The 117,122-nt window shown below is 40.7% G+C and overlaps 2 protein-coding genes across 4 annotated transcripts; both read right to left on the minus strand.

Annotated features, from left to right (window-relative positions):
* Positions 1–3,904: 3,904 nt before the first annotated feature.
* pla2g3 (phospholipase A2 group III) lies at positions 3,905–16,732 on the minus strand (the record flags this gene model as incomplete). Its single annotated transcript, XM_036140728.1, has 7 exons — positions 3,905–5,824; positions 8,405–8,515; positions 9,956–10,085; positions 10,185–10,546; positions 12,673–12,807; positions 12,914–13,046; positions 16,018–16,732. Coding segments are annotated over 7 exons (1,845 nt in total), but the record flags the coding sequence as incomplete, so codon positions are not given.
* A 6,225-nt stretch (positions 16,733–22,957) lies between these two features.
* rph3aa (rabphilin 3A homolog (mouse), a) lies at positions 22,958–100,949 on the minus strand. 3 transcript variants are annotated; one of them, XM_036140651.1, is made up of 16 exons: positions 100,829–100,949; positions 51,266–51,394; positions 50,991–51,120; positions 49,134–49,217; positions 46,287–46,443; positions 44,550–44,723; positions 44,203–44,424; positions 44,002–44,081; positions 35,109–35,183; positions 34,805–34,914; positions 34,586–34,712; positions 33,944–33,997; positions 31,716–31,867; positions 31,454–31,535; positions 31,262–31,358; positions 22,958–23,665 (listed from the first exon to the last, which is right to left on the minus strand). In XM_036140651.1, exons 2-16 carry the CDS (start codon positions 51,382–51,384, stop codon positions 23,532–23,534), a joined length of 1,797 nt encoding a protein of 598 aa, XP_035996544.1. In that variant the 5' UTR covers positions 51,385–51,394; positions 100,829–100,949; the 3' UTR covers positions 22,958–23,531. The 3 variants fall into 3 exon arrangements, with proteins under 3 accessions (XP_035996544.1, XP_035996545.1, XP_035996546.1); XM_036140652.1 differs by having other exon boundaries at positions 51,266–51,397; XM_036140653.1 differs by having other exon boundaries at positions 51,266–51,457.
* Between the last annotated feature and the right edge of the window lie 16,173 nt (positions 100,950–117,122).

Below are 117,122 nucleotides of genomic sequence, written 5' to 3' on the forward strand. Positions count from 1 at the left end.
TGGGGGGCAGTGGGTTGCTCCCTGTAGGTCGCAGTGGGTGGGTGCAGGGGTTCCTGGGACTCTGGGGGCACTTGGAGTGGGGCGCTTGGTGGGTCTGACTCCAGGGTCTGTTGCCCCCATCTGGGAGGAGCTTGGGAGGCCTACGGGTGGCCCACAGCACCGCTTGCGGCGCTCTTGGGGAGCTACGCGGGGACGGACGTGGGTTACTGACCTGGTAGCTGTGCTGTCGCTGGGTGGGTCCTGGGTGGGTCTGGGGGTCTGGGGTCCCTGGGGCGCGCCGCCCTCGGGCGAGGGCCCCGGCGGGGCCTCGGGGGTTCCGGTTCCGGGGGGTGTGCCGGGGGGTGTGCCGCTTGGGGTCTGGGCCGGCGTGCGCCCGGGTGTCCGCCCCTGCACGGGGCCTCTGGTGCGCTGGGGGTCCTCAGGGCCTGTTGAGCTGGTAGGGGGGCATGGTCATCAACATCTCAGGGCAGATGCTCTTCCCCTTCTTTGGGTTGGCATTCTGCTAGTGGGGGGAGGGGAGGGAGGGGGAGTAGTGACTTACCCAGCCTGGATGTCTAGTGTCGAATGTATGGTGAGATGTTTGAATGTTAGTGTTGTGGAGGGTTTAAATCTACGGGTGGTGTGTGTGTGTGTGGGGGGGGGGGGTTTGGTGGACGTTCTGGTGGGCTTGTGTCCAGCCCCCTGTCCCGGTCCTGGTCCGTGTAGTCTCCCGGTGCGGGTTTCACCTGGGGGGTGGGGTTTGGGATGGCTCGTGCGGGCTGGCTGGCCAGGGCCCTCCATCTTATTAATTTATTTATTTAATTATATATTATTATTATTATTATTATTATTAACTTTTTTTTGGGGGGGGGGGTTAAATACAGTAGGCATGGGGGGTGGGCTGGGGGAGGTAGAGGTGTTGGTCCTGGTGGGTGGTTGGCTGGCGGGCCCTGCGGCCTCTCCCCGTCCCCCGGGCTATGGTGGCGCCGCTGGAGGGGCCCCTTTCTCCGGGTGGAGCTTTCGGGGAGCGGGGGTGCCTATTGGAGTCAGTAGAGGAGCTGGCTCCCTGGGTTGGCTCCCCAGTCCTTTGCTCCCCATCCCCGGACTCCTCCCTCTGCCTGCTCCATCACGCCGCCACACATGTAGGTCCTTGGGGAGAGGGTGTTACTGGAGGTTGCCACCTTTTGGTGACGTCCCTCTCCCCAATTTTATCATGCATTTTAGACACTTTCACTCCAAACATTTTCACAACGCACATTCATGTAGGCCACGATATGGGGGGGTGGGGGGAAGACGTCTGGGGGGGGGGGGGGGGCTTTTGTTGTGTGAGCCTCGCCCCGGGCGGCTCCCTTCACCCCCTCTCGCATTTAGACATTGAGGGTTCTGGGTAGTTGCTTGGAGGGGGGGCGCTGGCACCAGCTCCCTTCCGGAGGGGGGGTGGGCTGTGCCGTGCACCCCCTTCGGTGCTCCCAGTTTTAAACACACCTGAGATCAACATGCAACAACACAACATCTGAGTGGGCGTAGGGAGGATCGGGGGTCTTTTGCACACCCCCGATCTCCGATCGCGGCACGGAGTCTGGGGCCTGGAGGAGGTGCGGGCCACTGGGTACGGGGTCTTGGCGGGGGGCTGTTGTGGCTAGCCAGCGGCTTACCGGATCTGGGGCTGACGCCTCTGATCTCCCCAGGAAGGGATGGGGGGCAGGGGTGGCTAGGGTAAGGTCGGGGTGGGAGGGGGTTTATTAGGTATATAGTGGGTGAGGGGGGCTCTGGTCGGATGGCCCGTACAGGTCGTGTCGGCCCCCCCTCTTTGGGGGGCCTGGTCCGGGGGGCGCCTGGTCCGGGGGCGGGGCCGGGGGTCGGGCACAGGCAGTCGTATTGTTGAATTGTGGTGACCCTCCCCCACTTGGGGGAGGGTCATTTTGGACTGCACATTTTGGACGTGAATGCTATGTGGGAATGTGTGTACAGCGTCCTTTTTTTTATTTATTTTTTATTTTATTTATTTATTTTTATTTATTTATTTATTAATTTTTTTTGTGTCTGTGTGTGGCGAGTGGGGCAGAAGGGAGGGATGGTGTGAATGAGTTTTTTTTTTTTTTTTCTCCAGGGTTGGGTTCGGTCCGCTCCCTCTCCCAAGAACATCTCAAGTCTCCGATAGGTGCGGAGCCCATCCCCCCACGTCCTGCCCTCCTCCGCTGCGTTGGCGGGCGCCTTGACCCTCTGGCGCGTTGACGGTCCTCGGGTTTGGGGCGGGTTCCCGGGTGGGCGCCGGCCCATTCCCGGCGGTGGCTTCGCGGGGCCTGGCCGGGGCCGGGGCCCCTGCCGCGGGGGCGGGGCACCCCTGGGGCCTCTGGCCCCTAGGGCCCATGGCCAGGACCACTTCAGCGCGGCCGGCTGCCGGCGGAGCCCACGGGCTCGTCCCCGCGGCTCTTGGGGGCGTCAGCATTGCGGTGGCTGGGGGATTTCCTCGGGGTCGTCTCTCCTCTTTCCTCGGGGGGGGGGGGGGGGGGTTGCAGATTTCCTGTGAAGGCCCCTCTCGGGCGCACTGCTTTGGGGGCCCCTTTGGGAGTCCGGGGTTATGGGTCCCCTGACCCCTGCCTCTGTGCTCGGGGAAGGTGGGTCTTCGGTTCTCCACAATCACTATCAAGCCATTTCCTTCTGGATAATTTTCACCTAAACTAGTGCACTCTCACAATCTCCCACAGGTGCTGGGTCCCAGGTATTAAATGTTCACTTATATACAGAAAGGCTATAATTTATTTACTTTCTTTTACCTTTTTTTTTTAGGTATCACATTACACATGTCAGCTTAAATAATAATACATATGATTTAGCAATGGTATCAAGGTGTTACACGATTGTATCTGTTGCTTTATGTCTGTTGGTTGTGCTGTTCTTTTTGTGTCTCTTTCCAGGTGATGGAGCAGACAGAGGACGTTTTATCATTCTCTTCCTTTTATCTCTTCTTTCTTTCACCTCTTCTTTCTCTTTTTTTTCTCTTCTTGTTTTTCTTTTACTCTCCTACTTTCCCATTGTAGTGTCCATATAATTTGAAATTCTCCCTGCAGGAATCACAATAAAGCTATTTACACGCACAAATCAAGCGGAACATTATGGCGAAAGCTGTTTGCTCCACTTGTGAAAGTAAAATCTGTCGAGCTCTATTTGGCATTAAGATATCAATTTTTATTGCCACATGGCTAGACAGGACACTGGGGGGAAAAAAAAGAAAAAAAAAAAAAAAAAAAGAAGTCAGGGGAATTTTGTTGTCAGTGATGAAAGTACAGTTCAGACACACATTATCCAGAATGTTTGGAGGTTGGAATACAGTGTATTCCTTTACCAAAAGCTAAAAGACATCTAGAAAAAAAATGAAAGATGGATAATGGCATGCAGACAACCTCATGAGCTTCTGAACACAACAGTGATCAACGGGGAATTACCGAATGTTTGTCTGTATGAAGGGAACTTCATTTTTGTTCAGGATTACATTGTATGCTTGGTGTTTAAATTAAATGGTAATGCCTGATGCTAGTTCTGTTGTGTTTTATGTGTTCTGGATATTTGCATATTGCACTTGCAACAGTTAATAGGACTCCAATTTCACACAAAGCATTTAATAGGTAGTGTAAAGTAAGATTTGCTGTCCTAATACAAAATTTTATAGTAAATTCTTGCCATGGATATCTCGATAACATCTACTGCAGTAAAGGTGTACTTTTGTACATTTTCTCCACTGCAGGTTAGATTTCAACACTTGTTCAACCTTTGATGAGATCCTTTTTTTGTATAGAATAGAAAGAATGTGATTTCTTTGTTACTGTTAGTTTTCACTCTGGTAGCTTTTAGTTCTCTTCACAAAGCAGAGAGCAGATTTTCTGCACTGATTAACTAAAAGAAGCAGAATGAGATTATTATTATTATTTCCATAATTCTCAACTTTAATGAAATTTTCTTATGTACAGGCATTTACAAATTCTTTCCACAGTTTAGTGCAATACCTAAAACAAAATTTACAAAGGTTAACACAAAATACTTAACATACAAATACTTCAACATTGACTTAGGAGCTGGTCAACAGACTTTTAAAAGTCCACACACCAATTTTTGTTATGTAAAAAAAGTCCATGATAGATAATTTCTAAACCGTTTCTCATATAATGTGGCATTTATCCTGTACAGTTCCACAGGTGATGAGGGATAGTAGTTTTTAAAAAGCTGCAAAGATCTGGTTGCATAAATGTGGGCACCTTTTAAACTAATATTTTGTTGAAGCACTTTTTGATTCAGTTTCAGCTGTCCTTGCAGGATTTGTCTGACATCTGCATTCTTTAGTTGAAGCCATAGTGTCCCTGAAAGGTTACAAAGGATAAAAACTATGTTTTGTAGCTTCTAAACAAAATAGAATTGTAGCAAAACGAAATGATCCAGGAGAAGGTTGCAAAAAAATCCACAGTGTTATAAATGAACCATGGCAGGGTGATGCAAATCACCAGCAGCTCAGGAAAATATGGGAGAAGAGGAACATTAGAAAAACTGGTCAGGGAGGCTGTCAAGAGGAGTTTCCAACAAGTACTGATTGTGTTCTACATGTGAAAAAAAAACAAAACGTGTGTATTCTTGATACGTCTGCAAAGCGGAGCAGGCAAATATTGCTAAGTGAAGATCTGGGACACGGATAGAGTCCGACCATAGAAGACTGGATGCTGAAACTGAACCACAAGTTGTTTCAACAAAGTATTAATGTGAGAGTGTGCACACTTAATCAAGCAAGTTTTTGCATTGTGTTTTTTTCCATTTTATAGATGTGTTTGTTTTTCAGTTCACTTTTTTCACAGATGTGGAAACAAATCTGAAATGAATGTTTTTTTTTTCCCCCTGACAACGCGTGGTATCGTAACAAGAATTTCTACACTTTTAGGAGACGCTGTAAATTCGTCACATTTTCAGACCAACTCTGAACAGTCAGAGACATCAGAACTGAAGGATATGACCACATTATATGAAGTACAGTGTTTAAAAAAGAGCCACCTTTAGGTGCCATTTTCATCTCGCTGATCATTTCGGTAATCTTGCTGTTTTGATGCAGGAAAAGCCCACTGATGTCCCCATGTCAGCTACATTTTCCTGAAGTCAAAGCTTTACCTTCTCTTCAGGACAGAAATGCATTTCATAGATTCAAGGAAGAGTTTGGCCTAAACCAAGTTCCAGAGTTTCTCAAAGGTTGATAAAATAAATATAAAATAGTGCAATAGTTAAGAGGTTTTCAGTACTTGATAAAACATTAGACATTGTGAAATAAATATCTGCCAGTTGTCATATTAGGAATGTTGGAAAAGCAATTTTCAAACAGAACCTTTATCATGAAAAAACTTTTTATCCTGGAGCAAAATGTTCCCTTCTAATTTTATTTCAATTTATTTACTTTGTCTAATTCAAAAGAAAATAACTCCTGTGCTACTGAAGAAAAAGCAGGTGAAATAGTTGGCATTTGCTCTTTGACATTATCTGTTTACTGCTTTATTTCACAATGTCATTGATCTGTTCCTTAATGGACACTTTGCCTCCCTGTTACAGTCCCATTCAGTTGACCTCTGGTTCTGTGTTATCTGGTTGCTGTGCGTTTTGGACTTGGTTGTTGGCCTTTTTCACTGGTTTGGATCGAGTCATCTTCAGACACATCTTGTAAAGTCTCACACGTCTGTCTTTTCTCTTTGCTTTCTTCATCCCCGGCCTCCTGACCTTCGTTGTCACTGCCTGTAGATGGCGCTGCTCCTCCACTTCTGCAACGCTCCTTTGATCCAATGGAGGAACTTCTGCTTTCACCACAACCGCAGTGCAGCTGTTGACGGAAGCAGAAATAAAGATGGTTTTATAAGTGTGCTTAACTGGACCATCATCTGTATCTCTTTAACCTTCCTGTTTCATATGACAGCTGCAGACAAATGGTGACCCTTTGTAGATTCACGTTGAACAATCAAAACACAAGTTTTAAAAACCCTGTGACACTACGTAAATCCTTTTAGGGAAGGCTTTAGCGAACTGAAGAATTTATATTGTCAGTATTCAGCCAGCTTACGTTCTCTCTGGTTTAAAAAACAGATTTTGAAAATTACATTTCCACAAAAGTGCCATTTTCTACATTGCCGTAAAAAACTCAGAACAGGATTAAAGGGAATCTAGGGAATTAGCTCAACTTTTAAAGAGGATTTTTAACACGTTTCCCTGTGGCAGCTAAACATTTAAACTCATTTAGCTTTCTATGAAGAGTCTATGCCCATTCTGGCTGAATGTTAGATTTTTATCAGATCAGCAGTCTGCTGTCATCAGTGGCAGTTCTTGCATTAAAGGAGTCATCACCTTCAAATTTGACTTTTTCATGTTAAAACTTGTGTGTTTGTATTGGGCCTCAGCTAAAACCTTCTAGAAAATCAGGAGTGTGAAAGTGACTTGGCTTTTTTTGCGTGGGCTCTTTGTACAAACCAGAAAAACCCACAAGAGCACACTATGCATAAAGCGAAGTTTTGGTGCTCCTAGATTTACGTCACTCGTGGAAGGATGCTAACATAAGCCACACCAACCAACCATCCCTGCAGTTTTCTGTCTGCTGTCACATTTTGCACCGGAGTGTTTCATTAACTTGGGACAATACCAGGTGAAGATGGCATCAAGCCTGTGTTTGGAGTTTGTTTGATTCCAACAAACAGGGACTCATCCACAGTGCAGTGGATGAGTCCCTGCACTGTGGATGATGCAGGAAAAGCCCACAGATGCTTTTCCTGCAACAGCACAGTAAAAGTGCTGTTCCTTGTGTAACCTTTTTCTGGATTTCTCTCTTCTCTGCTCGCTTTGCAAGTGCAGAGCTTTTATTACGGCTAGCTGCTGTGTGTGTGTGTGTGTGTGTGTGTGTGTGTGTGTGTGTGTGTGTGTGTGTGTGTGTGAGTGAGAGAGAGAGAGAAAGAGAGAGAGAGACACACTCATGGCAGCATGAAAGCGCATGTGCCATGGTTCTTGCACATACCCTGACGAGGAATAAAATGGGTATGAAAAAGGGTCAGAATGAACTCTATTTTAAAAAGAATTCCTGAAAATGAGTAAAGATGAATTTAAAGATGTTTTCAGAAGGATAGTACATGTACAATACCAGGTCATGACTCCTTTAATGGCACACTCCTTCTACTGCCTCACACACATCTAATCATACCTACCTCCCTACAACACAGCCCATTCAAAACCCTTTGACCTTTAAAAAAGCCTGTGGTTCAATACCAGTAGACAACATGGATCCCTAAATCTTCACTGACTATGGAAACTTCACACTGGACTTAAAGGACTGTGGTTCCGTGTCTCTCTACTCTACCTGCATTTTCACATAAAATGCACACTTAATTTGTTCAGAAAATAACTGTCCAAAAAAAGTCCAGTTATTTTCTCCTTAGCCCAGTAAGGGTAGATTTAATTCAATCAATCTCTGGTTAAGGGGTCTCCCTGTACATGTGTGGGTGGTCTCTGGTTACTCCGGCTTCCTCCTGGAGTCCAGAAATATGACTGTCAGGTCAATTGGTGTCTCAGAATTATCCCTAGCTATGATTTTGTGTACATGGCTGTTTGTCCTGTTTCTTTCTGTCTTATCCTGTGATGGACTGGCGACTTGTCCAGGGTGTACCCCACATCTCACCCTATGACTGTTGGAGAAAGGCACCAGCACCACCCATAACCCTGTAAGGATAAGTGATTATAGACAATGGATGGATGGATGGATGGATGGATGGATGGATGGAAGAGAGACGGACAGACGCAGCGATAGATGGCTTCATACAACAATGTGAGTGTTGTAACCAATATTTAAGATATGTCTGTGTGGTGACTCTTGAGCTTTTGATTCTAACTGCAATCCACTCCTTGTGAATCTCCCAAAACACTTAAATGGGCTTTGTTTCAAGATCGTCTTGAAGCTACTATTATTTCTGTAATTTCAGTACCTCTTTTTACCATACTTTTTCCTTCCACACAACTTTCCATTAATATGCTTGGAACAAGCACTCAGAACAGTTAACTTTTTTAATAATGAACCTTTGTGCCCCCATGGCTGTCTATGGCGACTGTCAGTACCTTATCTTAAACAAAATGCTGTAGGCTATAAAATAGCATATTTGAATTAAAAATCCTTTTCATTGTACTGATATAATACGTACATTTCCCCACCATGGTTTTTATGAGGTATTGCTGAGCCATCTCGGATCCATCTTGATACGTTATTCTTGATAGTACACTTTAAGGGCTTTTTTAACAGTACTTGGACAGCATTTTACAGGGAGGTAGTTATAGAGTTGAAGATTTCAGATGTTCTATTTTTGCCTGCTGAGTTATTTTATCACATCATACACATAATAAATAAGTATCTATTCATATAAATACTCACTTGCTGTGTGCTTTGCAGTCCTGGGGCAGGAAGCAAGATTGAGACACATGTCCAAACAGAATAGCCTGCACTTTGCTCAGTTGTCTCTGTTGAGCCACGGTGTGGAAAAGTCTAGAAGGATATATAGGCAAATGTCAGATGCCATTATACATACCAGAACAAAACCAGCGGTCCTTTAAAACAACCTGACAAACGGATAACCCTCACATGTGCCACTGTGACATTATGATGATGCCCACACACATAAAGTCCTGTCAGAGAGCCATGGTGTCTTACATAACCTGGTGAATGTTTACACAGCCTGTGGTCTAGTTTTGTATTATAAAACATCTCCCCACATCTGATTTGTCTACGCAGCTACACAAAAAACGGTGAGTGTTCTGGTATCACTGAGTCTAGGGTTGCTTAGTAAAAGAAAGGCTCAATAAAATTAGAGACTGCACATGTGTCCCTATTATATTATAAATATATACTGAGACTGCACTGCACTTATACCCTTCAAACCTTTTTGTAATCTTACAACCACAAAAATCAGTATATTTTATTGGACACTGTCCACCTAAGCTGAAAGGCAGGGCAAGGAGAGCTATTATAACTATTAGTCTAACACAGGGGTCACCAACCTTTTTGAAACTGAGAGCTGCTTCATTGGTGTGTCAAATGAAGGGCTACCTTTGAACTAGAAGAGTCGGATTTCACCTTAACTTAATGTATATAAACACACCAAGCATTTCAATTATTGCACTGCAAATTAGTTTTAGTTTTTGGAGATTAAAACATTCAGTCATTAATGGCCACACATTGGTGTGTGCTTTGTTATTTATATTGTCATTTTTAAATCTATATAAATGCAAGTGTGATTAAACAGGAAGAGTACTGGAATAAAATAAAGTTTTAGATGCAGCTCACTGGTGGATTGTCCTTTTTTTTTTAGGACAGGCTTGTGGGCACAGCATGTGGTCCTCAGGGGCTACTTGGTGCCTGCGGGCACCATGTTGGTGACCCCTGGTCTAATACTTTACAAACCTTTATGGCAGGGTGGCAAGAAGAATTCCATCAAAGAAAGAAAACCATAAAAAAACTGTTTAAAGTTTGCCACGTAAGAACGGAGTAAATATGTGTAAGATGAAACCAAAATCTCACTTATTGGCCAACTAACTAAAACCCAACGTTGCATGTCATTTTTAATATGCCATCCCCAGCGTGAGACATGATGGTGACAGCATCATGCTGAGGTGGTGCTTTTCTTGAACAGAGATTGGGAAGCTCGTCAGAGTTGGTAGGAAGCTGAATGAAGCTAAAAAAGGGGCCATTGCTGGAAGGAAACCCGTTAGAGGCTGCAAAAGATTTGGGAGGTGTGAAATGTTTTGAAAACCTTTTTGAACGCTCTAGTTTGTTGTTTTTTATCACATGCAATCCTAATCAAATACACTGTTGTTTGTGATTATAACATGAGAACATGTGAAAATAGTCAGTGATATAATTTCCTCTTCAAGACACTGTATACCAACATTCTTAGGATATCTGGGATTTACCACTGGTTGAATTTACCTGGCTGTACAGTTGCAGTGATAAAGCGTCCTTAGCTCGGTGTTGTGGAGGCCATAGTTTCGCTGCTGAGGTAGAATCTTGTCCTTACACTTATCAAGTTCTTTGTATACGATGCAAGACCTCTCCTCCTCTGTGGAGGGGATACAGATTGTCAGGGGGAATATTGAGCTTCAGTAACAGATTGTGCAAAAGTAAACCGAATATGTCATTCATCTTCAGGCTTGAATACCCGTCAAATTGGAGTTCTGCTGAATCACAGGGAGGTGTTTGGAAGGTAAAAGGTTCTCCAGCTCATCTCTCCTCTCAGTCGCTGCTTCTGTAGCCGCCTCTGGTCCCTTACCATCTGGGGAGTTTGCAACATCAGCCACTGCAGTGATGGAGGGAGTGGCTGAAGATGCGGGTCCCGTGAATGTGGCAGCAGTAGTCGAGAGGAGATGTGAATCCGCTGTGTTTGTTTCCTGGAGTTCTGCAGGTGCAGTGGAGTTGATCTCGGAGCAAGAGCTGTTCACACAGCCATCTGTGGACGCCGTGGACTCCCACATCGTGGGTGGATGGACATCAGCATAGAGCGCCATTTGAGTCTTTTTACACCTGTGAGTCAGAGCAGAGGGGAAAATTACCAAATTTTCAAAAGAAAAACACAAGACGCTAATACGGCTAGCATCCACGTCTTTAGCTTTGTGACACCCATATAAAATATGCACCAGACTATCCAGTTTTGGCACCTGCAGAGTTCTAATAAGTTCATAGAATGCAATGCTTAATTTGCAAATATTGCTAAGATTCTGAGTTACACAAGTTATTCTTAGTTTTAATTTCATCAAATGATTTAAATCACATATCTCCTGTCATAGCCTCAAGAATGTAAATCCCAGATCTAATCCATTTGTCCCAAAATAAACTTTTCTTACCTATTAACAGTTTATTGTTATACTATATGAAGGATCTGCTCGATAAATATGCATTTTCCTGCATCTCAGATTTATTGCAACAATACCAGCAGTTTTCTTGCTTTAGGTGTGTTTTTTTTCTTTTGACTATGTTATTGCACCCTGATATATTCCATGTTACAATTTTAAACTGCACCATATCGCTCTTCTAATAGATTATCATACAACCATCCCTTTACATAATGCCCCACTGTGGTTGTCCCTCCTCGGTTATTATAAGTTTTCTGGAATACAGGGTTATAAGTATTACAGCTACATTTGCATGAAACACCCAGAGTTACACACTGAGGAAACCAATACAAACTTAGACACCCATTGCAACATCAGCCTACGAACATCAAATCTTCCTGTATGATTCCATCAGCTGCACCTCCGAGGCCAGCAAACTATCCATTCCAGTCGTCGTCATTAATGTTCAGTGCCTCCGATAGCAGTGTTTTCATAAGCCATCCCATTCGCGACCCTCCATTCCTTCTTTCACCCCCGCAATACATATATTTTGGCGCCGGGAGAAGCCTTCCAGCACTGTTATTTTCTCCTTCAGTATGTCATTCTGTCTCTCTAGGTCGTACAGCAACGGGGTCCTTTTTGCCTCTTTATCTTCCAACTTGGATATTCTGGACTCTGCCTCGATAATTCTGCAGCCAAGGCTTTCACTGTTTGGTTCACCGCCTCTACTCCTCTTTTGAAACCAAGACTTCGGCAGCTAGGACCTCGAGGGTATTCTTGATACCCTGCAGTTTAGTCATCACCTTTGTGACATCTTGTTGAGATGAGTCCGCCATTTTCGTTGCGTTAGCCGTCTCCTCTGTGTTTTTGTTGCATTGATTTTTAGAGGCTTTGCGGGTAAAATAATGACTTTCTACCAACAGATTTCCTTGGGGTTGTTGTTTCGCCTCTTGTATACGTACGGTTGCAGATCGTATTTATGAATATATGGGGAAAATGGCAAAGCCGGCTCGGCCAGCTTCTCCTACGCAGCCATCTTGGGCGCGTCACCACCAGAAGTCCAGCACTAAGACGGTTTTAAGACAATTGTTAAAGAACCAAACAAGTTCACATAAAAATGTAAAATATGTTGCAGAGTATCATTAAAGTAGCACCATTAGGCCCAGTCTATGCAGTTTATCTTAAAAAAAACTATTTTGAGTTGAGTTACACTTTAGGTGTAAGGTTAGATTTTTTTCAAATTGTACAGCATGTATTAATTCCAATGTTAAGCTGTGTATGTTATTTATTCCAATAACAATTATAACTTCAATCTGATTGTGACATAAAAGTAATTTTTGTGTGTTACAGTTTTACTTCGTTTGGGTTGCTAGGTTCGGGGCCGTGCTCGCTGACTGTAATGTAATAATTGGGAAGTTTTTGAAATGCTTCATTTTCCAGACAACAAAACATTTACTTATTTCCAAAAAACAGTTGGATGTTTTGATGGGGGGTTTTTTTAGGACTTTTTTTATGACTATTTCCAGAAACAGTCAAGACCCAAATGGAAGTACAAAAATGTTTAATGTTAAAAAAAGTTTTTCATAATATGTTGCCATAAAGAGACAAACTTGCTCATTGAAGAACTTTGTTTGTCTGTTCAAATATTCAAGCCAGTCCCTTGAATTGTTCTTGAAACATTTCCATCAAGAAATTGAGATCAATATCTCTGGCTACAGGCTGCAGACATATCAAAGAAGAATATTGATAAATATGGGGATTCCTTTGGATTCTAGCAAATCCACTATGCCCCAATAATCACATAAATCAAAAACTTACATTCCAAACCAGTTTCTCTCAGCACATTGAAGTCGGTGAGAAAAGGTGAAGCAGTGCATCTTCAACAGGTTGAAGAAGGTATATCCTACTACATCAGCTATACTGTCATTTGCCTCCATCAGACAGTTGTGAAACCTTGAACACAAAAAGTGTAGTGACATCATGAGAAAAGCAACAGTAAAACTGCTGGAACTAGGCCTGTCTATGATGGACCAGACTTTATTTGGGAGAGGGGGATTACTTGTTATCGCAGTCACAGTGAGACATGGTAAAGATGTTGCTGTTGAAGATGCCAAACTCAGACTGAAAAGACAGGATGGTGTGTTTGCACTGGTCATGCTCCCTGCAGCAGCTGTCTGTGTCTGAAAAAACCCCTGCAAGAGAACAAAGCATAAAGAAGAAATAAACCACAGGGGTGGTTCACAGTCTGACAGGAGATGTATTTTACTCTGAGGACATGATCCCAAATCTTCCAAAAAGCTAATTAATAAGAAAACGGTTATTTCTTTCTGCACAATTTACCTTATTCCGTTTTTTGTTTGTATTGATATGCACATTTTCTCCAAATAGACAAGCAAATGTTTTATGTAAACTGTAAATATCTTCTGGTCCAATGAAGCAATTTGGCCACATTAGTAAGATGAATGTTTGGATGAGTCAAGTTAAGGTTTTCAAACCCAAACAGACTTTACCGGCTGCAGGCTGCTACTTGAATGGATTTTTCTATATTTTATTGAAGGTGTGTATACATTATACTAAATATTAGTGAGAGATGTTGTTTAATGAAGAGGAGTATCCAGAAGTGCATGTAGGATGTCTTTGTGACCAAGATCATCACCACACAGGCAAAACATATACCCTGGATGATCAATGAGACATGCAAAATGCAGATGATCCAAAATGTAGAGTTCAAGTGTGGGGACAGAGAGGTACTCAGAACGGCCAGAGAAAGCCTGAACCATGCCATAAGAACAGCAAAGTGAGCCTATGGTCAGAAAATCCAAGGATTCTTCCACAACTCAGGAAACACCAGACGCATGTGGCAAGGCATCCACACCATCACAGAATACGAGGCCACTCCTTTACCCTGTGAGGACGACACAGACTTTCTTAACACACTCAATAATTGCTTTGGTTGGTTTGAAGCTCTCAACAACACCCCTGTGAGGAAATCCACATCTCATCCATATCTCAACTCAGAGTTGACAACTGATGTCTGGAGGACATTAAGACTCAGTGCACGGAAAGCAACGGACCCTGACTACATACTGGGACGGGTGCTCAAAGACTGTGCTGACCAGCTAGCTCACGCCCTCACAAATATTTTTAACACCTCGCTGGCCCACACTGTCGACCCATCCTGTATCAAGACTGCAATCATCATACCAGTTCCCCCCAAAAAAACACTCTGTCGCACTAAATCCGGTCATGATGCAATGCATCGATAGGACCACATCCCCTCCGAAAGAAACTAGTCCCATGAGAACTGGAACTCTTTTGTTTGAAGGCTTCTGTTTGGAGGCGCTGTTGAGATCCTGAGATTGCAGTAAGACGTATTGTGTCACATCTGGTTTTCTGTTGCTGCGGTGTTAATGTGGTTTGGTGTTCCAGACTCTCTAAATTGTATCTCTTTGCTGTGACATCTGTCTGTTTCTAACACATAAGCACATTTAAAACACATTCTCTGTTGCTGAACTTCAAGTTTGGGAACTCCTCGTGTTTCACACGGTTTGCTTTTCTCGGTGTGGTTGTTAGCCTAGCCTAGCTTTAGCCTCACAGTGGCTTCCTCCCCAATCCTTCCATCAGCTTTTCCGTCTCTGTCTAAGTCTCCCCTCTCTCCTGCTCTCTTTGTCAGATGTTTAGTTATTCCTCTGCCTCCTTTAGTGACACTGGTATGTGTAATAAATGTAGTGTTTTTGTAGCTTTGGAGGCGAGGGTGTCAGAATTAAAGACCCGGCTCCAGGTTGTTGAAAAACCAGCAGATACCCGCCCCTCAGCTAGCGCAGAGCCACAGAGATAAACTTCACGTAGCTGGATAACTAGAGCGGCTGGGTGACAATACGCAGGAAGCATATATATATATATATATATATATATATATATATATATATATATATATATATATATATATATATATATATATATATATATATACATGGCCCCTAATGGTGAGAGGGAGATTTTAAAAAAATATATTATAGTATTATAATACTTTGCACAATTTATAAATTTCTTATCAATATTTTGGGAAATGATTTTGACTTTTTTTTTTACTATTACGTGTATTTGGATTTTGATTTAGTTATTTTGAGGCCTAATCAACACAACTTCACAGAAGTTACGTTGTCATGGCCACGTCAAGCAAGCTAGTGGTCACAGAGTAAAGAGGTATCCTGCTCACGGCAGCAGACTAGTAATAGGCCATGGGCCAGAATCTGTAAGGTGACTTTTCGTATGAACTGTCAGGGGGCAACTTTCTTGCACTTGGATCAGTTGCTAAATATGGCAGTGATCTCAAAACACCAAGGTTCCCACGTTTTCACTTGCACATTAATAAGTTATAGCCGATAGAAAATATAAACTGTTGCGCTCAGGTCCAAGAGGTCACATGATTCGAGTTTTGCTGCTCAGCCAATCGTATTGGCGTATTTTCAGCCATGCGAGTTCAACCAGTTCATCATGGCTGCGCCCATAAGGTGTTGTATGTATCCGTTTCCAGACAAAGAAAGCCCAATAATACAATTTTCTGGTGCCAGTTGGCAGAGATCTTGATGGCAAGGAAAAATAAATAGCCCAGTCATACCTAGAGACAAATTTAAGAAAGACAACCCCTTTGTGAATGCAGGCTTTTCAAATCTACATTGTTATAGTGTTATTGTGAAGTTTAATTAATAGTGCATATATTCATCTGAGAACTGATGATGTCTGTGTGTTACAGACCCGGGTTGCGTGCACTGAAGTGTATATGACAATAAAGTAGTGAATCTCAATCTATTTATTTTTATTTATTGTATTTTAAATAGGCCTATAGGCTCATAGGTCTTTTGTCCAGAAACTCAAAAAAAAAAAAAAAATTCACAGCACCCCCTGTTACTTCCAGCAACCCTATATATATATATATATATATATATATATATATATATATATATATATATATATATATATATATATATATATATATATATATATATATATATATGACCCTCAAACTCCCAGGACCCGAGCTTGGGAAGTGGGAAGAGGGGTGGGTGAGACAGCAGTTTTCTGTACATATATCATCTGGATCTCTTTTGTTTGTATGCTGCATGTGTGAGGGTGCGTTTTAAGGATGAGATTATCACTTACCCAAATCTGCGTATGATGGCGCTTTGTTGCCAGAGCCGCACCACAGAGTCCCGGGGACAATAAAGCCGCGCTTTACACGCGTGTGCGTCCTGGCCTCTGACCTTTCATCTTCACCTTGATCTCCAAAGCTTCTCACGTGTCTCCCACCTCTGTGCTCCACGAGCTTTCCGAAGCCTGGAGAAGCCAGAGAGACGCATTGATCTGCGTCAAACAAAGAATCCATCTTAAAAATTGGTGCCGCATGCTTGGAAAATGCCTGCGTGCGCCCCCGGCACAGAGACAAATATCTCTGGATCAGCGCTGCGTCATCGCTCCAGGTGCACCCCAGCAGAGCGACTTCTCCAGACCAGACGCTGTGGTAGAGGCGCAGGGACGCAACGCTACTAAGCTGTGCCCCCCGGAGAAAGCTGACGTGCACTTGGTCTTTCGACGAAACTTTTGTCCAGCTGCAGTGGATGGAGGCTTGTGCGGCTGTGCAGCCCACGAGGGCTGATATTACAGTGAAAGCTAGAACAGCAGAGATGTGCGTCATAGTGGCGCATCGATGGAGCAGCGACTGGAATAAATAAGGTATTTCAATTGAACTCTGCAGCAAAGTGTTGCTTCGGTCACTGAGAGGTTTTGCATTAGTCCCCAGACTTCCGCTCGGTTTTAAATGAAGACGAAGAGGAGGACGAAGAGGGGGAGGAGGAGGAGGAGGGTTTTCCGGTGGATTAACGGTACATCCAGATCAGACACGTGACCGTGTAGCCAAACAACTCTCTCTCTGCCCCACATTTACAGGTTTAGTATCAGAGATGCATGTATCATGAGACACACAGAGACACACCCCCAAGAGTTTTTTTATCTGCAAAGTCTGACTAATATATTGATCCTGTCAAGACGCATCCCTAACATACTCTATTGATCCAAATATAGAGATTTCTGAGATTTGGTGTCCCATCCCCAGACAGACAGACAGACAGACAGACAGACAGACAGACAGACAGACAGACAGACAGACAGACAGACAGACAGACAGACACACACACACACACACACACACACACAATCTGAGAGCACATGTCCAGCTAAACTCAGTTTCTTCCAAGGTGGGTAAGCAGAAACATTTCTGACATTGTGCCTTCCGCTAACTGCAACCCCGATCTTCATTTTACATTTCCCTTTAAATGTGTTCAGGTCCACAAGACCTATTATGTTCACGTTTAAAGTAGGGCTGGAGGATATAGAACAAAAGGCATTCTGATAAAATAGAAATCATTTTGACTGATTTCAATTATTATCCACTTTATATAGTTGCTTAGCAACCCATTTTAAGATACAGTACTCACAAACACTGAATTCAACATCAACCCTTTATTCAACCAACTTTTTACCAAATCTGCAAGCTCCTAAAAAAAAAAAAAAAGTAACACATGCACTCCAAGCTCTTTGAAGGGAGCGAAGATTGGTTCCTAGGTCTGCGTTGTGATTGGTTGGGAGGATGTAAGGACTGTAATTTTAACCTACATGACTAGAATGCAAAAGGAAGGGAAACAATTATTCCATTGAACTTTTTATTTACCAATTTTTTCTTTCATCGATATACGTCTATTGATCACTATATATAGTTATTGAATTATCGTCCAGCCCTAGTTCAAAGTACTAAACCTTGGGAAGAAGTGTAACAGAAAGAAAACCTTAGAGTCATGACGTTAGAGTGTCATAATACGGTTTTAAGCTTGGACAAAAGTTGTGATAGCAAGGTCGCACTTCCAACGTGCATTCAAAAGATACAACCTTCTATGCCGATTTGTCCGGTAAGGCAAGTAAACTGGGGTTAATGTTGCTGGAGAGCAGTGGTTTGGTAATCCAAGATCAGTCCAGTCTTCCTGTAATTAGCCACATTTGAGACAGTTTGAGGCAATACCTAAAAAAATAAAACAGCAGCCTTTAGGTAGACATTGTAATTTCTGGATTGGCTCTGACCCACATTGTTACTCTGATGTAGAAATCTTCCTACACAAAGATACCTTATATTAATGAGCTATGCGATGTTTTAAACTTAAAAGCTGTAGATGGAGGCAGCTAAATGTCTCAATTTTCAACACATAGTCAATGCACTTTGGTTGTGAGGGTGTGGCTTTAACATTGTGATCTAAGCATCAAAAAATTATTCAGTTGACACTGTCAGTTCCACCATTCAAAGTTAAGGAAAATCCTCTAAAGTTAGTTGAGTTTTTTTCATGACAAGATCATCTTTTTACCGATAAGGCCACTATGAGCTTACGCAACAAATAATAAGCCACAAGAAAAACACAGTTTCTTACCTCTGGAACTTTATGGTCACAAACTACTAGATGGTCTGGCTGCTGACTCCACTCTAGTTATCTGTCATACAACAGTTTGTGTTGTCAATCGTTGTTGGATTGTTCCTCCTCTTGAAGCCAAGATTCCAATTATTTTTATAATCCCAGAGAGCAAAAGTGTTTTCAACTGGTTTCAAGATTTTCTCACTCTTAACTTTCACAAATCTCACCTACTTTTCCTGCTTTCTGGAATCTTGGGGGAAAGCAAAAGTGCTTGCTTCACCCTTTCCTGTGTTGCCGATAAGTAACAATCCCCAATCGACAGTAGTGTTAAAAGGGTACTTTTTATCTAGAAAACAGTTTCTCCCTCATTATCTCTGTGTGCAATAATAAACAGTAGTAGCTATACATATCATTATCCATTTATGGTCATGCCTCAGTACAGTTTGGAGCCAGGCTCTTTTTTGTGGAAGCGTAGAGCTGCCACCCAGGCATTATAACATGTTTTAACTAGAAATGTTTATTGTTCAGGTTTTTATTTACTTTCCATGTTTGAACAATGTAATTGTATGTTTGGAATATATACATATTTATAATATAACAAAAACATTTTAGGGTTTTACAATTTAAATTTTAACGCGTAAGAACATGCTAATTGTACAAATATGAAAACTACATTGTTTTAACATTTTATGTTATAACATGGCACTTTTTAGTGTTATATTATAATGAAATCATAGTATAAAAATGTAAAATGTACACCTTTTTCCAATACGTAAAGTTTTCCAGTGATATGGCTCAATTTTGCTTTGGCTGGTGTAGCAGCTCTACTCTTTTGCACTTTTTTGCATCAGAAAAGTTTTTAAAATGACTTATATACTTATCTACTTCTGTTGAAAACAGCAGAAAATATTCATTATATAAATATATGTTAGAATTTTGAGCTATCCAGGTCTCCTGACTGCTACAAAATATTGATATTTGACCTTTTGAAATCTCATATTCTGCAATAGACTGGCGACCTGTCCAGGGTGTACCCCGCCTCTCGCCCATTGACAGCTGGTGATAGGCACCAGCACCCCTCTTGACCCCACAAAGGATAAGCGTGTTAAAAAATGGATGGATGGAAGGAAATCTCATATTATCAACTTGTGGGGAAAATGTCACTGACAACAGGTCAGTAAAAGAATTAATCATACTTTTTTTGGATGCCGGCCAATTTGTAAAGGTCTTTGGGAAGATTTGGTTCCTAATGCATTGTTATTCACTTCAAAAAATGTCTTTATAGTCATCTGTTATCAATATGTGTCCCATTTGGGCTGATTTTGAATTTTGTGGCCATATATTTACGTTTAACTCCTTTTGTCAGTTTATTCTTTTTAGATTAGAACTGATTTACTAAAAGATCAAGTAAAATCAACACTGTGTACATTCAGTAAATTAAAGTCTGTCATCTATTTGAGACCAGGGGGTACATAATATCCAAATAAATACAAAAACTTGAGCAAAAACAGAAAAAAGAGAAAAAATAAATGAAATAACTAATCAAAGGAAATAAAATTAGTAAATAAAACGGAGTAACATCTATTTCCACAATAAGACTTAGACTTAGACTTAGACTTTCTTTATTGTCATTTTGTATACACAGAGTGCATACAGAACGAAATTTCGTTTTCACACAGCTCAGAAATATTGCAGTAACTCTACAGGATACCTTGCAGTGAATTACAGTACAGGATAAAGTGCAGTGATCAATCGCAGTCGCTTACAGGATAAATTTCAATTTGCTTCCGGATAAAGTGCAGCAGTGAACAGTAGTGACCCCGTGGCTACACAACACTATTAGTAAAGTAAAAACAAACCCAAAGTGGACACAGATGGAGTGATGTCAGGTGGATGTCTTTAAGTTGTTTTCTATAGTCACATGTTGGAAATGTCAGTGTTCATTTTGGTGACATACATGGATCCCATATGAGATGGCATTCTTTTATGTTATAGAGCTATAGAGAGGTGGGCTACAAGAACAATGAAGGCGACAAAATATATTTAGAAGAAGTTTTTATGCCAGTATACTTACAATCGGAGTTCACTCTGCAAGTGGAGGAAACGATAGTATGGTGTAGTAGGCACTCCAAAATAAACAAAGTTGGAGAAAAGGGGACATTTTGGTCTAACTTGTTTATGCAGAAATATGCCTGTCAGACCAGAATTTCCAGAACATTAGGGCAGCTCCAAGGCATGGGCACCAGCTGGTACCATTCTCACAATAATATACAGGTCTATGTACCAGCCCAACTCTATACAGCCTAGAAGGCATCAAGTAAATTCTGTTTACATTTTTGCATTGACTCAATGCAGTTCCCTTTACATTCCTTTTCCCAATTTATTAGTTTACTGCTCAATTCTGTTTCTGAAATTTTAACTCTTAAGTCAGCTTTCCATGAAAAGATCTGTATTAATAAGTTTCTCAGAATACTGCCTAAATTGATTGGTTAAGAAATGCCTTGTCTGAGTTTTGCAAAAGGCTTCAGACCCTCACACCTATACAGGTCCCCCTAAACTGTAGTCCCCTTTTGAAGCCTAAACTTTCAAATAAAGAGTGAATTATCAATACAGGGTCTGGTCTTTGACCAAATACCTGCACAGGAATTCAGGTAAGGATCAAAAGTAAAGATGTAAGCTATTCTATTATAGACCCATTGGATATGTGATAGAATCAACCATGACCAGTTTTGTCTCATCAGTTTTGAGGGTGATACAACATCTCAGGAATAAAAAGGTACAAGCCATACTTTCTTAATTGTACCATGGAGGGGATCTGGTACCATTGGGGGCAGCAACCACTTTGCCATGATTCTGTAGACCCATTTTTGTCTGCTTCACACGCCACAAGAAGTTGTTATAAAGTCAAACACACATTTTAAAGTAGAGGAATCAGATGGGTAAGGCCCGAAGTGAATTGTTACATTTTGGTACAGAATTTATTTAGACTGTGTTGAACTTACCACAAAAGGTAAGCTGAACTGAGGATCATATCTTGAAATTGACTCAGTTTTCCCCCACGTTAGGTCAAAATTAAATTGAATTGGGTAGGGTAGCTGATGAGGTAATGTTATAGCTAAATAATGAATGTCTTTCCTTGGCTAGGGAAAATGGCTCACATGGAAGAGAGATTTGGGGCAATAAGTAGTTTCTTGTGCAGTATACAAACAACATTTTGTGGCTTGAATTGCTTGAACAATTCATGTATGATTTTACAAAAATGATGGGAAAGATTGTTCAGATTTAAAAAAAAAAATGATGATCAGCATAAAGTACTATTTTTTTGACAGTGGTCTCTAATTAGAATTCGGGGAAATAAAGGCTGTTGATACATAGCAGCTACCATGGGTTCTAGCATGATTGCAAAATTTAGTGGAGAAAATGAGTCCCCTGTGTAGTCCCTCTACTAAGTTTAAAAGGTGGGGAGATATCGCTGTTAGTGAGTAAAGATTCCTTAGAGTTAAGTGTATATAAGGATCAAGTTTATAAACTCTAAACATTCAAGAGTGGAGACAAAATATTATGACTCCACCTAATCACCCAATGAGATTTTGAACATTTTGTATTTTATAGCTGTTTCAGGGTTCCTTTGGAGTATCCTTTTAGTTTTTTTGTTTTCGTTTTTGAAACATTTTTGAAATTTGCTCTGATTTTACACATTTCCTACTTTCTTGAAATTATAATGATCGTCTTGTCTATAGATATTTTGCATCTTTAAATCAATTTGCACTATTGTGCATTTGTGGCAAGTTTGGATTTTTAAATTCTTGTACATCCTCTCTTTTCGAAATAATGTACAACATGTTGTAAATGGTTTTTCACTTATACTTTGAATCGAGTCTTGGCTCTATTCAGCAGGTTTTCACCTGCATCCTAATGATTTATTCTTCATATTTTGTGTCTCTTTGTATGTTTTACTTCCTTTTCCACTCAATTTTTGCTGTCCTTAAATGAAGTGCTGAACTATCTAAAAATGTAGTTTCACATGATTAAGTTCTTTGCGAGTTTGCTCAGTAGGATCAGGCGTTTCAGCAGGCTCAATACCTGAATGTATTCTTACTTTCAAGGTCAGACAGAGTAAACCAGGCATGTGACCTTGTACCCAGTTGGACAGAAAATGTATTATCAAGAAAAGTCAAAGTCTACTTGATTATCCTCTGCGTGTCGACATGAGCTGATTGGACCAGACCTCGCCTGATTCAGACAAAGTTTATGCCATGTCGCAGAATAAAAAAATAAAAAAAACACTTCGACACTCAAGAGCCATCATGCCTTTATTAATTAGTCAGATGAATGCAACAACATGGGTCCATACATGCATCAGCAGTTCATACAGGGAGAAAAGGTACATGAGCAGTTGGAAACATTAGTCCTGACATTAATATATGGAGTTTCATCAGAACAGAGTCTTTCATTATGATGTTTTGAACCATCACTGCGCGGTCAAATGTATTTGTATGATTATTTCATACAGAAGTACCATGCATTATTTGCCGTTTGAGTTTTTCAAGCAGATATGCAGACCGCTTGCACATGCACACAGAATGGAGCTGGAACCAATTAACAAAAATGTGTGTTTTACATATATATATATATATATATATATATATATATATATATATATACACACACACACACACACACACACACACACACACACACATTTGTTTGTTTTGGATGACTTACACACCAGAATAACATTACACATCCACTGATACGATATGATTAGATATATCAGGAAAGCTGACCTCTTCACCCAGCAATGACGTGGCCACTAGAGTGACATAATGGGGTGAGAAGAAGTCAACCGGGAAATCCCTCTGTTGAGTCTGAGGATCTGTGCACACTTCAATACAACATTCTCACCTGATAACAGCGGTAACAAAAACTTTATCTTCCCCATGAATTATGATAAACAATGAGTTCAGAGGCTCATTTATCATATACAGGATACATGATATGATACGCTTCCTGGATTACTTTAGGAGGGGTGGAGGGGTAGGTGGGGTTACTTTAGATCGACATCCATGTTTGTCACAAGAAAATGAAAATTCACATTGTACTTCTGGGAAAACTACATCAAAACATAGGAAGGAATTTGTCTACGTGTATAAACAGAAAAACAACATTTAGTGGGGAAATAATGAAATAAAGTAGCAGATAATTGAGTAATTTATGGATAATTTAATCCTCAAACTGGACGGTGTTGTCGTTAAGCAGAACATGCCAGCGCTCAATCTTCTTGTCTTTGTTCTTGAGGCATTCGTACCAATGTTTCAAACACTCTCCTTTAGCCTGGATTCCTAGCTGACATCCCCCTGAAGAACATAAGGGAAGCAAGAAATCATGTTTAAACCTCATGCTCAATAGAATGCTTTGATTGATATCACATGGCACCTAAAATCACAACCCAGAAAACATAAATGTGCTAAAACATTGAAACTAAAGCTGAATTAATTACAGACACAATATGCTGTTTGTTTTAAATGGATTAAAAAAGAGGTTCTACTTAGTATCTTTCATTGTAAGTATTAGATTCACAGTGTCTTACAAGCGTTAATACCCACTGAGGTCTTTCAAATTTTTTCATGTCGATATCCATTGAACAAAACATATTTTGTGTCCCTACTACAGAAAACAATTCCCACAGGATGATGCTGCCACCACCGTATTTCACCATGTTTCCCGTTATGCCATTGTGATGTGACGAACTGCAACTTCCAGCATGCAACACAGTTGGGACTACAACTTCTCAGGCCACCTACAGTTTGCTACCACCACAGAGGTGGTGACTGTCCACAGATCTAATTACACCCAGGAATAAAACCACAGTTTATAAAGAGATTGTTCTTCTGTTCAGCCCCGGTGTGTTGAGAAGACATTCAGCTGAATTTCTGCGTGCTGTTTGTACGTGATGGACCCATAATCGAATTCTTAGCAGAACCAAGTTTCACCTTTTCCTCTGTGTTGTGCATCAGAGAGGTTTAGACTTCAATCTAACGTTAATTCATCTTTAATTCATCTGGAACATCGGGCATCTCTCAGTGAACCAACAAGATTCGTCCGTTTTGTTTTGACCAAACAGTCGAAGCAACCAGGGAGCTTCATGCTAGGTTAGTAAGTTAGCCAGTGATTTTGCAGAGGCCATCTTGTGCATGGCAAGTAGGGCCCAGAGGCATACGTCACCTGAGCCGGCATCTTGCTCATGGAACGTATTTTGTGCGTGGCACCCAGTAGCCAGGCTAATCGGTGTTGGCACTGGTTTACTAGCTTTCCTGAAGCTATCCCGAGGCCCTTAGCTGCAGGTTGTTGCGAAGTCACTCGTTGCTAACTGACTAGCTATCGTTAGCCGATCGCCACCTTGATGCCCCGTGTTAGAACAATTTAGAAGCTAACTGTTGCACCAGTTAACACTGCTAGTGGCTAGCTTTGCCAAAGCGTCCGCCATCTCAGCTTCAGGCCTGTTGTGTATGCCAGCCCTTTCCTACCTCAGAGCTATTAGCAAGAATTCCTTCAATGCTGTTACATCAAAGTGCTGACATGTTGATTGTGATCGTTGGAATCAATAGAATTTCTAAATTTCTAAACAGCTGTAAATTGATTATAAATTGCTACATCTACAATTAATCAATTTTGCCTGACTTTTATTTTCATTTGTTTTCTATTTTTCATGTTTTATTTAGTAGCGAGTAGCGTTTCTAGTACAGAATAGTTGTGCCATATTAAAGCCATGATGAAATAATTGATGTCAGATTGAATTCTGGCAATGTAGCCAGTAGACAACTCAGAAGGGGGTTGTGTGAAAGAGTTTCACGCTTTCAGGCTGAGACGGCCTCTCTCTCAGCACGGTTCCATGCTTTTAGACCAACCCCACAGACAAAAAGATCAGAGCACTCCAGGACAAAGCCACTTCTTCTTCACCACTTTCCCTCTTCCTCATCTGCTCTGTAGAGCAGGGCCCGTGGGGCTGGGACTGCCAGCCATGCCCTGCGAGCCACACAGACAAAGGTGAGAGCACTTCTGACCAGACCCACACTTCTTCCGGACTCTCTCCTTCCTGCCTGAGACAATGGAGGAGCTTCTTTTTATCTTCATTTTGCTTAGTAGTCTAGTTAAGTTTCACTTCAGCCTAGTAGAGAGGATTTACTGATTGAAATAGTGTATTAATTCAGATAAACAGCATTATATAGGGATGTTCTCTGGATGTTCATTCTATTTCTGTTATTAAATTCTTGAACTTGAAGAAGTTGTCACTCCTTTCTTCTATGTATGTGCAGAGTTTGCTGTTAAAAGACTGGTAGTGCTCGAATTCATCCCTTTCAACCTGATATCAGCTTAAGAGCTGATTATCACCAGACAATACTTAACAGAGTTATTTATTAAACATTAAATACCTTTAAACAGTGTATAATTGCACAACAGAATAATTACTGTAACAGGGACTTATCAGTTTAATAAATAACTAACTTAATCACAGTTGTTTGTGGTTATTTTGAATTAGAAATTGAATGATCTCTAAGAGTTACCGAATTATCTCCTTTTGAGTTAACAGCTGAATATACTAAAACATTTTACATTCGCTTGTGGTGAATGACTAATGGTTAAAATTCCAGTTGCAATTAATAATAATTAAAATTATCAACATTTGCTGTACAAGTCTAACCCAGTCAACAACTGATTAGACAACCCTTTTCCGGGCTAAATAAGTTAATAACTGTTCATTAATAAGCCAATTGTTACTGCTAATCATCACAGTCTCATAGCCCTTGATCACAACCATTTGAAATAATTTTCGTTATAGCAATCCTTTGATTTTGAATGATATAGTCTAAATTTTATTGCCAATTATAGTTAATAATAATATTCATAATGAAACAGTTATAATTGCATAACAGTGTTTAGGTTGATGTACAGTATTAGATTTTCACCACTAATACTGTTTTCGCAAGAAGGCCAAAAGGATTTTTTTTAGGTCTTATGTGACTAGAGCACCTTGTCACTGATGATGTTCTCCTAGTCTCAGATAATGTCCTTTTCCTGTTAGATATCAATGCTGCATTTGATACAGTCAACCCGATACAGGGGTTGGACAATAAAACTGAAACACGTCTCATTTTAGTGTGAGAGGTTTCATGGCTAAATTGGACCAGCCTGGTGGCCAATCTTTATTAATTGCACATTGAACCAGTAAGAGCAGAGTGTGAAGGTCCAATTAGCAGGGTAAGAGCACAGTTTTGCTCAAAATATTACAATGCACACAACAATATGGGTGACATACCAGAGTTCAAAAGAGGACAAATTGTTGGTGCACGTCTTTCTGGCGCATCTGTGACCAAGACAGCAAGTCTTTGTGATGTATCAAGAGCCACGGTATCCAGGGTAATGTCAGCATACCACCGAGAAGGACGAACCACATCCAACAGGATTAACTGTGGACGCAAGAGGAAGCTGTCTGAAAGGGATGTTCGGGTGCTAATCCGGATTTTATCCAAAAAACATAAAACCACGGCTCCCAAAATCATGGCAGAATTAAATATGCACCTCAACTGTTTCCACCAATATGTCCGTCGGGGGCTCCACAGGGTCAATATCCACGGCCGGGCTGCTATAGCCAAACCTTTGGTCACTCGTGCCAATGCCAAACGTCGGTTTCAATGGTGCAAGGAGCACAAATCTTGGGCTGTGGACAATTTGAAACATGTATTGTTCTCTGATGAGTCCACCTTTACTGTTTTCCCCACATCCGGGAGAGTTACGGTGTGGAGAAGCCCTAAAGAAGCGTACCACCCAAACTGTTGCATGCCCAGAGTGAAGCATGGGGGTGGATCAATGATGGTTTGGGCTGCCATACCATGGCATTCCCTTGGCCTCATACTTGTGCTAGATGGGTGCGTCACTGCCAAGGACTACCGAACCATTCTGGAGGACCATGTGCATCCAATGGTTCAAACATTGCATCCTGAAGGAGGTGCTGTGTATCAGGATGACAATGCACCAATACACACAGCAAGACTGGTGAAAGATTGGTTTGATGAACATGAAAGTGAAGTTGAACATCTCCCATGGCCTACACAGTCACTAGATCTAAATATTATTGAGCCACTTTGGGGTGTTTTGGAGGAGCGAGTCAAGAAACGTTTTCCTCCACCAGCATCACGTCGTGACCTGGCCACTATCCTGCAAGTAAAATGGCTTAAAATCCCTCTGACCACTGTGCAGGACTTGTAGATGTCATTCCCATAACGAATTGGTCGCAAAAGTAGGCCCTACACCATACTAATAAATTAGTGTGGTCTAAAACCAGGTGTTTCAGTTTCATTGTCCAACCCCTGTATCTGCACCTACTTATGATCGGACAGCAAATATGTTTCCTTTGCATTGCTGATGAACAAAAAGAAAACAACCTTGGAGGTATTTCTGACCAAGACATGTCATTTAAATCTGTTTTTACAGCTCAACGCTGTAAAAACAGTGGAGATGGTTGTGGACTTCAGGAAGAACTCAGCCCCAGCTACCCCCATCACCCTCTGTGACTCCACCATTGACACTGTGGAGTCTTTCCGCTTCCTGGGAACTGTCATCTCCCAGGACCTAAAGTGATTGGCTGCAATCTTCCGTCTCTCCAGGACCTGTACGCCTCCAGGACTCTGAGGCGTGCAGGGAAGATTGTGGCTGATCCTTCGCACCCCAGTCACAGACTATTTCAGACACTTCCCTCTGGCAGGAGGCTGCGGTCCATCAGGACCAGAACCTCACGCCAAAAGAACAGCTTTTTCCCATCTGCTACCGGTCTTATGAACAAGGCCAAGAGCCGCCTGTGACTCTGGACACTGTCTCTCTCCTCCGTTCAGGAATTACAAGCTTCTGCATTACATTAACGCACAGTCTACTGAATGTATATTACTTCTGTATATATATTGATTTTATTTAATTTTACTTTATTTTATTGTATTCTTATTTCTGTCTGCACCATCATCACCAAGTCAAATTCCTTGTATGTGCAAACCTACTTGGCGATTAAACTTGATTCTGATTCTGATTCTGATATTAAACAGGTTTCCTGAATGTCCTTCTGTCACCTCATATTGCCAAAACTAGAAATATCCTGTCCCAGAGTGATGCTGAAAAACTAGTCCATGCATTTGTAAATTGAAGGCTAAAACATTATATCCTTCACTGCCATGAGAGCCATAAACCTAAATAAAATCCATCCATTTTCTAGCATCACTTTGGATTAAAATTGCCTCTCTTGCAGAAAGAAGTTGCAGAAAGAAGTTGCTGAGAATATTTTAACTAAAAGAAAAATATTCTGGATCATCAAAAATGTCAAGAACAAAACTTCAGTTGCAATCAATGCTTGAGGATGTCCAAGAGAAGTCCGAGAAGCTTCAGCAGCTTTGATGCTGCTATTTCATCAGTGTTGTCCAATCTACTGAATACGAATTCTTTAAAAGAACACAAGAGATCGGCCTTGAAGACTTTTGTTAGTGAAAACAATGTTTTTGCCCTTCTCCAGACCGGGTTTGGCAAGAGCTTGATCTTCCCTAATGTCAGTGTCATGGGTTGGTTTCGATGTGAGTGGTTGAAGTAGCACGTCAGTAAAGATAACGGACAATTGGTTTATCCAATCATATTCAAGTATTTTTTATAAGGCCCCTCCTTCTGAAATACATCTCCAATGGAGCAATCCCACATGGATGTGTGGAGCTCTGCAGAATTAAATTATGTTGGCATGAGCTAAATCTGCAAAGCTGGATCTGAACAAAAAAGAAATAAGAAAAAGCCAGACATGACATGATTTATCTTGGTTTGCTTTAGCATTGGACAAAAATCTTCTAATAACTCTTCATTAGGAGAGTGTGATGAAACTGGATAAAATCAGGACCTGTGCAGTATAAGATTTATCATATCTCCTATCCATTCATCAATACTATCTGCTTTACCTCTATTTTTCATCCATTAGGACCTGGAGCTCTGAAAAAAACGGTTTTCTCTTTTTCTTACTCACTTCTGTTCCAGCTAAATTTGTGGCAGAAGGTTATTTTTGGATTGTGAAAGAAGAAAAGCTGCAATCCGATACAAGAAGATTATAAACTGCTCACATTTTTTGTGTTTGACAGCCGTGTATGGGACAAGCTGAATTAGCAAGATGAAAACTCTGAAGGCTTCCCTAAAAGAGCTCAAAGATTTTCCTTTTCATTCCATTGATTTTTTATTTTTATTAGAAAAATGAAACATTTTTTTTATTCCTTTTTATTACCTCTTGAACTTTTGTAACTCAACACATTTTGTTGAGTTACAAAAAAAAACGCAGAGAATGTTACAGGGAGTTTTTTTTAAATAGATCAACACAAATTAGAGATTAGTAAACAAAGATCAACATAAAGACCAAGAAACATAGGAGACAGGTCAGAGAGAAAGCTGTGGCAAAGGTTATAGAAGAGTTAGGCTGTATTTCAGAGAGATCTGTTGAATCCATTATCTGGAAATGGTCACAGTATAGCACAACTGCAACACATCAAGACATGGCTGGTTACCTAAACTAACTAATTTGGCAAGAAGAGCATTGATCAAAGCAACAACCAGGTAACTCTGTAGAGGCTGAGGTATGAGAATCTGTTGACAGAACAATCGTTAGTCCTGTCATCCACATATCTATATGAGGTGGGTGGCAAAAAGGAAGCCAAAAGAAGTCCCAGGTGCAGTTTCCTACTGGTCATGTAGATGAAATTGCAAACATACAGAAGAATGTGCTCTGGTCAAAGAAGACCAAAATGTAACTTTTTTGTCTTCATGCAAAACGGCATATATGTGAAGGGAAAACAAAGACAAATGCAAAGACACTGCAAATCACCCTGAACACACCATGCATATAGTCACACTCGGCAGTGGCACCGTAATGCTGTAGTGACACTTTCCTTCATCAGAGAGAGCGTAGCTGCTCATATATGATGGGGAAAAAGGATGGAGGTGAATACAGGACTAGCCTGAGAGAAAGCTAGGGACTGAAAAACACTTGAGACTGAGGCAGAGGGTCACTTTCCCGTAGATCAACTCAAAACGTTCAGCCAAAGCTACAACGGAGTGGTTTTGATAAGAAATATTCATATTCTAGAATGGCTCAGTCAAAGTCCACACACAAATCCAAATCTGTGTCAAGACTTAAACTCTGTCTAGTCTGATATTTAAGCAAATTTTCAAAGAAGAGTGGACTGAAAATAAAAACACACCACAGTATTCAGATCTTTACACACAAATAATTTCAAAACCCATCATATTTTCCTTCCCATTTTAAGATAATGCACTACTGTGTGTTGGTCTAGCATAGTAATATTGTTTTAAAAATGTGGACTTGTTAAAGGTCTGTGAATACTTAGCAAGTATAGGATCCCTTTAAATTAATTTATCAAGTCAACAGTCTGTTCCACACTACTGCAGCTCTGCGGAGGTCTTACCACATAAAATATGAAGCAGAATAAAATGTACATATTTGAGATCATGTGTGTAAAAAAATAACTCTTCATTTGTTTTGGTCACATTTATCCCACTAGCTTTAAACGGGGTTTCCCAATGCTTGACTACTATAAGATCAGCTGCTGAAATAAGGAATAAGGAAAACATTAAATCTAAAAACTGTGAGTTGCTCATAAAGACAGCAAGGAAAAAAAAGCCTAAAATAAAATATCAGGATGAACTGTGTCTTATCCCATGTGCCAAGCTATGTCAAAGTGAAGGGATTTGACCTGTGACAACTATAAATATCTCAGCCAAACATCAAGGCAATCCCTGTCACATCTTTTGAAATCTTAGCAGGGACTGTTTGCCATTGACATCCTGTATAAATAACCCAACATTCAGGCTGAAATGACAATGTCTGAGGTGGTTGACGAGGAAACAGGTTTCATTGGACTTACCGATGAAATCGTTGGATTTGCCCATGTCATAGTCCCAGACTGATACGTCAAGTGTTTTCTTGGCGAGATCGGCATGCTTGATTTCATAACTGAACTCCTGAAACACAGTGAAGCAACAAGGGGTTGTTGCAAAACCTTGTGGGCGAAATCAGAGGGTGCAGTCTATGTTAAGCCGGTTCAGAAACAACTGACCTCGTTAAACTCTGGGTTAAGGGTCTTCTTTTTTATCTGCGTCTTGTTTTTGGCCTTCTTTCCCATGTCTGGCCTCAGGCATCTACAACACGAATAAGGAGAAAGTTTAGACTAATTTATTTGTCTGTCAGTTGTTCTGTCAGATTACATTCAGCCTTTAAAAGATGAACTGAATAACAAGGAAAATTTTAAAAGCCAACAGAAAAAAAATCCCCTGTCTATTCAGATAAATAAGGTAGAAGTGGATGAAAGGAGTGCGTACATTTTGACGAAGGGATCCGAGTACCCGTTGGAGTCCATGGCAGCCAGGTGAGCACAGCGGACCACACCCACTATCAGACGACTCTGTTGACTGTTGTACGTCAGTGATATCAGGATGCGGCCCCTCTCCTCTGAGTCCTCGCCTTCATTCACCTGCACATGCACACATTCAGCAAACGAATACATGAGCCCATTAAATAAACACATTTTGTCTGATCTTAATATTAGTTTGTCCTGAACTTGTATTCGGATGTCTGCATTTATCCTCCATTGGAGGAACACATACTGTCTAGTCTCCTGTCTAGTCTTAACGTGATGACGATATCTTGTCTAGACCATTTTCTCCAAGATTGTTATACCGTAACAGATATAATATAACGGCCCTAACCTCCTACAATGACTGTCAGATCTTGGATATCAGTTATGTGAAGAGTTAGAACTGTAGGACAGGATGCTATTAAATGTAACAAACACAAAATGAGTCCTTTTGCATACATTTTAACCCAGTGTTTCATCAGACAGTTTATGTCACAAATGGGCGCTTTTTTCTTATTTTTTTCTGTTCTCAAAAATAAGTGCAAAGCAAATGTATTCATACCCCTTAAAACATTTTGTCATATTGTGCCTGCTAACTTTAATGTGTTGTACTGGCTGTGTGAACACCCCTGAATCAATACTTTGTAGAATATTTCATTGTAATTGCAGCTGGTCTTTTGGAGGTTGTCTGTCCATGAGTAAGCCAGAATTTCGCTCAGTTCCTGTCTCTACCTAATCTGGCAAGCCAGATTGATCATGTTGTGTACTGTACATGCTCGTGTGTTTGTGAACACACAAACACCGTGAGAATTTAGCTTGCAGGCAAAGTTAGTTTCTATCAACTGGGACCACTTTCCCTGTGTCCCCAGAAGAATAGCATGATTTGGCAGCCTGGCACCGCCATGCTTTACTCTGGGAATGGTGGGTTCAGGGTGACGTTCAGAGTGTTTTTCTGCACGTCAAATTTTAAATGAAGGTTAGCGCCCTGGGCTGCACAGTGGGCAGTGGGTAGTACTGTTGCCTTGCAGCAAGAAGGTCCTGGGTCTTTCTGCATGGAGTTTGCATGTTCACCCTGTGGGTTCTCTCCGGGTACTCCGGCTTCCTCCCACAGTCCAAAAACATGACTGTTAGGTGAATTGGCCTCTCTAAATTCTCCTTGGGTGTGAGAATGGTTGTTTGTCCCATTGTTTGTTTGTCCTGTCCTGTTCCTGTTGGTTTTTTGTCCTGTCTGTCTCTGTCGCTCTGTAACAGACTGGCAACCATGCACAGGTTTACCCTGCCTCTCACTCATGTATATATATATATATATATATATATATATATATATATATATATATATATATATATATATGATTTTTATGAATCTATCAGAAATAATTGTGCCAGAAAACTAAAACTGTGGCCCATCCTTAGGGTGAATATGCCACGTGATGTTTTGGATTTACATTGTACATTTTGCAGTAGTATCAGTAGTAAAAAAAGAAATAGATAATTGAAACTGCTTTGAGAATCCATTTCTCCTGAACAGCAAGTGAGCATTTCTGCCACTGTGTGGGAGCATGTTGAAAGTCAAGGTTCCTAGATTTGAATTTTGCACGACAAAACAAGATCTGGTAGGACAGATGAAAGTAACTTAATGCAGAAAAAGAATTAGGAATGTAGGTTGAGAATCTGTTTCAAAAAGTCAGTATCCAGCTGTGCATTCAAATAAACTTTGTAGGCCAAATATGTATTTAAAGTCAAGGGATCCACAAAGGTGATAGAAAACTATCTGCCCTGTGCTTTTTGCTTAAAGCCTAACAGCACTATAATATTAGATCATCTACATATTAACCTACACTGCAGGTGCCTGAGTTAACATCATTCAGTAGGATTCACCTTCAGCTGAAGGCTATAAACTAAAGCAGCCCCTTGGACATGAGCCACTTACATCCTGCAACCCAAGAGTGATCTCAGTTACAAAAACTGAGGAGAGATGTTATGAGCACCGTGACCTCCAAGCAGGACGTAAGATGGTGGTTGATCTAGCTTTTGTCCCGCAGTAGTCTCAAACCATGAACAACCTGTCAGAGGTGTGGTGGGGTTCTTATAGGCATATTGCATAACTGCTGTGTTCTGGATGTTTGATTGGTTAACAAGTCACCATATTATTCAAAACAATGTTGAAAAGAGACATAATTGTGTAAGACTTACATCATCCTCATAGAGTGCCATGCCTCGAATTGATCCTCCAACAGCCTTCTTCACCTGTAAGTAAACCAAGCCATTGGTCGTCACCAACATCATAACAGAAAACTTAATAAACATACACATCTACATTGTTTTCCCCAACTGTAAAAACACAAGATACCGCAGAACTGGGTTGTCTTGATTTTCTCAGCCTGTTAAAACAGGCTTTATCTATCCTGTTCAGATGGAGTCTGATTCTGGTTTGATGTTATGTTATTATTTCTACTTTTGTAGCTATTTATCTTTATACTTCAGTGGTTAGGACAATGGTAGAAACTGATACATATCATACATATATTAATACCGATACATCTACTAATACACATATTGGTAGATGAGATAAAATGTTCCTTATCAGACCAGCAGGGTGGATCAGGCAGAGCTGAGTGTGCCCTTTGTAAGGGGGAGAGCTATAGGTTCAGATCTGACAGAAATTATTTGGAGTTATTGTGATGCTTAACTATTGAGATGCATGGAAGAATTTAAAAATTTCAAATTTGTTGAAAATTGTTTATTGGTTTTATCTCACTGCAAACTGGGTCAAACACCCATCCATATTGGGTTTTATTATACTGTAAGTGTAGTGAATGTTACCCTCTGGCTTACCGGGATCACTCTCTCCAAACAAACACTGAAATTCTTTTTCTGGTCAAACTTCAGTTTCTTTAGGGCAACCCGTGTCTCTCCAATGAATTCATTGTGTCCAAACTTGTCCTCATCGCTCACTGAAAGCCTGAGGATAGATGATGATGATGATGAGCTCTAAAAATTCTTCAGATCCTAAGCTGATTCCACAGTAACAAAGGTGAAGGGGAGTGACGGTACCTGAGGGTTTTGCGTTGCATTTCCTCATCAGTGATGCCGTGGTAGATTAGTGTTTCGTTCCACACAGGATTTAGGGTGTTTTTAAGTGTCTTGGTGCGGAGCTTGTTGGACTTAGAACAGGACAAACAGTCATTTAAGAAAGGAGCAAATGCTAAGGATTGACAGAGAAACTACATGGCTAATATAATTAAAAAGCCAACCTGGATGTTTTTGCTTGTGAAAAAAATTTCACCACATTTATTGCATACTTGAACTTTAACTGGTCCACCTTTTGCAATAAGTACATAAATAAATAGATAAATACCTTACTGGCTCCAGGTAGCAAATGTAGCTTAACATATGGATCTGCGAGTCCATTAGAATCCATTGCTTTCAAACCCTAAAAGCAAAAATGACAGGTAGGAGTTTAGATTACTTTTTGACTCTTTTCTCTTATAAGTGTTTGCCTTTTCCATTTTTGTTGGGGTTTTCTTCTCTATCTTTAATTTATTATATCCTGGACTACACAACTTTATTTTATGCTAATTTGTCTTACCAGTGTGTTATTTTTTCATATGGTTTTACTGTTTTCCATTTACCCTTTTCTAGTTACAAATTATTTTGTAACTCAAACTGCCTTTTTGCCTTTTCTTTTTAATTAGCCTTGCCCTTCATGGTTAGACTGTTTATTTATTTTCTCAAATACAACCTATTTCCGGCCTTATCGGGGCTGAAAATGTGCCAGAAATAGTTTAGCATTATCATAGGATATACAATTTTTACAAAAAGCTACAATGTCCAGTAAACTTAATAACTAGACAAACTTTAAGATTTGTGTTATCTTGTCTTAGGGACAACAGTTTCTCCCAAGGTTCTTTCTGTTTCTCTCCATCTCATAAAGGGTGCCGTTTGTAAAGCTACACAATCAAAACTCACCAGCAATGTTTTGGGTTATTTACCATGTTGTAAGACAAAAACTGTTTTTATTTTTTTCCAAGTCATTTTCCCCCTTGTCATTCATACATTTATAAATATCACAGTTGCTGCTGAGGGGTGTCCACAGCTGCTTTGAGCGCACAAAGTAGGAGGAGACAGGAGGTGAGACAGAGTGGAGCAGTCTCCCCATCTTTTTAAGGAATGGGAGAAAGAAACTAAATACCTTTCAAACTAAACAACTAACAATTGGCTTATTAATTAACAGTTATTAACTTATTTAGCCTGGTTGTTTAACCAGTTGTAGACTGGGTTAGACTTGTTTAGCAAACACTGACAATTTTAATTATAATTGCAACTGGAGTTTTAACCATTAGTCATTCACCACAAGCCAATGAAACTGTCTCAGTATATTGAGTTGTTAACTCAAAAGGAGATAATTTGGTAACTCTTAGAAACCATTCAATTTCTGATTCAAAATAACCACAACTGTGATTGAGCTAGTTGTTATTTATTAAACTGAAAATTCCGTTACAGTAATTATTCTGTTTAGTGACAGTACTAGAGACACTACTTGCTACTAAATAAAATATGACAAATAGAAAACAAATGAAAATAAAAGTCAATCAAAATGGATTAATTGAGAGGTAGGAATTTGTAATCAATTCACAGTTGATTAGAAATTCTATTGGATCCAACACTGAACGATCACCATCAACCAACCATCAGGTCTTTGATGTCTAAGAAGGCCTCACAACTTTTATGGAAGGTTAAGAGGGATATTATGTTAATTTTCGTTAGGGGGGCGCCGTTGCTATCTAGACGCTGGAAGAGTCTAATTTTTATCCGACTAGACAAAGGACGTAGACATGTATTACTTTAGTTAAAAAGTGAACAATAAGTGTTAACACGTTATTGTTCAGTTAGTGAGTTAAAACAGAAAAAAACACACAACTGTTCAAATGTACAAATAATACTGAATAAAGTAATAAAGTAGTTTTAAGTTATTGACTGTGTTATTACACTCCTTTTTTAAGAATGGAGAACTGCTTTTTTGAGAAACCACTGTTTAGCCTTCTTTTTTAGGCAGAAGACAGTCAGACTTTTATGACACTAAAAAGGAAAATAGTTGTTATAAAATAAACTTCTCAAAAGTTTATGTTTTTTGGGCTCCTTGACATCTCTAACATCAGTGTTGACCAGGGACCTTAAAATCAGTATCTGACACTGACTGCTACAGCCCTGAGTGTAAGACTAGAGAATAATTTTAACTTTGAAGCACACCTAAAATCTGTGGTCTGGTCCAGCTTTTTCAAATTGAGATAGCTTACTAAAGATTTCATTCTATGCTTTAATTACAACTTACTTAGATTACTGCATTCCACTCTACTCTGGGCTTAACAAAACTCCAGTCGCTTAAACTGGTCCAAAATGCTGCTGCTCTTCTTTTAACTGGTACGAGAAACTGAGAGCACATTTCTCCAGTTTTAGCAACAATTCAATGGCTACTGGTTCACATTTGGATCGATTTTAAAATTATTTTATTTGTTTTTAAATGTTTTCATGGCCTTGCTTTCCAGGATGTGTCAGACCTGCGTCATCTGCATGCCCTTGTTCTTTGCTCAGTTGTGCAGATCAGTTTTTATTAGTCATCCAAAAAACAAAGAGTGCAAAGAGGTAACTGCACTTTCTCTGTCGTTGCACAAATCATACATATTGTTACATATCAGGCAGGCCTTTTCACTTTCTGGGTTTAATGTTTTCTTAAAATCCAGTTTGAGATGTTAGCTTTTAAAGTTTTTATTGTATTTTTGTGGATCTGCATTTTATTTTATATTTTGCTGTCTTTAACTTTTTATTCAATTTTTAATTACTAGTTTTTATATTGGATAAATTATGTTGAGTTAAGATATATTATTAGTTTTTATAAAAGGGGGATATATGGTTGTTTTACAAGCAGAACTTCTTCCAAAAAAAAAAAAAAACTCAACAACATAACAATCTTTTTTCCCTAACTTTAGCAAGAAAATATCTTAGTTGATTATAAAAGGCACAATATGAATTGTCAGTTTCATATCCAGAGAATGAAAACACCCCTGATTATCATTAATTTACAGGTTTATCAATGTAAGCCTATAACCTAATTGATGAATGAGGCTGAGTTTCATTAAGCCTCCCTAAGATCCAAAATTTTCCCCCTCAGCTGCAACACTTGAAGCACACAGAGGTTCACGCTGCGTCTTTACGCATGACCCAGCTGCTGTTTCCCCTCTTTTCAGCTCCAGGCACTTCTAGCCTGTTACAGTTTATAACTATTGTCATCATCACCTTTCACAGCGACAGGTTTCTCTTCTTAGTCTCTGCGTTGACCAGACAAATCTCCTCTATGGCGCAGGGCGCTCTGGTGGGTAATTACGCAAGATGAAGGCTGAGTTTGAAGTTGTTCTCCAAACACGTTTTGTTTGTGGTTGGAGCGGACGGAATAATTACTTTCTGCTTCGCTTTTAGCCCACTAATCCTACAGGAAATATAGCACTTTTATGCATTGCAACCCAAGATTTGATGAGTATAGGCAAAGCTCCAGGAATAAACAGTATGAAAAATGCATAAATAAAGACTGTAAAGGTCTCCTTTAGAGGGAAGAGGATGAATGAGGGGTCTGAGCTGAAGCCTCTGATGTTACAAGTTCTGTAAAATGACTCTTAAAGGCGCGTAACTAAATTACAGATAAGTTAAATTTGCGCATTTCAAGCGCAAGGAGCTGCAGCACGCCCACGGAAGCACCACTGGTTCTGTGTCTTTAAACAAAATAGCATGAAACACAACTACTAACTCTCCTATTGACTTTAATTGGGACATTTTGCCATGGGCGGAAGGACATTAACGTAGTGGTTCACGTTTTGAAGGCTGGCCGCTGATAAAAGCCCCTGGCTCTAAGGGAAGGGAGGGGAGAGGATCAGTAAGATGCACATAAACACTGCACATGTAGTTAAAAAATGCGGAATTAATAAAAATGTACTTATAAACAGACTAAGTGGCAATTTAGACTGCATCTGGTTAGCAGAACTCTTTTCTGATCTAGCATGCAGCCATGACTGGCTCTGACCTCCCACATGATGAAGACCATGGAGCAGCTCATCCTAGCACACCTACGCACTGTGGTGAGCCCCACCCTGGACCCACTGCAGTTTGCCTACCGGTCCAACATTGGAGTAGAGGACACCATCATCTACCTGCTGCAGAGGGCGCTCACCCACCTGGAGACCACCAGGAGTGCTGTGACAGTCATGTTCTTTGACTTCTCCAGCGCTTTCAACACCATCAGACCGGTGCTGCTGAGGAGGAAGCTGGAGGACGCTGGGGTGGACAAACATCTTGCTGACTGATCCATCAACTACCTCACTGACTGCCCTCAGCATATGCGGCTGCGCGGGTGTCAGTCAGAGGAGGTACTCTGCAGCACCGGGTCCCCCAGGGCACCGTTCTGTCTCCATTTCTTTTCACCCTCTACACCTCGGACTTCACATACAACACGGACAGCTGCCATCTTCAGAAGTTCTCCGATGACTCGGCCATTGTGGGCTGTGTGTCTGAGGGGAACGAGCTGGAGTACCGGTCGGTCATCATGGACTTTGTGGACTGGTGTGAGAAGAACCACTTGTGTTTAAACACCGGTAAGACCAAGGAGATGGTGATTGACTTCAGGAGAAGACCCCCACCTCACCCACCTGTGAACATCCAGGGGCAGGACATAGAAACTGTGGAGAGTTTCAAATACCTGGGTGTTTACGTCAACAATAAACTGGACTGGAGTCATAACACCGACGCTCTATACAAGAAGGGCCAGAGCCGCCTCCACCTCCTCAGGAGGCTGAGGTCCTTTGGTGTGAGTGGGCCCCTGCTTAAAACTTTTTATGACTCTGTGATGGCCTCACCCCTCCTTTACGCTGTCGTCTGCTGGGCCCCAGACAGCGCAGAGCGGGACAGAAAGAGGCTGAATAAGCTGGCAGAGAGGAGGGTGTTGTCCAAGGTTACATCCATCATGGACAACATCTTTCACCCCCTGCACCAGACTGTAGAGGAGCTGAGCAGCTCCTTTAGTGACAGACTTCTGTCTGTAAAAAGGAGCGCTACCGCAGGTCATTCATCCCTGCTGCTATCAGATTATACAATGCTGCACTATAACTGTAACTATAACTGTAATAACTAATGTGCAATAACTAATGTGCAATTATATTTAACACACTGTGCTATAACCTGTGCAATAATCCTGAAAGAAGTGACTTCTGCTGCTATTACCACCTGAATATATGTCAATAGACATATAATGTCAATACATATGTATATCAGTCACCATGAATGTACATAAGACATCCTCTGCCCTATTTCTATTTCTTTTTGAAATTTTATACTTATTTTTCTTATTTTCTTTTTTGATCCACTGTATATAACTGATGCACATTTTCCTACTTTTGGCACCTTCTTCTGATTATTGATTACTAAGCTGATGTGTCAAGTGAATTTATCCAATGTGAGATCAATAAAGCCTATCTTATCTTATCTTTTAAGTCAGTGAAATGTGTGTCACACGGTCATTGCATGAGCATTGAGAGCTCTGTGTAACAGCATTGAAGGAGCTCTGGCTAATAGCTCTGAGGTAGGAAAAGGACTGGTATACACAACATGCCTGAACCAAAGATGGCGGACGCTTCGGCAAAGCTAGCAATTAGCAGTGTTAGTACATGCAACAGTTAGCTTCTAAACCGTTCTAACTCGGGACCTCGAGGGGGCAGTCATCTAACGACAGCTAGCCAGTTAGCAACAAGTGACTTCAGAATAGCCTGTAGCTAAGGGCTTCGGGATAGCTTCGGCGAAACTAGTAAACAGTGCTAACACCGATTAGCCTAGTTATACTGTGCCACGCACAAAATGCCGGTTGTGATGACGTATGGCCTGCGGCCCTTACTTGCCATGCACAAGATCGCCTCCACGAGACCACAGGCCAACTCACTAGCCTTGCATGGAGGCGAGCTTTGAACGACAAGCAAAGATTCAACAAAAACGGTGGGAAGCTTGAAAAGGTCAAAGCAGGAAAACAGAGGAAAGAGGAAAGGGAAGTGTGGAGAAGATTTCTAAACTCAGCCGATCAGTGTGGCTCCTTTCTCACAAGACAAATCAAACCATTAAACCTATTCCTAATATGTTCTGCCCAGGCACAAGATATCACCTAGGAATGTGTAAAGAAAAAGATCTCTTTACTTATTGTTACTCCCCTAAAAGAGAGATCAGTGGTACACAGCTCAGCGTCTTTGGATCTCAGCTGGGGTAAGCAGGGAGATGAGGCTGTGTTGCTGGGCGACAGAGCACGTCGGCTCTCTGGAGTGATTGAAACATCTCGGTTCAGCTCCGCGTGCGGCTGTTGCTCCTCGGTTGGTCCGACGGGTTGTTTGGCCAAAACAAAACAAAAGGCTCTCATTGGTTCACTAAGAGATGTGGGATCTTCCAGATGAATCAAAGATGAATTAATGTTACATTAGAGTCTAGACCTCTCTGGTACTCAACTCAGAGGCAAGGTGATGCAGCAAACTTGGTCCTACCCGAGAAGTTGTAGTCCCAACTTGGTTGCATGCTGGGAGTTGCAGTTCGTCACGTCCTCATGGCATAACATAGTATAGCGCTTTATGAAGTCCAATGACCCCAAAGTGCTTTACACTACAATCACTCATTCGCACACTGACGGTTGTGAGCTACGTTAGTAGCCACAACAGTCCTGGGGCAGACTGACAGAGGTGAGGCTGCCATACATCGGCATCACCAGACCCTCTGACCACTACCAGCAGCCCATTAGGGAGTTAGCCATTTCACATCTGGGCTGTTTTCATTTCAGGAAAAGGATATCTTTATTTCTGTCTTTTCAGTTGACATCTTTAGTTTTGTTGAGGGGTAGATTGTAGGAATATTACTGTTTCAACAAAGCATTGTAAACAGGTGGACCACCCCAAGGAGTGGACCTGTTTCGGTTGAATTTGCATGTTATCTAAGCCATTCCAAGGCCTTTGTTTGGGCAGTAGTATAAAGCTTGGTACTCATCATTACTGTAGACCATTTGAATTGAGAAAGCTTCCTGGAGTGGAAGCGAAATGTCTTCAACTATGGAAAACAAGTCCAGTTGCTTTGTTTTTTACTTTTTTTGGAGTAAGCTAGTCAAGGCACTTCTCGCTATTCTTCTTTTAACGATGAAATTGGATGTGATAGCAGCTGCTGCGATGTTTATATTGGTTTGGCTGTGGGCTCAGTCACTCTTGCTTTCATCCCAGCTGGTATGTCCCGTCTTAAACCATAATACTGAAACGTGATTGGCCCGAGCGATTGAAATGGGAGTGGGACAAAATGGATTCTTGTCTGTTTGTGAACGCACAAATGCAGTGAGAATTCAGCTTGCAGGCAAGGGTTATGTTCTGTCTTTTATTTAGTGTCTCTTCTTTTTTCATCTTAATTTTGTTTATTTGGCCTCTAGTACCTTTTTATTCTTTTGTTTTTCTTCTGTCCATTGTGCACTCTCTTGGCCCTTTGTTTTGTAATTTCCTGTTTAAAATTTGTATGTAGAAGCAGGAGCGTTTGTGTTGAGTGGGTGTGACTAAGCAAGTTTGTCACCAGGTACTCAATTATTAGAGTGGTGAGAGCAGTTAAAAGCCTGCAAAACTCAGCACCCAAAAGCAGCAAAGTACAGGTGAACATGACTTCTGAAAGTTGCGGCTGCCCCAGGCAGACAGACACAAGGACTCACCCCAGAGCAGCCATATGCCCCACCCAGGGGTATGTTGTCAGTAAAGCCCAGGATCAGCAGTCCAAAGAGGCACAGGATGAGAACCCCTCCCAGTCACACAGCCATCTCCCACCATGCTGGTCAAGCCCAGGACTCTGTCCCCTAGGTAGCCCAGCACCTGCACAAACCTGTAGTAGCCAGACTGCTCAGAACCAAGCAGGTCCCCCCCACCCCCCGAACACCTAATATGCCAGGGACAATACTGTTCCACTTGGAGAACTAGCCTCGAAAAGAGGGAAGTGCAAAGGAGCCCAGCTTGGCTCCAGCCGGCCCAACACATCCCGTGGAGCCTTAGGCCACCTGACAGAAGTCTGCCACTCAGGGACATGGCCTGAGGATCCACACAAACAACACCACAGCTAGGGGGAAATGTCGCTGTGAAGGCAGATGTGTATGTCTACAGTTTAAGATTTCTTTCAAGGATTGCTCTCCAGGCACAAAGACTTCAGTTGTTTTGAGTTTTTCAGGCTTTTGGTCTGTTTAGTTTGGTTTGTCTTTTTTCTTTTTGTCTTGTCGCTTTGTGCTTTCTCTTATTCTCAGCTCTCCTTTTTCCCCCCATACTGTCCTTTGGCTCTTTTCCCTTTTCTTAATTGTGCAGCATGCCCATCCCCTGCCCCCAACCCCGTCTTCTGTTATTTTATCTTGTCTTTTACATCAGCTTGTTTTGACTTTTTGCTGTCCTGTCTTATTATGTCTTTTCCCTTCCTCTTTTATCTGCTTATGTTGAACCATGTGGCCTTGTTGTGTCTTATTGAATCTTGTTTTATTTGTCCTGTCTTGTCCCATCCTGTTTGATCTTGTCTCTTTTTAACATGTTTATTGATTTAGCCATGCTCCATATTGTATTGCTGTCCTGTCCTGACTTGTCTTGCTCTACTTTTTCATCTTTTATTTTCTCAGCTTGTTTGACCCAAAGTTGGCTTGTCTTGTCCCATTTCTACTGTGCTGTGAATATAAACAAGTCTACAAACTCCTGCTAAAAAGCCAGCTATTAGTAATGTTGAAAATACACCATAAAAATAGTTTTATAACCATTCATAGCTTTGATGTGACATGCATGCTGCACAACTCAACTGAAAAAAGTGTGTGCGTGTGTGTGTGTGTGTGTCGCAGAGAGATCTGATTTTTATGTGTAGTTCAGCGGATTCACAAAAGTTATGTTAGTTGTGCACCAAGAAGAAAAATTTGACCAAGAGAGGCATAAGACAAGTATTTGTCTACAGCTGTGCACTCTTTTTCTTCTCTTAAAATGTGTTATTTTTTGTCAAAAATGCAGGAAATGTGTCACCTTAAAAATGGGAAAGGTATTAAAAAAGATTAATCTAGGTCTACTTTTTGCATCACAAATACGTAGAATTTAACCAAGGACGTACAGACTTTTAAGAACAACAATTGTCCTGTCCAGATTACTTTATATTGTTAAAGCATTTTCTCCTCCTGCACACATGGGTCTGCTTACCTTAGCTTTAATGATGCAGCAGTGTAGGGCATGATTCTCGTGTTCATAAAGGAGGCTGAACTCTAGAGATCCCAGTGTGGCTATAAGAATAAACATACAGTTGCACAGCATACATTTGCAAAAGGGAATAGATAAGATTGGAAAAAGAGTAAATATTTGAACAGATCAATGATCTGAACAAAGAAATTGCCTTTGTCTTACTGGCATCATCTGAATCATAGTCATTGCTGTCATCGTCCATGTGATCTGGAGGGGGTCTCTGAGGAGTGGCATTGTTGGAGGGTGGATTCACAGGTGGTGTAATCTTGGTTACAGGTATGTGAGATGAAACTGAGCTGGAGACAACGGGTTGCAGTGTTGCCTCAACAGCTGGAGAGGACATTGTCCATGCTCTCTCTGGATGTTTGTTTTCCACACCTACTCCTGGAAGCAGAGACATAACCAAACAGTGAGCAGCTGACACCGTCTCTTTTCTTAGAAAGTGCAGTTAAATGTTTGGAGCCCCCGCAGTGCTGGGCTTATTCTTAGAGGAAGCTGTGTGACTTTACCTGAGGTGGGGGCCGTCTGCTGCGTGTTTGCCTGAGGTGCTTTGGAACCCAACACATGTCTTTCTGTCTTCATTACAGCTGCCTGAGTAGAATGAGTCTCATTACAGCTGTCAGCTGTTGTTCTTGCTGTCTGCTCGCATTGTTCTGATGCATAGGACTGCTTCTGCCGTGGCTCTGAGCAGACAAAATAGGATTATCACTGCTGAATAATGCTGCCACAACCATCAACACAGCTGCCACAATCATCAATACAGCTGCTGCCACAGCAGAGCTCCTTCTTGAAAAGTTGGGTAAGTAATGGGCACAGGGCCCTCGCATTAAGCACAGTGACAGGCACCAATGGAAAGCTGAATCCAGTATTCTGCACATACATTGTTAAAAAAAGCATGTTTATTTGTGCCATTTATACAGTGCCTTGTTAAAGCATTCATACTGCTTCTGATGCCCCCCCCCCCCTTTTTGTCTTTTCTAGGTATTTCAGGCAAACTTGAATAAATACGAAAAAAGTCCAGTTGAACAAAGCTACTTCAATAGGGATTAAAGACAAACATATAAGGTACCACATTTCCTACTGCACCATGTTTATGCAATCTACATCTTTTTTCCTAGTCTGTCTCCTCTTAAAACATAATGTTAATTTTTTTAACACTTGTGTAATCAAGTTTCCTTTTTTGGCAATTGTGTCTTTTCTAAAATTGAAGTGAATCCTTTAAATTTCCTAACACTGCAAGTCAAAGTTAATCCAGTCTGTGACAACAGCCAACATAACTCTCACTGAGTTATGTCGTAATCAGACCTAACTGCCACATTTTACCAATTGAGCTTCAGTGTAGGAAATCCCTGTTTGTTTTTCCATATATCAGCAAATGACAGAAAACTTATTTATGGTTTGGTACCGATAACAATAGGTTTAAAAATGCATCCTGGCTCTGACTGATGCTCTAAAAGAGTCCTAACAGTTAGGTATTTATCCCAATATTACAGTTTGACTGATTACAGCTATACTGCCTTAATCAATCAGGAACAGGGCGAAGGCCTTTGTCTAGAAATATAATCCAGTTATTGGTAAGAATCTGCAGGCAACAGGTCTTTTTTACCCTAACTGATGCAGCGCTACACGTCTTCCACATTAAGACCTTACCTGCCTCATTTTTCAAGAGTTTGTTTTTTATCTGACTTTATTAAACAGTGTTTGACCAGTACTAGTTTGATTTACTGGTGTGAAGATGAGTGGCTCCTCTTGGTGAACCTCTGGTTTTGCCATCCCCCAACCAATTAAAGTGAGCAAATTCGACTCTATGGGCAGGATTAAATGTAGTGCACGACACATGTAAACTATTCTTTGCAGCATGCAGGAGATGCTAACATACGCAGATGCCAATTTCCTATTGAATGCAAATGTATAAAGGCAATGGAAAACATGTTCAGTGCATAACTTACATATAGGTTATACTTTTTTTTTTATCCAGCACTCTTGCACTGCCCTTTCTTATGGTGCCCTGGGCAACTGCCCAAATGGCCCATATCAAAAACTGCTACTGATTCATATCATGTAATTCATCATTATGTGAAAGCAGCCCAGAGAGCATAGCACATCTCTCTGTAACCTTTTCAATACATGAACAAAGAATGTCACTTGTTACATAAACAAGCCTCTTGTTATGAGGTTGGGATCATATTTCTAAATCAAGCTGTGTGTGACGAGTAAGGATAAGTGGAGTAGTAAGTGCTGGTTACCATCAGTCTGATGTCTCTGTCCCTGTGACCGACTGTGTCCTGCTTGACCGGTTTTATCTTCTGTGTTGGACTGCTGAGGTCTGGAAAGGGGCAGGGGGGAGGGCAGCCCCTGTTGATCTCTCCCCTTGTAAAACCAGGCCCCTGAACGTTTCTGTATCTGCAACAGGACACAAGAAGTCTATCAGCGTTGAGAACTAAAGTGATTCACATAGCATAATTACAAAGTGCAACACCACGAAGAGAAATAAAATAAAATGATGAATGTTGCAGGTGTGGGCCATCTTTAAAAAGGCAATTCGGGACAGATGGTGAACGCCCGTCAGTACTGAACCGCAGTCTGAGGAACTCAACCCTACGAGGCCAAACGTATACTTTTTGATAAACACATCCCTGAGACCTCTACCTCTCTCAGTTGGTACATTCCTCAAAACTCTGCTGTAGGGAATCTTGTACTTATTTACTGCCCTCGTGTGGCGGACATAGGTACTACAGTTAGTAATCTCAAGTTTAATTGTTCCCTTGTTTGTAAAGTAGCTTTGAAAAGTGGCAAATTCAAATCTGTGTTACCAATTTTTCTGGTTGAGGAAAACACAATAAATACACACACATAATGTATCCCTTACAGTATGAAAAAAATTAAACTCAGGCGACGTTAAAAAGTATTTTTGTTTAGGTAAAAGCATCTAATTAACGGTTTGATTTTAATAAAGAATTTTATTTCTTGTTTAAAACTTTGAAGAGTTAAAGAATTTCTGTATCTTTAGAGAGTGAAGATGGATTTTTAGATAGTAAAATGGGAAATGTAACTTAATACTGCATCATTAAAACAGAAAATTACAAGTGCAAATAAAAGCCAAAGCTGTTGCTGCACTAGTTGTGTTAAGCCTACTAAATGAACTTAAGATGAGGTATTTACCTCAGCTGGTTGAGCTAAAGATAAGCTGAAGGAAGGTGTTGATGTGATTATTGAATATTGCACGCAGAATGAGGTCAAACATCTGGAGTGACTCTCAAAAGTGTCAATGCCCTTATGGCTGTTTTTTGTGATAAATAAGATGTCAGACAGTTATTTCACAACCTTCTCCACATATAATGTGTTTAACACAAGCGAAAGTTAAACAAAATTATTGAAGAAAAAAATAAAGACGGTGCACACCCATAAAATAATATTTTGCAGAAAAACCCTTAATTTAGATTGAGCATTCAGTCTTACGTTGAGATCACACTGTGATCTATTTTATTGAATCTGATTGACTGCAAATAAAATCCATTTCCTCCTTGTATCCTTTAGTTAAAACCATAGTTTGAGATGTTACAAAGGATCAAAAGTATCTCCTTGTACGAAGATATCAGTCAGGAGAGGAGTACAAAATAACAGCATTATATACATGTACATCTCTCCGAATTAGAAGATGTTGTTGTTCTGATGATCGCATTTGTCAGATTAAAAACACCTTTTGAAAATGACAACCTTTAAGCAAGTATTAAACATACTTTTCATCAAGCCCCATCTGATGCAACCAAACATGAATCCGATGGACCTGAGGTTTTAGTTATTGTGGGTGAAGTCATGGACAGTTTGAAGTGCCGGTTAGTTTTGAGCCAAATTCTTCAGCTAGCCACTAGAAAGCTGAAGATATGATTTCATCTTTTTGTATCACAGCAAGTCTAAGAATAAAGCATAATCAACTAAATAATGGCTTCATGGGAACCTTTAAAAACAGAGTGGGTAAACATTTTCAATTTAAGATGTGGGATGCTGAAAGACTCCTACCAAAGAAGACTGAATGCTAAAAGACAGTTAAAAGGTTATTTAAAACAGTATGAGATTAAGGATGTGGACTCAGGTGACTCAGTTATTGCATTTTTTATATTCATTTGATTTTTCATTTCAACAAATTAGTCTGTGTTTTAGTTTAATTTTACAGAATAAACGTTGCAATATTTGTGGGAAATGTCGCAAAATAATGTATTGTGTCTCCATTTTAACCATATAATATAGTTGATACTTGAGTTTGGTTCATCTTATGACAATTATCTGGGCTCTATGGGTACAGTGATCATCTTGCAATCAGAAAGTTGTGGGTTTGATTCCAGCTTATCCCTGTCACATGTCAATGTGACACGGGCAAGGCACATAACTCTGAGTTGCCTACTGATCTGCATATTGGTGTATGGATGTGTGCACGTTAGTGAGCGTGATGGGGTGAATGCTTTGAGTGGTAAGTATGACTGGAAAAGCGCTGTATAAGTTCAGTCCATTTAAATGTTGTGTATGAGTATAAATTAACTCATGCATAATTTAAAAAATAGTTGCATAATTTAACAACAATAACATAACACGTTACCAATTGAACTACAGGGGCTCTGTGCCAGAGGAAATCCATGAACTGCTTTCTATGTGCTGCATTACAGTATTAGTCTGCACAACTGACAGCAGAGAGCACCAATTCAAAGATTCTAGGCTCCTGGAGGCACAGTCACACAAACACATCAACCCCATCATCAAAAAGGTATTGTGTAACAATACCAGAAAGGAAACACAAAGCAGTTCCTATTAATGATCCCTCGTCTGAATGCTATTATCCTCTGCAATTTTCTAAATCACACAGACTAAAATATATCATTACTTCTTCCCAATTTTTGATATTCAAGGTCTATTAATGGAAGCTAATTTTCCAGGCCAATGGGCAGTAAAATAGTATTGTGCACTAAAAGATGGGTGTAAAAGCTAAAAAAAATGTTAATTTGAAAGGAAAAGCTTCTGGTGGCAGAGTGATGACATAAAGCCATCAATTAGAACTGGGTCCAAGACGTACTTAGTTCGTTTCTGTTCCTTCAGCTCACCTCTTGCTGTTCATTGCAGATCTGGCAAAGCCACATTGGACAAGTCCTGCTGTTAATCCAAATCCCACATTTGCTGCACATGTGCTGCAGGAAGGCAAGTTCATACACATTAACACACACATACACACACACAACACAGATTTTGCTCTTTGTCACAGGTGCACAAAGCGCATACATTTTTACAGTTCATATGGCATTAACCCGTACATGAGTTGTGAGAGCAACAAGAAGCAGAATGTCACGCATAGGACCTAGAAATATGCAGTGTACATCACAGCAAGTTAGCACATGGACTGATGGCTGCTTACTACCATAAATAAACCTTTTCAGAGCTGCAGAAAATATTGGGGAAACGTAGAAGAGCAAGAAGAGTCCAGAGACCAAAAAAAAACAAAACTTTATAGAAAACATCAAGCCATCAGAAGCAAAGTTACAGTTTTTAAATGTCCATGGATACAGTTGTTTCTCATATTAATATTTTGATTTCAGTTTTGACTTTGTTTGTTTTAATTACCCATCTGTGGGAGGGGTACCCTGAAGAGGGAGATAGTAGCACGTAATTGTGAAGCGAAAGGACAAGGATAGATGGATCCCTTATTTATGACTAAATCTGGTATGAGTTTGGGGGACTTTGAGACCCCTAAATAAACTCCAGGACAACCAGTTACCTTAGAAGATTATCTATTTCAAAATCAGAATCCGCCTCATGTATGTAATCTCAGTACACATCCAGTTGGCCTGTAAAAGCATCCCAGATTTGTTAGAGAATCTTAGTGAACAAAAAAACATCCCGAAGACCAAGGAACACAGCAGACAGGATTAGGTTATAAAATAATATCCTAAGTTTTGAACATGTCACAGAGCTCATCCATCATTTGGAAATGATGGATGAGCTCTGTGACAGACTAATGGAAGAAGAACCTTAACCAAAAGGTCTATGTTAACTCTGGAGGAGCTGCAGATATCAACAGCACAGCTGTGACAATCTGTTGACAAGACAACTATTAGTTGAGCATTCCATAAATCAGGCCTTCATGGAAGAGTGGCAAGAAGAAAGTCATTGTTGAAAGTAGGCCACAATAAGTCATGTTGGAAGTTTGCCCTAAGCCATGTAGAAGACAGTAAACATTTGGAGGGTGCTACAATCAGAAAAGATTTTACTTTAAAAACTAACGGTCTACATTGCCCTGAACACAGCAATCCTTGCATGTAACATAGGGGTGGGAGCTTCATGCTGTTGAGATGCCTTTCCTCAACAGGGCCATGGAAGGTGGTCAGCAATGGATGCAGCTAAATAAAGTGGAACTGTGGAAGAAAAACCCGTCAGAGCCTGAAAAAAAGACTTCATACTGATGCAGAGGTGCCCCTTCCAGCTGATTAATGACCCTAAACATTCCACCAGAGCTACAAAGGAATGGATTCAGTAACAGCATATGCATATGGTAGAATGGCCCAGTCAAAGTCCGAGAATCTGTGACAAGACAGATCTGATCTGATCTGATCTGACGGAGTTTGAGCTAAAGTAAAAGTGGACTCACTCACAAAAATCACTTTTACTGCAGTCTTTGGATGTGCAATTGCAACGAATCATTTTTAAAAAGTGTTGAGTACTGATAAGATGAGTAGAAACGCTTGCGACCTTTTATAGATTTTTATGTGTAAAGATGTAGAATTTTGTGGTTGTAATGAGTCAATATGTTGAAAACTTTAAGGAAGATGAATCATTTGGAAACTGTACATAAAAACTATTTTTTTAAGTCCAGCATTTTAAAACATCATACCATCCTCTAGAATAAAGAACTCCCTTTGTGCAGTGATGGCTTTCTTTCTTGTTTGTAGCTGAAATAATAAATGTACCTTCTTGCACTGCGCGCAGAGGACAGCTGTGACCCCCTGTGCTCCGAAGGACGCCCCGCACAGCAGGCAATGAGACTGTCCATCACCACATGCTGTCTTCTTGATATTATCCAGGCGACTGGACAGACGCCTGAGAGAACATCCAAACACACATCAGCACAATGACACAAACATGGCACAGGGTTTATGCCAAAAATGTATGTATACAGTGAGCCTTTTTGGCCTGTTGGCTGACAGAATCTGAAAACAACCGAGACAACAGTTTTCCATCTCACTCAATCCGCTGCTGCTCCATGGACTCCATCATAGCAGCACGAGCCAGTACGCTGTTGATGATCTCCTTCTCCTCATCTGTAAGGTCCTCTCCGAGCGCACCCCCGGAAATGCTCATCATTCACGCAGTCCTGCTGACATGTAGCGCGCACACCAGAACGACATCATTAGTGGCATGAACCCCAAGACTGCGGCTAAAACAAAAGGCAAAACACGCAGAAACTGCTTCAGTACACAACGTTAGACACTAAAACCTGAGGGCAGAAGCACAGCTGGAAGCATGTTGGAGTTTCTCAAATGCTGAGCTTCAGTGGGAAATGTCACACAAAATATCACACAACAGAGATTAAAAGCTTGAGAGCACATGTTGTGTGGAAGACAAACAATCAGAAAGGAGAAAAAAAAGATATAGTCTTGTTTCCGACTCTGACACTTATCATTAAGTGTCTCTATTGATACTAATTGTAATATCTCTTTTAATAGATCCACATTTGAGCATTTAAAGGTGTTTTGTTGTTTTTGTTTACTTCCTCAGTAAGTGAGGCAGCATTGGAGGAATCCTTAGAACCTGCGCAGTGTCTGAACTGTTTAAAAGCAGTAGAGCTTTCTGAGCTATCTAAAATTTTAGCTTCATCTAAACCTTCTACCTGTATGTTAGACCCAATCCCAACCAAGTTGTTTAAGGAGGTATTCCCTCTGATCAGTGGTCCTATTTTAGACATGATTAATGTATCCTTGGTAAATGGATATGTACCACAGGCTTTTAAAGTAGCTGTTATTAAACCTTTACTTAAGAAACCGTCTCTTGATCAAGATGAGTTAGTAAATTACAGACCTATATCTAATCTTCTTTTCTTATCTAAAATTCTTGAGAGAGTAGTTGCTAATCAACTATGTGAACATTTACAAAGTAATGACCTACTTGAGGAGTTTCAGTCAGGCTTCAGAGCTCATCATAGCACTGAAACAGCTCTGGTGAAGGTCACTAATGATATTCTCATGGCCTCAGATAATGTACTTGTATCTGTACTTGTCCTGTTAGATCTCAGTGCTGCATTTGATACAGTTGATCACAATATTCTCCTACAAAGACTTGAACATACTGTAGGGTTTAAGGTGAAAGAATTAGGCTGATTTAAATCTTATCTGTCAGACAGATTCTAGCTTGTTCATGTTAATAATAAATCTTCTTCAAACTCTAGAGTCACTTGTGGAGTACCTCAGGGTTCAGTCCTTGGACCAATTCTCTTTACTATATATATGCTTCCGATTGGCAAAATTATCAGACAGCATGGGATTAATTTCCACTGTTATGCTGATGACACTCAGCTATATTTATCCATAAATCCTGATGAATCCAATCAGTTACTTCGACTGCAGTCATGTCTTGATGACATCAAAAGCTGGATGACTTTAAATTTCCTGCATTTAAATTCTGACAAGACAGAAGTTGTAATCTTTGGGCCAGAGTCTTCAAAAAATAAAGTTCTTAATCAATCCCTTAATCTGGATGGCATTAACTTGGCCTCTGGTAATAAAGTTAAAAATCTTGGTGTTGTTTTCGACCAAGACATGTAATTTAAATCCCATATTAAACAGGTTTCCAGAGTTTCCTTTTTTCACCTCCGGAATATCGCCAAAATTAGAAACATTCTGTCCAGGAGTGATGCTGAAAAACTAGTCCATGCATTTGTTACTTCAAGGCTGGACTATTGTAATTCTTTACTATCAGGAAGTCCACAAAATGCAGTTCGAAGTCTTCAGCTGATTCAAAATGCTGCGGCAAGAGTTCTGATGAAAATCAACAAGAGGGATCATATTTCTCCAATTTTAGCTTCCCTTCATTGGCTTCCTGTTAAATCCAGAATAGAATTTAAAATTCTCCTTCTAACGTATAAAGCCCTTAATAATCAAGCTCCATCATATATCAGAGCTCTGATTACCCCGTATGTTCCTAACAGAGCACTTCGCTCTCAGACTGCAGGTCTGCTGGTGGTTCCTAGAGTCTCTAAAAGTAGAATGGGAGGCAGATCCTTTAGCTATCAGGCTCCTCTCCTGTGGAACCAACTCCCAGTTTTGGTCCGTGAGGCAGACACCCTATCTATTTTTAAGACTAATGTTAAAACTTTCCTTTTTGACAAAGCTTATAGTTAGAGTGGCTCATACCCTGAGCTATCTCTATAGTTGTGCTGTGATAGGCCTAGGCTGCTGGAGGACATCAGGGTCTAATTTTCTCACTTTACTGATTTCTACTGTTCTTCAGTCTACTGTTCTCCAGTTTTGCATTGTATTACATTGAAATGACTGTCGTCATTTCAGCTTTTAACTTTTTGCTCTCTCTCTTTTTCTTCATAGTAGGTACACCTGGTCTGGCGTTCTGTTAACTGTGACATCATCCAGAGAAGACGGCTCACCCGCTACTACCATCTAATGTAGAACAGATTACTAGATCAATGTGTGCTTCTGTGCTTTTTTGTCTCTCTTGTTGTGTCTCTGTTCTGTCTTCTGTAACCCCAGTCGGTCGAGGCAGATGACCGTTCATACTGAGCCTGGTTCTGCCGGAGGTTTTCCTTCCCGTTAATGGGGAGTTTTTCTTCCCACTGTCGCTTCATGCTTGCTCAGTATGAGGGATTGCAGCAAAGCCATGTACAATGCAGATGACTCTCCCTGTGGCTCTACGCTTCCCCAGGAGTGAATGCTGCTTGTCGCGACTTTGATGCAATCAACTGGTTTCCTTATATAGGACATTTTTGACCAATCTGTATAATCTGACCCAATCTGTATAATATGATTGAACTTGACTTTGTAAAGTGCCTTGAGATGACATGTTTCATGATTTGGCGCTATATAAATAAAATTGAATTGAATTGAATTGAATTGAATTGTTTTTGGTCTAGTTGGAACCTCTTAGACAAGAGCTTTAATCCCTTACAGAGATTGCATTTCACCTACACACCTGTTTTTAAATTCCAGGTATTTGTGATGTAAAAAAAAATAAAAATAAGACCACAATAAAACAATTACAAATTCAGATTCACTGTGACATCTGTAAAGAGAGACTTTACAGATATAACTTCATCAGCAAAAACATTAACAACACTCGTGCTTTATTTGCCAGGGGTTAACAAATCTCCCTGTGTCAGTAGCTTCGGAACTCCACTCCACCAGGACCTGCAATGAATTTGCTAACTTTACTGAGAAAATCCTAAAGATTAGAGGATCAGTCTGTACATCCATATCAAGTTCAGAACCAAAGCTGTCTCCATCTAGAATTGAGCTTGACAAAATATCTTAATTTTCTCTTCTGTAAGGAGTTTTCCCACAGGCCCTAAAAATAGCAGTCATCAACACGCCATGGAAATAGAACAATTTAGACAAACTGCTTCTGGAAAATTCATCTCAAACCCATATCATTGAAAAAGCTGTGTTTCAACAATTAAACACCTTCTTAACTATGACCAGCCGCTTTGACGTTTTCCAGTCAGGTTTCTGTGCTCAGCACAGTGCAGAGACCGCCTTGGTGAAGGTGTTTAATGATATCCATATAAATGCAGATTGTGGAAGAACCACAGTGCTAGTGTTATTGGACCTTAGTGCAGCATTTCATACTTTCGATCACTTCATTCTGTTAGAATGCCTGGAAAACTGGGTTGTCTTTTGTGGTACAGCACTCAGGTTGTTCAAATCCTACTTAAAGGACAGGGACTTTTTTGTGTCAGTAGGTAACTACATCAGAGATGACAAAACCACATGTGGGGTTCCCCAAGGGTCCATCCTGGGTCCCCTCCTATTCAATATATCCATGCTCCATCTAGCTCAGATTATAAAAAACAACAACATACTACTTTCTTCTATGTTTTCGTTTCTCATGTTCTGTCCATGTACAGCGCAAAAAAAGCACAAATAAATGCCTTGCCTCTCAAAAATCTTTCCACCTCTAATGCGACAAATACTGTCTGACCCAAGTGAAAAGTAAACAAATCTGGGCCAAAATTAGGAAAGGTGGAAGAAGCCAGCTGGAAAATGTTTATTCAAACAACTTTTGATATAATTTAGCATTCAGTCTTATTTTGGACACATTGCTAAAAACACTAATAACTGCAGTAATCTAGGCATAATAGAACAAAGGCAGTTAATATTATTTATGGTAGTTCATAAGGAAGAACAGGTCCATAACATATTTTTGTAATGTTTATTAGCTGAAACTATCCAAACTGAACAACAGATATGATTTGTACACATCTTCACACAAGCTCAAGGGTGGGCTTGTTCTTGATTTGTTTTATTTCATTTCATTCATTACTTACATTTTTGGTTCACATTTTTTACTTTTTAGGCTTGATTATTGCTGAAGTTACCAGATTTATTCATGTTTTTGTTCACTATTTCAATCAGATGTTGCTTCTTGGTGGGAACTTAAACTAGTCTAAGACTAAACAGCCTAGTCTTCGCAATTGTCTTTCTAACATTGTATTTATGTTTAAATGTTACAGGTATTAAATAATGATGATCGGAAACTGAGTTGACAACAGTGTTGCTGATGCCAGTAACTGGATGGAAAGGTCCCAGAATAAATTACTTTGAGGTTTAAGCTTTCTGACAGAGCAGAACTCACTTTTCTTGCCAGCTTGAATCTTTTGCAGTCAGTATTTTAATTCAGACCAGCTTTTTTTTTCTTAAATAGATCCTTTAGTTGTAATTTCGAGGTTTCCAATGACCTTAGGATCCCTACCAGCGGAGCCAAGCCGCCGGCTCTGCACTACTCGTGCCAGTTAGATATCTGTCAGCAACAGAATCTGCAATGACAACCTCATAAGATGGAGACAGCTTCAGTTGTTGGAGCCAAGACCTGAGAACATGAGGGACACCCCTGCCGCTGGATGGACAGACTGGGGATCTTTGGTTTTAGCGCAGATATACATACAATAACCCAGCAAAGCAAAGATGTAAAGCATGAAGTACAGAGATGCGCAGAATATCCAAGGAACCAAAACATAAACTCAACCAACATAAAATGAGATACTTAATGTGCCACTTTCTAAAATGTATTAAATCTATCCTCAAGTGTCATCATTTAATGAAGAAGCATCAATAAAACACTGTATTGAAAAAGCAAGAAGACCCATGCTATTTCCTTATGAATTAAGGGTAAAAATAGCATCTAAGTTATACAAATTACATGTTCTTAACTAACTTATAATCAGCAAGAGAGAGCACCTACAAAAAACTGAATTTGAGTATGAGTGTGTTACCATAATGCCATGTCTGAAAGACATCAGCAACAACTTTGCTGTTGCAACTGTTGCTATCTGTCAATGTGGAGAAGTTCATGAGGCCATTAACAATCATTCCAAAGGTCATTTGGAAAGAAAGATTATTCCCAAGAGTTAAACATTTCAGACAGCTGCTATTTTCCCCATTCATCCCGAGGTGAGACTGTGCAATACTTTGGTAAACATCCAGAAATGCTCAGTCACAGAATTCCAAAAAAAAACAAAAAAAAAAAAACAGGCCTTTGTTTGGTAATGGTATAAAGCTTGTTACTCATCATTGTTTTTTACTTTTTTTTTGGAATGACCATGACCTGGATGACTGAGAATCTTCACCAGCATCAGTCACAGATTCAACGGCTGTCAGTCAGCAAGTTAGATGTTAAAACTGATTACAGGGTGTTCTCTTCTCTTTAAAAGTTACATCTGAATTAATCACAAAACATCTGGAACCATTTCTCATGGACAAATGAGATCAAAGAAGAGCTGTTTGGATACTATGTACACGGCCATGTTTATGTCATGGTTTAGTTTTTGTCTGGCTTTTTTCCTTGTTATTTTCCTACACCTCCTCCTCTCACCCAGCTCACCTTCCACTCCCCAGAAATCAGTCACACCTGTTAGGCATTAATTAGTCAGACTCACTCCACCGGCCAGCCTCCTTACAAAAGCCTCTCTCTGTCTTCTCTTCCCTGCCGGTTCGTCATCAGTCTCCACTCACTTCTCGCCTGTCAGCCTGGGTTGCCTCTGTTAGCCGTTGGATTAACCTGCCACCTCGCTGCTTCAAGTAAGGCCTGGTTTAGCTACTGGATTTTCCTGTCTCACCTCTAAGTTTCAAGTAGGCCTCTGCTTGCTGCTGGAGTTTCCTGCCTCACCTGAGCTTCAAGTTAGGCCTCTGCTAGCTGCTGGATTTTCCTTTCTCACCTCTAAGTTTCAAGTAAGGCCTCTGCCCACTGTTGGGTTCCCCGTAGTGATGGCGAGATGAAGCCTCATGAGGCATTGAACCACTCAGCCAACTGGTTCGAGAAAAGGTTCATTTCTTGACGGTTCATGTGCACACAGCACCACCTACTGGCAAGTTGTTTAATCACAGCCAGCTGTATCTTAACACGTGTGATGCATATCATTTTTGTCTATTATGGCTCTTGGGAATGACTTCACAGAAGGTGTAGGACGAAATCATTTGTCTACATAAATTTTGTAAACACATGTGTACAATAAAATGTTGTTTGAATGTATTCTCTGTGTGTAATTATTCCCAAAATAGTAGTGACATGATATGGCATGTTGTGTAATAATGTTTTTCTGTGACTCTAGAAAAATGGCATGGGCTTAATCAGGCAGAGGACAATGAAAGTGCTTGTGGAACTAGGCAGGGGGTAGTGAATAGGCTAATGCTTGTGTAACTTGGATGATTTCATGCATTTTTATTAAGAAACAACAATTTCTCCACAGTTTTTGGTTTCAAATGATTTCTCTTTTTTGATACTACTTCTCCAACCTTTGAAAAGACACGCTCACATGGCACAGATGATGCCGGGGTGCATAAATAAATAAGTGCAAGTATGTACAGATTGGGGTACTGTGACCAATGATTAGCCCAGTACTATACGGTCCCACAGTTTCCCTTCAGCAGCAACACTGAAGCACACAGAGGTTCCCGCTGCGTCTTTACGCACGATCCAGCTGCTGATGTCTCCTCTCTTTTCAGCTCAATGCAATTCTAGACAGTAACAGTTTATAACCTATATCACCTTTCACAGCAACAGGTTTCTCATCTCAGTCGACCAGACAAATCTCTATTGCTCTCCTCAGTGCGCTCTGGGCGGTGAGGTGGGAGGATTTTACCCGATGGTGCGCTGCGTGCGAGGGATAAACAGGGTGGAAATGCATAAATAAAAACTGTAAAGGGCTCCTACACAGTGATCATAGGAGCTGACCGGTCTGAGATCAGCATCCTGATGTTACAAGTTCTTTAAAATGAAAGCGCGCACCCAAATTACAAGTAACGTAATTTTGCGCACCTGAAAAAAGCGCACGGCAGAAGCGCATCGAAGCGCTGAGGCACAGAAATACGGTGCATGTAGTTAAAAAATGCAGAATTAATAAAAACAACTTATAACCAGACGTAGCGTTTTAAACTGCATCTGGTGAGCAGAACTGTTTTATGATCCAGAGTGCAGCCATCACTGGTTCTGAATGAAGGCAATATCTGGCAGCAGCTCTCTTCCCCCGCCCCCCTCCCCTCCTGCGTACGTAGTACAGGACCTTACCGGCACACTTTCAACCGCTGGTTAAGACTAAAATTATTCATAACTCTGATCGCTCTTCCTGCTGCTCTGTTAACATGAACTGCAGCAGGAATGAGGACCACAAGCTGTGAAAGAAGCTGAAACATCTCAGCAGAAGGCGGAGTTTTTATCGTCCGCTGCCCAGATGGGCGTTGGGATTTTTATGCGTGAAAAATGCCATGTTTGCGTGTGACCGTGTGAAGTCAGTGACGGTCAATGCGTGATAGTTGAGAGCACTGATCTCCTATCTATCTATCTCTCTCCTAAACTCTCCAAACACCAAACTAACTGTCTCAAACTAAATAACCACTATCCAAACTCTGCTATCCAAACTATCAAAACTCTATCCACTCTCTCAACTGACCGCAACTCGCCTACAACAACCCACATTTTGAATGGAGCCTGTGGGGTTTCTAAAAGCTGTCGAAGCCGTGCCAACATCTGAACCACTTCCCGAAGCAGTCACGTGGTACAGCCGGCCAGCGAGGCTTCGGACGTCATCGTTTTCGGCTCCTCCCCTAAATGAAGCAAGCCTCGATACGCGCTTCACGGAAACGCCCCCTCCATTACTCGACACACGCCTCGAAGCCTCGGCACATAACGTAACATCACTAGTTCCCCATCTCATCTGTGCTTCAAGTTTGCTGTCTGCCCTGCTGCTGGACTGCATCTCAGGAACTCTCTCTGGTCCTCTAGCTCCAGCACCGATCCACAAGCTCCTGCTCAGTCAAGACTCTGGTTTACTCACTCCACTACTCATCCTCTTCTCAATAAACTCTTATAAACCTAGCTCAGTGTGTGGTTGAATTCGGGCTCATCAGATAAATCGTGACAGTTTGGAGGTAACCAAAACAACAAATTAACATCAAACAGATGTGAACATCTATGAAGCAGAGTGATGGAGATGTGGAGATATGAGTTTATTTGCAGTCATTAAGTCAACCACAAACTCCTCTATACCAAAAAACTGTAGAGTCAAGATATAGAAGCTTGTCCCACACCGGGTAATACAACAACAAAAGAATTTCAGGTATACAGAAGCATGCAGAGTGGCTCATTAAAAGAATCCAGCATAGTCATTCTCTAAAATGGTTTTGGGATGTAAAAAATTACATGATGAAAAATCAATTTTAATACTGTAAAAATAAAGAAATAACAAAAACTAAGTTACGTTTACAACGGCCTGGTTGTATTAAGGTGAAAACCTATTCAACAAATATTTTGATGAAGCAATTTTTGATTCTTTGTTCTCTCAGCATCCCAAATCCTGACTTGTTAATACATGCCCATTCTGCCTAGCAAAGGTTCTCCAAATCTATCAGATTGTGTGGACTTTGTCTATCCGCAGCCCTCTTCATTTGACACCACACATTTTCTTTCAGATTTAGTTATGAACTTTGAGTAAATCATTCAAATACTTCAATTTTCATGTGATGGAGTTATGCTTCTTTCAATTTTAATGCATTCTCGGGCTCACAGTGACCCAGAAAAAGAAAATCCTTTAGTGGTATTTGGTTCTGTCAATATTTTTATGCCCCTTGCCAAAGAAATCCTATCCCATCTGAAGAAAATTACCTCCTGAGTATGATGCTGCCACCACCATGCTTCACTGTGCGTATCCGTTTGGTGTTTTGTTGTTTTTGTGCTAAACACGCCTCTGGGTAAAATCTACAAAAACAAAATACTGACTTTAAATTCAACTACACATAAAGGCTTCAAAGATTCCACAATGCCTAACTGTACTGGGTTCAAAATGAGGTCTTGTTACTACTTGCTCCCATCCTTCCTTTGCTTGTCGCCGAGTAATTTCAGTTGTCGAGGCTCAGATCCAGTTTGTTCGAAGTGCAACTTTGTAATAAAATCCATTGGGTTCTCCATGCCGCCAATCAGTCTGCCAAACCTTCTGCCACCTTTCCTTAATTATTAGTGTTTAAATTGTTTCCCACTATAAACCCCCAATGCATGACAACAAATTCTTCATGTCAGAGAAGCCTGATGATCTCCCACTGAAATCATTAAAACCCAATACTGCTACAATATTCCCTTACTGTTCTTCAGCAAAATTACACTGTTTTTTCTATGACAGAGTCTAAGGTCATATCAGAAAACATCAATATTTATACAGAATGCTCTTACAAATGCACATCAAACATTTTCCTAAACAGGTAAATGACAAAAAAGTGCATGCAGATAAGAAGAGGATCAAATCAGTGGCTGATTGTAGTAAAATAAAACCGCTCTATGCTTTATTTTGCTCATGACACATGGGCACACATTCAGCTACAGATGAAGAGCAACTACTTTTAAAACAGCTGATTTATTTCAGTTCTATCACACATACTTCCACAGCTCTCAGTGCTCCTGGCCATTAAAATCCTAGAAATCTGCAGCTGGTGACCATGCACACAGCGCTGTGTGATGAGCTTGAAAACAGAGCGTTAATTGGGTCTGGCTCTGGAAAGTGACCCTTTAGAAGTAATGTGTTTGGGCCGCCGCGTGCATCCCTGGAGACATTTTCAGCGCACAGAACAGCACTCATTATCGTCTCACAAGAACGTTGTTAAGAAGAAAGCAACATGTCACCTCTGCCTCGGCAAGCCTGCAGGCGCAGATTGATGCTGGGGACTAATGGTTGATATTTAAGAGGACATGCAGAGGGAAGCTTGATTGAGTTCAGAGTTTGCATATGTCATCCTTTGTGAAAGACTCCCAAGATTAGCTGCTTGACCTGCTGTCGACCGAGTGTCACACAGGAGATGGAGCTGCGGCTGCTAAATAAGAAGAGTGCTTACTTAACGGCTCAGCGCCCTTCATCTCTCGCTTTTTTCCCCCTCTTCAGTTCCCTGAAACCGCCCTGTCCCCAAAGCATGTAAATGTCAAGGGTCGCTGTGGACAATGTGGCAACCTGACAGATGGACGTTGCATCTGTTTGAGTGTTAGTGTGTGCCTTGGGGTGTTCGGGTGAAGAGATCCAGAAATGGAAATATTCTGTAATGAAAAATTGAAGAAATCCATAAAAGACACACACACACACACACTGTCATTATGAGTCGCGTCTCCGCAGCCTGGAACATTTATAACGACAAATTAATAGCTCATGAAAACATCATCCAATATAGCAAGTTGCGAATTAGCATTTTTTAACTGCATCAGCACAGATAGATGTCATGGTAAGTAGCTCCTTACTGAGTTACAGCATTTGGACCCCACCGTGTGCCTGTGTACACACTACACACGCATAAACAGAACCTCGGGCACTATAAACACATACTTGTGTTTATAGTTCCTGCTTAAAGAACAACTTTTATACATGCATCATTTCCTTACACAGTCTAAGATACATAAGGAAAAGTATCATTGATAACATGGTTCCCAAAAAAATGATGTACCATGCCCGTCCATCCGTCCATTTTCTTCCGCTTATCCGGGGTCGGGTCGCAGGGGTAGCAGCTTCAGTAGGGAGGCCCAGACGTCCCTCTCCCCAGCCACTTGGGACAGCTCCTCCGAGGAAATCCCAAGGCGTTCCCAGGCCAGCTGATAAACGTAGTCCCTCCAGCGTGTCCTGGGTCTTCCCCTGGGCCTCCTCCCGGTGGGACGTGCTGGGAACACCACACCAGGGAGGCGTCCAGGAGGCATCCTAACCAGATGCCCGAGCCACCTCAACTGGCTCCTCTCGACGTGGAGGAGCAGCGGCTTTACTCTGGGTCCTCCCCGGATAACTGAGCTCCTCACCCTATCTCTAAAGGAGAGCCCAGACACACTATGGAGAAAACTAATTTCGGCCGCTTGTATCCGGGATCTCGTCCTTTCGGTCACGACCCAAAGCCCGTGACCATAGATGAGGGTAGGAACCTAGATCGACCGGTAAATCGAGAGCTTCGCCTTTTGGCTCAGCTCTCTCTTCACCACAACGAATCGGTACAGCGCCCGCTTCACAGCAGACGCCACACCAATCAGCCTGTTGATCTCCTGCTCCATCTTCCCCTCATTCGTGAACAAGACCCCAAGACACTTGAACTCCTCCACTAGGGGTAGCACATCCTCCCCAACCCAGAGGAGGCACTCTACCCTTTTCCGGTTCAAGATCATGGTCTCGGATTTGGAGGCACTCATTTTCATCTCGGCCGCTTCGCACTCGGCTGCGAATCGCTCTAGTGAAAGCTGTATATCATGCCCTGATAAAGCCAACAGGACCACGTAATCCGCGAATAGCAGAGATGCAATCCTAAGGCCGCCAAAACAGATCTCCTCAACACCTCGGCTGCGCCAAGTTATGAACAGAATCGGTGACAAAGGGCAACCTTGGCGGAGTCCAACTCTCACCGGAAACAAGTCCGATTTATTGCCGGCAATGCCGACCAGACTCTGACATCGGTCCTACAGAGACCTGACAGCCCTTATTAAAGGGCCCGGTACTCCATATTCCTGGAGTACCCCCCACAGGATCCCTCGAGGGACATGGTCGAATGCCTTCTCCAGATCCACAAAGCACATGTAGACTGGTTGGGCAAACTCCCATGCCCCCTCCAAGATCCTGCTAAAGGGGAAAGAGCTGATCCAGTGTTCCACGGCCAGGACGAAAACCACGCTGCTCTTCCTGAATCCAAGATTCGACGATCCGACAGACCCTCCTTTCCAGAACCCTGGAATAGACCTTATCAGGGAGGCTTAAGAGTGTGATTCCTCTGTAGTTGGAACACACCCTCCAGTCCCCTTTTTTAAATAGGGTGACCACCACCCCAGTCTGCCAATCCAGGTGAACTGCCCCCGATGTCCACGCAATGCTGCAGAACCGCGTTAACAAACACAGCCCCACAACATCCAGAGCCTTAAGGTACTCAGGGCAAACCTCATTCACCCCTGGGTCTTGCCACCGAGGAGCTTTTTAACAACCTTGGGAACCTCAGCACCAGAGATGGGAGAACCTGACCCAGAGTCCTCAGGCTCTACTTCCGCAATGGAAGACGTGTTGGTGGGATTAAGGAGGTCTTTGAAGTATTCCGCCCACCGACACACGACGTCCCGAGTCGAGGTCAGCAGCACACAACCCCCACTATAAACAGTGTTGGTACTGCACTGCTTCCCTCTCCTGAGACGCCTGATAGTGGACCAGAGTCGCTTCGAAGCTGTATGGAAGTCTTTCGCCATGGCCTCTCCGAACTCTTCCCATGCCCGAGTTTTTGCCTCGCCGACCAACAGAGCCGCCTGCCGCTTCGACTGCCGGTACACATCAGCTGTTTCCGGAGTCCCACAAGACAATAAAGCCCAGTAGGACTCCTTCTTCAGCTTGATGGCTTCCCTCACCGCTGGTGTCCACCAGCGTGTTCGAGGGCTGCTGCCACAACAAGCACCGACAACCTTGCGGCCACAACTCCGAATAGCCGCCTCAACAATAGAGGCGCATAACAGGGTCCATTCAGACTCCATGTCCCCCGTCTCCCTCGGGATGTATTCAAAGCTCTCACGTAGGTGGGAGTTAAAGCTCCATCTCACGGGGGACTTTTTGCTGGGACAGACGTTCCCAGCAAACCCTCACAATACGTTTGGGCCTGCCAGGTCTGACCGGCTTCCTCCCCAACCATCGGAGCCAACTCACCACCAGGTAGTGGTCGGTAGAGAGCTCCGCCCCTCTCTTTACTGGGGTGTCCAAGACATGCGGCCGCAGGTCAGATGAAACGACAACAAAGTCGATCGTTGAACTACGGCCTAGGGTGTCCTGGTGCCAAGAGCACATGTGTACACCCTTATGCCTGAACATGGTGTTCGTCATGGACAATCCATGACGAACACAGAAGTCCAACAACAGAACACCACTCGAGTTCAGATCAGGTGGGCCGTTCCTCCCAACCACACCCTCCAGGTCTCACTGTCAATGCCCACGTGAGCGTTGAAGTCCCCAGGCAAAACGAGGGAGTCCCCAGGAGGGGCACTTAGTACCCCCTTCAAGGATTTCAAAAAGGGTGGGTATTCTGAACTGCTGTTTGGCACATAAGCACAAACAACAGTCAGAACCCGTCCCCCCACACGAATGCGGAGGAAGGCCACCCTCTTGTTCACCAGGGTGAACCCCAACGTGCAGGCACCGAGATGAGGGGCAACAAGTATGCCCACCACAGCTCGCCGTCTCTCACCAGGGGCAACCCAAGAAGGGAAGAATAGCCAGCCCCTCTCAAGGAGACTGGTTCCAAAGCCATGCGTCGAGGTGAGCCCGACTATCTAGTCGGAACCTCTCAACCTCGCGCACTAGCTCAGGCTCCTTCTCCACCAGAGAGGTGACATTCCACGTCCCAAGAGCCAGCTTCTGCAGCCGAGGATCAGAACGCCAAGGTTCCCGCCCTCTACTGCCACCCATTGCACAACGCACCCGACCCCTTTGGCCCCTCCGATAGGTGGTGAGCCTATCGGAAGGGGGACCCATGTCACCTCTTAGAGCTGAGCCTGGCCGGGCTCCATGGGTAAAAGCCCGGCCACCAGGCGCTCGCCAGCGTGCCCCACCTCCAGGCCTGGCTCCAGAGTGGGGCCCCGGTGACCCGTGTCTGGGCGAAGGAACACGAAATCCATTTATATTGCTCGTCATAAGGGTCTGAAGAGACCACTGTTGCTGACCAATCAAAACTTATTGGCATCCCACACACATCTGTGCACCTGCAAGATTACACACACACACTCATCTTTGGCATGAATCTCATATTAGTTATGGTTGTTTAACGATCCATCTGAATGTGTCTCATTTCAGAAAGAAATAATTGTACAACAGGAATTTCTTAAGTATAGCCCATGGCCACACCACAAGGTATTAATTTTTCCTTACCACCCATTTTTCTTACATCCTAATTTTAGAATAGGACCACAAACATCCAGCAGGTCTCACACACAAACAAACCTGGGTGCAGCCATTCATGAAACAGGGCTAAATAGAGCCAGTGTTTTGTTGTTGGTTTTGTTGTTTGGAGCGACCTCTATCCTGTTTTCTAAGAATAGATGAAACTTTTTTTGTTAATTGTTAGGCCTAAAAAGGGAGAAGGGAATCAACCCATAAAAAAAGATATTGGTTACCTTTTACTTTACAGCAATGCCCCAGACCCTTTGAATCTTTTGTATCGACAGCTTTGTTTGTTTCATTAAACTATTGTCTGTTTGGGTAAATTTAAAGTGTTTCAAAATACATGTTTGCATCAGGGGTACTTTATTGTGATGATTTTGGCTGATGTTGCAAAAGATTTGGAAGACATGGTATGTTGTATGACACCACCATCATACCGTCATACGACATACAGCTTCAATGATTTTGGATATTCTCCAATCTTCACAGGGCCAAAATTATACATACAGGCTCTAATCCATACATACACTCCCACTAGTAATTGGAATTATGTTCCTTAGCAAAGAGTAGAGTGACAGCACACTTTTTGTGGTTATCAACATACTCTATCATAATTCTGGCTGGATATCCAACCACTCTGCTCATTTAAATCGTTTGATTTCTTGGCCCGGAATAGCCATTTTTATTAATGTTTATGACTGTTTTTAATAGCATTGTAGTCTTGGGAACCACCATCTAAGTCCATGTGAATGTTTAACTCACTTCACTGTGCACAGTGATGCCAATCTTGCCTGCAAGCTGAATTCTTGTGGTATTTGTGCGTTCACAAACAAATGAGAATCCATCTTGTACCGCTCCGGCTTCAACCATTTGTGTCTGAACCAAAAACTGTTTGGATCAATCACGTTGCAGTATTGAGGTTTAAAATGGGACATTCCAGTGCGGCAAAAGCAAGTGCGGCTTAGCCCACAGCCTAACCAACACAAATGTGGTAGTGCAGGAGGATGTACACACAGCTGCTGCTATCACATCTGTTTTATAAGAATCCTTAATTTCTTCTTTGAAAGAAGAATAGCAAGAAGTGCCTTCACTAGCTTACCTTATTGTGGTTTCTCATGGCGTCTGCTGCTTATGTTTTAATTTGATACCGTAATTGGCTAAATGGAACCTTTGTTAGGCGGACACTAGGTGTCGCTTCGCCCAATCAGCTCAGAGAGTTCTTCTGAAATTCCCTCCTTTTCCCAAACGGTTTCAAATGGAGCAGTCCCAGACTTATATGGACAATGTGCAGAACTACATGCTACACATTATCAATCTGGCTGACCAGGATACAGTGATGCTGGCGTTCCAACATCTTCCAATTTTGTGTTATTAGATCCCGTGTTTACCTAACACAATCACATCAGCCAAAAACACATCTTCCCAAAAACAGGTCAAAACAAGTTTTGATCAGATACAGTAAACTTTGACACAGCTGCATGTTCCAACAATATGAAGATCACAAACAAACCTCAAATCTATTTTTTTAATTGATAAAGTAGGCTAGCATTCAATTCAATTCAATTCAATTTTATTTATATAGCGCCAAATCATGAAATATGTCATCTCAAGGCACTTTACAAAATCAAGTTCAATCATATTATACAGATTGGGTCAGATTATACAGATTGGTCAAAAATGTCCTATATAAGGACATTAAGCTTGTGGAATGTCCCTATCCTTTAATTCAGTTAAATACAATTCAAAGTTATACACCAAATACTTGCATTTAAAAGTCACTGAAGTTGTATTAAAATTCCACCTGAAACCATTTATTGTTTAATGATACAGTCAAACTTTTTTAAATGTATCATTAAAAGCGTAAAATTAATTTGACATACTTGATGATCTGCTGTACCCACACATGTAAACGAGAAATATACAATTATGAAATGTTTCACAGGCTGCTTGAGGAATTATAAGGTCAATATTTAGCTCAAGCATAGGAGTGCAAGGAAGACTAGATTACCATTATGGACCCCTTATAGCTAAGTGCTGTGCAGCGGTTAAAATCTACAGTTTTGCCTGCTGTATCTAGAACTGTGAAATATGTGAAACTAACTGAAGGTTCAGCCCACACTTTTATTGTTTAATATCACATGTGTCCCTTTAAAAAAAAAGTCAAAGCTATAATCTTAGCTAATGACACCCCTGTGAGACTTTTGCAATCAGTTTACTTACATCTGTTTGATTCCCCTGTAGGGGGAAAGAATGCACCTTTAACACCCAAAGGGTCTTTAACACCTAAATTCGATTGTCAGCTGACTGACCAGGGCTCCAAATTTTCCACTGAGACAGTTAATAAGAGAAGAAATGATTTGTTCTGTCAGGCTGACCTGGTCAAGAAGACTTTATGTAAAGCATAGACCTGGTTTGGTTTGAATATTCACATAGACACCAGTTGTATAATTTTCTAAATACACGCCCTTATGTCTCAGCATATTGGGATTTTTATTCTGTTTTTTTTTATGGCTCAACCGCCCTTTATTTGATAGTTGCCAGAGAAGAAATGGGTGAAAAGAGGAGGGGAGAGCATAGGGCAAAGGTCTCCTGATCAGAACTCAAACCCATGACAATCGTGTCAAGCACAGAGGCCTCCATACATATGCTACTGTACAGAATTTACACTTGATAAAATTCCCACGCTGGCACTGAAGGAGGAAGAAACTGATGTCTGCTTGATAATTTAAAAGCTATTTTGTGTCGCTCACCCCCCTACAACTACCCTTGTTGTCTTTTCTCACAAACATTTTTCTTTTAAGCCTCTTTGGGACAAATACTCAATTACTTAACATTTTTGTGTGTATATTGTATACGCAAAACACAGTTGTCAATTATAAATTATACAATACCAAATAATGATCTCTAATACCAATGCACACAGAGCTTTAATAGTATTTTACATGCAACAGATTAGAGTCAAAGACTGGCTGTTGGCAGCGATACACACACCCGAACACCCTCATGAAGGCACAGCCATTATTGACAAGAGCTCTGCTGTCCTGCAGCAGCTCATTGTACAAAGTGCAGAACAGAAACAGCTTGTACATGACAGCATATCAATATCTATCTGCTTTTAGCCCCATTACTTTCACTTTGTCTCTGTGCAGCGGTCACAGTAGCACTGATGCTATTACTGCAGAGTTGACTGGTACGGAACTCAGAGTCAAACGCTGATATAGTCCAGCGTAGTGACGCAATATCCCAACAGCATTCAATTTGTCAGAGCAGGTACAACCTTTTCATCAAACAAAAGACATTTACAACATATCAGGTAAAGTGAGAATTAGAGATGGGGTCAATTGTGCCGCTGTGACAAAATACAAAATAACAGAAACCATTTTGGAACCCAGGCACTGATTGTGTTTTGTAAAAAGCCTTGAAATAAATGTATCGGTTGTTGCAGTGTAATGGTGTTATGATGATAATTCTTTTTAAAATCAACATTTAATTTGAGTACATTTACTCAGAGGGAAAAACATATCATGTTAAAAAATTATTGCTTTTAATAAAATTTCCTGTGACAAAACTATTCCTATAAAATGAATAGTTAATTTTATTTTTAATTATTTTTTGATAATATGAACCTTTAATTTGTAAGCAATGGCTTCATGTACCTTTTTAAGGATGAATTCCTTTTAGCCACTCTTCAATTTGGGTATAATAAGGGCAAATGTCATGATGTTGTTGAAAAAGACCCAAGTACAGAAAGTGGCTGTTGGCAAAAATAGAGTTTTATTAATGAGGAAATACAAAAACCTACTAATAGGTGTTGCACAGGAATAACAGGTCATGGATCATGACAGTGATTGAAATAATCCAGTGATGAGCAATGACAACCAGTGCGATCAAATAGAGAGGTAGGGGTGGAGAAACAAAGGAACCAGAAGAGCTAATCAGAGAAAATTTGGAGCAGTTGAGGGAAAATGAAGGCAGGACAGCTGAGGGAGGGAGACTAAGCTGACTTACAAGCTGCCAACCAAGTGAAAAAGATAAAACAAAGATCTAAGAGAAATAAATCCAACAACAACAAAAAAGCACAAACTAGTATGGAAATACCTAAATGAACATAAATAAACAACAAGAAAATACTGAAAACCTGAACACCAAAGTCAATCAAAACTCAAATACCTGGAGATTATGACAGTAAATCTCCAAAAGTCAGGAAGTGACAATCAGAAAATAGAATTTTCCCATTGTGGGACATCCATAACGCTTGTCACTGTTGGGGTAACGCGGGGTGCTGGTGCCTATCTCCAGCATTCAATGGGCTAGAGGCAGGGTACACCGTGGACAGGTCGCCAGTCTGTTGCAGGGCAACACAGAGACAGACAACCATTCACACACACACCTAAGGTAAATTTAGAGAGACCAATTAACCTAAGTCATGTTTTTGGACTGTGGGAGGAAGCCAGAGTACCCAGAGAGAACCCACACATGCACAGGTAGAACATGCAAACTCCATAAAGGTATTTCTATTCTATCCTATAACTTCCCCACATCAACATTAGCTGCAGTAATTTAAAGGAGGGATGGGAAGGGAGGCAAACTACAGGGTCAAAAAAAGCATTTTATCATATCAGAGCTCTGATAAACGATGAAGCTTGATTATTAAGGGCTTTATAAGTGACAAGGAGAATTTTAAATTACACTCTTGATTTAACAGGAAGCCAATGAAGGGAAGCTAAAATTGGAGAAATATGATCCCTCTTGTTGATTTTCATCAGAACTCTTGCTGCAGCATTTTGGATCAGCTGAAGACTGAACTGCATTTTGTGGACTTCCTGATATTAAAGAATTACAAACGTCCAACCTTGAAGTAACAAATGCATGGACTAGCTTCACCCTGTGCCCCGCAGTGGGTAGTGGTGTTGCCTTGCATCATGAAGGTCCTGGGTTCAAGTCCTGCCCTTGCCCTGGGTCTTTGTGACTGTGTGTGTGGGGGATGGGTTGTTTGTCTCTGTGTTGCCCTGTGATAGAGAACCACCTAGAACAGATGGTTAACATCTAGTTAGCTTCCATCACTTGGAGAATTTTTTTGTCTACTTTTCATAAACCTCTTGGTGATATGACATCTTTCTACAACAGGTAGACAACAGCTTCACAGAACACTTCAAAAAATATGGACCATTTAAGGCTTTTTGTACGCATTCGAGAAGAGTGCTTCAGAATATGACAAAAATTCATACCTTGTAAAGCTCTTGTTTTCATTGTGTTGCTACCTCTACCAAAATGGTTAGCCAGTAGGAATTACTTTAAATTAAGATTAAGATAAGCGGTTTGGAAAATGGAAATGGATTATTACTGATATTTTAAGTATATGTTCAACTTTAAACTGTGAGCAGTTTTCCTATCATCTTCATTATTGATTTTCTGGACAGTTTTATTATCTGTCGCTTCAGGCTATTTCTGCAGTTGATAAACACAGTAAGCAAAATCACTAGTTTTGTTGTAAAGCTATCCCTTCATGGTCTTCTTGTTCAAGATTGGGTCGTTGGTGTAAGGGTCCAAGAGGGAAACCTATAACATCTTCAAAGCCATTGTCGGTGATTCCAAGGTGTTTTCAGGCCAGAGTGGATTTATAGTCTCTCCAGCAGGTTCTGGGTCTGCCCTAGGGTCTTTTCCTCCTCATGTGATACCATTGTTTCTGACAAATTTTCAAAATTACTTTGGATCCAACGAACCCAACACATTTAGGAAAACATTCAAATTTTGTCTGAGTTAGACAATATTACCAAGCAAACCAAAATGTGCCACTTTTTATTCATATTTTAGATGTATTACAACTATACTACAATTTGACATTCTCAAATTACATATCTTAAAACTGCCATCCAAATAAACTGTATCATATTTTTAAATAACAATATAACAAATAGGATGGTTTTGTGTAGATGAGTGCCATGGGATTAGAAAATGATTTCAGACATCAGATGCTGGCTTTTATTCCAACCATTGTATTGATAAAAGAGCTTAGTTTAGAGAACTAAGGTTGACTAATGGACGAAGGGCTAACATCAAAGAGACATGCCAGAGGTGGGGACTCGAGTCACATGACTTAGACTCGAGTCAGACTCGAGTCGTTAAAATCACGACTTGAGACTTGACTTGAAAAAATGCTCAAAGACTCAGACTTGACTTGGACTTTCATGCCATTGACTTCGGACTTGACTCGACTTGAAGCTGTTTACTTGAAAAGACTTGATATTTTTTACTCAAAGTCTTAAAATTTAAAACACATTATTTATAAAGTGGCGTCATTAATTAATTTCACTCATTCCGTATCAATATGCACAGACCGTCACTATGTTTTTCCTCTCTCCTTATGTATGTATGTGTACGTAGCGGCAGCACAACCAATCAAATTAACAGGATTTGGACATTTAAAAAAACGCGGCAAAGCTACAGAGCTCAGGGAACGAAATAACCGCTCGAATATGCTTCCGCGAGTAATTTCTTTTGGCTACGTAGGTTATGAACTTTCAAATAAAAAACGAACTGCAACTTGTAAAACATGCAAGAAAAGAATATCGGATGGAGATGCCACGACGTCCAACTTTGTCCGGCATTTGAAGCTTCACAAAGAGCGGTAGGTGGCACTTTTCTTTTGCTGTAAGATAGTTGACTTTAGCTAACTTCGTGTTAGCATGTGTACTCCCGGTTAAATTGGTGATGATTTACCCTAAATCCGGTCCTTCAAATGCCTCCACAAATAATGTGCACCGTATTAGCTCAGTAAGCCGGTGGATAGTGAGCGGGGCTCCGGAACAGAAAGCCGGCTGCGCCACCGAGAGGCTGCGGCTGCGTACAGCTCTGTACCAACTCGCGGACTTTTTCACAAAAAATGCCGGCAAACTCGCTGGAAACCACTCATCTACCGAGTCGTATAGTGCATGACCGCCAACGCCTGCTGGAATTACGGTCATGCAGTGTTTTTTGGACTTGTAACCACTTCTACGCTCGACTGTTTACGCTGCTTTGGAGCGCTCCGCTCTCAAGACCCAGAGGCCGAGGAGGCCGCGGCCACTTCCGGCAACTCGCGCCGGAGTAGAGTGAAGAGGAAGCGGCTGAGCCAAGGAAGCGCGGCTACCGTGGAGGGCTAGCAGCTAAGCTGAAGGCTAACCCATTTAGATCGCCGCTTCCATCCATCTTGCTCTCCAACGTACGCTCACTGGACAACAAAACGGACCATCTACAACTCGAGCTCTCTGCAAAGAGGGAGTTTAGAGACTGCTGCGCTCTGTCCCATCATGATGATGAGCCGGGTCAAGTATCATCTAAGGATGGTTAGTGTATTTGAAGACATCTACGTTGGGAAATTATATTGACAATATATTGTTTACTGCAGTCAGTGCATTAAGTCAACTGTTTTTGACTTAATGCACTGACCGGCGTGACTGTCACATGTCGTACAGACCCATTTCCAAGTGGTATAGCTTTGCTGGGGAAAAAAAAGACCAAATTGTCCCAAATAAATTTTGTGTTTAGAATATCTGTCCCATATTTACGGAGGACTGAAACTAACATACGTAGAAATAAAAGCAGAAAAATAAATGCACCAGACCTTCCTGAGTTTACTTGTGATAACTTCATTTATACTTATTTCATTTTTTTAAAACTATGTTGTAGTGTTGATGTTTATTTATGAAAAGAAGGAGTAAACTGAAGTCAAATGTAATTCATGAATGGCTGTAATTTATTTTCTGACATCTGTTTACTTCTGACAGATTTGAAGAATACCAGATGAATAAGAGGATCACAAATAAACCTCAACAGCCTTCCATATCACAATTTCTGGACACTCGTGCTGGGCAGTACAGTATGAATCATCCACAGCAGAAAGCCATTACAAATGCCTTACTACGTGACTTAATTATTGGTTGTAATCTGCCCCTGTCTATTGTGGAAAACAAGAGTTTTCGACACTTTCTGACAGTAGTCGACAGCAAATACAGCCCAATATGTCGCAGAACAATGACATCAAAAATAGAAGATCTTGCTGCTGAGAAACATTTGATGTTAAAAACCCAGCTGAGCCAGACTGATCATGTTTCAGTGACAGTGGACATTTGGTCAGACCGAAAGATGAGGGGTTTCCTTGGCATCACTGTGCACTGGATACAAAAAGGAATTGAGAGGCTCGAGGTAAAATCAAAACTGTTGGCCTTTGAGCGCTTCAAAGGCTCGCACACAGGTGAAAGAATCTGTGAAAAGTTTGAAGCTGTATGCGATGAATACAACATCAAAGATAAGCTAGATTACATTATAAGTGACAATGCTGCCAATATGCGAAAAGCATTCACTGTATGCTTTCCCACTGACCAAGGTGAGGAGCCTGATGATAATCATCATCTTGACGACCCAGAGCTCTGGCATGACTTACCCTTGGAAGATCAGGAAGCAGTCGGTGCTTCTTTGGGAAAGAAACATCGCCTGCAATGTTTTGCTCACACACTTCAGCTGGTGGTGAGAGATGGCCTGACAGAGACCAAAGTGGCATCTCCTGCCCTTTCAAAGCTATCTAAGCTCAGCTCACTACTGCACACAAGCACAACATTGAAAGATGTGTTTGAAGCTGAATTTGGTGAACGGAAAGGCATCCCTGCTTCTGTAATCACAAGATGGAATTCAACAGTGAGACAAGTGAAGGCGGTTCTTCAATGTGAACATCTAAAACTCTGTGCTATTCTTGAAAAGGCTGGGCACAAGAAGTTGTTATTCACAATACGAGAGTGGAACTTGTTGAAGGAGATTGTGGACATCTTGAAACCGTTTGAAGAAGCAACTGATTTGACACAAGGTGAGAAAATAGTCACGATCAGTGCTGTTGTTCCATCCGTGCTGTCCCTCAATCACCACCTTGAGAAACTGAAGCCGCAAGTCCGTTTCCTGAATGGTCTGGTCAGCAGTCTCCAGGCATCTTTGAACAAAAGATTTCTTGGAATTTTTATCAGTGTGCAAATGGCGAGAGCAGAAGAAGGGATCACTGCACCCTTTTCAGATCCAGTGTACCTCAAAGCAGCTGCTTTGGATCCAGCGTTTTCTCTGTTGTGGGTGGAACACCATGTGTTGGGCAGTCAGGACATGAAGACAGAAGTGACACAAAAAGTTAAAGGTAAAGACTGTATTTGGTATTCTTTTTCTGTATTATTTATTTATTGTCTAAAATTCTAATACAGACTCTTTTGCCGCTGTTACTTGGATGTTTTCTCAGATCTGATCCTGGAAAATGCTGCAGGTCCTGCAAAGTTGGAGCAACACGTGACTCCTGGTGATAAAGATCAAAAGGACTGTGAAGATGGAGGACTGTTTGCTGCTTATTGTAAGAGGCAGGAGAAGGATGTCCAGACAAGTCCAGCACTACAGCTAAGTCATTACCTCCATATTGCTGATGGACAGAACGCCCTCTTGTTCTGGGCAATGAACATGCACACTCTTCCTTCACTGTTTAATGTGGCCACCAGAGTTTTGGCAGTGCCTGCTTGCAGTGCTCCAGTGGAGCGCGTCTTCAGCCATGGTGGCATCATTTTACGTCCTCATCGTGCACAAATGACAGACAGACTTTTGGCCAGTTTGGTCTTTTGCAAATGCAATGCAGAATAGTTAACTGAAATACAGTATCCTCAATTGCAGATTTGTTAATTGTTCAGTTGATATATTTGTTTTGTTTCTTATGTCACTCAAAACATGGACACATAAAAATACATGTTCACTCAGTGACCAGGTCAGAGAAAAGAGGAAAAAACTGCTGTTATGGTTCTTTGTATTGTGCTGTGGAAATGTCAGCATTTTTGTCTTTTTTTTATTGAATATCAAGTTTAACAGAACTGCGCAGTAAAGTGGTCCAATTTAAAAATGTTTTTTATACTTTGTGTTCAGCTACACATGTTCTATCATCTGAGATAAATACATATTTTAAAAAGAACAAATGGTCTATTATTTGAATTTTATGTATAATTGCGAATTATATATAAAAAAATAAAATAAGAACGACTCGAAATGACTTGAAATTAAAGGTTCCTGACTTGAGACTTGACTCGACTTTACCTGTCTTTACTTGAGACTTGACTCGGACTTGAGGACAGAGACTTGAGACTTACTTGAGACTTGCAACACAGTGACTTGGTCACACCTCTGAGACATGCACCAACAGATGTGTGTTTAGAGACCACATCAGAATGTCAGATGCTCGTTAAATCAAAACCCTATGTACAGTAGTAAATTTTGGCTTATTTGAGGTAAAGAGGATCTGATCTTCTGAGGTGAGCTGGTCACTTGAAATTAGCTACGTTTACATGGACAAAAGTAACCGGAATAAAGGGCAGATTGGAATAAAAATGTATCATGTTAACAAGGCAGTCGGAATATTGTATTTGGATTAAGCTCAATCAAAATTAAAATTGTATTCCAAATGAGAGGAATACAAATGATCAGATTAATTCACTGTGTGCCCATATAAACATTACAATCTGATTATTTATTGTTTTTTAATCTGAATACATTTAAACATGGCATACTATGTAAACATAGCTACTTAGTAATGCTTTGATAATTTCAAACTGATTTTCAACCGATCACAAGATTATTATCATAAATACAAATAAATCCCAAAAATCTGCTCCTCCATTTGACTTGTTCTTTTTGTTTAATTGTTTGACTATCTTTTTACACATATAATCTTGACACATGTTGGCATATGTTCAGATTTGAATACTTGTATAAAAACTGGAAAAAAGTGCATTCACTGAGTTCACTACTCTTTACTGCTTCAGAATAAGGCTAAATTTGTGGTAAAGTCACATCCTGTTTTACTTATCTTTTCCAAGTTTAAGCCTTGCTTGGACCATCCTGACATGAAAGTTCATTGCTCTATACAAGGTCAATGAGCACAGCCAAGTAGTTACATTTTTGTCTCCTTTAATAAGAAAAATCTTGCTCAAGCCACTTCAAGCATTCAGCTTTCCCAGGTGAATCTTCATCAATCAGACAGAGCGTCTGCATAGTGCATTGTGATATTTTATAATGTTATTACGTGGTACATGCTATGACCATTTAATGAATTTCTTAACAGTGGTGCATTTGTTCGGTATATATTGGGTCTTCAGATGTAACAATCCTGCTATGGATTTTATCAATACATGAATGGCATCCTGATTTTGCTGGAGCTCTGATTCTGTGTGCCGCATAAGATGAGTGGAAGGGTGATGATGGAGCAATATATTCCTCAGGGAGCATGTATTCCCACACAATGGAAATACAAGAAAGATATTGCATAGTGTGATGGGGTAATAAAAAAACACAATCTTAATTTTTTTAGCATAACCTTTAGCTTATATAAAGGCATAAACATGGTGAATACTGAGAATGTCATGAAATAGAAAATATATTTATTATTTTTTTCAAGTTGAGGATTGTAACTTTGTAAAGTGTCACAAATATAAACATTATGCCAATAAACAATCAGGACAAATATTTTTTTCCTCTAGTATATTTTTAATATAACTGAGCGGTGGCATTCATCACAATCATTTATGGCTTGAATCTATTCTATCCTTCAAGCAGGTCTGTGACATCAAATCTGAAATAGACAAGGTGAAACTTAGAACAGACATCAATCACAGGGGTAGAAAGGTTGACAGGTTGCTGCATTGTGGTAAAGTGATTTCACACTGGAGCCTCATAGCGAGAAAGTTCTTGGTTTGATTCTCACCTGTAACTTCTTTTGACAGTCTATATGTTTTTTTTTCTATGTGTGCACATTGCAAAAGACACATAGGAGGTTAACTCAAAACTGCCTTTAGGTGTGCGTGTGTAAATGCATGAATATGTCTGTCAAGTTTTTTTTGTTTTGTTTTTTTTTACTCTTTTTTATTGCATTTTCAGTGTTTAAACAAACAGTGTCTGACGTATTAGACACAGAACAGAACAAACAAAACCTACATGACAGCTCTTACATGACAGATGAACATAAAATATGGTGCAAAAGGTGGTTGATCAGTCCCATGATGCACATATACTGTTCAGGCCCGCAGCAAGCCTCTTAGTAGTGTGGAGGAAAGGTCCGGTCCAATATAGTCCAAAAATGGGCACCATACTCTGTAAAACCGGTCTTCACTGTGATGCATGACATTAGTTAGATATTCCAAAGGAATTAATTCAAAAATGATTTTACGCCAACCACAGACAGAAGGAGCTTTGTCGCTGACCCACTGCAGAAGAATATTTTTTCTAGCTGCAAAGGTTAAGATATTGTACAGTCTTTTGTTGGCTGCTGTTTTCAGACAGACACAAGGCAAACCCAGAATCAAGGATGTGGGATCCATGTCTAAATTAACATGAAATATTTTCACCATTTCACTTATTATTTCGACCCAGTATCTTTGAAGTTTGTGACAAGACCAAAGACAGTGAGTTAGAGTTCCCACATCAATTTTGCATTTGAGACAGAGAGGGGAAAGAGAGCGGTTAAAGAGGCTCCTTCGATGAGGGGAGATATGTAGTCTATGTAAGATCTTAAATTGTATTTCTCTTGTCCGAGTACAAATTGAGATCCCTTTTGCAAGAGACCAAATAATGTCCCACTTATCCTCATCTATGGTTATAGACAACTCCCTCTCCCACACACCCCTGACACCCCGCCCATCAGTAGCTAAAATGAGCTCAGAGACGCTTTCACTTGTTGATTAAACAGAATTTTCTCAACAGCAGATGTTTCAGGGTGGTCAATGAGGCTTGTGCTGTGAGTAATATAATGCCTTATTTGCAAGAAACGATAGAAATCCTGTTTGGAGAGCTTGTAAATGTTTGCAAGCTGTTCAAATGACATGAGCTTATGATCTGCAAATAGGTCACTAAGGGATCTGATGTTCTTGTTAGACCATTGTCGAAAACCAGGGTCCGAGGAGCCCGGGGGAAAAGCAGGATTATTTATTATTGGGGTAAAAATGGATGTGATATTTGATCTTTTCTCAAGGCGCCGGGTAATTCGCCATGCTTTTAGAGTATTGATTGTTACCGGATTTGCACAGAGGGTTTTGATTTCTGTAAAATTTTTAAAAAACAACAGGTCGCTTAGTCTGCAATGTGACAGTGCTGTCTCAATGTCCATCCAAATTGAGGTTTTACCCGTAACCCATTCTTGTACAAATCTCAAATGGGCGCAAAGTTGGTAAATTTTAATATTAGGCAGATCTAGGCCGCCCCTTGTGCTTGGTAGATGTAACACAGCCAACTTAAGCCTGGGTCTGCGCTTGCTCCAGATAAAAGCGCTAAGCCAACCATCTATATCCTTCAAAACCCGCTTAGAAAACAACACAGGAATCATTTGGATAGGATACAGTAACCTAGGCAGGACATTCATTTTGACCAGAGCAATGCGTCCCAGGAAGGAAATGGGAAGCGACATCAATCGCTCTAGGTCCTGTTTAATTTTACAAAATAGTGGGGGAAAGTTGGCTTTATATAATTGATCAAAGGATGGGGTGATGAAGATTCCTAAGTACACAAATCCACTGGGAGACCATTTAAAAGGAAAGGGAGGTGTAGTAAATGGTATTGTTGAAAGGATGCCGAGAGGCATCGCCTCAGATTTAGTTAGGTTAATCTTGTAACCGGAGAAACAACTAAATCGGTCGATCACATCGAGAAGGCCCGGTATAGATGTTTCAGGGTCGGTTAGGAGGATCAGAATATCATCCGCGTATAAGGTTATTTTGTGACACAGCTGTCCAATCTCCAAACCACGTATCGTGGGCGTCGTCCTAATGGCCTCTGCAAGTGGCTCTATAGCCAAAACAAATAAGAGAGGCGATAAAGGGCAGCCCTGCATCACTCCCCTATGAGTATTAAAGTATTCGGACTTGAGTCCATTAGTTAAAACTGCTGCCTGTGGTTCAGTATATATAATCCTAATCCATTTTATAAAATTTACCCCCAATCCAAATTTGTCCAGTGTATAGAGCAAGAAAGACCATTCAATTCGGTCAAAAGCCTTCTCTGTGTCTAGAGAAAGCACCAGTCCACTAATAGAGTTCTGCTTGAAAGCTAGGATAGCATTTAACAAGCGTCTTACATTGGAAGCTGAGCTCCGACCCTTTACAAAACCTGTCTGGTCTTCTTTTACCAATGCTGGCAATAACCTTTCCAACCGAGTGGCCAGGATCTTGGACAGCAGCTTCCTATCTACATTTAGAAGAGCTATGGGCCTATAGGATCCGCATAAGTCAGAACACTTCCCCTTTTTTAAGATCAAAGATATATTGGCCTCCTTCAATGTCTGTGGGAATACTCCTGTAGTAAAGGAGTGGTTGAACATGTCAAGAAGAGGGTCTGCTAGGATATTTTGAAAATGTTTGTAAAATTCGGAACAGAATCCGTCAGAGCCTGGCGATTTCCCATTTTGTAACGCTTTGATAGCTTTAATTACTTCAGTTTTAGTTATGGGGCTATTGAGGGCAGTTCTATGCTCTTCTGACAGACGTGGTAAATCTATCTGAGCAAAGAAGTTGTCCATGAGCTGCCCTTGCTCCTGATTTTGATCAGAAGAGTAGAGGTTTTCATAAAAAGTCTTAAAACAAATATTTATTAATTTGTTTTCGTATACCTTGTGGCCACCTTTGTCTGTAATAGCAGCAATAATTTGGGATTCTGTGCGTTTTTTCACATAATATGCCAAGCATTTGCCTGCTTTGTCTCCATGTTCATAAAACCTCTGTCTTGAGTATTTGATTTTCTTTTCTGCTTCTCTGGTGAGAAGGCAATTTAAAGCTGTTCTAATTGTCGTGATTTCTTGCCACAATGATGGTGATGGAGAGGTTATATATACTTTTTCTTTATCAGCCAATTCACTCTCTAAAGATTTTTGTTTCTCCTGTCTTTTGCGGTTCTTTGTTGCAGAGTACGATATAATTAACCCTCTGGCATAGGCTTTGCATGTTTCCCACAAGACAGAGGCATTACTGGCAGATGGAGCATTAATTTCAAAAAACATTTTAAGTTCACTAGAAAGGTTGGAGGTGAATTTCTCGTCTTTAAGAATAGTGGTGTTGAATCTCCAGTGGCGAGAATGATATAACTCTGTTTTAAGATGAAGTTCCAAAATTACTCTTGCGTGGTCAGAAATAATTATACTGGTTATGTCGCATGATAAAACTGACTGTAAGGCGGTTTTTGGGAGGAGAAAGTAATCAATCCTAGTTTGACACTTATGTGGGGAGGAAAAGAATGTATATTTTTTACCAAAGGGGTGGATGCATCTCCAGGCGTCTATAAGCCCGAGCTCCTCACACAGAGCACGGAGCGCATTGGCCTGAGGAGAGGGGGGTACGTTACTATGCGGAAATTTGTCAATAAGCGGATTTAATATCAAGTTAAAATCACCGGCAACAATGACAGTGGAACTAGAAAGAAATGGAGCCAAGTCCAGAAACATTTTGGTTAGAAAATTAACTGGGTGGGCAGGTGGAAAGTACACATTCATCATTACAATACTCTGACCATGCAAAGTTCCTTTGATTATCACATAGCGACCACTCGGGTCCTTAAATTCTTTCTTATCAACACTGCTACACCCCTGCTTCTCGATGTGAACGACGAGAAGAACACTTGGCCAAATGGCCCTTGTTGTAACTTTAAATGCTCTATATCATCAAGATGCGTCTCTTGTAACATAGCAACATCTATGTCATCTTTCCTTATGCATGTAATTATTTTTCTCCGCTTAATAGGGCTGTGGACACCCCGTACATTCCAGGTGCATACCCGTAACTTATTCATTATTAGTATTATTAATGATCCAGACAAACCATATTAAGACATGTGAACCACCATGCACTGAGTAAGAGTTGAGTAGGTGAACAAAGAGAAATAAAGAAAAGTGATACAAAGATCTGTACAACAAAACATTTAACAAACAACAGTTTGGCAACAACCCTACTAAACATGTAGGGAAAAACTTCCTTCTCCTGCCTGCCGCTGGGAGCCAGCAGGTGCAACAAGCGCTCACCGCGCATCTCCTCATAGGCATAAACACACTACAGTCCGCTAAGCACACGGCAGAGCAGAATTGAACATTACTTTTCACCTCGTTATTATAAGTAGCAGGAGGGAGAAAAAAAGAAGAAAAACACCAGGCACGGCATTGCCCTTCTGAGTTCGACTGATACTCACACCGTTCCATAGGGCACTGTTCGGACGCGGTGCTGGGAAAAATAAATCCGGTGTTTACAGATGTTTAGGGCAGCAATTCCACATAAGTGGCGGCTGCCGTGTGTCAAATCTCTTCACTGTACCGTTGATAGACAGCTTCAGAATAGCGGGATAAAGGAGGGCATAGTCCACATTCTTCCTCCTGAGGGAAACCTTCACCTCATCAAAAGCCTTGCGTTTCTTGGCCACCGCCGCCGAGTAATCGTTGAAAAAGGAAACTTTAATCCAATCCGCTGGCTGATTCGGCTCCGTAGCGAGGCGCCGAGCTGCCGTCATCACTCGTTGTTTATCAGCGAAGTTGTGAAGTTTCATGATGATGGGTCTTGCGCGTTGGTTAGTGCCCGGTCTCGGTGCTAGGGAGCGGTGAGCGTGGTCAACCTTAATCTTCCCGGATTTTGTTGGTAGATTGAGATGGGAAGGGAGCCACGTCTCCATGAAAGTGACTAGGTCTTTTCCCTCCGTGCCCTCGGGCAGTCCAACCAATCGAAGATTGCATCTGCGGCTGCGGTTCTCCAGGTCATCAATATGATCTGCCATGTCGGATGTTTGCTTCTCAAGTTTCACCACTTTAGCCTGCAGCGCGTCCATTGTGTCTTCCACGCTCGAGATCCGTGTCTCAGCCTCCCCGACGCGCGTCGCCAGGGCCTGCATCTGGGACGTTTGTTTGCGTATAGCAGCCAACACGGTGTTGACTTTGGCGTCCAGTAACTTTGTGATGTTATCAGTTATCTTGCTCAAAGCCAAAAGGATATTTGGGTCGACGTCACTTTCATATTCTGCGACTTCAGCAGCGGCATCCATTTCGTTAGTGTTTTCGGGTTCTACAGCAGTAGGCCCCGAAGCATCGCTGGGTTGATCCCCCGAAGCAGTATTTCTCTTAGATTTGACACGAGGCATTTTCAAAAAGTAGTCAGTCAGGCTCATTATAGAGCTACTCCCGCGCACATTTATAACGTTTTACCAGGTGAACACGTGTTTTAGACGGATATTTCAGCTAACTCCACCGGAGCTCCACAGACGAGGTGCTCACACTACGACGCCATCTTGCCTTCTCTCATGTCTGTCAAGTTAATAAAGTGTTGAACAGGCTAACTGAATAAATCACAGATGAAGTAGCTCTGTTGCATCTGGCATCCACTGAGGAGAACCTTTCATTTTGAAAATGCAACTTTTGTATAGCTGTGATTTAAATCAAGCCTTCTATGCTAAAATTACCATTGTTATTGTTTCAAATGTTTTAATTGTTACTCTGACTAGACATAAGCAGTTTTAGGTAGGAAGATATTGTACAGCAACCATTTCCTGACTTGTGAAGATTAACACACATTTGCCTTACTTGAAGGGTTTTTTCTTTTGTCTTTCCCATTTTGAACCATTTGTATCCCATCATATTTATACCTGAGGGAAAATGGTTTAAAGATGCATTGCGCACGTTGCGCAAGTTTTGAAGGTAAATATTATTTCTTTTCTTTCCCATATATGCCCTTACAATTGCCTGACGAGTAAAAAGAGTCATCTTCTATTTACCGTAGTTGCCTCTATGGACCCCATTGGTCAGTTTATGAGAGAGAGATTCAGGCCAAATCCTCTGGACAAGCATGTGCATGTGACGCGCTGCACGCTCTCATTCAAAGTGTTCAAACTGTTGTTGAAATGTTACTTTGTTGAGAGTCTCCGCTGCCACTGAGGCATTGGAGAACACCGTTTTAGACCAGGAACAAGCTCATCTCAGACCCCATCAGAGACTCCACACAAGAGTAAAAAAAAATCTCTAGTGCGACAAAAATGGCAAAATTGGACTCAGATCAGCGAAGGAACAAATCTAGAGTAAATATCGAGGCAGTTTTCAAGCAATGGAGGGAGCTCCGTTCTGCCGTGAGGATGAAAAGGGACCAGCAGTTGGCCCTCTTTTTGGCTAAAAAGACAAGATGCTGTGACAGAGATCTTTCACTTCCGACAAAATTAGTTTCTGCTGTGTCGGGAGTATGCATTCAGCAGAAATAGCGAATCCAGTCAACTCTGCCTCATTGCTAACCAACTACTTGATAACTCTTGATAAGTATCCATGCCGTTGATGCGCTGGCTTGCTCGTCTTTTTTCTGTGTTATTGGTGACTTGGTGGAGCCTCGTTTCCATTTCCACTACCTGCCTGCAGTCATAGCGGGGTTTCCTCGTCCGGGCTGCAAAGACAGCAGTTTCATAGACAGCGGGATCTGTGAGACTGAGTGCAGAAGTGCAAAGGCAATCACGGTTCCCTTGCGTAACTGGAGAACAAATGGTGCTTTCGCGGTGAACTCGCCAATAACACAGAAAAAAGATGAAAAGTTGCTTTTTTTGAAAATGAAAATAAATCAGTGAAGCAGAGGTCTGAAAAGTCATTGGCAACAGCGCTGTTGTGACAGAAGCCATGAATTGTTTGTTATCAAGAGCAACCTGAACCTTTAAGATCACTGAGCGGACTGGACCAGCCAACGGGCCAGGCCACCCTCGAGACCACCGGGAAAGGTGCTCCCGATGGCCAGTCCACCCCTTCCGTTATTGACCAGCAAAAACGGTAGCTATGTTTTCCCCTAGAAAATTACTATTGACTCAACATGAAACATTTCCATTCAAAATAAAATATTTCTATATAATACTAACAAAATTGTATTTTTAACTTTCTTAGTTTTTTAACTTTTTCTCTTCTCCCATGTACCTGCACGACACTGGTGTTGTTTCAATGTCAGCAAAAAATCCTACAACTTGGGCTATGCACCTTTAATAGACGACAAATTAACTGTAAACAGACAGCAGACAGAAAGCCTGATAATCAAGCCAGAGACAGACTTGTGTTTAATAGGTTTATTAATAATTGAAGGCAGAGACCTAGGTGCAGGTAGTTAAACATTACATTAGCAGGTGGCAAGAACTATGACTGAGGCTAAGTCCGAGTCTGAGAGGCAGGCTTGTGTTGCACAAATGGACAGGGCAGACAGATCTATTGGGAATTGGCACACGTCATAACTGAGATAACAGTTTAGGTTTAAGTCCAGAAAACAATCTCGGGTAACAATCTGACATGGTCATAGGCATGGAAGACTGGACATTTACTCGCTGATGCTTTCAATAATCTGGCGCTGTCTGTCTGTTGGTGGCTGGTCTATAAAGGCAGAGGAACAGGTGGAAGTTATGAGCTCGATTGCTGTGTGGCTGAGAGGTAGATGATCCTTAATGACTGCATGAAAAGGAGGAATGGCAGGATGTATGCAGATAGACAGGCCAGAATCATAACATTAACATTTCTCCCTGACCAACTTAAAACGTTATTACTAAAAAGGCTCAGACTGATTACATTTGACAGGCCTGCATGAGTTTGTAGAAAAAATTACAATCCTATTAATTCATTATAGGTGCACAAAATGCAATGATTTTATTTTGAAGGCTACTGTTGCTTCCTTAACATCATTGGTGTGCTAATGTGCCTCAAATAATGTTTTGAACAGCTTTTAAAAAAATAGCTCTTAGCACTTAAATAAGTCAGGTAACATTAAAAAAAAGAAAACCTGCTACAGAACAAGCTATGCACTGCTAAATATTTCTTTGTCGAAATTCAGCAAAAAGCTGTGTGATTAGTGTGTGGAGAACATAAAGCGGTGTTTAAGGATTACAATTTCAGTCACATAAACATGGAGAGAAGCACAAGAATTTGACTGATGCAGGGGTATGAGCATCAGAAGATTTTCATGCTAAACTGCAAAAAGCAACAACAATGTTTTACAAAGTTTCACTCTTGAAACTGATGCAGCCATCAGGACAACCTTTGTAATATCCAACAAAATAGCAAGATAAACTGCCCCTCAGAGCCACTCAATGAAGGGGAGTTAATCAAAGACTGTTTCCTAGACTCTGCAGCACATTTGCCCTGCAAAAAAAAAAATCAGTGTTTGCAAATGTCTCTCAACGTGCATTGTATCGAAGCAGGTTGAGAACACCACAGGGAATCTGGCGCTTCAACGGAAAAAGAAAATTGACAATTTTGACTTGTTTCCTTGGCCCTGGATGAGAGTTGTGATGTCAATGACAGCCCAGTTACTTACTCCGTATGTGGATCAATGAAAGAATTGGAGATGACAGAGGAGCTGGTGGCTATGAGGTCAATGAAAAGGACTAAAATGGGGAAGTAAATGCATCCATGCAGACGCTGGGAGTAAAATGGGACAAACTGGTAGGTGTTACAACCGACGGCTGTCCAAATCTGATGGGGAAATTGTTAGACTTTTGAAGAAGATGCAAGATAAAGTGACTGAAATTAACACAGAACAGAAACTGATATTTCTGTATTGTATCATTACAATTTAATATCACTAAACAGTTTTTCACTGTGTGAAACAATGACAACAAATTCTATTATATTCTATCAGATGTAATTCAGTGCTAAAAATGAAACATGTTGTTGTTCTAACTTAAGTAGTTAATTTCATCAGGCCAGGAGCACTGAATCCCACAGTTTGCTTCACTGTTGAAGGAGCATGACAGAGGACATTGATATAGGCTAGCAGACTGCTGTGAAATGGCTCAGCCTGGAAAAAGGTGCCGAAAAGACCTGAGAGCAGAAATTCAAGAGTTTTGTGAAAGGATAGAAAGGGACCTCCTAGAGCTGTCAGATGCACCCTGGATGGTGGATCTGGCCTTTGCTGTTGATTTGACTGCTGAATTAATTAAACACTAAGCTGCCCAGCAATGGCCTCTTTGCACACAAAATGTACAGCTTGGGGACAGTTTTCATTAGAGAACTGAGGTTTCTTTCTAATCAATTAAAAGGCAACATTGTAATTCCCATGCTAACACTGCAGGAAATCACACTATCAGCTAATGACCTCCACAAGTATTCATCCATGTTAGGGGCACTGCATGGTGAGTTTTAAAGAAGATTTGAAGACTTCAAATCATTCCACATTTGAGGAGGAACACCCAGAAGATCATAGTTCTCTTTGGATCTACCTATATGTGTGAACAAATTTAATGTTCTCAGAGATGAAGTTCAGAAGATGAATCCAGATACTGATCCTTTCTCAGTGGTGATCACTTGTGGGCTTTCCCTCGCACATCCACCCCAGACATTCAACCTGACTTGAGTAAACTTATTTGAGCTTGATTTCCCTCACTGAACGCTAAGAGAACTGAATTAAAGCAACCCTAAAACACTGGCTGATGTTATTTTTAAGCTGTTTTTGCTTAATGGGATGTTGGTCTTTGAAAACTTGATGTATAAGTTATGATGCTATCATAAATTCTTCTTCTAAATGTTTCTTATTTCAGTGATGCCCTGCATACAGAAGATATTCACCACTAATGCAGAGTTCACTCAATCTCTACTCAAATATTGCTGCACTGACTCGTTAATAACATTACTTAATCTCATGCCTGCCATGCAGATGCCCCGTCTGTACAGATGAATATTTTCTCTACTATCTCCTCATGCTGATGCTTGAAGCAGCTCCACTAAGAGGACAGTCAGACCTAATTTCTTGCTAAATCAGCTGATAATTATTTGACCTGTTGGGAGCAATCATATGTTCACACAAAGGACATAAAAACGGGTCACAAGCAACATGCCTAGCTTTATAGATGTGAAATGGGTCTTCACATTTGCGACCCAATAGGGAGCAGTGAAGATAAGCGGTATTCCTTCAGGTTGTAAAAATACCACTAGAAAACAACTTATATTTCATCAAAAATGAATACTCCATAGTCCATCCATCCATCCATCCATTTTCTAAACCGCTTAATCCCTCATGGGGTCGCGGGGGTTGCTGGTGCCTATCTCCAGCATTCACTGGGCGAGAGGCGGGGTACTCGATAGTCCCAAAAGCAATATTTTATCAAATGTCTGTCTACAGTAGACTTTTGAAGGCTTGAAAAAGCATGATATAAAACCTTTAACAGTATACCTTTGAGACTAGTTCAATTTAAAGGAATGGTCTTTTTTTCCTTATGTTTATGAGTCTCCGTATCTCTGCAGGTGCATTGAAGTAGATTTCCTGCAACCAAACCTTTGCCAGCCTGTTACTAACTTTAACGCTAATTGACATGCAAATAAACATGCACACAAATATTTCCTCTGACTCCCTCTCGTACACACGGACACAGGGTTTGCAGAGCAGTGACCTGTCACATGTAGTTAGCAGAGTGGAGAAAAGCATCACAAATGCATGTGATTTAACAGACAGCTGAGCGACTTTAATTTCATGTGACTGTGGGGACTTGCCAAGAGCTCTGGGGCTATTTGTCCAACACACATACAATAACAAAAGTTATGTTTCACAACAGAAAAACACACCGTGTGAGTGAGTGAACGTTTCACTGCTGCAGGGAAGAAAACTCCAACGGACTGCGCAATCCTCCGGTATTTTCAATGATGCAAAGAGGCTGCCCTGCTCCAAACTGGCTTGACTTCTACTTCCATATTCATGTTTTCAAGAAAAATATGCTGGCATATGTCATAAATAAACATCAAGATATTCCTTATTAAATATTCTATGCTCAACTACAGTACTGTGAAAACCAATTTGCTCTTTTCTAGGTTTTCTTCTGTTTTTGCTTTTGAAACACTCGTAAATGTTTCACATGATCAAACAAATTTAAATATCAAACAAATATAACCTGGGTAAATACGAAATGCGCTTTTCTAGTGACTGTATCGTCTGTTAAGGGAAAAGGCTATTCCAGCCAATCTGGTCTTAATGTTATATCATGATTTAACTGTGATTAACCACATGTTCTGATCTGAAGGATTTCAGGAACAGGTGAGAAAGGCGTTGACATATTTCCATCTAGAAAGAATGTCAAAGCCATTTCTAAGTCTTTGGGACTTGAAGCACATTGAGCGGCATTATCCACAAATGAAAAAAAAAAACAAAAACACAGAACTGTGATGAACCTCCCCAGGAAGTCTACCAAAATAGCTCCATCTCAGGCTCTACAGGCCTTAGCATATTAAATCTCCACGACAGTGCAGTAAAAAAAAACACAACAACAACCAAGTAGGGTTTTTCAAAAAGGGTTGCAGGAGAAAGCCTTCTGTCTCTCTAAGCTACACATTTTCCTTTGGGTATGACTTAAAACAGGCAGAAATAATCCTTTAAAAGTAGCCAGAACAGCGTAGGTGAGGCAGCTCAAATTCTAAGACTGTTGGTTGTGGCACATTTGAAAGCTTGTTAGACCTGAAATGAGGTGAGTCATCTCAGGAAAGCCAGTGTAGGCAACCTCATTCACAGCAGCAAATTCCCAGTTATTTACGGTACACAGAGCATTCCCCAAGGAGTCCAAATACTCCCATCTGAATTAAACAGGAACGTTGCAACACACACTCATCTATTCATCCCCATTGTTCCCCTCGTCCATCCCCCTCTCGTTTCCTCACACAGTCCCCACAGCTGGCACTTCTCAAACTGTCAGAAATCTTGTCATTTCCACTGACTTCATTTACCAGCCTCTCCACGCAGCCTTCAATCCTCTCAAACCCTTCAGCCGTTTCACCCTCACACGTCCATCCGTTCAAGCTATCTCGCCTCCCCCATATGTTTCCCCCTTCCTGGACCTAGATTTGTCAGACTTGTGAGGAAGCAGCTTATGGAGCTTAGCTTTACAAAGACACATCACCACCTACTTTATTCCCCTTCCGATGGGGATCTGTAGCCCTGGAACACACACAAACAAAAGTGCAGACAAGTGCAGTTTTGAAGACTACTGAGCCATTAATTCCATCATGGTTGGCTTAAGGGTTGATATTAGAGTTGAAATAAATGTCTGACCTCCACATACGAGGTTGCCGGACATCAATACATATGCCACTAAGAGACTCAAAGGATACCAGAATAAATGCATGTGTAGGCTAAGGGAAGTGGGGCAAATACAACAGAGTTTATGACACCATGGCCATGGGCATTTCATTCAAATCTTTTGGCTTTTCTAGTTTTGTCTTTGACTCTCCTCTTTCCTGGCACCACTATAAATTTTGATCAGATTAGATTAGATTAGATAAAATTTTATTGTCATTACACAGGTACAGGTACAAGGCAATGAAATGCAGTTTAGGTCTAACCAGAAGTGCAATAGCAGCAAGTGCGGGATAAACAATGGTTCCACAAGTACAGGACATGGATATGTACTGAATAAATATAGAGATGGATACTATTATAAACAAAATTTTACTGATAGATTTTTCCTATGAGTATAATATATAGATAACTAATATTGTAAACTAAATTTACAGCTGGATATGTACCGAATATAATATACAGGTGGATATTACTATAGAGTTTTACAGATATGTACAATAGCATAATATACAGCATAATATACAGATGAGATAAGTGGGATCACATTTAAAAAAGATGTATGAGTGTTATTAAATTGCATACATAGCCATGGCTCCTCTAAGTTACATGTATTAGATGGGACTAGATTAAACTTTGAACTGATAAAAATCTAGAGTTCTGTGATCCTGCTGCCTTTCCTTTGAGATTAAGATTTAAGTTTCAATTTCTATTTTGTTGTGGTTTAAGTCTGAGTATTAGACACTCGACCAGATGGTGATGATTTGTGTCTCTGGACCTACTAAACTTACGTAATATGAGCAGTGTGATCTTTTAGAAAACTACAAAACAACTCATCAATTTATCAATGAAAGAATAATTTTTTGTAGGTAATATACTGCAGTTAATTGATTTAAATACTGTATCTCAGTGGGGGGAAAAAATCTCTCATATATCATCTCCTTGCCCAAAACATATGCGCCCCTCAACTCACTTCTCTTCTTATGTTCTGTCAGTAATGATGATTTATAGGTTTGGCTATTTTCTGAACACAAAATCCACTTTCTTCCGCCTCTCTGAAGTTTCTGTACTCCCAAATATGATTTTTTTTATTTATTATTAATATTAGCTGCTTTTATTGGTTTCATAAGAATATTACATTCAGTGCTTTAAAAACATAATTAAAGAACAAAATACATTTCTCAATTTTATCTGGAAAAAAAGTTGCCATTATTCTCAACATAGCTGCATTTGAGGCATTTAAATCTAAAGTTAAGTGGAATAGCATTACTCTCAGGAACCTTCTTCTATGATGTTAGGGTTGCTCATCTGCCTAGATTTATGGGGGGCCATGGTCTTCAATTTAAGACAGGCGTGTAGGAAAATCTGATAAAAGAGTTTTGTTCCATGTTATACCTTATAATTCTCTTACTGTACATCCTGCCATCAGCAGGTCTCTGCAAATTAAAGGTAGACCGTTGTGAAAGGAGTAAATGATTTGGCAGCAGCTTACTTGCTCAGTGTGTGTGTACTTGCAGCTGAGCGAAATTTTTTTTGCTCATTTTACTAGTAAAGTCAGGATTTTGATGTAAAGTGAGACCCAGCTTTAAGCTTCCATAGCCCATACTACACCGGTCCCTTTTGTCCCGGCTCTGCTTGGCTCCATTTGGCCTTGCTCTTCTTGGCTCCACCAACTCTGTGAGAATTTCAATTACAGATTTTGTTTTCTACCGGAATGGCATTTTTTTTGTCCCTGCTCAGGAGTAGGGCCAAAATGTGATGTGAACAAACTGCTCTTCATTGATTAGGTTTTCTCTGAGAAAGTACAGTGAAAAGTGAAACTGAAGACTAACAACATTGATATTAAGGACCACTATGAACAGTGTGGGTCAAACCTAAATATAATTTTACTATTTGCAAACCATGGACCACACCTGAAAATAAAATATACTGATACTTCTGTATTTAATGAGAGAGAAATTGGGCCTTATTTTATTAGTTCAGGCTGATCTATGATGCAGCTATTTATCCTACTGGATTATTTCATCCTTAAAAATATTCAAGACATTCTTGCATATACAGTAATCCAAACATTATTGTATATTTTTGTTTTATTTACATTTTTATTCATTTATTTATTTAACGTGTCCTGTCTGGCAGTGTAGAATTAAGAATTGCCAAAGAGAGCTCAGCAGATTTACTTTCAAAAGTGGAGCATTACTGCTTTCGCCATAGTACTCCGTTTGGTACATATATGCAAAAAGCTTTATTAGATATTATTCTGGGACCATTTTATGTTCAATGGACACAAAAACAGGTAGAAGAGAAAGAATGGATAAAAAAAAATACGAGACAATATGCTAAAACAGAGAAAAGGTGACAAAAGAGAGGAATAAGAAAGAGCAGGATAACATCCTCAGAGTCTGCTTCTACACCTGCAGAGAGAGTTATCAAAAGAACAGCAAAACCAACCGATAAGGTATTACAGAAACAATCAACCAATGCCTTGAAACCATCACTGAAGAATATACTGTATTATTTGATACAAAATGTATAAACTGACAGCTAAAGATAATAATAGGGGTTTTCTGTATAGAAGTGAATCTGTAAATACCTGAATCCAAGCACCTGTAGGTGTTTGTGAGAGTGCACTTGTGTATGTAAGGTTAATCCATGGGAACATGCTCAATAGTGGTTGTGAGGAGCCAAAGACCCGCCCCCCAGATACAGAATCAAGGTTGTGATGTGAAGATCAGGTTAGGACATTGAAAGAACGCTGCACCTCTTCTGGCAAGTGTTTGATAATCCAGTGGTGATCTGTAGGTAGGAGAGTGTTTAAACAGAGCAGAGTGAGGCATGAGGCTGGTTGCAGCGGAGCAGGTGGGTGTGGCAGAAAGCAGAAACAAACAAGCACTGGCTCAATCCGAATACCCTTATAGAGTAAGGAATCTTTAGCCAAAGCAGAAGTGCGTCAGCAGTCGTCATGATAAGTGCTGTCTGAATAGTGCAGTCAGTAAGGAACGAGGTAGGAAAAGTAGCCTGTATGCTCACCCCAGCAGCTATTTTTGCCAAGGAACCCCGCAATGTCCCTTACCAGCGCTAAGAACCCTTAAGGTATCCCACGATCCTTTGCGTGATATGACGTATCAGCACAGCCCCCTCATAGAAATCACCGCAATGTCCAGAGAGCAGAGAGCACGCACTTTGTAGCTCATTTTCAGAAAGCTGTAGCCCAGGATCTGACTCGCATCATCCATGTGTGTTTCCGTCAGACGTCAGAGTTAAACGCTGTCCAAACTGTCTGAAGCTCCTTTCCTTCCCACAGTAGAGTTCTTACTGTTGACCTCATGAAAGGTCATTGAAAAGGGCTATGAACAGGAGCTAGAAGCTATTATTATGGGTATTTGGGTGGATCCACTTATCATGACAGATATCATATTGTTAGCAGCAAGCCGGGGATCTTATTCAAAACTGGGGATGCCTGCACATGCATAAAGCAGCATAAAACTATTGGAAAATAAATGACAAGTAAACACAATATTCTTTTACATGTGTTGTCTAATGCTGCCCTGTACATATGGCTGCCCATATGGCTCAACTTCAAAAACCACTGCTGTTCAATCACGCTAAGCTTTCTTTCTAGTAAAATCCATGTGCAGCAATACAGTATTTATCATTTGCATCAATTTGCTTCATTTGATAAATTAAGTAATGGAAAATTTAGATGCAAATCATTGTCTTTCATGAAATATAAGTAGCTGACCCTGCGAAAAGTGCCACTGCACCGTTCTTATAAAAACCTCCCAATGACAACCGCAGCATGGTGGATGCATGTTGGTGGACTTACGCAACATATATTGTGCTTAGAGGTTACTACCATAGCATTTGGGTCTTGCAGGTGACAGATCTGAACAAACAGCTGCAAAGAAATGTCACGTCCATTTTCTGTTTGCGGCTATATTTGTGTCACACACAAAAAGACAGCTCTCTGCAGCCTTTGACCTTCCAAGCTGTGAACAATTCAAGTGTTCAAACTTCCAGTGGTGCTGGATTTGATTGCTGCATCTGCTGCTCCTATTGTGAGGAGACAGTTCATGAGGTCTGAAAACAACGATATCCCAGCTGCAGGTCTTAGAAAAAGTGAAAGAAATAATGTGGAACCAAAACTGATGAATGCTACAGTGAATTAGCTGGAAATAGCAAAAAAGAAAAAGAGTCACTCCTTTCATAAATGAGTGAAGTGAAAATTGTAATGAGTTTGAAATAGTAATCTAAATCTAAAATATTATCTATTTAGTAAAGTGAAACTGGTATGTAGATTCATTGTACATACAGTAAAATATTTCAAGCCTTTATTTCTTGTAATGTTGATGCTTGCAGTTAATGAAAACCCAAAATTCAGTCTCTCAGAAAATTAGAATACTGTGAAAAAGTTATAGTATGTTCATAAAAAGTTAAGTGGAAGGAAAATGTGTGTTAGGAGCCTTGAGAGGATTGTCAAGAAAAATCCATTCAAGAATTTTGGTGGAGACTCAGTAGGAGTGAACTGAGGCTGGAGTCAGCGCACCTTGACCTGTTATGCACAGATGAATCCTGCACATGGGCTACAAACGTGGCATTCCTCATGTAAAGCCACTCCTGAACCTCAGACAACATCAGAAGTCTCTTTCCTCGGCTGAGGAGAAAAAGTTGAAAAGAGAACTGTTGCTCAGTTTGCATTTCATTTGGAAATCAAGGTCCCAGAGTCTGAAGGGAGAGTGGAGAAGTCCAGAATCCTGGTTGCTTGAAGTCCAGGGTGAAGTTTCCACAGTCAGTGATGGTTTGGGGCACAATTTCATTTGCTGGTTGTTGGTCCACTGGGTTTTCTGAAGTCCAAGGTTAATACAGCCATCTACCAGGAAATTCTGGAGCATTAAATGCTTCCTTCTGCAGACAAGCTGTATGGGGGATGCTGATTTCATTTTCCAGCAGCACCTGGTACCTGCCCACACTGCCAAAGGTAGTAAAAGCTGTCTCAAAGACCATGGTGTTTCTGTGCTTGATTGGCCTTTATACTGACCTGACCTGACCCTCACAGAGGATCTATGGAGTATTGTCAAGAAGTTATGCAGTCATTTATGTAAAAGAAGCCTCAACTAGGTACTGAGTGCATAAAAAGTAAGTATTTTTAGAAGTGCAATACTTATCTTTACTATATTCTTTTTTTTATTAATCTTATATAATAGTTTAATTTTCTGAGACACTGAATCTGGCCATTTCATTATCTGTAAGCCATATCCATTTAAATAACAATAAATCAGATTGAAATATTTCACTCTATGTGCAATGTATCCTTTTTAATACGAGTTTCACTTTCTGAAATAAGTGACAAAACACGTTAAACTTTTTTACAATATTCAGGTTTTGTTGCCTGTACTTGTAAGGTAAATAAAGCAATGCTACATTTCAATTAATTAAATACTTTGTCATTTTTACACAGGTCAGCTCCGTATTTTCATTTAAAATGATTATAGGTTAGCAGCCTGGACGGTAAATTATTTGTGCTTTTGTCAGTTTCTGGTTAAAAACACAAATTCTACAGAGCTTCATTTGTCAGTGTTCGTTTTAACAATGTCTGCTCTTTCTCATTCTTGACCAGATTTGCTCCCTGTGACTGCAGTCATACTTTCAGGCTGCGTTGCCCTGGAGATGGTGGAGACAAAAAACAAAGCAAAATCAAAATAACGGTGCCTTGTATTTACAACGACCAAATTTGCAAGATTATGTGTCAATCTACAAACACAGACTTTAATGCATTTTATTAAGATTTTGTGTTATATGTGAACACAAAATCTTGAATAATTGTTAAGTGGAAAGGTAAAGAATACATGTTTTTTAAACTTTAAAAAATTTAATAAAACACTAATAGTTCTTACCACATTTTTGTTTGTGAAAAAAATGAAAACAATGTGTCCTCTTCCTTCCAAGTCACAGTGATGTTGTATTTTTTTGCTTTTATGTTATATAACAAACAAATATTAACAAACAATAAATAGTATCATGTTTGTCCATTCGTTTGTAATGTTAAGTTTTTCTCTCTTGGAGAGAGACCATGTACTGCATGATTAAACAAGCATTGGTTAGTTTAAGGACTTCTCTTTTTTTCACCAGGATGTTTCACTACCAAAAGCAACTTTTAAGACAATTAGGTCTTAAATGCTGCCGTTTCAGAAAGCGCAGACGCAGGGGAAAAAAAAAACGAAGTAAGAAGGATTTTCCCTGACTGCAGCAGGCAGGGGGTGTTGAGCTGGCATGAAGCGTTTCTGCTCAAGCACATTTGCTACATCACTCAGCACCTGAATGCTCAGCAGCCTGTCTAATCCACCAGCACCTTCCTCACACAGAGCTCGGTCAATACAGTTGATTGAGGGTCAAAAAGGGGTATTCAGCAGGGATTACACAGAGCATGGGAAAGAAGAAGGGGTTAAAAAAAATCAAACTATGGAATGGGATGATAGAGTGAATAAAAAACTGAGTATTATAGCATTGCAAATCGATTTAGCATGCCCCACCCCCCGACACACACACACACACACACACACACACACACACACACACACACACACACACACTCACACACACACACACACAGAGTCAAAGCCATCTTTCTTTCTCTCCTTTCATTTCTCTGTTCAGCTCTGATTGCTCTTCTGCCACTGCATGTTAGGCTGATAGCTCCATGCTCCTTCGCTTTGAGGACTGACAGTTTCTAAATGGGAGTTAACGTGGATGACAGCCCTCCCCCTTATCTCAGATGGACGCCTAATTTCACTGACCCCTTGCAACCAGAAGACTCCAGATCTGTTTTTCTGTTTAAAGAGATGACTGATTAGTCGATGTCGCATGGACGGCATGAATGCTAATCCCCTCATCCCAATACACATGGGAGCACATTACAACAATGCCTCACAGACATGACGAAAAGGTGCTTTCTTTTCATGGTTGAAGCCTTATAAAGTGTGCTTTTAGACAGGCTGACAAACATCGCAAGACAAGAAACATTATGACAGTAGCTTAAGTGTATTGGTTTAACTTTCACTGGTGTCTTGGCCAATGCAGTACAGAAATGTTCTCCTGCAATTAAAGATTTTTTTCCCAACAAGATTGATCTGCAGTCCTCTTATGTTGCTGTAACACATTTGCTCATGACTGTGTTTCAATTTAATCATGTTTTCATGTTTGTGCTGCTCTCTTTGATGTTTATCTGTGAAAAGGTGATTTTTAAATAAAACTTAATACTTGATTGCTGGGAATCGTGGAACATTGATCTGGGAATAACCTCTCCAGATCTGTGTGAAGAATCTTAACTTCTGTGCTTAGTGACCAGGCTGACCACTGCTACACACATTTCATCCACTTCAAATGCTGTAGCAACTTAGCTGAGGTTATGCTTTTCCATTTCATCACTGATTTCACAACATGCTGGCCATCAGAACTTCACATAAATTTTTTATGACTGCAGCCATAACTATGATTTATACACACTGTAGTCATATTGGATTTTGATTTGATCTCATGGCCATTACATAGCCCCAGGGTCCTTAAACGTTATGCTCAAAGGTCCAAATCTAATTTCTAAATAAGGTTAAAGATCCAGAACAATGAGACATGAGCAAACTCCTTTTTATTAAATTTACTTACAGCCGACAAGCAAAAGAAATGGCACTTTACTGCGACAGTGTTTTGTGTAAACCTATATTCTTTGACAGTTATGTTTAAAGAGCACTCTAATTTTGTAATAAACTTTCACTTAATCAACTTTCTTACTTGTAATACTACAGGAAACAAAGAGTGTTTTACAAATATAAGCAAACTTTTAAAACCCAGCTCATAGTGCAACCAGAGATTTTCACATCTGACCAACTGAGGTAAAAGCTACCATAAGAGTTAATTCACTCTATAGTGTGGAATATGGCACTGCATGTCATTAGTGAGCTGACTTGGTCTTTATGAGCTTAGTTAATAGAAATCCCATGTTTTATAAAATAAACACTTTCTTAAACCTCAAAGGATTTGAGGAGCAAGGGGGAGAGGGAGCGGGAGGGGAAGCTCTAGGAGCCGTAGAAGAGAAGGACGGGCCAGACAACAGGCTCAGTCATCTGATGATGAAAGGCTGCAGGAACTTCAACAGAGGAGAAGAGTGGACATGCATGTTTGTGAACTAAGTACAGTATTTTGTAATGACAAACTTTGACTCAAGGATGAGAAAATTAGAAGCATGAAAGGTTAGCTCTCGTGTTTAAGGAGAGCTGCACTGAGCATCTGTATGCGCCAATTGTTGTATAATGACCTGAAAAATCATTTAATATCTCAAATAATAATAATACTAATACGTGGGTCAAAATGTATCCAGTGCTGCTTTAATGTTTTTTTTATAAAGATCTCAAAAATAAATAATTCCGGTACTCTCTGAAGTATTTTGTAATAAGATGGTAGAACATGTTGCCGACAGCGACTCTCAGAAAGGAGATAACAGAAATTTCATCCTGTGCTTGACCCTGTTGCTAGGTGTGATGTTGTGATTGGAAGAAAGAAACATTTCAATACCACATAAAATGGATGAGCCAATCAGGATCGCGGGCAGGATTTCCGTAGCTGTGACGTATCAGAGAAGCAACTGTTTGGATTCAGACAACAATGCCGAGGAGCAAGCGGTAACATTGATGCTGCTGTTTCATCAGTGTTGTCCAATCTACCGAATATCAATTGTTTAAAAGAACAACAGAGAAACGGCTATGGAGGCTTTTGTTAGAGGAAACATTGTTTCCTCCCTTCTCCTGACCGGGTTTGGCAAGAGCTTGTAGCAGGTCAGTAAAGATGATGGACAAGTGGTTTATCCAATCATATGCAAAGATTTTTGATAAGCCCCCACCTTCTGAAATACATCTCCAATGGAGCAATCCCAGATGGATGTGTGGAGCACTGCAAAACGAAATTCATCTGGCAAGAGTCAGGTTACATCCCTGGCACTTCAAGCTTCGTGAAATTCCTGAAGACACTGCTTGGTGCATGTTTTTCAGACTAGAGTGAATTTTCTGTGTTTTATTACTGTTGCTTGCAATTATGTGTATCTGCGTTCTTCGATTTGCCTGTCACTTTGCTGCTTATACACCTGAATTTTCCCACTAAGGCACAAGGTAAAAAGTATTTTGAAATATTTCACGTTGACAATGGGTGGTAGGCCAGAACCAAACTCTGTAGACTGCTTCAAGCTACCACATCTAGATTTGGACCAGCCTTTTGCTAAACTTAAATTTTTCCTAAATCTCTATGAAAGGCACAAATTACCTAATTGTGATATTCCACTTTTTTAAAACTCACATTTACCCATTGCTGTACATATTTAACCCAGTATGGACTAAGTTCAGATTTACTTTCCGTTCAAACTCTTGACCAGGTTCTGGACTTTGATATACTGAGACTGGCACATGATCCCGTTCACAGAACACATGCAAACTCTACAAAAAATGCCCTGAAAACTTGTAATAAAACTGGAAATTATTTCCTTACCACCCAAAAACCAAACAAAACACAACACAAAAACTGACAAGGGGCAAAAGAAACAAGTTTAACTCAGGTAGAAGAAAAACAACGTGCAGCAATAAAGTAGATACAAAAGAACGTTGTTAAATCAACACAAACACAACTTCACCAAGAGATGTGAACGATGCATGAGTGGAGGCGACAATATAGTCAATGAGCAACAGAACAATTTGTTTTGAGGTTCATCGTCTTGTGTTAGGATTAAGTCGTTTTTCAGGAGCTGACACCAACGCAGCTGTGACTGTTGCAAATGTTCCAAAGTTCTAGGCAAGGAGAGAGCACCTCCTTAGGCTGCAGTGGAAATTAACCGTGGGTAATGTACTGGAAAATACTTCCTGTGGATCTTAGTTCTACCGACCCGTTTAACATAGATAGAATGAGAGACTGACTTTGCAAAAACCATGTTGCATCTGTACTTTCATCAATGATACAGACATCTGCTGCTGCTAGAGATATTACACAGTGATATACTCTGTAGTACTGACCGAGCCAGTTAGTACTAACTGTGGCTCAGTGGATGGAGTAATCCAAAAGTCATAGGGTCCGGTTACAGCTTCCTCCTGCCACATATCAATGTGCCCCTGGGCAAGGCACTTAATTCCTACCAATCTGTGTATGGTTGAATTGAGGTTTGTGTGTGAGAATGGACCTTCGGTAAAGCGTTCTAGAAAGCCGCAGATAAATATTAACTACTGCAGTGGGTAGAAAACAAGCTTGTCTCAAGATGTCAATCAGACTGATAGTTTGTGTGAGACCTACTGAGAGAAGGTAATGTTGTGATGTCAAAATTAACCAAAATCTATCAGTAACATTCTCAGCAGCTTGTTAAATCTTATCAAAACCTGAAATCAGCTCAGTCAACAGTGGAAGACGGCCTTTATATGAGTAAAGAGACCCCACCCCTCGTCCCTCTTTCCTTCACACCCGCCTCTGGGGATAAGTCTAGATGATTGATGAGCAAACCTAGTGGCTGCTTGTCGATTAGTATTTTGTGAAATTAGAAGTACAATAGGAAGCCAGAGGAACTGGATCTTAAAATAGAATGACTTTCCTGCACATTACCGTCAGAACATAGAGAGTTTCAATACATGATTGTATTCCAGGACTGCCCTCTTCATGACGGTCTAACATGCTTCAAGCATTGTGAGTTATTGTTCAGAAAATCACGATAAAAGTAATAATTTCTGTTTTATATTTAACATTTTGAAATAATAATTTTGATTAATCATTGCATTTAAATATATAGTATTTTTCCAATGCTATGAGTTACAGAAAAGGTCAACGCAAGATTCAAGACAATGATCATTTTTCTTTGGTTAATATTTTAATGTCTTAATTTGAGCAAATAAAACATAAGATAGAAATCTTTAAATCATTTTGTACTTCAAACAATAGCAAAAATATTAAACGTAAGAGAATATAGTCTGCAGACTTTTTATTACACACCCTATTTACATTTCTTAAGTCAAACACTGTGGCAAATCCTTCTACAGTTGAGGTTTTTGTGCGTCGTGAACGTTGTCAAATTAAAAGTCAAAGTGTTTCAGGATTTTCCTACCTGAGGCGGTGGGACAGATGTGGTGTTCTTTGTTTTTTGCCCGTGTGTGACCTGCTTCAGAAAGACAGCGTTGGAGCGCTCAGCATCCATCCAAGCAGCATCCTCTCCCCCACTCTCCTCCTCACTGACAGCCTCCTCAGGACACACGCTGTAGTAAGAGCGTTGCTCCTCCCCCCCTCCCTCCGTCTCTCTCCCATTTAACTAAACCCGTCCGCTCTCATCACATCAGCATGGAGCAAAACGGTGATGCCACAACTCTGGGCAAAGTGAATTAAAGCAGAGGCGAAAAAGCAGTTAGCCGCTTCATTTAAATATAATCCTAGACAATTTAAGGCAGATATCTTCACATACTCGATTAATTTTTTGGAATTCATTAATGATCAAAATGACATATGTTTTTAGAATATTTTGTAAATCAGATTATGCTCCAGCTGTTAAAGCTACACTATTTTGCCAGAAACACATGAATTTTAAGGACATTCCATTCTTAGCAGAAAGGCTTAATTATTATTATTGGCCCATTCTTTACCGTTCTAACACCTTAACCTCTTCTAGGAAGGATTTGCACAAGGCTTAGACGAGTATTCTAGTAGGATTCTACAATCTCTTGAAAAGTCTGGAAAAATCTTTCCAGACTCAATTCCTTATTCCATTATATAAAAAGGGAAAAAATTACATTCTAATAACTTTTTTTTCCAATCGTTTAACTTTAGATTACTTTCTTCCTTTGCCACATCAAAAATGTGTTTTTTGTCCATCTCATTAATAGTCCTGTTGTGTTGGTTGGTGACCGAGAAGCCATTCTGTGGGTTATTTGGCTGCAAGCCCAATCAGGTCAGGATTTTCAACTGGGCATAAGATTCTTAAAAGGGGTCCGGCTTAGATTTCAAACAAAATAAGGTTATCAAGAATCACAAACTGGTTTACATATCCTTTATTTATTGTAGGATTTATTGTAGTCTGGAAAAGTAAGCAAGAAAATTAATTTTGCAATGGAAAATCCATATGAATCCTGTTGAAGGAAATTTTTGACCATCCGATCGAAAGAGCCTATGTGAGATTAGATACTGATGTTGGAAAAGAAGGCCTAACTCTGGTCTCCTCTTGAATTCATCCTAAAGATGTTTTATCTAGTTAAAGTCCGGACTCTGTGGCAGGCCTGCACATCAAACCTGCTCATCCTGGTCCTGAAGGACCCTGCCTGTGCACTGCCTGGCAGTAATGTTGGGATAGGAGGGACCTTCTCCAACTTTTTCTCTCAGAGTCAGAAGCAAAAAGAATTATCCGAAATGTCTTTGTTTGCAGTAGTGTTAAAAGTTCCTTTTATTTGTAAAGCCAAACTCCTGAAAAACAGCCAAAAGCCATGTGTCTCCCACCACCAAATTTTACTCCTGGGAAAATAGAGTCAGAATCTACTGCCCTCCAGGTAAGCACCAAACCCAGCCTTGTGCATTGGATCATCAGACCAGAAAGCATAAGTTGTCACTCCATAGAACATGTCTTCACTGCTACGAAGTCCATTGGCAGCGTGCTTTACACTGCTGCATCTGATGCCTTGCTTTACTTTTGGTGATGTAAGACTTGTAAGGCTCCAGCCAGTTCTTATACTGCCTCAGGGCTTGCAGAGGACCATGAAAAGGGACACGTTCGGCCTGATGAGATGCCCAAACCACATTAAATGACTAATATTGATGCAGGGGAGCAGAGGCTCTACTGTGAGCTCCATACCCACAATGAGCATGGCTCCCCACAGAGGCAGCTAATTTCAGCTGCTTGTTCCTAGGTTCTTGGCATATTGATCATGATAAAAACCTCATGAAAAATAAAACCTTCTGTTTAAAACAGGTACTACTCCAACAGCATGGAAAACTGCACAATCTCTCAAACTACAACCCATTTCTACCTCTGTAGAATGCAGCAGGAGCACCAGACCATAACTTTGGTGTTTTTTTTTTCACCTCCTACCCTGATATCCTGGCCGAACCTCAATAAAAACTAATGCAACTGACTTCAGAAAGGCCACAGAGAAAAGTAAATATTTGTAAAAATAAATAAATAAATAAAATGCTGCTTTTCTGTGAAGCAGCTTTAAATTATAAAATATTAAATTAAATTTAAAAAATACTTTCTTAATCCCAGAGGGAAGTTAAGTGTTTTTGATATCCCAAGTTCTGAACTTGTCACAGATAGAGTAAACAGCAAACCTGCCAGGACGTGGGGTCCATCTTCGCTGACAGGCCAGGCAAGGAGAGCATTAATCAGGGAACCAGCCAAAAGGCACATGGCAACTCTGGAGGAGCTGCAGGTAATGTTCACACATGTTCACCATCCATGCTGAGAGAACTTGAGCTATTTGGGTAAGTGGAATGGGTGAAAACATTAGGCAGGTCTAAAAAGTACTGACTGACACAAAAGCATGCCACACTTGTCAGGTTTTTATTTGTAAAATAATAATAATAATAATAATAATAATAATAATAATAATAATAATAATAATAAATTAGTGAAACCATTTCTCATTTTCTTCTTCTTCCAAGAAAATGAATACTTGTGTGAGACTTTATACCATCCATGAACTGCAACAGCACAATCCATTTTCCTAAGGTCCATAATATTATCATATTAGTTGTCTCTCAGTCAAGCTTTTTCTAAAGTAGTAAGAACACAGTTTCAATAACATTAACCTACTCTTAACTAACATCAATATCTATTATTATATATCTATCTATCTATCATCTATTGGTAGCAGGTCTTATGGAATAGAACCGTTAGAAAAAGTTCAAGTCAATCCTAACTTCACCTAAATCTGAAACCTAATGCTGAACCATTTGTCCACTACAGTTTTTCTTAGAGAAAAAAAAAAAATTTGTACATGATCACACACTACCTTTAATCATGCAGTACTGTTACCATGCCAGAGACAAAACTCTTGTACTTTAATTGATGACATTTCAAATTCAGTGTAATGTGTTAGGTATCCATATTGACAGATGACGTTGCAGTTCTCAGTAAGGAGTAATGAAACTACTTCGATGATGACTAGCTTTGTTCATTTGATTCCTCTCCTTTCACAACATGTGGCGGATTTTAATCATAGTGCAGCTGGTTTGGGAAATTTTGCCTAATTAATATGATGGATATATTAATTTGGATTTAAATGTAAAAAATAAAATAAAAAATAGAAATAACAAGAAAAAGATTTTCATATTTCCAACTCTACTGTTTTTTGTTTTTTTTTTTGTTTTTGTTTTTTTCAGATTTATAGCCCTTCCTGCACTCAAGTTTAAATGGCTTCCTGTGAAAAAGCTGTGAAAAAGCTTACACTGGATCTCCATATGAGTCCACTTTAGTCAATAGATCTATTTTAGGAGCTTTATTTTCCTCAAGCGAAACAGCTGCACTTATTATGTGCAACACAACACAAACCCAATAGCCCTGCTGCAATGTGCAATTACAGCCCATGATGATTATGTAATTCTATTATTCAGCTAAAAGATAACCTTAAGGCTTTCTGAGGAGCGACCGCTGCAACAACAGGGCCGAACACTGTTACAGTAACGCACGTCGCAGGGTAACATGACATGTGACGTCCGTCTTTTGTGTGTCGCATTGAGAGCAGATCCTCATCGGCGGGGCTACTTCACGGTTCACTGAACTGTAGTTCAGATTTCTGTCTGCAGGTGGCGCTGAAGTTGAGCCACGGACAGTCACCCAGACTGTTCAAAAGCTGTTGGCTGATTGTTGCCCTCTTGTGGCCATTTTACCACACTGCCTCAAAAACTGCCAGGGTGTTACAACCTGTACATTTACCATTTGTGAAACGTGCCACCAAATTTAATATCCTATAAATTTTGACTAAATTCTTAGACCTGCAAAAAGTAAGTAAAGCAAAATACCAAAAATAAAATTAAGCTTAGTTTTTTTTTTTTTTATTATAAAATATTAGTAAACATACCTAAAGGGGTATATTGTGAGTACACGTAGTCGAAATATTCTAAACAAGCAAAAAAGTGCTTTTCTCCAGTTTGACACATTGAACAGACCGTCTCATTGTAAGGCAGCCTCCGTTTTATTACACACTATTCAGGCGTCAACATGCTTCTATATTTGTGCTGTGAGGCTGTTTGGCAAAAGCATCTCTACATATCCTTCTCGGCCTATGCTAACTTTTAAATACTTTATAGCAGCATTCCGAGAACTGCCTGTGTCTCTTTTTTGTTGATTTCACCCAAGTCTGTTTTAAATGGATGAGATACCTACAGTTCTTCAGAGAGCAGATATGTGCCCACGTCTTAAAGCATCAGAATCATCTGTAAGATTTGCTTTTATTTGAAGCAGTGGAGAGGAGGTAGAAGACAAGCTAAGTAGATATAGGAGATAGGGAAATATTCCCTGTTCGCCTCCTAATAGAAGAGTGTTACTCATTGATTAGGGAGTGTAATGTTCTCGCATTTGCCTTTTGTTTTAGTTACTGATGCAGAACCAAAGGTATTGCCATGGAACTCGAAAATAGTTTGCACAGCGGTAAAAAACTGAGATAAAGGGGCTCTTGACCAGGCCTCTATGAAAGTTTTTTGTCTCACTTAAACTGTTCTTCCTGTGATCCCAGAGCTGCTCTGTCTGCAGGGCTACAATGAAGCTGTTTGCTTTTATAAAAAAGGTGCCTGCATCTATACATAGACGTGAATCCATGGCATCAACTCTGTCCAAAGGGTTCTATAGATCCTGTGAGTGCTTGTGAAAAAAGTAGAATGTGGATGGATCACAAACTGGAGACAAACTGGAGATCACAATGGCTGTCCTCTGCTGCTTATCAATGATCATAACGTCTGGTTGTGTTTGCCATTACCATTTTATCTGTTTGTATCTGGAAGTCCCACGGGATCTTAGCTCTGTCATTCTCCACCACCTTGGGAGGTGACTCCCATCTTGACCTGGGGGTCTCCAACTAGTATTCTGAACAGATGTTTCTGTACACTATACCAGCCACTTGATAATGGCGTTCCATGTATTGCTTCCCTGCTAATATCTTACACCCTGCTGAGAGATGCTGGATGGTTTCTGGGGCCTCTTTGCTTAGCCTGCACTAGGGACCTTGCCTGGTATCGTAGATCTGGGCCTCTATTACTCTGGTGCTCAAGGCCTGTTCCTGTGCTGCCATAATCAGTGCTTCAGTGCTGTCCTTCAGTCCAGCCCTCTCCAGTCATTGGTAGGATTTGGTCATATCAGCCACTTCAGCTATCTGTCAGTGGTACATCCCATGCAGGGGATTTTTCTCCCCTGATGGTTAAATTAAATTAAATTAAATTAAATTAAATTAAAATCAATTCAATTCAATTCAATATTATTAATATAGCACCAATTCATGAAACATGGCATCTCAAGGCACTTTCCAAAGTCAAATTCAATCAGATTATACAGATTGGTCAAAAAGTGTCTTATATAAGGGAACCCAGTTGATTGCATCAAAGTCTTGACAAGCAGCATTCACTCCTGAAGAAGCATAGAGCCACAGGGAGAGTCGTCTGCATTGTACATGGCTTTGCTGCAATCCCTCAGACTGAGCAAGCATGAAGCGACAATGGAAAGAAAAACTCTCCATTAATGGGAAGAAAAACCTCCAGCAGAACCAGGCTCAGTATGAACGGTCATCTGCCTCGACCGACTGGGGGTTACAGAAGACAGAGCAGAGACACACCAAGAGAGACATAAAAGCACAGAAGCACACATTGATCTAGTAATCTGTTCTACATTAGATGGTAATAGCGGTTGATCTGTTTTCCCTGGATAATGTCACAGCTAACAGAACGGCAGAACAGGTGTACCTACTATGGAGAGAAAAAAGAGAGAGAACTAAAAGTTAAAAGCTGAAATGATGACAAGCAATGCAAATTGGAGAACTGTAGAACTCAGTAGAGTGAGAAAATAGATCCTGATGTCCTCCAGTAGCCTAAACCTATAGCAGCATAACTATAGATGTAGCTCAGGGTAACATGAGCTACTCTAACTATAAGCTTTGTCAAAAAGAAAAGTTTTAAGCTTAGTCTTAAAAGTAGACAGGGTGTCTGCCTTACGGACCAAAACTGGGAGTTGGTTCCACAGGAGAGGAGCCTGATAGCTAAAGGATCTGCCTCCCATTCTACTTTTAGAGACTCTAGGAACCACCAGCAGACCTGCAGTCTGAGAGCGAAGTGCTCTGTTAGGAACATACGGGGTAATCAGAGCTCTGATATATGATGGAGCTTGATTATTAAGGGCTTTATACGTTAGAAGAAGAATTTTAAATTCTATTCTTGATTTAACAGGAAGTCAATGAAGGGAAGCTAAAATTGGAGAAATATGATCCCTCTTGTTGATTTTATTCAGAACTCTTGCTGCAGCATTTTGGATCAGCTGAAGACTTTGAACTGCATTTTGTGGACTTCCTGTTAGTAAAGAATTACAACAGCCCAGCCTTGAACTAACAAATGCATGGACTAGTTTTTCAGCATCACCCCTGGACAGAATATTTATAATTTTAGCGATGTTCCGGAGGTGAAAAAAGGCAACTCTGGAGACCTGTTTAATATGGGATTTAAATGACATGTCTTGGTCAAAAATAACACCAAGATTTTTTACTTTGTTACCAGAGGCCAGGTTAATGCCATCCAGATTAAGTGATTGATTAAGAAATGTATTTTTTGAGGAGTCTGGTCCAAAGATTACAACTTATGTCTTGTCCGAGTTTAAATGAAGGAAATTTAAAGTCATCCAGCTTTTGATGTCATCAAGACATGCCTGTAGTCAAAGTAATTGATTGGATTCATCAGGATTTATGGATAAATATAGCTGAGTATCATCAGCATAACAGTGGAAATAAATCCTATGCTGTCTGATAATTTTGCCAATCGGAAGCATATATATAGTAAAGAAAATTGGTCCAAGGACTGAACCCTGAGGTACTCCACAAGTGACTCTAGAGTTTGAAGAAGATTTATTATTAACATGAACAAGCTAGAATCTGTCTGACAGATAAGATTTAAATCAGCCTAATTCTTTCGCCTTAAACCCTACAGTATGTTCAAGTCTTTGTAGGAGAATATTGTGATCAACTGTATCAAATGCAGCACTGAGATCTAACAGGACAAGTACAGATACAAGTCCATTATCTGAGGCCATGAGAATATCATTAGTGACCTTCACCAGAGCTGTTTCAGTGCTATGATGAGCTCTGAAGCCTGACTGAAACTCTTCAAATAGGTCATTACTTTGTAAATGTTCACATAGTTGATTAGCAACTACTTTCTTAAGAATTTTAGGTAGGAAAAGAAGATTAGATATAGGTCTGGAATGTATTAGCTCATCTTGATCAAGAGAAGGTTTCTTAAGTAAAGGTTTAATAACAGCTACTTTAAAAGCCTGTGGTACATATCAATTTACTAAGGATAGATTAATCATGTTGTCTAAAATATATATACAAGCTTCATTTACAATCAAACTACTAATCTGGAATTTAATAAATTAGTCAGGACATGGTGGGAAATATGTATTAATGTAGAAAAAGTGATATTTCTTTGGCCTCCAGTTGAACCAGAAGAAGAAGAACCAGTTTTCTCTGATTAGTCTCCCTTTAATAGTTAGCGGCTATGTCCATCATCTTTCAATATTCTTCAGCGGAAAAAAAATAGTCCGGAGACATGCTTAGTACCAAAAAAAAAAAAAAAAAAAAACAACAACAGATAAACGAGGCAGCACCAACCTTCCTGAAATCACATCTATATTGGCAAACCTTCGTTTTGTCAGATCCATTCGAAATCTGGGACAGTGTGTTGATGATGCAGGCGCCCTCAAGAGGAATTCTGAAAAGGTTCGGAGGAGCTGAGAGACGGAAAGCAGAGCAGGGCTGAGACGGACGGGCAGAGTTAATTACAAATGACAGATAAATGCCAAATTCATGACCACGCATGCTGATAGCTCAAGGTAAGTGACGTGTTCAGCATCCGTGGGTGCGTGTTTTGTGACAGCCTGCATGAATTATATGTGTTTTTCTTGAGCAAGGTCATGGATGATCCAGGGTAAGAATCGCCCCAGAGAGGATGGACAGAGGCTGCTTGTTCACTCCAGACTGCCTTTATGTGTGTATTTACAAGGAGCAGTTGGTACTGAACACTCTGTGAAATAGCAATTAAGGAAGTCAGATTAGTGTTCCTATGGATTTTCCATGGACAAAGTCCACCTTCATCCATGTCCACATTTTTAGAAATGTTCCCCCCCTACAACTTTTTATAGCATTCTGAATAGATACCTTGAAAATCCTCATACAGGCTTTGTGATTTGTGTTAAATCATGAAAGAACATGATGCTGAAGCCAACTTCAACATCCCTAAGGTAGAGGGCGATTTCATATCTGAACTTCCAGTTCAGGTCTATCTAGCTTTAAAACACAGTGTGTGAACACTGACAATCGGTTTAGGTTTAAAAATGAAATACATCGCTGTTTCAAGACTTTGTTTCGCATCTTAACAATGTTCAGCTTTAAAATCATAGGTCCGGTCAAAACTGGGCTGAGAAGCAGTAAAATTGTTCTTTTTTTTAAAAAACAGGAATCAATATTTATAAGTTGGTAAACTCAAACACCGGAGGGTGTGTTCCAACTACAGAGGAATCACACTCTTAAGCCTCCCTGGTAAGGTCTATTCAGGGGTTCTGGAAAGGAGGGTCCGTCGGATAGTCGAATCTCGGATCCAGGAAGAGCAGTGTGGTTTTCGTCCTGGCCGTGGAACACTGGACCAGCTCTATACCCTCAGCAGGATTCTTGAGAGGGCATGGGAGTTTGCCCAACCAGTCTACATGTGCTTTGTGGATCTGGAGAAGGCATTTGACCGTGTCCCCCGGGGGATCCTGTGGGGGGTACTCCGGGAGTATGGAGTACCGGACCCTTTAATAAGGGCTGTCAGGTCTCTGTACGACCGGTGTCAGAGTCTGGTCCGCATTGCCGGCAATGAGTCGGACTCGTTTCCGGTGAGAGTTGGACTCCGCCAAGGTTGCCCTTTGTCACCGATTCTGTTCATAACTTTTATGGACAGAATTTCTAGGCGCAGCCAAGGTGTTGAGGGGATCCGTTTTGGTGGCCTTAGGATTGCGTCTCTGCTATTCGCGGATGACGTGGTCCTATTGGCTTCATCAGGGCGAGATCTACAGCTCTCACTGGAGCGGTTCGCAGCCGAGTGCGAAGCGGCCGGGATGATAATCAGTGCCTCCAAATCCGAGACCATGGTCTTGAACCGGAAAAGGGTAGAGTGCCTTCTCCGGGTTGGGGAGGATGTGCTGCCCCTAGTGGAGGAGTTCAAGTATCTTGGGGTCTTGTTCACGAATGAGAGGAAGATGGAGCGGGAGATCGACAGGCGGATTGGTGCAGCGTCTGCTGTGAAGCGGGCGCTGTACCGATCCGTTGTGGTGAAGAGAGAGCTGAGCCAAAAGGCGAAGCTCTCGATTTACCGGTCGATCTACGTTCCTACCCTCATCTATGGTCACGAGCTTTGGGTCATGACCGAAAGAACGAGATCCCGGATACAAGCGTCTGAAATGAGTTTTCTCCGTAGTGTGTCTGGGCTCTCCCTTAGAGATAGGGTGAGGAGCTCAGTCATCCGGGGAGGACTCAGAGTAGAGCCGCTGCTCCTCCACGTCGAGAGGAGCCAGTTGAGGTGGCTCGGGCATCTGGTCAGGATGCCTCCTAGACGCCTCCCTGGAGAGGTGTTCTGGGCATGTCCCACCGGGAGGAGGCCCAGGGGAAGACCCAGGACACACTGGAGGGACTATGTCTCCCGGCTGGCCTGGGAACACCTTTGGATTCCTTCTGTGGAGCTGGCCCAAGTGGCTGGGGAGAGGGACGTATGGGCCTCCCTACTGAAGCTGCTTCCCCCGCGACCCGACCCCGGATAAGCGGAAGAAGACAGACGGACGGTAAACTCAAAGCCAGAGAACTGACGACTAAAAGTCAAGTGGCAATGCTTGACTTTAAATTAAAATAAGTAACTTAAACATAAATAATTGTAAAAAGAAGCCATTTTCAATCGTATTGTTACTAAAAAAGTGCTTTAGAAATAAACTTGACGTGATTAAACATCCTTATTAATACTGTGATAATAGTAATAGCAAAGCTCTTCTTAGCCTCTACAGCAGTGGTTCTTAACCTTTTTTGAGGTACCGAACCCACCAGTTTAATATGCGCATTCACTGAACTCTTCTTTAGTGATAAATAAAATATGATTTTTTTTCCCCAAATTCAAGACATAGGTATATGTGTTTTTTACTGGTGCACAAAATGAGCCGTACATGAACATCACCTTGTTCAAAGAAGAAAACCAACACAGTGCGTGTACTCACAACAAATTACGGAATTACTTTATTCTGGCCCCAAAAAAAATATTTTGGCCCAATAAAAGAATTTGAGCCCCAAGAAATATTTTCTTTTACTATTTTTCTAGTTAAAAATAAATTTGGACTTAATTTTTTTTCAACTTTCACGTTGACTACCCTGAAGACAAAGGTGCAAAACGACTGTGTGACACACTTAAAAACTTTGGTTTAACTCATGTTAAACAGCCAACGCACAAACAGGGACATATTTAAGGCTTGATCATCACTAAAGGTCTAAAGATTTCTAAGGTCAATGTAACTGATTTTTCTGTTACCTTTGAAAGCATAATTTCCAGTGACTTATTTAGCCAAATGGACATCGGAAGAAAACGCACCTTTAAGGACAATGCCGCGGAAACTTTTATTCAAGCTTACTCTGATACTTCAACCTTGGGCTCAGTAGATGAGCTAGTAGATAACTTTCATTCTAAAGTCTCAGACATCATTGACTGCATTGCTCCAGTTAAAGTGAAAGTTCTTTCCGGGAAGAATAAATCTCCTTGGAGAAATGCTCCAGCAGTTAGAAGGGAAAAAAAGGGAGTGTCGAAAAGCTGAACACAGGTGGAGAAAGAATAGACTCCAGGTTCACTATGACATCTATAAAGATAGACTTTATAGTTATAATTTACAACTGAAAAATGCAAGAGAATCTTTCTTTTCAGAGATCATCAACAAAAACATTAATAATGCTCGTGTCTTATTTGCCACAGTCGACAGGTTAACAAATCCTCCTGTGTCTGTGGCTTCTGAACTCCACTCCACCAGGGCCTGTAATAATTTTGCTTACTTCTTTACTGAAAAAATCCTAAAGATTAGAGGATCAGTCTGTACATGCATATCAACTCCAGAACCAAAGCTGTATCCAACTGGAACATATCTTGACAAAATGTTCCAATTCAGCCAAATAAACTACAAAAGCTTAGAGCAGATCATTCAGCAGCTAAGTTCCTTCTCCTGCTGCCTTGATGTTCTACCCACAGTTTTCTTTAAGAAAGTTTTACCTGTCATAGCGTCTGATTTGACTCAGATAATAAACGCGTCCCTTCTGTCAGGTGTTTTCCCCCAGTCCCTAAAAACAGCAATTATCAAACAACTGCTTAAAAAGAACAATTTAGACAAACTATTACTCCAGAACTATAGGCCCATCTCAAACCTTCACTTTATTAGTAAGATTATTGAAAAAGCTGTATTTCAACAATTAAACACATTTTTAACGACCAGCTGCTGTGATGTTGTCCAGGCAGGTTTCCGTGCCCACCACAGTACAGAGCCCGCCCTTATCAAGGTGTTTAATGACATACATATAAATACAGACTGTGGAAGAACCACAGTGCTGGTACTATTGGACAACAGTGTGGCATTCAATACTGTCGATCACTCCATTCTGTTAGAACGTCTGGAGAACTGGGTCGGCCTTTCGAGTACAGCTCTCAATTGGTTTAAATCCTACTTAAAGGACAGGGACTTTTTTGTGTCAGTAGGTAACTTTACATCCCAGACGACAAAAATTACATGTGGGGTTCCCCAAGGGTCCATCCTGGGTCCCCTCCTATTCAATATCTACATGCTCCCTCTAGCTCAGATCATAAGAAACAACAACATCAGCTACCATAACTATGCAGACGACACACAGCTCTACATCACCATGTCACCAGGTGACTATGAACCAGTTCAAGCACTGACAAAATGCCTAAAAGATATCAGTGCATGGATGTGCCAAAATTTTCTTCAATTGAATAAAAACAAAACTGAAGTAATAATTTTTGAACCAATAGAGGAGAGATCAAAAGTTAGCTCACAGCTTCAGCTAGAAACCACTGATCAGGCCCGAAATCTGGGAGTAGTGATGGACTCAGACCTGAACCTCCAAAAGCATCTAAAGACAATTACAAGGTCGGCTTTCTATCACCTGAAGAACATTTCCAAGTTTAAAGGACTAATGTCTCAGCAGGATCTGGAAAAACTAATCCATGCGTTTATTTGTAGTCAATTGTAGTTTTTCCTGAATTTTAATCATGTAAAGCACTTTGCATTGTCTCTGTACTGAAATTTTCTATATAAATAAATTTGCCTTGCCTTGCCTAAATTCCCCGCAGCACTGATTGGCCAAGCAATGTAACGTCATCCTCTGCAGCAAGTGATGGCGAAGCGGGGCATGTCATCACGACTTTACACAAGTGTGTCTTTACCTCCGAGGCAGAGGCTCCGCCAAACCCCTGAGACCGACTCATCGAATCCCTAGGGTTCGATAGAACACTGGTTAAGAACCACTGCTCAACAGTCTTCAATAGAAATATCATATCTATGGAATGATTGGTTCTTACCTTGATGCTGTGTCCATTTCCATTTATGAACGGGAATTTTATTTCTCCTAGATGTTCGGACATAAGGCTCTTAGAGTTGCTGTAGATCGTTTTATTTAAGTAATAACGGTTGGTCTTCAATCACATCAAGCTACCGCTTTACCACGAGGCATTTCAGAAGGCTCAGGCTCGGTTCAACATTGTTTAGTACTCATTGATTAGTTACCACATGGCTTTCTGATAGTTCTGCGATACTGCCAGTAGATGGCGCCCTTTCTAGGGTTCTATTTAGGCTAAAAAAGGACTATCAAAACATTATCTGGAAGGATGCTTGGAGTATATAGCCTCATTTTATCACGATCCACTGGACTTTGGTCTTTTTGGTATAGGCATATAACGTGCCTATATACCTTTAAGGGTAAATAAACAGGCTTACCAACAGTATAAGAAGCATACATCAAAGAAAAAAAAAAAACAGACACTACGTAGTTTCCTTTATTTTGTGCAGGAATGTGTTTGTCCACCATGTCAATACCATGACGTCCCAGCTTGTGGTGGTTGTTAAATGCATGTGGCAAGTTCCTCCGCTCTAATGCTTTTATTAAAGTAATGTATTTCACCAGTCAGATGTCATCATCTTAATGAGTATTCTGTATTGAAACCCAAACACTTCCATTTGAGCTGAGGACTGATAGCACCTCACACAGGCTGAGTTCTCATCTTTGTCCGATAGACATTCTCTGGTCCCCTGAACTATTACATGTAAAGACAACTAAATTTGAGGCTTAAAATAAACATCCATATTGCAAAACCTGTATTTTGGAGTAAAAATATGTTTCAACAAGGATATGTCACTGTGTAAAATTTAAAATCTGTGTAGCATGTTCTACCTTATTGGATTATTTTTTTCACTTTGAACAGAAGTGAGAACAATTTTAGAAGTGAATTTATATAAAATGCAGTACTGAACTTATTTCAAGGTAAAGTATTTCAACAGATGTCCAAAGTATCTTTGCTAGTATCTGTAAATAGATGGTTTCTATTCATTAATTTATGTCTGAAAGTGCTTTTTAATTATTCAGAAATAAATTAAAACCCCAAATTCTAGTGTCAAATAAATATTGTGGATAAAGCTATAGCATATTCATAGAAAGTTGAGTTGAAGTGAAAGTATGGTAACAAAGGTGCACGAGCAACAGGGATAATTGCAGCTTTTAGATGATTCATCCATTCAAGAATTTTGGACAGCTTTAAAAAGAGTGGACTGAGGCTGGAGTCAGCACATCCAGAACCACTATACTGAGGAATCCAAACATGGGCCACAAATTCATTGTGTGAAGCCACTCCTGAACCAGAGATGCCAAGAGCAGCTTTTTGAGCTGAGGAGAAAAAGAACTGTACATAGTGCATCAAAAATGAACAAACTTTAACAAGCCTAAGACTTCTGTATAAAATATCCTTAATTATTAGCCTTGTATGACATACTAATTTTCTGAGTATTATCACTATCTGTATTACCTGACTCCGCCAGATAGATTTGCTCCGCATATCCATCTGGAAACCTTCCGTTGAAGTAATTTTGGGAAGGGGCGAAAATACTGGTCAGCTGATTGGCCTATGTTGGTGATAGACGGGCCAAATAAACCAATCAGATTCGTCGTCGCTCTGTTACGAGCGACGACGAAAACACAACCACAAGCCAAGCTACTCTTGCTGCTGCAAGTAAAGGCTCGTTAGCTCAGCAAATAAATACTCTGTAATTCCGATAAAACTTGCTCGATAGCAGCGCTAACGCTAGTTTCATCGGCTGAAGCCGCCATGTTCTTTAGACTGAACTGACGCGCTTCCCGTTGCGTCACACCTCAACCCGCCTCAAAGCCAACGCTGATTGGACGTTCGTTTGGTGAACGGCTCCAAATTTTCTTCAACGGAGGGTATCCAGACTGATCTGCGAGTGAAACCTTGAAACCTCGCGAGATCAGGATGGTCTCACGAGGCTACTATCTGTAAGCCATAAACATCAAATAAAAAAACAACAACAAAGGCTTGAAATATTTCCCCTTTATGTGCAACAAATCTATAAAAAGGGTTTCTCTTTCTGAAACTGAAAAACATTTTTTCACAATATTCTAATTTTTGGAGATGTACATATTTTTGTAGCAGTGAAGTAAGCAAAAAGTGTTGTCTTTACAGTGCAACACATGCCACTGAAATTTTCAACATGTCCAAAAAAAATTAAATAAAAAAAACTCTGTAGCAGCTTAGCTGGAAACCCAAACCAATATGTTCCAGCCTCAAATAAATAGAAAGGCTGCACTATAGCAAGGGGTTGATGTTACTTTTTCACTACTTTAACCACTAAAACATTCACCGCTGTTAAAAATCCCCATTTAAAAATCTCCTCACTAGTTTTTGAAACAATAGCATCTTAAACACCATGTTCGTTCCGAATTTCCAAAATGAAGGCATGGACTGTACTTTTGAAACAGTGAGAAATGCAGATTTTACAGTTCATATCCAACTTTACAACAATCCAAGAAGACGAGAGACGGTGCGTGAACAAGGAATGAGCTAGCCATTTATTGTTACGGAGGAAGTTAACACGGTTAACCGTACTGAACGTCATACAATACACGTCTGAAGCTCTGTGAGAGGTTCTTCCCCATGTCACGGGGAGAAAAAGCTGCAGGAATATACACACAGTATATTTTATTGGCAAGTAGATATGTTTTAGTAAGTACATTCTCTTCTACTTGGTGCTCATGTACAATATACATGTTAAAAAATATATAGTTTGCTTCGGGATCCTGTTTTTCCCTCTTTTGTTCAGGATGTTCATGATGAAGGAGTTCACATTTAGTCGTTACAGGTTCTTAGATGGTGCTGGAGCTAGAAGAGCACTATTGTTTGCTTCGACAGCCATTTTACACACATATGCATAGAAGGCACCTCTATGCGTTAAATTGCTTTCATGATTCATGGAGAAGAGCAATCATCTGGGAAGAAAACAATGAGGAAAGCTTTGAGAAGACAAGCACACACTACGCAACACAAAAAAAAACAAAAAAAAAAAAAAAACAAAAGCAAGCATTCTAGAAGAGACAAAAACAGAGTCATCCTCTCAACAATACAACTGCATACAGTACAGCACGCCACACAACAGAGCATCTCTATCAGAGGATGGCGTTATATCAGGAGAATACTCAAAGAACACTTTGAAGCAGGAGAGTCCTGCGCAGAGAGGACTTCATGATTCCTAGTTAAAGAGAAGCTGTCCAGTGGTTGTGAAAAGTGTCTCGAAAGGCAAAAAAGCGCAGCGACTTCCTCCCCCCCACCCCACCCCGATAGGGGGAGATTTTGAGTCAGCGCTGTTACAGTAAGTACAACCACAACACTGCAGTTTCTCAAGGCGGAAAAAGACAGAAAGCAAGTGGAGCAACAACAGCAAGTCACATGTCTGCGTGAGAGAGATGACTGCTTTGCACATTGCAGCTGATTAAGAAGAGTTTGACATTTTGAAGAAAAAAAAAAAAAAAAAAAAAAAAGAAATCATTCCAATTACATGATGCTTAAGAAATAAAATGTGTGTGTGT

The sequence above is a fragment of the Fundulus heteroclitus genome, chromosome 8, assembly GCF_011125445.2.
Source record: "Fundulus heteroclitus isolate FHET01 chromosome 8, MU-UCD_Fhet_4.1, whole genome shotgun sequence".
Taxonomy (NCBI): domain Eukaryota; kingdom Metazoa; phylum Chordata; class Actinopteri; order Cyprinodontiformes; family Fundulidae; genus Fundulus; species Fundulus heteroclitus.

Coding starts and splice junctions, on each gene's coding strand:
- rph3aa (XM_036140651.1), bottom strand. CDS start 51,384: ATGATGAGCATTTCCGGGGGTGCGCTCGGAGAGGACCTTACAGATGAG. Junction 46,444..49,133: donor TCTGCAATGAACAGCAAGAG/GTGAGCTGAAGG, acceptor GTCCTGTTGCAG/ATACAGAAACGTTCAGGGGC. Junction 35,184..44,001: donor GCTGCATCATTAAAGCTAAG/GTAAGCAGACCC, acceptor TTTTGCTTTTAG/GGTTTGAAAGCAATGGATTC.